The 114819-nt window shown below is 41.9% G+C and overlaps 7 protein-coding genes and 1 long non-coding RNA gene across 9 annotated transcripts; 4 read left to right on the top strand and 4 right to left on the bottom strand.

Annotated features, from left to right (window-relative positions):
* LOC8067737 (putative FBD-associated F-box protein At5g56700) lies at positions 11987-13970 on the bottom strand. The gene is made up of 3 exons (XM_002446081.2): positions 13046-13970; positions 12739-12882; positions 11987-12627 (listed from the first exon to the last, which is right to left on the bottom strand). The coding sequence occupies exons 1-3, from the start codon at positions 13967-13969 to the stop codon at positions 12250-12252; spliced, it is 1446 nt and encodes a 481-aa protein (XP_002446126.2). The 5' UTR covers position 13970; the 3' UTR covers positions 11987-12249.
* Positions 17805-19933, bottom strand: LOC8083427 (putative F-box/FBD/LRR-repeat protein At5g22670). Its single transcript, XM_002446080.2, has 3 exons — positions 18800-19933; positions 18523-18666; positions 17805-18410 (listed from the first exon to the last, which is right to left on the bottom strand). Exons 1-3 carry the CDS (start codon positions 19838-19840, stop codon positions 17997-17999), a joined length of 1599 nt encoding a protein of 532 aa, XP_002446125.1. The 5' UTR covers positions 19841-19933; the 3' UTR covers positions 17805-17996.
* On the top strand, positions 29589-32506 carry LOC110436573. Its single transcript, XR_002454370.1, has 3 exons — positions 29589-29955; positions 30677-30851; positions 31304-32506. It is a non-coding gene; the product is annotated as an uncharacterized LOC110436573 (long non-coding RNA).
* LOC8083426 (ABC transporter C family member 4) lies at positions 32862-42235 on the bottom strand. Its single transcript, XM_002446079.2, has 11 exons — positions 39744-42235; positions 38464-38784; positions 37728-37814; positions 36532-37158; positions 36084-36248; positions 35697-35991; positions 35041-35255; positions 34488-34793; positions 33788-33851; positions 33462-33701; positions 32862-33337 (listed from the first exon to the last, which is right to left on the bottom strand). The coding sequence occupies exons 1-11, from the start codon at positions 41970-41972 to the stop codon at positions 33237-33239; spliced, it is 4650 nt and encodes a 1549-aa protein (XP_002446124.1). The 5' UTR covers positions 41973-42235; the 3' UTR covers positions 32862-33236.
* On the top strand, positions 43591-44502 carry LOC110436406. The gene has a single exon (XM_021463494.1). The coding sequence runs from the start codon at positions 43591-43593 to the stop codon at positions 44500-44502; it is 912 nt and encodes a 303-aa protein (XP_021319169.1).
* On the top strand, positions 57405-61040 carry LOC8067735 (putative B3 domain-containing protein Os04g0346900). The gene is made up of 8 exons (XM_002447459.2): positions 57405-57449; positions 57523-57805; positions 58352-58434; positions 58554-58842; positions 58928-59124; positions 59725-59962; positions 60069-60289; positions 60570-61040. The coding sequence occupies exons 1-8, from the start codon at positions 57405-57407 to the stop codon at positions 60813-60815; spliced, it is 1602 nt and encodes a 533-aa protein (XP_002447504.2). The 3' UTR covers positions 60816-61040.
* Positions 64775-80046, bottom strand: LOC8083425 (ABC transporter C family member 4). 2 transcript variants are annotated; one of them, XM_021464101.1, is made up of 11 exons: positions 77583-79892; positions 75555-75875; positions 74653-74739; positions 73566-74201; positions 73267-73431; positions 72845-73139; positions 66572-66786; positions 66185-66490; positions 66005-66068; positions 65450-65689; positions 64775-65181 (listed from the first exon to the last, which is right to left on the bottom strand). In XM_021464101.1, exons 1-11 carry the CDS (start codon positions 79752-79754, stop codon positions 65066-65068), a joined length of 4617 nt encoding a protein of 1538 aa, XP_021319776.1. In that variant the 5' UTR covers positions 79755-79892; the 3' UTR covers positions 64775-65065. The 2 variants fall into 2 exon arrangements, with proteins under 2 accessions (XP_021319776.1, XP_021319777.1); XM_021464102.1 differs by lacking the exons at positions 66005-66068; positions 66185-66490; positions 66572-66786 and having other exon boundaries at positions 77583-80046.
* LOC110436658 (GDT1-like protein 2, chloroplastic) lies at positions 105974-111263 on the top strand. The gene is made up of 10 exons (XM_021464105.1): positions 105974-106264; positions 106758-106914; positions 107001-107184; positions 107795-107842; positions 108953-109049; positions 109237-109397; positions 109616-109681; positions 109794-109844; positions 109936-110040; positions 110933-111263. The coding sequence occupies exons 1-10, from the start codon at positions 106120-106122 to the stop codon at positions 110996-110998; spliced, it is 1080 nt and encodes a 359-aa protein (XP_021319780.1). The 5' UTR covers positions 105974-106119; the 3' UTR covers positions 110999-111263.

Genomic DNA, 114819 nt, shown 5'->3' with positions numbered 1-114819 from the left:
GAGGTACCTGTGCAACTCAAGGCCGGACTTGGCATACTCCGTTGGCTACCTCAGCAGGTTCATGGAGCCACCACGGCAAGAACATCTTGCCGCTGTGAAACGCGTGCTTCGCTATGTGGCCGGCACGGTGCACTGGGGTGTGCACTATCACCCGGCAGGCAGCAAGGGAGCGCAGCCCGTGCTTCTGGGATACTCCGACAGCGACCTTGCGGGCGACATCAACGACCGGAAGAGTACGAGTGGGCTCATCTTCTTCCTCGCTAACGGACCAGTTGCCTGGCAATCGGCAAAACAGAAGGTGGTGGTCGCTCTATCGTCTTGCGAGGCCGAATACATCGCGGCTGCAGCAGCAGCATGCGAAGCAGTTTGGCTGGCACGGTTGCTAGTCGAGTTCGTTGGAGGGGCGGTTCATACGCCCAAGCTCAAGGTGGACAACAAGTCCGCCATCGCCTTGATGAAGAATCCTGTGCATCACGACTGGAGCAAACACATCGACGTGAAGTTTCACTTCATCCGGGAGTGCTGCGACAGGAAGCTGATCGACGTCGAGTTCGTGGGCACTGAGCTGCAACTAGGTGACCTGCTCACAAAGGCACTTGGACGCACTCGATTTCATGAGCTTCGTAGTTTGATCGGCATGAAGAAATTAGTCTAGTTGCTCTAGGACTTAGGAGGAGAATGTTAGTATAAGTCCATGAGCTGGCTAACTTTAGAAGGTAGACTAATAGATGGATTAGTATCATTCATCGCATGATCCAAGGAGTTGGGATGGCAACTACCGATGACGGACATGCAGTGATTTTCCTTTCTATTTTTATCCATGTAATCTCTTATATATAGCAAATAAAGGTCATGAGAAAAGCTGTCGCTTACAGCAACAAATTCATCGTGTCCACTGCGTCTCGTGTGTGTTCACCTCGCCTCGCCGGAATTCTAACAGTCTGGACCCAGCGCGCGAGCTGCCTCTGGCGCGCGGCGTCCGCGTAGTAGCCGCACACGAGGCGGACGGCGCCGAAGGCCCGCCGGGGTGCGCCGCGATGGCGCGGGAGAAGGTATCGGCGATGGCACGGGAGAAGGTATCCGCGAGGGCCGGCGTGTCGGCGCGCGCGGGGTCGCGCTGGCCCGCGAGGACTCCCGGGAGGAGGTGCGCGTCCGTCGGCGAAGGCGAGCGGCGTGCAGCGCCAGACGAGGAGCCAGCGGCGGGAGAGCGTGGTGGTGCGCGCGGCGTCCATGGCGGGGAGGCGGGAGACGATGTTGCGGAGTAGCGAGAAGGGCAGTGCACTGATGCGGTCCTCGGCGTCGTCGGGGAGGATGGCGGAGAGAGCGGCGCCGGCGTACACGGGCGTGTCGGGGAGGCACATGTAGAGGAATTTGAGGACGCCCTGCGCGCTCCGCTCCAGGTCCTGAGGATTCACACCGCGGCCCCGCGCGTCGGCTGCCGCGGCAGCGTCGAGGTAGACGAATGGCGCTGGATTCTGGTTGGCCATGAGCGCCGCCCGCCTGAGAGAAGAGCACGCCGCACTTGGACTGGACACCACGAGGGTTTTTGGAGCCTATGTCATTATAAAAGATCGACTAAACCATGAAGCCACTAAAAAGTTGTTTCACACCGCTGTGTCCAACTTCATCTTCGGCTATACGCGTGTGTCATTTCGTCCATTTTAAAGCCTAACGGCAGTTAAGTGGTCTGGCAATAGACTTGAATGCCCCTGAGCTACTTGGTTTCTTGTCCCCAATGTCATTGACCGCCAATTTCCAGTACCAGTCCTTGTCGAAGAGCATCCAGATCTCCTTGATTAACAGGTTTTCTTCTAGACTTAGTCAGCAAAAGCAACGACAAATCAGCAAAAGTAATAACATAGGCCTAATTTCAGCGAAGCAAACAGTTGCACAGCACTGGCCGGCGATGCCTACGTTCATTGTTGAACAAGCGATCATTCGATCGCGAGGGCCCGGACTTGCCTTGTTGCACGGACGAAGACGTCGCCGGAGTTGCGGCCGCGGATGAGCCAGTCCCGCCGCATGCCGTTCTTCCCCGACGAGCCCACCCAGGTGTCGATGTCCAGCACCTCTCCCCTGGAACAACGGGACAGGTGGGCAAAAGCCTGTGTGTCATGATCAGACGTGCGCCGGCAGGCCGGCCGGCCTCGCTCGTCTCCGCCGGCGAACAGGATCGGACGATCGAACGAGACGCAATGGGTCCGTGAATTTACCAGATCGGGTACTGGTCGACTTGGACGTGCATCCTGGAGACGACCCAGATGAGGTTGTTCCTGTGCGTGGCGCCGAAGCCGTCGCCGAGCAGCCCCGACATCCAAACATGGTTCAGCGCGGTCTCCTGGAGAAGGTTGAGCAGGGTCTCCAGGGTGGCCGTCTTGTCGGGGCCGACCTCGTACGACCGGATCACCAGCGCACGACGGGCACTGCGCCCCGGCGGCGCCACCGGGGCCCGAGCGCGGGCGCTTCATCGGGCTCGCGGATGGCGCAGCTGTTGCAGTTGCAGTTGCAGCCGCCGCAGGCTCCTTCGTCCCGTCGGCCACCGCCCCGAACTCGCCGAGCCCGCCGAGCTTGAGGTCGACAGAGCACTCCGCCCGGCTCGGCGCCCCGCGTGGGGAGGCGGCGATGGGCGGCGGCTGTGGCACGGTGGCGTCGTGCTCCAGGTCGGGCCAACTATCCAAAGCCCACGAATCGGTCATTTTTTTTTTAAGAAATCAGTCACTCAGTTCAGCTCATTTTGTTTACAATAAATTATTTTTGTTTATAATAAAGGGAGCCCATATTACTTTTTTTTGAAGAGCAATAAATCAAGTTGATAGAAATCTTTGACGAAAAAAAATGTGGCCAGTCTCTGTTTTTCAAGCACATAACCAAGAAAAAAATCGCACAGATTCTAGTTAGTAACAATTTGAAGACTAGAACGTCATGTGTGTGGTCATCAGAAGATAGTAGAAACATTTTTCTAATCTTTGTATTGGAATGGGAAAATACAAACTGAAAATATTGACCACCCTTGGTCGTTAGATTTACTTTTCGGTAGAGGAATATCATTTGATGGCACTCGAAACAAAGTAGTGACAAAAATACGATATGAGCACCAATTATGTTTGTTGCATAAGGATGGTGGTGGGCGTGAAAATCACGAGAACGAATGACCTATCAATTTCCAGCCTAGGTGTTGTTTAGATCCAAAATTTTTTTAGATTTTGACATTGTAACACTTTCATTTTTATTTGATAAATATTATCTAATTATGGAGTAACTAGGTTTAAAAGATTCGTCTTGCGATTTACAAGCAAACTGTGCAATTAGTTTTTATTTTCATCTATATATAATCTTCCATACATGTGTCATAAGATTCGATGTGACGGGGAATCTTGAAAAGTTTTTGGTTTTTGGGTGAACTAAACAAGGCCTTAGATGAAATTCGAAAAAGAAAATTCAGCATGACACATGTATATATTATTAGCATATTATTATCATGCAACTATATCAATACAATACAATATTATCATAGATATTCTTCTCAAAACAAGTCGTGACAAAAATATAATATGGACACCGGTTGTCATCGTTGCATAAAGATTAAAGACAGTGGTGGGTGTGAAACCACAGGGAAGAGTAACAAATTCTGACCTAGCAACTTCCAGACTGACTTTGTTGAAATTAGAAAACATTTTCGCGGCACAACACATGTCAATATGTTATCACGTTATCACACACGTTTCTTTTAGTTCCTTTCCTTTTTATTTATTTGTACATCTTTTCTTTCTTGCTTATATATATGTGTAGAATACTATTCTACACCATAGGTGTAGAATACTATTCTACACCAAAGTGTTATACTGAGCAAAATTCAGTATCGTTCAGTATTCATGTTTCAGTATTGTTCAGTATTTCGTGGTCTTGGGTGTACAACTGGTTGATACTGAACGTTGTTCAGTACTGCTCAGTATTTTTTCAGCTCAGTTTTGACTTGCAGTGTAGAATAATATTCTACACCTAGAGTGTGGAATAGCGTTGCCGTGTGTGTGTATATATATATTATATATATATATATATATAATATAATATAATATAATATAAATGTCTACTTTAGAAGGACAGAGTTAGTGGGTGGTGTTTATTCGTGTTTCTTGTCAAAAAAATCTTTATTAAATTCCTAAATTATTACATAAAAATAATACAAAGTCTGACACGTTCTAGTACCTATCAATTCATAAGATAGACCCAACTATTATAAGATCGCCAACACAAATACCTGTGAAGCCAGCTTCACAGAACAGCCAAAGTATGTATCAGTGGATAACCGATCAGATGATCTGTACAAGAAAATTCTTTTTTTTAAATGATATCATTTTTGCTAAGCCACATTGACTAACAAGTAGCAGCAGCCCGTAGTAGAACACTACCGGAAATAAAGACTTTGCTGAGTGCTTTTTTATTTATCAAATATATTTTTTTGACATTTGGCAAAGAAACTTTTTGTTAAGCGCCAAATAAAAAAGGCAAAATTTTGCTCCTGGACACCGTTAAAAGCTGGTCTTTGCCACAGGCCACTAAAAAAATGTGTCTTTGCCACAAACCATTACAATTTTATGGCCATTTGGTGGAAGACATCATGGCTCATATAATATCATTTCCACCTCAAACAGGTCACAAAAATGCCACTGCCCTTTAATTCAAGTCGCTGCTCAGAGTTCCCTAATGGAGAAGTAGGCTGTATGCCGGTTCATCCCCTTCCTTCTACCCCACCCCTTCCTCCCAATCCTCATCTCCACGCATCCTAAGCACGATCCAAACTCAGATCAACAGTTGTTCAGCCGATCTACCACTTCCACCTTTTTCACATCTGACTGAGATCGACATCTGGACCATTTTTGAGCTCCTCAATCAACACCTGTAGGAGGAAATCAGGGGACGCGGTGTAAATCCCTAGCGCCGCCGCCACCGATATCTCGTCGTCGGCCACCGCTCTCCAGCCAAGATTCCAACTCCCTCCTATGCAGCTCCGGAGATAGGCTGGGCAGACTGTCTATATTTTTTCCCTTTTCCTGTTCCTGTAGCTCAATTCTCACCACCAATCCGATCTTCATGCTCATCGAGTCGATTTAGCCCAAAGTCGCCACCACACCACTAATATGCCCGTGCAATAGATTTTGGGGAAAGGGTTTGGCCTTGCAGGGGAGGATAAAGCAGCAGAGCAAATTAGCCATTTTCCTAGTTCTCCAATTAAATAGGATAGAATAATGCATCCGTGTCCTAGAGCAAATGTACACAGTTTATTAGTGTCTCCCAGTAGTGACATGTTTTTTTATTGGCTCACAACAAAGACCACAGTTTAACGGTGTCCAGTGGCCAATTTTGCCAATAAAAATCACTGGGCAAAGAAGCTCTTTGCCGAGTGTAAAAAAAACACTTACGAGTGTTTTTTTGACACTCGGCAAAGAGCTTCTTTGCCTAGTGTTTTTTACACTCGGCAAACAATTTATTCAAAGCGCATTTTGAAGCAGTAAATTAATTCAAATGCAAAAGTTTTCTACTACAAATTGTATAACTTTTTAAGATCTACAATTTTTATTTTAGTCATTTTTTCATTCAACAAAGCAATAGTAATGTTGTTCACAAAATCTATATCTCTCTCTCAAAGGTCCAAATGGCTAGAGGGGGTGAATAGCCTATTTAAATTTTCTACGAACTTCAACTAGACAAGTTGATTAGTAAAACAAATGGCGAAGCTATTCTAGCAGTAGCACAACTAAGCTATGCAAGCCACCTATACAAGTCTAGCAAGAAAGCTAAACACTACGTTACTACAAGAAAGCACAACTAGAAGCTAGCTACACTCCTAAATAAAAAAGCTAAGCTAAACAAGCTACACAACTAGCAAGGTATGCACATAAGTAAAGGAGAGGGGAGTGATTGTTATACCAACATTGTAGAGTAGATATATAACCAATCAATCAATCACATTTACAAGAGAATCCTCAGCAAGAGATGACACAAGATTTTTTACCGAGATTCACTTGCTTCCCGGCAAGCTAGTCCTCGTTGTGGCGATACACCCACTTGATGGATCACGAGCTAATTGGCAATCCAAAGCCAAACCCTCAGCGGGTGCCGCACATCCACTCACAAGATGGGGATCCTTCAAGCCACGAGCAATCCACTAGAGTAGCCAATTGCGATCTCCCGCGGGAAAGGCTTAAAAACCTCTCACAAATCACTTGGTGAGGCTCGAAACAATCTCCAATCACGAGTTCAACACCACCGCTGCTCCAAGTCATCTAGGGCATCGGAAAACACCCAAGAGTAACAAGAAATCCGCAACACTCAAAGATCAAGTACCACTAGATGCAACTCTCAATGCAATGCACTTGAATCTCACTCAATCTCACTAAGATTAGCAATCAAGCAAGGAGATGAGTTGAGGGAGTATTCTCTAGCTCAAAGTATGCCTCAAGTAATCAAATGTGCAAAAGCGAGCCTCCCAAAGCCGGCCAACTTCTATTTATAAGCCCCTCAACAATAGAGTCGTTGGCCACTTTCACTGGGCTGAAATCGGGGGCACCGGACGCTCAGCAGGGAGCCACCGGACGCTCGACCCCCTGCGTCCGGTGCACAGATGTTAGCCACGTGTCAAACTTTGAATCTCACGCGTTGAACTCTAACGGTCACCTGCGGACCACCGGACGCGACCAAGTGAGCACCGGACGCGTTCGGTACTCACCGGTCACGTGCAGAGAGGTTTGCAAACACACAACCTCACCGGACTCATGTGCAGAGAGGTCTGCAAAACACACTAACACCGGACGCTGAGCACCGGACTCACTCCGGTGCCGTGTCAGAGAAACTCGCAGACTCGCTCTCAGATCCCAACAAGCACCAGACGCATGAACAGCAGAACCCCTGCGTCCGGTGCAGGGCGTCCGATGCGCTCTGCTTCCTCTGATCAGACTCAACAATACACCGGACTCTAAAGGCCAGCGTCCGGTGCCTCTGCACACTGCGTCCGGTGAGTGTTTCTCAGTGAGAAATACTCCCGCGTCTTCTCTAAAGTTTCCCACCGACGCACTAGAAAATATACACTTAATTTTCTCAAAAGCACCGAATCCTACCGAGACCCAAACCCCTCTCAACCCTAGGAACTCCACTTCCTTTGAAAATGTGCTAACACCAACAAGTATCCACCACCAAAGTGCATGTGTGTTAGCTTTTCATAAATATTTTCATCAAAGGAGTTAAGTTAGCACTTTACTAGATCCCAATGCATATGCTCAAGATGTGAACCTAGTAGCATTTGATTCGAGAGATGACCGTGATTTCCCCTCTTGATAGTCGGCTATCTATCCTAAATTCGGTCAATCACTTCTCTACTCAACTTAGACCGGTAAAAGCAAAGCCCTATGTTTATACCTTTGCCTTGATTATTTTGCTCCTTGTTTATCACCATGATCTCCACTTAATCATTCATCTCTTTGTGATCATGTGGCCACCTTTCCATGCCATAATGCACCTAAACACAAGGCATTAGCAACTTGGTGTCATTAATTACCAAAACCAAACTTGGGCTTTCACTCTCGTAAGTTTCATGAAACTACAAGAGACATATATAGAATTTGTGAATAATGTTAGAACGACCATATCAGATGAACAATGACTAAATAACCAAAATAAACTTTGTAGATCTTGAAAAGTTATAGAATTGTGTAGTTGGCAACTTTTTCATTCGATTTCATCTTGTCCTGCAAAACTGCGTTTGAATTTCAAAATTTTAAAATTCAATTTTTTTCAAACGACCTCGGATAGAAAAACAATCTAAATTTGAAAATTTATGAAACTTTGTAGTTGACAACCTTTTCATTTACGTTCATCTTGTCATGCAAAACTACGTTTGAATTTCAAAATTTTAAAATTCTATTTTTCGGATTTTTTTTGGATTTTTATTTTGCCGAGTGCTAAAAAGACACTCAGCAAAAAACTCTTTCCTGACGCATTTTTTGCCAAGTGCTCTTTGCGAGTTTGCCGAGTGCTAGGCTTCAAAATCTTTGCTAGAAGCCCTTAATTTAACCAGGCTCCAAACAAGTGTGATACACTATGAGGTTTGGATAGATCCATGGCCAGCTGGATAATTGATAAAAGACCACAAACAAATTGGCAATCAAAGAATTTCTAATATCTACTCCCTTTGTTCCTAAACTATAAATCAGTCCAACTTTCTTAAAAAGTCAAAACATCGGTTTGACCAAATGTATATACTAAAATAATAATACTTATGATACCAAATAAGTATCATATCATTTAGATTTTTTATTAATTATATTTTCATAGTATACCTATTGGATATCATAAATTTGTATAATCGTTTCTATAATTTTAGCCAAACTTGAGATATTTTGACTTTTTAAAAAAGTTAGAATAATTTATAATTTGGAACGAAGAAGGTATATTTTAAGACTAAAGTAGTATATTTTGGATCATATCTACGCTTGGGTGATTTTCACCATGTTTTAACCAAAATTTGGACTCCAGATTTCAATCGTTTAGTTAACCACGTAGGATAATTGGAACTCCCTTACATTCACAAAGATGCATTCACCGCACCATGTATTCGACATGGACTGTTTTGACGAAGATTTCTCATAGAAAATTACATCATTTAAAATTCAATGCTTTGCTATCAGTGCATAATTATAGAGACACAAGGCATGGATGGGGTGCTAACCATGGATACATTTGTTTCAGATTGCAGTAACCTGAAATCGTGGATAGAAGTCTGAACTGAAACACGCAATGCATGCAAAAATGAAAATATAGTAACGCGTGAGCCCAGAATGCACGGCACGGCACATAATGACTGCTGCCTCAGATGAACAGCCGAGCAACAAGAGAAACAGAACAAAATGAACAAATTCTGAGCAAGTACCAAAGAAACTTTGTGCAGGAAAGCAATTGCTTTGATTTTGACATATACAGTTGGTCAAATATGTCACATTTCAAATATATACTTGGGTGCAACTGTGCAAGTAAATCAAATCGCCATGCAAAGATTTCCCAGTAAAAGAGGCCATAAAGACCATACTGACAGGCTCAACGTGCAACCTTGCATAATCAAACGGGAGGCACAAAATCACTGGTATATGCACAGATCGAGAAAACCCTACATACGACATAAGCACCATGCCACCACTGTACACTGTTGAAAACTTGAATAGATAGTATGCACTGTCCACTGTTGTTAACTGCCATGAACTGTATTTATGCAAATGCAGCATTAAGCTAATGTGCTCCCCTCTTAGCCCCAGGATCAAGTATGCACTGTCTCCCAAAGGAGGGTATGCTTTGAAATGCATTAATCCAGCTTGCACAAATGCCTAATTAGTATCTTAGTATGTTGTGACATAAATATAAAAACTATGCAACCAGCAGAAGACTTTTACCAACCGCATGACTAATCAATGTGGCATAGCTTGATGCAAAGCTCTCTTAAACACGCAGAGAAGAAAAGACTTGACAAACAAATGACAAGACTTGGCATTCAACTCAAAGTTAGTTCATACACAGTATCTTGCAATTGAAGCTCAAAACTTCACAAGGCACCCCAAGTTAATCAAAGTTCCACATGTATATTGTTGGATAGTACTATCTCTAGCCACCTACCACAACCTTTTTGGACAAACAAAAACAAACTAGTTTAAGGCTTTTAGTTTGCTTTGTTTGTCCAAAAGGTCATGTATTCATGGTTGGAAGTAGTACCAGAAGAAATCAGAAACATACAGTATAATGCTGCCAGCAACAAAATGTTACAGCAAGAATGCAAGATTGATGGAAACTGCTGAGGCAGTAACAAAGTAGCTCAGAATACACCTCCAATTTTCAAAAGATACGTTGAGAAAATAATCTACAATAGTATCACCAAAGTGAGGCCACGGCTAGCTAAAGAAGTCGTATAAGATATACTGACAAATAGTCCACAGTTTTGTCAACCAAAGAACAGCAGTTAGTTTAGCAACTAAGGTCATTACTGAACAAAGCATGCACAGTAGTATAAAAATGTTGCAGGCTTGCAGTACAAAGAAACAAAACTGCCAGCCCCTAAACAATAGGTACTGTTCACAGAGAGGCGGCTGTGAGAGTAAAAGAGGAGATTAGGGTTTTAGGTGCTAGAAACGCCAGCCGCGGGGGCTCTAAGAGAGAAGGGTTTTCCTTCTTAATTCTTGCTTGATTTTAGATTGATACATCTCCTCTCATTATATAGAGAGGTTTACTTAACCCCTAAGCAAGCGACTAATTAACCCTAATGGGCTAAGGCCAATAGGCCCTTCTCTTCTAACAAATGTATTCAACAAAACAAGCATTTCATATGACTGTCCGTAGCTCTGCATGGTCATTCAGGATGCACAGTCTGCTAGTAACAAATTCCGCATACCGAAGAGAATATCAGATATAACAAGCCAAATAATAGCTGACTATTTCTAGTTTTCATCACCAGATATAAATGGACATTTCAAGGAAATAAATGTAAATTTTGATCAACAGATATAGCTTCAGAGAACAAATATATGCTAAATTTTGATCACCAAATTTTGCCCTTAGTTTTGGTTTCAACTGGGAAATATATGTCTAAATTTTGTTGTGATCCCTGAATGCAAATGTTTGCACATCTAGGCTGTAGCATCAGAAAGAGGGTAATAAGACCTCCACATGACACTAACTAGCACCATGCCCCACTGTTGTAAACATGTAATAGACAGTACCACCCTCAAGGCCTGAACTGCCAGGAACTGTATTTGTGCAATGCAGCATTAAGTTAATGTGCTAGCCAGCTACCCCCAGCCCCAGGGCATGAACTGTGTCCCAAAGGAGTGCATCCCTTGAAATGCATTAATCTAGCATGCACAATATTAGTATGTTGTGACACAAATATAAAAAACCATGCAACCAGTAGCAGATTTTTGTCAACCATGACTAATTTACATGGCATAGGTTCATCCAAAGCCCTCTCAAATATGCAAAGGAAAAGACATGACAAACAACTGGCATGACTTGGTATTCAACTCAGTTAATATATCTTGCACTTCAAGCACAAACCTTCACCACAACGCACCCCAAGTTTATCAAAGTTCCACAAGTACATTGTTGCATAGTACTACCTCCAGCCATGTATATGAGACTGGAACTAGTACCAGAAGAAATCAGAACCATACTATACAAAGCTGCCAGCAACAAAATGTTACAGCTAGATTGATGGAACAGAAGCTAGCTCAAGGAAACTGCCGAGGCAGTAGCAAAGTACTCTCTCCATCACCCCCCAAAAAATGCAATTCTCACTTTCCAAAAAGTCAAACGATTTCAAGTTTGACCAAATTTATACAAAAGAATACATACATTTATGACATGAAATAAGTATCATCAGATTAATTATGCAGTATATTTTCATAGTAAATCTATTTGGTGATATAAGTGTTGATACTGTTTTCTATAAACTTGGTCAAACATAAGATAGTTTGACTTGACCAAAACCAAGGATTGTATGTTGAGAAAATAATTTGCAATAGCATCACCAGAGTGAGGCAAAGCTCAGATAAAGAAGTCAGATAAGATGCTGGCAAAATAGTGCACAGTTTTTATCAACTACGGAACCGCAATTAGTTTAGCAACTAATCCGGTCATTGTTGAACAAAGCATGCACAGCATAAAGATGTTGCAGCACAAAAAAGAAAAGCATGCAGCCCCTAAACACATGTTGCAAAGTTCCATGCAAAATCTTTCAAACATGCAGACAAGACCTAAAATTCCAGGCTTTTATGCAGTTTAAGTAATTTATTCAACAAAACACATGCATATATTGATCATTCACGCATTTTGTATATCTGTTAGTAACTCTGCATGGTCATTCAATATGCACAGTCTGCTAGTAACAAATTCAGCATACCAAAGAAAATATCAGATACAACAAGCCAAATAATAGCTCAGACTATATTTCTAGTTTTCACCAAATATAAAAGGACATTTCGAGAAAATAAACATCAATTCCAGGCCATGTGTAGCCAAATTAAATCAGTGAAATAAGAATACGCCCATACAATGGTCCATAGCAGGAACAACCTGACTAACAGTACTCATATGCAAGAAATCCAGTACTATTAACTTCAGCAATTAAAGCTAAAGGTGACAGTAGGACCAACAAAAGCTTCATAAAAAGCATGTTAATAATCTAGAACATTGCTTTCTATGGAGATAGCATTGACTTTACTGGTAATTGAGAGGATCGCTAACAGAAAAATCAAACCCTTTCTGCAAACTCAAGACTGGACCCCCAGCTGGATCTGAACTTTCATAGACCAACACATGGCAAGAATTACTAGGCCCATCTTGAGGAATCAGAGTCTTCACTTTGTCAATCACCTCAGGAATGGATGTGAAACTTCCATTGGACCCCACAATTACAGCATTCTTCAGCACGTGGGCACTTTGGAAGAAGAACTTGAGGAACGCAACCTCGCTTCGCTCCATTCTGAATTCACGGAAAGTCATCATCTTGATGGAGGACCGGATGCTTTCAATGGGACCGGCCTCCTGCCAGAACTTGAGGTTGATCTTGCCAGCAATTTCATCGTTTTTTTTGGACTGCAAATTGCACAAATATGTGAGTAGCTTAACAGGTGATAGACGATGCAATCATGGCAGAAGTATATATGATGAGCTTGAACAAGCCAATATAATATGCATTGTTAGTACCACAATATGCAGTCTCTCAACATTTGGAAAGCATCTGAGGAAAGTCGGTAGCATCTTGGAATCATTGCGGTCTCCGAAGCGCATGTTTAACCCCAAGATCCTGATGCCTGGAACCATGGTGCTTGGTGTCGCCTTTATCCCAGCCTGGAATGCATCCAAAGCACAAGGAACAGAAGGAATGCTATGTTCAGACATTGGCACCAGTGGCTGATTTACAAATGCTTCTGCTCTTGAATTATACTAATAAAACAGTCAGACATGCAAAGGCAATAAAAGAAACTGGCACGCAGTTGAAAATCATATTTACGTTGATGACGGTATTCCGGATCTCCAGCATGTGACTTCCAGGACTCAAGTATCCAAGTACTTGCAGCTTGGGGACTTTGCCAATCTTTACCCTGATGCAAGAGCTGTTGCACGGCATGGCTTCCCACAAGATGAGCCGCTCAAGGCTCAGGGCGTCCACCACAGTGACGCTGTCCACAGTTGACATGAGGATCTGCGTGCACCGGAGATGCTGGCCAGCGTGGCGGAGGCGCATCGCCTTCTCCCTGATTCCCATTATGCCAAAGGTCTCTAGGACGGGGCTCCCAGCTAGGAGGAAGTCCATGTCGCGGCTCTCCACCATCACCCAGCAGAGGACGAGCTCGCGGAGGTGCGGGAACACCACGCCAGCGTCACTTTGACACTGTCGGAGAGCGGAGGTGTCCGGGAATTTCCAGAGGCCGAGGTAGAGGCGGGTGAGGGTGGCGACGCCAAGGAGCGCGGCGGGGAGAGGCACGTGGAGCGGCATCGGGCGGTTGACGAGGATGAGCTCCTGGACGCCCTTGGCGACGAACGTCTGGACCCAGCGCGCGAGCTGCCGCTGGCGCGCGGCGTCCGCGTAGTAGCCGCAGACGAGGTGGACGGCGCGGAAGGGGCCCGGGTGCGCGGCGATGGCGCGGGAGAAGGTGTCGGCGAGGGTCGGCGTGTCGGCGGGCGCGGGCCTGCGATGGCCACCGAGGACTCCCGGGAGGAGGTGCGCATCAGCGAAGGCGAGCGGCGTGCAGCGCCAGACGGGGCGCCAGCGGCGGGAGAGCGCGGTGGTGCGGGCGGCGTCCTTGGCGGGGAGGCGGGACACGATGTTGCGGAGGAGGGAGAAGGGGAGGGCGCTGATGCGGTCCTCGGCGTCGTCGGGGAGGCGGGCGGACAGGGCGGCGCCGGCGTACACGGGCGTGTCGGGGAGGCACATGTAGAGTACCTTTAGGAGGACATACGTGCTCCGCTCCACCTCCTGAGGCTCCATGCCGCGGCGGCGTCGAGGTGGACGAACTGCGCCGGATTCGGGTTCGCCATGAGCGCCGCCGCGCCGCCTCGACACGGCGAGGGTTTTGTGGGTGTCGCGGAATGGAGTGGAGAAGCGAGTGAGTTTTTTTTTTTTTTTTTTTTTTGATAAGAAAGCGAGTGAGTTGGTACGCTGGTTGGGCCAAGTAGCCGGCTGTCCGCGAGCCCACGAATCAGTCGCTCTTTTGTTTTTTCTGTTTTTATTTTTTTTGAATTGAAAAAGAAAAGAAATCAGTCACCCATTTTATTTATAAAAAGATTTTATTATTTTTTCAAGAGCAATACATGGAGTTGATAGAGAGCTTTGAAAAAACTGCTTTTGGCTCTTCTTTTCAAGCACACAGCAAAGAAAGAGAAAAAAATCACACACATTCTAGTGAGTATAATAGATGCAAAGACTAAAACATCACCTATATGCCCAGCGGAAGAGAGTACAAACATTTTCTAATCTTCGTATTGGAATGGGAAAAACATTTGATTTGATTTTGTTGACACCAAGTTTAATAATTCATCTTATTTAAAAATTTATACAAAATATCAATTTTTTTGTCTAGCTTGGTTTATTAAGAGGCTATTTAGTTTCTGGAAAATTTTGCAAAATTTTCAAAATTTTTCATCATATTGAATCTTACGGGCACATGTATGGAGCATTAAATATAGATAAAAAATAATTAATTAAATAGTCCGTTTGTAATTTGCAAGACGAATCTTTTGAGCCTCGTTAATCCATGATTGGGACAATAATTGATGTTTAGATAGACCCATGGCCACCTGGATAATCAAAGAATTTCTAATATGTATTATGACTAATGAAGCAGTAAATTTTGGATCATATCTACGCTTGAGTGATTTTCTACATGTTTTAACTTTTAACCGAAATTTGGACTCCAAGTTACAATCATTTAGGAAACTACCGTATTAGACACTAGGACCTCGCTTGCATTCACACAGATGCATTCACCGACCATACCATGTATTCAACATATGGACTGTTTCGTCGAAGATTTCTCATGGAAAATTACATCATCTAAAATGCAATGCTTTCCTATAAGTGCATAATTATAGAGCCACAAGGCATGGATGCTAACTATGGATACATTTGTTTCAGACTGCAGTAACCTGAAATCTTGGATAGCAGTGATATTACGCCAGTCCAATACGGAGTACAAGTCCAGCAGGCTGAACTGAAATACGCACTGCATGCAATGCAAAAATGCAAATATACTAAGAGCATCCCCAACCGTTTTGCAAATAAGCTTTGCATTCATGTATTTGCAAAAAAGTCTTAAAAACACTTATCCAACGGTTTGGCATTTAGACTTTGCAATTTTGTTAACTTGGCAAAAAGAGAGAAATGATTGACATATATACCAAACCTGTTCACACTTGGCATTGGGAAATTAGCGCGAAGTGATTAATGCCAAACCATTGGAGATTGCCTCTTTTCACCTTTGCCATATTTTTTTGAGACTTGGCAAACTCCCTCATTTGTCAAACCAATTATGCAAAACGGTTGGGATGCTCGCATGAGCGGATGATGAGCAGCCGTCGCAACAAGAGAAACAGAACAAAATGAACAAAATCTGAGCATGCAAGAATCAAAGAAACTTTGTGCGAGTAAGCTGTAAGCAATTGCTTGGATTTTGAAATACAGTTGGCCAATTAAATCGCCATGTGAATTGCACCAGTTTAGACTACAGCTTCGATCACAGTCGACGTGCAACCAAGATATGTGCATAATCAAACGGGAGGGACAAAATCACTGGTCAAGAAAATCTACTGCCAGAAGGATTGCAGAGGAAATTGTCTGGGATGCCTCTCATCTGATTAACCAACCAAAATTGCACAAGTTCATGCAAAATTCACTTTAGAAGAACTGGAAAGGCTGTCAAAGGATTTCAGATAATTATTGAGTTGCTCTACCTGCGCATCATTAATCAACAAAGCTGCACAATTGCACATTCATTTCATTTCAAAGCAAAGTCCACAGCAAGCAACAAAATGTGTTGCGAGATGAAACCAAAGCATGCTGAAAAACAACGGGCAATGCAGCATGAATAGTAGTAATACCTAAGAATCTACCTCCAATTATGATGACCAAAGTACCAAACATAAGGACAGATAATTAGTAAATTCTCTACAGTTAGTATCACAAATGTCAAGACACAGCTTGCCAAACAAGTGATATAATAAGATGCTTAATCCATAGTAATGTCACTGAAATAAATATTGCACCTAACAGCTTGAGAATAACATGCAGTGCTACTATAACGCACATAACATGTAGTGCCAGCTTCAGCACTTCAAGCTCACCATGCTCGATAGGAAAGGAAAAAGCAAGCATAGCACCAGTTTATGTTGCGAATTTAAATGCAAAACTCAAATACAAACAGACCCAAGAAGAAATAACAAGGCAAGTCATAGTTGGTTCATGATGTCCATCAAGTTAGACTATGCTATACAGTTGAAGATATATGGTTCACAGGAAATGCATGTCTACATCTACATTAATCATTTGCGCATTTCAGATACATACAATTAACTCAAACTAGCTAGATCCACGACAGTGGCACCCATTCAGGATGAAGAACCTGCAAACAACAAAATCTGCACGCTTACATGAACTGGAGTAGTATGCCAACACAGATCTGGGATTGTTTGTAATTAATCCATGTTGTATTGTGACTCAAATCCTACTTGGACTAGGACTCAAGCGACGTGTACTATTAGGACTTCTAATTCTATAAGGAGTTAAGGACATAAGTCTAGAATCCAACTAGAAATAAGACTCCTACTTGCATGTATGGGACCTTAGAGGGGACTAAACAAGGGCCTTTATATGTATGAAAGTTACAGCAATATAAGAGAAATCAATGGTCAAAGTACATTTCTTAAAAGTCCTGTAAACCATAATACTCCTTAGTCCTTACAAAACAAGAAATGGAGGTAAAACTTTACATTCATCAAAATGCATGCCTCAATTAATCAATGACAGATTTAGGTAAAACTTTACATTCATCAAAATGCATGCCTCAATTAATCAATGACAGATTTCATTTAAGTTGGAAGGTCTTAGTAAGCTTTGATAAATTGTGATAGATCACTGCTTTATGACTTTATCATACAGGATGCAGAACCTGCAAGCAACCAAATCCCCATATTGAAAGAATTGCTTTGCTATTAAACCAAAAGCTAGCTCCAGTATCAACCAGACATAAATACATATATTTAATTTAATGAACATATCCATAATCTCAATCTGCGGGTAGCCAAAGAAGTGGCATAAAATGCTTATAATATAGTCCATATATAGTGTTGCCATAGAAAATTACCAACAAGCAACAAAATTCATAAAACTGAAAAATCAGCTACCACTACTAATTTCATAAACGTGTGCCAGTAATATTACTAATAGCATGTTTCTATGCAGGTAGATAGTGCAATAGGACTGTAGCCACATCCAGAGATATGAAGCTAGCACTATGAAATATATAGGCAGGTCAAACTTTTTTTAGTTTCGTTTCTGAAAGGGGCTTCATCACATCAGAGATTTTGTTTGACCTTAAGCGAAACCAGAACTACATAAAGATAACAAATAATTGACTTTTCAAACTTGCATACTTAATCAGGCATTCAGGCGATATAGTTTGTGCAAGAAATTAAACACATATTATATGGAACAAAGTAAGGAAAACAAGAGATATCTATGCATCTCATCAACATCACAAGACACTTGGCAAAAGTAGAAGATAGGGATGACATCCAGAAAGCAGCATTTATTCATGTAGCACTAGTCTTTTGCGTGGATGATATTACTAGCAACCTCAAGACAAAGGCTCATGGTCTTGAATTGCTAGTAAGAGACTGGCTTAAGGTTCTTAAGGAAAAAGGCAAAGAAACTCAAACGACCCAGAACAATACCTGCATCTGAATACTTAAACAAACCACTGACTAACTCCAAAGGAACTACACCCGATGATTCCGAAAGGATCATCAAAAGAGAAATCAGAGCCTTGTTCGAAGTCCCAACGGCTACCACCTTCAGAAAACCTACTCTCACAGACCACCACTTTACAGCTTTGTGTGGCCTTTCTCCCAGCAAACAGAGCCTTCACTTTGGAATTGGCCTCACCCCTTGAACTGAAGAACCCATTGGCATACACAACCACAAGCACATTCAGCATCTGTGCACTCTCAATAAAGAACTTGAGGAAGGCAAGCTCACTCCGCTCCCCTCGGAAATCATGGACTTGCAGCATGTTAATGCTCGACATGACGCATTTGATGGCACCAGACTCCTTCCAGAACTTGTTGCTGAGCCTGCCAGTGGATTCAGTAGTTTTCTTGGACTGCACATCAGTTACACCAGTCAAAAATGGCAGGAAAAATTCACTAAATGACTCATGCTAGTAGATGCTGATGCAAATCAAAGCCAGATCAAATGACCAGTCTCTGGCTCACATGGATATGCAGCGTCTCGATGTTGGGAAAACATCTGAGGATTGTGGGCAGCATCTTGGAATCATTGCGGACCCCAAAACGGACATGGAGGTCCAGGATCGTGACAGCTGACAACATGACACTTGGGTTCACCATTGTCCCAGCCTGCAATGCAAAAACAATCCCAATGCACACAGCAGGAAACAGTTACTAATAAGGGTAAAAAAACACAATGGCATCAAATATTGCACAAGCTAGGCGTCCAATGAATCAGAGAAGAGAGATGCAATCCAAGCACCTTGATGATGGTGTTGCCGACCTGCAGCTCGTCCTTTGCCAGCTCAATTTTTCCAAACATGCGCAGAGCTGGGGCATGTGTAATCTTGATCTTGAAGCACGAATCCTCATTTCTCCCATACCCCAGGAGGATCCGCTCGAGGCGCTGGGCGTCTACCACTGTGATGCTGTCCACTCTGGACCCGTTGATCTGCACGCACCGGAGACTGCGGCTGATGATGCGGAGACGCAGCGGTGGCAGCAGGTGGCCCTCAATGTTGAGGATCTCCAGCACGGGGCTCCTGGCGAGGACGAAGTCCATGTCGTGGCTGTCCATGACGGTGCCGCAGAGGCCGAGCTCGCGGAGGCAGGGGAAGGCGGCGCTCCGTGGCAGGGTGGTCGTGTCCGGGAACCTCCAGAAGCCGAGGTAGAGGCGGGTGAGCGTGGTCATGCTGAAGAAGGTGGCGGGGAGATGCTTGTCGATGGTGAGCGGAAACGGGCGGTTGATGAGGAAGAGCTCCTGGACGCCCTTGGAAGCGAGGAGCTTGAGCCAGCGTTCGACCCGGGCGCGGTCCTCCTCCATGTAGCAGCAGGTGATGCGGACGCAGCGGAACGGGCCCGGGTGCGCGACCAGGATGCGGGAGACCGCGGCGGCCACGGCGTCAGAGTGGGCGTGGTCGAGGTCGATGGGGATCTCGTCGTCGCCGGCCGGGAGGAGGTGAGTGTCGACGAGGACGAGCGGGGCGGCGCGCCAGATGGGGCTCCAACGGCGGGAGAGCACCGCCGTGCGCGCGGCTTCCTTGATGGGGAGGCGAGAGACGATGTCGCATAGGAGCTTGTCGGGGAGGCGGCTGAGGCGGTCGACACCCCCACCGTCGGCGTCGAAGAGGATGCAGAGGTCACCGTCGACGGAGACGGGCGGGGTAGGGAGCGCATGGTGGATGTAGGAGAGCACGCGGCCGAAAAGCGCTTCCAGCTCCTGTGGGTCCCTGCCTCCGCGGTGAGCTAGGCCCTGGATGCTGCGGTCCCTGAAGCCTGGCCGTGCCTGGAGCCGGAAGGCCATGGCCGTGCCGCCGCCGCCGCCGCCGCAGGTGGGGAAAGCGACGAGGGTTTGGGGTTTGGAGGAAGAAGAGCGAGTGCGAGACAGCTAGTGCTTCTCTTTTGTTTTGTAGCGGAGGAATTTGGTGAGCAGGTGTTGCTCCATGCCCCACTCGTCAATCACTTCTACTACTTCTGTAGTGAGATGAATTCCTAGTTTTCTTATTTTTTAAGGAAAAAAATCAAAATTACTCTACTTTAGCTGGTACCTAGATAACTCTCTAAACAAACATTTGGTTCCAAAAATTTAGAAATTAATCTACCCATGACCAAGTGCTTGACACTTGATTTTTTTTTTACCCATTCACTGTTCATCTTCCTCCTCACCCCTGACGCCGTCCACCGCCCCACCACAGCCTCCTTTCCATCCCCAATCTTCGGCTTCCGCAGCGAGCTCCAGCTGACCGCCTCCCATGTCGTCAGGGCCTCTAACCGTCTGGCCAGCCTACCTTCTCTGAACCTCCTTCTATGTCTGCCACGTTTGGAGAAGAAGAGGGGAAGAGGCTAAAGAGAGCCCGCAATGAACTTACGTGACATCGATGAGCTCATCGTCTCTAACACTAGCAAATTCCTCGCCGAAACCCTAGCCGTGGGCGCGAGTGCGGTCGAAATAACGTCTCACTCGGCTAATAAACACAACCAAGTGTTGTTTACCAATTCGGTAAATTTACTCCCTACAACTATTTCATGTTGGTTCAATTTATACCTTAAAAGAATTTCTTTTTCATTTCTCTACATCTAAATTTTGTTTTAGTTTCAAATTGTGGCGTGATAAAGGACATCATATTTTGTGTTAGCAAAATACATTATGATTTTTCAGCATTATGTTTTGTATGATATTGTAACTCTAGTGTTTATTTATTATTAGATTTCCTAAGCTATCAAAATAGTGGAGAAAATCAAGATATATTTTTCTAACATGTTGTATAATGTCCTCTTGATATAGGCCAAACCTAGAGGGTGTAGTTTGAACATTTTTCTTGTTTTTATCACGAAGGAAGGTCCCCTATTGCATAATAGGATGTGTTTGCTTAGAGCCTCCTAGAGAATTTTTTTTAGCCAAAAAAAATATTTTTTTAATAATATAGAACGTCACAAACTAACTTTTGATAAAGTATCCTTGCCGCATCAAATGGGTTGGCGCAAAGGACGTATTTGCCTAGAGCCTCCTAGAGAATTTTGTTTAGCCCAAAAAAAATTAATATTCTAATAATAGCAAGTCGCAAAACTAATTTTCAGAAAGTAACCCTTTTGGTCATGCACGATTGCACGTTGACGATGTTGGACCGACCTAATCATGATGGAACTGATGTGGCAACAGAGTCACGCTATAGGTCTAGGTGCGACTTAGAAGTGTGAGGGCTTTTGGCTTGACTCAAGTCGGCATGGTCCGAACATCATGGCTGACGTGGCAGCTAGGTTGTGCCAAGTGACCTCATGTGACTCAAGCTATCATAGTTCAAACGTCATCACTAACTTAGCATACGAGTTGTGCCAAGTCAATTGGCATGGTTGATTCATTGTCGGTGTTGATGGTGCGACTCAAGTTTATATTAAACCCTAACATCTACCCATCACCTCCTTGATACTTAATACATGGATTTTGTTAATCACGAAAACTTCTCCGAACCGAAATATCTCTAAACTATGAGACTCAACTCGTCATGCTCCATGGAATCTCTCGATTTGCTCTCTTCCTGTTATGGTTGCACTCTTATACGAAGTCGGTATCTCTTAACTATAATCTCGATGATGGATCTCCCCAAAACAAGCTCGTGGATCCTACAGAAGTCTCCAATCAACTTAAGTCAACCCAATCAACTTACTTGGACAGAGATTTCAAGAAATCATGGAAGGCAATCTCCCAACTCAAAAGGTGCTATAAGTAGTGGTCAACATTAGTTCCTAATTCACCACCTTAATCAAAGAAATATGATCTTTTGATGTTCCCTTGAATCGTCTGCATTTGTTCTCTAAACTATTCCTAAGAACATGTCAGACGATGAGACCCCAATTGACCAGTCAATGAGGTTCTAATGGACCATATGATCCTCCCTGTCGGACTATCGCTAGGACACTACTACAACAAACATGCAATTAGATGAGTTGTGCTCTCCACTCTCCCTATGACCCCATTTGTCAACACTATTTGGCATCTCCAACAAGCCAGAAAATAGTCCTCAATCACTCACCTACCAGGATGATGTAATCTTCACTAAAGTTTTAACTTGACTTAGCTCATCAGTTGATTAAGATCAACCCCTAATTTGACTTATGAACCTATTGCAGGACTTAACAAGGGGTGTGATCACTATGAGTGTTGGATCTCAAGTGGCGTAGCTTGTGGAGTAGCTAAGGACCGTCTCTTTGTGATAGTGATTTGGAGTAACCCTAGAGAGACCACATCTCATATATGGGTGTGACAAGTTGAGTACTTAGTGGTGACAAGCTAACCGCGTGGATTCAGCTTAGGGTTTTAGTGCGCAGTAGCTAAAAGAGAAAAAGTACTTTGGGGTCATCATTGTACCATTCATGGGTTAGTTGGCCACACTAGAGAAAGGTTGGAACCTTGAGGCAACCCTTATCTTGGCATGGCTATGGAGGTTCATCTTTGGTGTATGTGTGGGTATAGTTCTACACCTCTACAAAGTTTGTTTCAAAAGCATAAACATTCTTAGACAATAATATAGTTGTTCTTCTAGTTTCAGAGTAGTGAGAGCAAGTGGTAACTTATACTTGTGTTGTTCATATGATTACATGCCAACCTAATTATTTCACCTAATGAGTAGCAACTTGGGCATAGCATGTCATTTTTCTAATCTACGCCATGCTTCTCACAAGATTACAAATGCCAATTAATTACCTCTATTGCATCAACCAGATGTTATGCTGGAATAAGTCCTCTAAGTATAATCATACTCACAATACTGATGTTAATCTATTACATGTGCCAATGACTTGGTGACTACTCAAGCTAGGCTTGGGTGAAGTTAGTGGCTTAGCATAACGTAGGATATGTGTCCCCCGAAAGATGTAGTTACTCTAATGAAGTGAATATACATCAGTAGACTTAGTATGTGGTATATGTACTATTAGTTAGATTGATAGATTAAATTTGGACTATTAACTCATTACAAAATTGTAAGTTTTTAAAGTATTGTCAAGTACAAATTCTATGCTATATGATTCTTGATCCTTGGTGTTGGTGAGTACCTCTACAACTTGATCATGTGGTTTAGCTGCACTAGTGAAGACCATGGATGGCGACTCTAGGGACCTTCCTATGACCCCCAAGTTAGTGCAATGTTGGTACACATGGTACTAACTAGATAGCTAGGGTAAAGCCCTCACAATAGCTATAAGAGTTGGTCGTATGAGGAGTTCAAGGGTTGGGTGCCTCCTTCACCAAAGCCTCTAGAAATGGTTGAGGAGGGGAAGGTTGCTACTAGAGCATATCATGTAGCGTTCCCTCCACTATGCCATTACAAAGTACATGCAAAGCCCATTACTCCAAACTCCGGTGTTGACTTTTATTGCATTATTTTAGTGATCCTTGAGATCAAGTGTAAGTATTTCCTTTACCATAATAAAAGAATCTCTATGAATTTCTCACTTCCTTTTGATTTAATATTTACTTTGTTGGTTGTCTACTTTGTTAGATGGGTGGTCATGTGTGACTTTTGAAGCGCACATATATTGTCAATGGTCCAAAGTCACACTTATTGTACCCCACGCGCATGTGTGTAGTGGATGCTTCTAATCTTCAAGAGCTACTCATTAGGTCACCTTCCCTAGACCTCTAGGCTCTGGTTGGTAGGCTGCTACACCCTAGTCATGTATTTTCCTAGTTGATAGGCCGTCTAAAGACTACTATTGATAGGTCAGTGTGGCTAAGCCCACTTAGACTAAGGTGAACCAATGGAACTTGCTTGAGCTAATCTTGCTACCTATCATAGAATTGTCATCTGAGTCGCCAAGGAAGGGAAGAGGAAGACGAGCACCACAGTGAGAGCAAGGAGAAGAGGGTGTATATAGTGTACTATTCATAGTTCAATGTGGCTAAGCCCACTCAGACTAAGATGAACCAATGGAACTGGTAGGCAGTGGGTTTAAGTGCATGGTTGGTAGGCAATTGTCTCTAGCCTGTGTGCGTTGTGTTTCATGGTTAACCAACGTTGGGTTATTTTTTCCTAATCCTTGTAACCTATTTTCTATCTTAATGAAATGACACACAACTTTCCTGCACCATTCGAGAAAAAAGGAAATTTTAGTTCTGCCCTAACCATAGCGAAATCGCAAAGCGGGAAGGAGGGAAAATTAGGCACATCAACTATTGTGGACTAACCTCAACTTCTTGCTCTAGTCACTTCATCTAATATTGCTACCTATCATGGAATTGCCATCTGAGTCACTAGGGAGGGGAGCAGAGAGGAAGACGAGTGCCATACTGAGAGCAAGGAGAAGAGGGCATCTAGAGACTACTATTGATAGTTCAGTGTGGCTATGCCCACTCAGACTAAGGTGAACCAATGGAAATGGTATACAGGTCCGAGCGCCGCATTCTCATAGCCATCATATATGGAACACCATATAAGGAAAACGAGCTAGCCAAACCACCATAGGGGTTCTTTGTGTAGTTTTTTAAAGTTTAATATGCACAATACTTAATTTGAAAGGTTAGGGGTTAAGTAGAGCATCTCCAAAGAGACTCCCTACCTAGCTCTTTATCACAAAATTTAGAAAACAAACCACCCTTCTTGCTCTCTATTTTTGGAGAGGTTAGTGGCTCTCTAAATGCAATATATGTAGTTTTCTCATGAAATTTTTTCACACAAGAATAATTATGATAAACTTATAAAGAATACAAATTAGAGAGTCTGTTATAGACATAAAGATATACAAATAGGATATTAATTAATTGGATGGCTCTATAAATCGAGATTCATTAGAGAGTGAAATTTATAGTGTCACTCTTACCTACTCTTTCTATTCCAAATTATAAGTTGTTTTGACTTTTTGAATATGTCTATATACATAACAAAATGAATGAATCAAAAAAGTTAAAGCGGTTTATAATTTGGAATGGAGAGAGTAACCAAGATTAGTGGACCATACATAATTTTTTTTCCATGAAAATTACTTAATAACAAAAGAAAAGAGCCTTATTTTATCAAATCGACGGAGGCGATTTTTTTATTTTTAGTCCAAATTCGAAATATATTTCAAATTTGATCTGGTTTCGAAATTATTTCTAAGACTAGCCCGTTTGGCCCCGCCACCATGCATGACGAGGCAAATAAACTGTATCCCGCCATGCATGACGGCGGGGTAAAGCTTCCACGTGGCATGTAGCACCAGGGCCTGCTAACGTGTACCCTGCCATGATCCATGGCGGGTTAGGCATTCCCCACCTTCTATCATGGCGGGGTATGGCTAGGCCCACCAAAACGGGTCAAATTTTGGGAAATCGGCACTGTAGCCCTTTCGTTTGTATTTGATAAATATTGTCCAATTATAAACTAATTAGGTTCAAAAGATTCATCTCGTCAATTTCAACCAAACTGTGTAATTAGTTTTTATTTTCGTCTATATTTAATACTTTATACATACGTCTAAAGATCCGATGTGACAGAGAATCTGAAAATTTTTGCATATTTTTTTAACTAAACAAGGCCTTACCTAACTCCGCCGATGGAAATCAATCTTGTGACCAGCGTGTAGCGGGCCTGACTGTATCGCCCGAGTTCCTCAAGTAAATAATTTCGTGATACTGTAACACTTTTGTTTGTTTGTGATAATTATTGTCTAACTATGAACTAATTAGGCTCAAAAGATTTGTCTCGTCAATTCGGATCAAACTGTGCAATTAATTTTTATTTTCGTCTATATTTAATACTCTAATCTGAAAAATTTTGTAAATTTTTTTTACGAACTACACAAGGACAAGGCCGCGTAGGAGATGGGAGCAGCTCTGTCAGGCAACACCAATCACATCAGCACAGGCCCGGTTCACACTGGCAGTACGACGTCCATTCAGGCCGATTCAGTTCGTGGATTTTTTTTTATTTCGTTACCGTAGTATTTTTGTTTATTTATGGTAAATATTGTCAAATCATAGACTAACTAGAGTCAAAAGATTCGTCTCGCGATTTACAGTCAAACTGTGTAATTAGTTTGTATTTTCGTTTATATTTAATACTTTATACATGTGCCGCAAATTTCGATATGATGGAGAATCTTAAATTTTTTTTGCAAACTAAACAAGGCCTCAGCTACCACTTGGAGTATAGGAGACGGCGGCGCTCAGGGAGGCGAAGCAAAGAGAAACCCGCCATGATGGGGGCGGGGAACCCTAACCCTCCATGGATCATGGCGGGGTACATGTCAGCAGGGTCTGCTGTTGTATGCCACGTGGCAGCTTTATCCCGCCGCCATGCATGGCGGGGTACAGTGAATTTGCCCCGCCATGCATGGTGGCGGGACCAAACGGACTAGTTTTGTAAAAACTTTCAAAAGCGTGTCAAATTTGAAATTTGTTTCAAATTTAGACTAAAAATAAAAAAAAATCGCGGAGGCAATGAAAAAGAGGACGGCATGATGAAACAAACCCACGAGGCATTGCACACAGCTGTACAAGTACACATCAAAGTGCATGCATGCAGTGTGTGCCCTTCACACGACGAAACCGATCAAACGATTGACGCGTCATCAACTAAATCTTGTTGCTTTAGCTAGTACGAGCAATGCTCGATCTGACTTGTCCCCACGGGTGAAATTTGTACGTGCACAAGCAATGGCTACCGACCATGCTGCACGCAGCAGAGAGAGAGAAAAAAAAGGCAGCCTGCGCAATAACTGGGGTGCACGAGCATCCTCCCGTTCACCGCCTAGCACTAGCACGCCCCTCGCTGCCGCGTCGTCCTTTCGCAACCTCTGCCACACGTACTCACACGCGAGCCCCGGCCGGGTCTCTTTTCTTTAAAAAGAGCCAGCAGAGAGCCCTCACACGCCTTGTTCCAGCTACCTAGAGCTAGCGCTGCCTCCTCCTTGACACGTACGTACTCCTATCCACGTAACCACCATGTCCAGCCTTGTCGCCATGATCCTGCTTCTGCTGGTGGTGGCGGCGACGGCGGCGGCAGCCGCCGTGTCGCCGGCTGCTCCGGCGCCGGCGTCGGCGTCGTCGGGCAGCACTGAGGTGGCTGCAGGCGAGCGGAGGCCACCGTCGCTCGTGCCGTTCAGGCCGCCGAGACAGCAGCATGGCGGCGGACGGCAGCAGCCGTTGTTCCACGGGCGGGCGGCCGGCGGGTGCATGCCGAGAGGGTTCCGCGTGCCGCCGTCCGCGCCCAGCCGGTACGCCAACTACCACACCCTCGACGCCGGCGGCGTGTGCAATGACGGCGGCCGTGGTTGGAAGCCATGACATGCACACAGCCGGAGATCATCACCATGTTCTTGATTTGGTCGACTGGAGAAATGGAGAGGAGTGTTCTGAGCTAGATGTATACATACATGTATACGACTCATGGATGCACTCGTGCTGCTGAAACAATGCATGAGCAAGCATAATAATAATAATAATAATAATAATAATACAAATCTGTGTCCAGGTGGATGGCTTTTTAATTTTCAAAATTTGTATACCTTTCCTTCAAAGAAGAAAGGGTTTATGCTATATTTAATTTGACATGTGGAGAATTAAACTTTGGACATTCTTCTCTGCTTTTTCACTAGTTTAGTTTTCGGTTTATATATCCTTGATGAATTTACAGGTCTTTTTGAAAACCTGGCAAGAGCTCTGCCTCTCAATTAAAGAAGAAAAGAAATTTAAGTGTACACGGAAGACCAGAAAGCCTCACCAGGCACACCTAGAAAAAAAAAGAAGATACCCAGCACACATCCCCACGGGTGCTAAACAGAGAAAGGCTAAGTCAGGTTGTTAAGGACCCTAGAGTGCGTATCTATGTCCTCCTTGGCTTTGAGGGCCATTAGTCGAGCATCCATAGCCATGCCTTGGAAAATCCTTTTGTTTTCTTCCTTCCAAATATTCCACATAGTATAAATCACCACCCTGTTGATGTGTCATCGCCGCTCCCTTGAGACTTTGGGTGTCGCTTCTTCCCACCATGCTCTTATTTTTGTTGGTTGGGTCTGAGGCTAAATTAAGTCTGTGTCAAAATGCTCCCATGGCAACACAAGGCTTTAGATCTCTGCAGCAAAAGGGCACAACAGGCAAAGGTGAAGGCTGGATTCCAATGGCCCATTGCATATGACGCAGTGATCCTGATAAAGTCAATTTCTTAGTTGCAAATTATTTTCCATGAGGATTTTGTTCTAGATAAGGATCCATGCAAAGAACTTGCATTTATTTTCTATGTGCGCTTTCCAAATAAGATCTAGACGAAATTTTTTGAAGCTCCCCTGGAACTGAATTTGGTACGTTGAGCGGGTCGAGTATTTTCCATCAGGTGGAGTCTTGCATTCCCGGCTGTAGCTGAATGTTCTGTAATCTGATCCAGAGGGATACAAATTCCTCCACATGGGTGGCTGTTGTGATCCTACCCCGAAGTGCCCAAATCCAGGCATGGTTGTGGAGTTCTTGTTGTACAGATCTGTTCTTCCTTCTAACCAACTCAAAGAGATGTGGTGCTAGGTTCCTAGGAGCTTCTCCATCTACCCAACTATGGTGCCAGAACTGTGCATTCATACCATCTCCAACAGTGACAACAGTTGAGGCATTGAAGAGCAGTCTGTCAACCGATTTGCAAGGGACTTCACATCCAACCCATGACTTGGAGGGGTCTGTCCATTCCTGCTATAGCCATCGCAGTGCTCTCGCAAACTTGTCACTCTGGCACCCCTAGCCCCCCTATAGCCATCGCAGTGCTCTCGCAAACTTGTCACTCTGGCACCCCTAGCCCCCCTAGGGCTTTGGTTTGGAAACTGACAGCCAGTTGACAAGGCAGTGACCTCCATTTGCATTCTCCTCTCCCTTCCATAGAAATGACCTACGAATTTTGTCAATTTGCTTCTTGGCCTAGGTGGCGAGCGGGAAGACAGTGAGATGGTATGTAGGCATAGAGGAGAGCACTAAAGTGACCAACGCTAGTCGCCCTGCTTTGTTTAGAAGTTTGCCCTTCCAGCTTGGTAATCTTTGGCCAATGCGATCAATGAGAGGCTGGACGTGTTTACATGTCTCTTGTCACTTGATCGAACTCTGATAGATTGCATTGTCTCCATAAAATTTCTTTTGAGCTCTCCCTATATATATATAGGGAAATTCCTTTCTACACGTACGTGTAGTTACTCTCATCTTCAATAAACTACATTGTGTATGTATTCATACTTGTTTATAGGTTTGAGTATGTTTATATACTCATATTAAAATACTCTAGATCTTACCACAGGAAATTTTTTCAAAAAAAATATAAAATTATCGTAAATGGAGATGGCTACAGAATATCATATTTTGTAGTTAGCTACAGAGTATACTCTCTCTCTCTCTCTCTCTCTCTCTCTATATATATATATATATATATATATATATATATATATATATATATATATATATATATCCTACTTATATATACATACAACTAAAAAGACTAAAGAGGGGACATTGTTTTGGTGCGGCATTTGGTTTCGTCCTGCCGTGCTCGGTCGTGCGTCCCCTGCGTCTCCCAGCGTCTAATCTAAACTTGGAAACCGGCGTCCCCTCCCCATCCCCTCCCCTCCCCGATCCCCTTCCCCTTTCCACCGTGAGCAGCCCCTCCGAGGACAGCGGGCATCGCAGAGGCATTCTCCCCCTCGCCTTCCTCCCGAGACGCAGCCTCTTCGCCCTCCGCCGCACAGGACGACGCTTCCGAGCACACTCTCCTCCCACGCACCGGGACTCCCCTGCGCCTCAGTGCCCTGAGAAGTGGCGACCTCGCCTCGGCACTCGCAAGCGCAACCCTTGTCGCCACAGTCACCGCCAGTGGCCTCTTGGCAGCAGGAGGCAGCGTCCATGGTCGGGGGCGTCGATGGGAAGGAGAAGCTGCGCCACGGAGGAGAAGCTGCGCCAGCGGCAGGCCGTCTCAGGTAATATCTGTACTCGCAATTTGGTCTCCATTCCAATTTACAAAAGAGCAGTGGTCGGAGGAAAGGGGCGAAGAGCAGTCGCAATTTGGTCTCCATTCCAGTTTTTATTTTTTTATTGAGGCCTCTATTCATCTTAATAATGATCAGTGGGTCAATGTAGAGATTAATATTACTTTTGATTTTGGGCCAATTTATTGAGGCAATTTAATCATGATTGTTTCGATTTTCTCCTGGGATTATTACATTTTAATTGATGCTTTACGATGATAGGAACTGTAGTTTCATATGTTGCAGACTGTATAACTATAATTGGTTAGGATGGGAATCAGATTCATTAGGACCTTATATGTTTTTTACCGGAACTATGGATTGTTCAGAATGCGTATATCATTCTTTAGTACTATATAGATGCTTTTCTACAAATGAGACTGACAGTGAAGGAACAAAAACGCTATAGTAAGAAAACTAACAGCTTACCTGCTTGAGCAAATTAGTAGAGCACGATACAAAAAAGTGAGTATGGTCTTGTTCTAACTCAACCTACCCTGGTACTTGCTTCCCTGATTGTGCAAATCAGTAGATGGTTTCTCAAAGAATGAGAAGGTATACTGTAGCTCAGTCTAATGCATTTAGAGGCTTGATTCCTGAGAATATTGTGTATGATCTAAATAAATATGGTTATGGATATTTCACTTGCACATTCTGGATTCCTGCTCTGCAGATAAACACAATTCATCACCCGCCATCCTCACCATTGCCATCATGTGCTGCCCTCACCCTTGCCATGGAGCCGGCGGTGCCTGCGCTGCTGGTGGGGCTCGGCAAGGACGACCACCGCGAGGGGCTACACCCGACGCCGAAGCACATCGCCAAGGCCTTCCGTGACGGCAACCAAGGTATGGCAGACGCACGGCTTCCACTTCCACTTCCTCCTCCCCTGACTTCTTGGATCCGTTAATAACAACCGTCTCAGTGCTTTGCGTGAAATACCGCTACAATCTGGTGAACCAACGCCACAACCCGCTCACGTGCATATGGACTCGATCTTGTAGTGTTCCTCCCCAAGGACTGCAGATTCATGCCTGTTCATTTACCCCTAATCTTTCATCATATGTCAGTTGTGGTTGTTGTCAAATAAGAAAAAGAATAATTTCAAAATCTTATCAGGAGCCTGCAATGTGATTTCTTGGCCATAGATCTCGTTTTTTGATGTCTTGCTCGTCGTGGATTTGTGTTTTCTTGTTCATTTCTTTTGTTTTTGTTGGATTGCACGCTCTGCAATATGCTTTTCTTGCAGATCCTTTAGTCTTCTGTCACTCTTTTGCTAACATGGTGAATTGATTTTCAGATCAAGAGTTGGAGATTGTGCTGCTCTGCTAAAAGTTTGAAGAAGGTGAAGTTGTGGTGTTTTGCTTGTTAGAGTTTGCACTTTGAGTTTCTGTTCAACTGCTCCTATGCGATTGTTGTCTTCTCAATCTGTCTCAACAACCATGGCTGGGCAAACAGGCAAGGTAATGAAATGAAATATGATAGATAAGAACTCAGTAGGTGAAGCAACAAAAGAGAAGCTACTGGCGTCTTATCAGCAGCAAGAGTCTCCAGCTTCTGTGATGGTCTGATACTGATGGACAATGATTCTTCAGTTGTCTCTTTACTTCTTTAGTTTCTAATAATGATGAGTCACCGGTTCTAGATGGGGACTCTGATGAGTTCAAAGTGGAGGAAAACTTGGATGGTAATGGGAATAAGGAAAAGAAAACGTCTTAGAAGATCAGTATAGGTGACGGCTTTGCTTCTTCATAAGGCCATTTTTCATCTAAAAGGTACTTTTACCATCTCGTCACTGCTCTCGATAATACTTGTTAGCCTGTACTCTATGTTTAGCCTATGCCATCTTATCATTGTTTCAGAATAACTATTTTAATATTTTCTTTTGTGCTCGTGTCTCTAATATTTACATAATACACAATTCCTTGAATTTGTCACAAGATAGTTATGAGACTCCAGGAATGCTGCTCCACCTGTAAAAGTGACAAATACTTATACTGATGTCCTACTGGGCTGTCTCAAACTTAGTCATGCCTATCACTTATCTGCATTCATTTGCTTTCAAGTAACATTACTTGTATTCTTGATATATAAACTTGTTTACTTATCAGTTGGAACTGGGCTGTTTGTATCCCTTACAACTTCTTATTCCAGCAACAAATCAAAGGAGAAACTAGGTCAAAAGGTATTAAAATTCTACACATTCACTGAAGCGATATCTGATGATTTTTGTTGTTACAGTCTGGCGTCTGGCCCGAAACCGTGAAGCTGCTAGGAAAAATAGTCTAAGAAAAAAGGTAGAAGAGAAGCAATATTACCCATGTGAGAGGCACATATATTTGAATCTGTATATAGGATGATATAGAGATATGATGGAACTTATTCGTAGAATTATTAGTGCACGAAAGAAATAGATATACTAGAGAAAGATTACAGTAGAGTTTGTGAGCCTACGACATCGCACTCTCTGTGACTATATTAATTTTACGAATTTTGTTTTTTATTAAATGTCACTTTAATAATGATATTTAATTTCACTATATTATTATCTTATTATGCGACCCATATGTTTTTAGTATAAATGTTTTGTTGTCCCGTAGCAACGCACGGGCACGCTACCTAGTATATATATATATATATATTACTATTACTTTGTAGCTGGCTACAAAATAACTTATTTTGTAGCCACTTTGAGTTACAATAATTACTATATTAATTTACAAGATTATAGTATAACTCCTTATTAAGAGGAGCCGCTACTGCAAGTTTTTACAATTGACTATTGACATTGAAAAGAACTTTAGAAGATTGGCAACGAATGAGCCAGCGGTGGGGTACATTTTAAGAAGAGGCTGAAGTTGTCTTTGGTAGTAGAAGCTCCCTCTAAATATTTTTCTAGATTCGTCCCTAAAGATTGGCACTTGACTGACTGTAAGCACCTCAGCACAGAAACTGCCACTGGTTACAAGTTGATTCCAAGATAAATTCTTTGTTTGGTAAGGTTAAAAGGTGATCTCTAAACTTTAAAAGTATTTCCCTCTCCTGTGTGAGCTTCTCTTATCAAAATGCTGCAAAGCTACAACGCCATCAGGAGTTTACCACAGTTCAGCACTCATAAATATTGCAAACTTTCTAGAGTTGCATTCCCTGCACATTCCTCCACATGCTGTACACTAAAGTCAAGCTACCAACTTCTACTTATTTTTTAAAAAACTCACAGTATCATGGCACGGTTACAGGCTCGACGAGCGATTGGCATACTCCTGAACCATCGCACCAAAGAGGGACGGTTGTTCGATTAACCTCGACGGTGAATCAAATTCTTTTACCAGACCTGAAAAGAAAACGGTAATACTTTAGAATGACATTCTGGAACACGAATTTTACCAGATACCAACAAACACCTCTCAAAATGAATGAATATCTAATATATAAGCAGCATGACTGAAGAAACCTACCTGCATCCAACACCAAAACTCTATCGCAGTCCATGACTGTTGGTATTCTGTGTGCGATGCTAATTATTGTACATGATGAAAACTCCTGTCGCGTGATCTTCTGAATTATGGCATCAGTTTGGGAATCAACTGAAGCAGTTGCCTCATCCATAAATAAGATCTGGGTCTGCTTCAGTATGACACGGCCCAGACAGAGGAGCTGTCTTTGGCCTACACTCCAGTTCTCTCCGCTATCAGCCACTATGAACAACGCAAAAAAAAAATGAATAGAATGCCAACAGATTTACATAATAAAATTAGACAAAGAAGCATACAAATAGTAATACCTGGAGCATCAAGTTTTTCAGGTTTGGAAACTACTACATCTTTCAGCTGACAGCGCTCAAGAGCCTGAAATGTTGTCAATCAATGAGCATGGTTAGTTAAGGCAGCTACGGCACAATGTTGGAATGAAAATAAAACAAACTATTCCCTCCATTTCAAATCGTAAGTCGTTTTATCTTCAAACCAGTTTTTGTAGCTGTGACCAAGTTTTTAGAAAAATAAATCAACACCTACAGAATCAAATAAATGCACTATCAAACTATATGTCATGGTGTATCTATGAATCTCGTTTGATGTTGTAGATTTTTTTTGTATTTTTTTCTATAAACTTGCTCAAAGCCAGAAAAGTTTGACTTATGATAAAACTTGTTAGGCCGATTGGATCTCATATTCAGATCTGGGAATTACCAGACGGCAGCTTGACCCTTGGCCGCTTGGATTGAAGGAAATGCAATGGCTTAGCTTTTATAATGACCCTGCCCCTGCTTTTATAGGCAGAGGGCCTTCCCACTTGCTCTAGCATATTCTAACCACTAAAGTGTATGTAGAGCATATTCCTACTACTAGGCTTGTAAGCCAAGGAAAGTAAAAGTGTAGAAAAGTAAGATACAAGTGCTTTAGCACTAGGCTTATCTAACAAAACAAAAGACTTAAAATATGGAAAAGGAGGAAATACATGTTAGTGATGTTGTACGCCTGTACCTGCCATATTTCTGCATCTGAATACTCCCCGATTGGATCAATGTTGCTTCGAATTGTACCTTCAAACAGTACTGGTTCCTGTGGAATTATGCCAAAACGAGATCTTAGATCATGCAGACCCAGTGTGCATATGTCAATTCCATCAATGATCATTTTTCCCTCTGCAGGTTCTACGAGCCTGAACAATGCTTGGATCAAAGTTGACTTGCCACTGCCTGTCCTTCCTATGACTCCTATCTTTTCTCCACCATTGATACTTATATTGATGCCTTTCAGAATTAAAGGTGTATTTGGTCGATACCTAACCTGAAATAAAAAAAGGTAGACATCTTCAATTGTTGTAAATAATCCCTAACAGGAAACATAATGTTTCAATGCATCATCCACTTGATTGAGTGCAAGATCTATAAAAAGTTGCCCCAAATTTATGTGCAGTGTAAGGTTTTGAATGCTAAGGAAAGAAAGGGGGACTGGATTGATTTGAGTACTTTGAATCATAAAAAGGACTAACAGGGAAAAACTAGTAAAACAAAGGTAAATAAGGACCACTAACCTTTAGATCCTTAATGTCAATGTCCCCATGAGTGGGCCAATTTGAAGAAGGAATGGGCTTTTCTATTTTCCATGCTGCCTCGGAAGGAAGAGCACTGAACTGATTTACCCTCTCCACAGCAACCATATCGTTTTCTAACATGCAGCTAATGGATATTGCAAAGTACACCAGAGAATTGAGGGAGAGGCCATAAGATAGAGACATACCAACAAATTCTGCAAAAGCGCAGCAGACATTAGTCTATGATAAGGTCATCATCATAAACCTACAGAGACTAATTGTCAGCTACAAGTCTACAACAATTAAGTTAGGGCAATTTGTCTACAGGAGACTTAAAAAACCAGCTTGTCTCTAGGACTCGAACAAAAAAAAGACTTCTCTGTAGGATGACAAAAAAAACCAATACTGATCAATAGACAAAATCAAGGAAATTCACTGTGCCCTAGACAAATTTCCCATTAAGAACATAAAAAGGACATAAGTCAACCATTTTAAAAATCAGACAGTACTCTTGGTGTTTTACTTCTATGAATGAAGCAGTTAGGGACAATCTGCTAAATATATGATGCTGAAATTGATGCCTTCTCATCTGAGATTGTATGTCTGGTTCTTTATGCTAGGAAAAAAACATAATCTAAAATATATTGATCTATTACCTTTCTTGATAAAATTACTGGGCAAGCTGATCATGAGAAATGCCGTTATTGACAATACAAGTGTTCCAATTAACTCCAGTCGGAAACCAAGCCATTCGTTTGCAGCATAGTTGTGGAAGTACATGCGCAAACTTGAATTAATTTTGTCTAAATTCTCCTGGAAAAATTCTTTCTCCTTCTTGAAACATCTTATGGTTGTGGCGCCAAGAACAGTTTCAGAGAAGTGATCAATAACTGGTGCCTTTGTAACTCCTTCAAGTCGAGTTAACTCCCGTGCGGTTGCAAGATAGCGATTCTGCAGAAATTAAGATTGAAATTGCAACTTCACTTATGTATTTTCTTTAATTTGCATTGCATGAGATAAATTTTTTGGCAGTTGGAGCATACCCTGTACCAAATGTTCAATAGTAGAAGTGGAATTACTGCTACAACTGATGGCCAGGCAACCTGACAAGTGACGATAATGGTGCTCAATACTGAAATGTACATTGAAATTGTCAGACCGACGAAAAATGCCAGCACAACATCAATGGTCGTTTGGTCAGATGATGCCTGAAAAGAGAAAGTGGAGATAAGACAATTGTAGTATCACTCTTTTTAGGCCTCAAACTTAAACTTAATCCATAGATGCCAAAGTACAAGCAACACACAATACACAAGATCATATTATTTAAGCTACGTTAATGAGGTTTATTTCGATTTCCACCTACTTTGATTCATAGTGGAGGGTAATTAGGTATTTTGGTTTCCTGAGGAATTTATAATTACTTCATATGTACTAGTGAAGTTTGGGACTTTTGGCCAATTACAAGACAAACCAAAAGATGAGATTTACCCGACTGAGAATCCTTCCTGATGGAGTGGTATCGAAAAATGACATAGGGGCATGCAGAATGCTGTCAAACATCTTCTTGAAAAATATCTGAGCTGTTTGAAGTCCCAAAACTGTCTCAAGAAGAGTCTTGATTACTTGAAGGACCATCGAAAAAGTCGCTATGGCCGCATACACTCCAATGAACAATGATGGGTTAAATGGAATGCTTCCTGACGTTTCGTATGATAGCCAATAATCACTAGCCATTTCCGAGCCCTGCCACACGACTGCAAAGGTAAGCATGCCCACAACTCCCCACCAGCCCCAGGCCTCTGTCATGTATAGCTTGTACACTCGCCAACTTACTTGACCACTCTCCCTTTCCTCTTCTTGTATAATCTTAGAAGTGGCTGCTTCTATTTCTGGTGCAACAACCACCTTCTCACCCTTTCCAATGGATCTAGAGCGTAGAGAAGGGATTCTAACTACTGCAGTAGGCTGAAAATGTTCAGGTTTCTCTACTTGACAACGTTGCTCCACCAGTTCCATTGAACTGTCATGAGCAGCAACAAGGGCTGCAAAATCAGAACCTGCTTCGAGTAATTCATCATACTTTCCTGATTGTGCAATCATACCATCTCTCATGACCTGCATATTTTTGCATGGACAAAAAGGATAAAAACAGGTCAAGGACATATTGGGAACTCTACTATTGTGCCCTTTTACAAGAAGATGGCCAATCCAAAAATCTTTATCATACATACAAGTGTCTTATAACTGGAATAGATACTAAATGAACTGAAATTATAAGTGTGATAATTAGTTTGCTGAATTAACTCCAACCTTTGGACCTATGATCTGGTCTGAACATTGCTATGGTTTTATTGGTTGTATCAAATAGTAGTTGGAATTTTGCTTTTTCTAACCTTTTCAAAAAAGGAAGACTATTTTCTTGCTAGATATTATCAGAGTTCAGAACATGTTCATTATTTTTTTTTGAAAAAAACTACCAGAACATTCTGATAAGTATTTTAACAGAAGATATTCGAGAGAGTGCATAATGAACACCATAGAACCAAAATTGGACCTCACTTCCAGTTGTTTGTAAAGCTTGCTACAAAAAATAGTTTTGCTAAAAGAAAGCATATCGCCTGACAAGTAACTGCAATGGTGTAGCATCTAACTTACAAATATGTTCATCTCAAAAAAAAACTTACAAATATGTTGTCCACATTATGCAAGAAATCCACTTGGTGTGTAACAAGTATGATGGTCTTCCCCTTGAGTGTTCCCCTTAGACACTCCTGCAAAATAAAGGCTGCTGTTGTAATAGTGTGCAAAATTATATGGTTAATCAATCCCACTGTTGGAAAAACAAAGATATAAGTATGAATTATGGTTTGTCCATCGTTGGTTGTTATATATTAACATATATCAATGTAATCAAGTAGCTTTTTATCCTCTGAGTTCCATTAACAACTATTCCATTTTATTTCGAACAAAATAAAACCACATCATTCGTAGGTGTATGACTCAGGCAGGGGAGAAATAATGCTGAAAAATAAATAATCTGAAAAATACTTCTTGACTCTAAAACTTATGGAGCTAAACCTGCTGACAAATAGTGGTAAACTTGGGTCCATTTCCTGTCACATTACTAGGAGGGAGGGCTGACTTCCCTAATCATGACAATAGCTTCTATCTAATGAATAATTAATGAATCTGTTTATATATTTTTTTGAATATCACAATTCACAAAAAGTATAAGGAAGGCTTAGAATGGATAACACCATATCTACAAATTTTACAGGTTGTGTTTCACCTAAGCTGCAAATTACAATCTTTCTTCATTCGTTAACACCTTAAACAGCTTGTAGTAACTTAATTGCATCAAATGATGCTGTAAGGACATGTGTGCTTGAAAATATTTATGACAAAAAACAAAAGGTATACCTTAAAGATATTTGAACCAGTGTGTGCATCAACAGCACTAAAGACATCATCAAGAAGATATATGTCACAATGTTGGTAGACTGCTCTGGCGAGCTGAATACGCTGTTTCTGCCCACCACTGAGATTGATTCCTCGCTCTCCTATTTCAGTCTGATCTCCAAATTCCATCAGTTCCAAATCTTTTTCCAGGCAGCAAGAACGAATGACTTCTTTATATCTTTCAGCATGCATCGGTTGTCCAAATAAGATATTCTCTTGAATGGTCCCGTTTTGGATCCAAGCAGTCTGTGCAACATATGCAGTGCTCCCACATACTCTAACCTATCAAAAATGCAAGAAGTTAAACAAACTGGCACTAGAGTATAAATGACCAAATAGTATACTGTATAGGAAATGTCATTATGCAGAAAATGCTAAACATGCTTTAAAGGATTGACTGTATAAGCTTTCTAATGCTCACTTTATGGATTTGCACTGCTAAAGAAAATTTATACTTCAACAATTGTGCTGGAAACTTATTCACTTAAATGCTAAAGAGTCGGTACCTATCCTTTAACTATTATTCAGCCTAAATGGACATTTAAACAGGCTAAATGGTAATTCAAATGGGATATGAAACAGACATGGCTTACCACCGTTTATCTTTTAAACGGATTTAAAGTTTAATTGGGGTAAACTGTCATTTAGGTGAACAGTAACTATCAGGGAAAAAAATCCCACACAGTTAAAATGAAAACCTTTACATTACAAAACATGTAAACTGATGGATAGGCTTTCAGTCAAACATGAAACAGACATAGCTCAATAAGAGCTAGAGACCCAGGTTTAGAGAGGCATTTCATCAAACACATGGTGATCTTGGTACAAAGGACTCCAAACCAGCATGCCAACACAGAGAACAATACCATAGGAGTTGGATTGGAAAGTCACTTGCGCATCATTCAAACCAGAACAAGTGGGAACACAAAATGCTAATCGGTCTAATTGAACAGGCTTCCCTACCCATGCAAATTACCAATTGCTATAGCACTTGTGGTTCCATACTTATTTTTGGAAACATGGGCTGACCACACATTGTGAGGAATATAAATGCGTAGGGAGAATGTTGACCCGGGATGCTGACCACCAAACATGGACTCCTGAAGTGACCTTATAGACTTCATTTGGACCCAACCTATACCCAGTTCTGTATGCTGGTTACTTTTGGAGAGTGCTGGAATTCAATGAAGAAAGTCCAATCAAAAACAATATTCGCTTTGAATCAGAAATATCACACTCACCCTGCCAGAGATCTTCTCCATCTCCCCCATGATGCAAGAAAGCAGTGATGACTTGCCAGATCCGACCATCCCAACCACCGCCGCAAGCTCACCCTTCCTTACCTCAACATTGATCCCCTTCAGCACCGTCTCCAGTACAGGTGTCCCTTCCACATCTTTCTCCTCCTCGCTTTCGCCATCCTCACCTTCTTCACTCTGCTTCTTTCCCCTCACATCCCACGCGAAAACACCGTCACGCACCTCCACAACCACCGCGCTAGTGTCAATGCCGGCGTCGTCCACGTGCTCCACTGCCGAGTCATCAAGCTCCGCATCAAGCAAGTATCTGTCAAGCCTGCCAACAGACACGGTTGCCTGCGTCACAGCAGCAATCGCCTCGGGGAAGCTCTGCATAGGTGCGTCCAGCATTCGGAAGAACGCGGTCGCAGTGAACACCTTCCCGGCATCGAGCTGGACGCCGGTCAGCACGCACGTGCCGAACACAAGCACGGTCATGGCGAGCGGGCCGCTCCAGAGCACGACGGTGTTGGCACACATGAAGTACATGGACTTGGCTAGCCACCCGAGCTCTTCTTCCCGGAGCTCGCGGATCTTGTTCCCGAACGTCTCCTCCCACGCCTGTAGCTTGATGACACGGATGTAGTTGAGCAGCTCGGTGATGGCCTTCATGCGCTCGTCGCGCTTACCGAGGAACTTGAACTGGTACTCGATGTTGAGCTTGTTGGCGAAGGCCACGACCACGGTGACCACGGCGATGGCGGCGACCGCGGTCAGCACGGCGGGGCCGAGGTGGGTATACAGCAGGGCGAGAGCCACGGCGATCTCCAATGGCATGAGCCACAAGTTGTGGAGCTGGTGCGTGACGTCGGCCACCTCTTGGGCGTCCACTTCCATGTAGTTGACGATCGCGCCGGCGCCGTGCGCGCGGCGCGCGCCCGTGGACAGCCGCAGCGACTTGCGGTACACGGCGGCGAGCAGCGCGGCGTTGATGCGCATCCCAAGTTTCTGGCCCTGGAACTCGTAGTGGTGCGACGCCATCGTCTCGGCCGCCTTGCCAACGAGGAGGACGGCGACGAGCTGCAGCCCCTCCGTGAGCTCCCCGCCGCGTCGCACGAACCCGACGAAGCGGTCCACGAGCGACGGGCCGATGTACATGACCGAGAGGTGCGCGACGCCGAGCACGGCGGTGAGAAGGAACTGCGGCCAGAAGGAGCGCAGCAGCGCGGTGAGCACCGGGCGTACGGGCTTGGACGAACCCGGCGCCGGCGCGGGCCAGTTGGAGGCCAACAGCGCGTACGCCGCCTCGGCGGTGTCGGGCGGCGCCACGGGCGGGACTTGGTCGGCCGCGAGCGTCGCCCTCGAGCCCTTGGCGATGAGCGGGTTGATCCATCCGAACGTGGCCAGCGAGAGCCACGACGCCGTTGCGTACGTCTCCTCCGCGACGGCGGCGGCACGACCATCACCATCGGAATCAGAATCGACGACGAGGCCGGTGGAGCCGGCGGCCGAGAAATAGAGCAGCGGGAGCGAGAGCGCCAGCCACGCGAACGCGAGCGGGTCATCGGGGACGAGCGGCTCCGCAGCGGCGTACCGCGCAGCCGCGCACCCGGCGAAGACCGCGGCGAAAGCGGGCGTGGCGAGCCAGAAGAGCCTGAGGTAGAGCGGGTGGTGTCGCGCGGGTGGTGGCGCCCCAGCAGCCGTGTTCTTCTCCGCCGCGACGAGCCAGGCGGCCGCCGCGAGGTGCGCGACGGCGTGCGCGGCGAGGAACGCGCACTCCGCCACGACCAGCCCCGCTGTCGTCCTCCCGCTGCGGCGCAGGAGCGCGAGGAGGAGTAGAAGCACAAGCGCGGCCGCCGCTTGGACCGCGGAAGCCGCGAGCGCGAGGCCGTGCCGGAAGCGGAGGGGAGGCGGCGCCGGAGCCGGCGTCTGGTCGGTGGTGACCGGCTTGGCGAGGAGAGGCTCCCGCGCGCGGTGGTCGAGACCGAGGTCGGAGCCATCGTCGTCGTTGCCCCGCCGGGAGAGGCGGCGGGCACGGAGTGTGACGGCGAGCGCGGCGACGAGGAATAGGAGGTCGAGCGCGGCGAGTAGAGCGCGCTGTGGACACGGGGAGAGGAAGAGGAAGGCGAGGCGGCCGAGGATGGAGGAGGACACGGCGGGCGTCGGTGGCGGGGCGGAGCAGGCGGTGGTGGCGAGCCACCACGGGAGGGCGGAAGGTGATGGAGCCTCCATCGTGGCGACCACGGGTGGCGGGGATGGTGCGTTACATTTGGGTTTGGTGCGAGTGCGACGAGGCGGGGAGGCCGCGGCGGCGCGTGGCGGGGGTTTTGTCGGAGGAGCAAGCGGAAGGCTCAAGGCTGTAGCCTGTAGCCGTACGGCGACTCGCGATTCGCGAAGGTAACGTGGCGGCGCGGAATATGTTGTGACTGCTAACGCCGGCGGCGCCAAGATTGCCGACGAGATCGAAGTGGAAGATTTTGGCACGCTAGGCGCATATTCAAGAAACCAAAATGGCCGAGGGGGCTGGCCGTCGACACCCGCCACGCACGGTCGCCGCCGGCGTAAACTACTATTATTCTATTACAGTATTAGCACGTTCTCACTTTTTAGAAAGTATATTTTTTTGAAAAATAAAAACAAAAAGAAGGAATAAAGCGTATTCCTGGCTTGTCTCCTACTACCTCGCCACCTCGGTTCCAAAAAAAAATACAATCGTGAGAGCATCTCCAGTGGTTTGCTAAAAATCACTTGCCAAATCTTGTAATTTGGCAAGTGACTAAAACATATAGCAAGTGTAAATTCTTAGTATCTTCAGTGGTTTGCTATTTGGGCTTGGTAAATTAAGAAAAGTAGGCCCACTTCATCAACTAACTTTGACAGGACTTCTCCCTGCCCTTCGGCCGTCGTAGTCCACGCGATCCTTCTCCCACGCTACGTAGTTGCCGCTAGGTCTTCGGCCGTCGAAGCTGGTGATCCCTTCTCCCAGCGCTACTAGTTGCCGTTGATCCCTTCTCCTCCAACAGGCTGCTACGTGCTCATCTCCTCTCTGAATCCCTCCAGGTGATCCTCGCAGCCCTACAGAAACCACGTTTCTGATCTTCTCCAGTTCCTTTTTTTTGTGTTTTTTACAAATGTATAGAAGTTTTTAGATTAAAACTATTGCTGGATCTTGCCCTCTGTTCGTTTCTTCATGGTGCAAACTGCATATATGATGATGATTTTTTAGGCTACTGGCCATATGTTCAGGTTTACTGTTTTTGCTTGTTCAGAGTTTAGGGTATTCTATCAAATATAATTATTGTGAATTTATCTCTCTTTTGTTTATTGCAGCAACCTAGTATTTATTTCAGTTATTGTGAATTGGGGTTTTGATTTAGGATATATTTGTCATTCAGGAATCATGCCTAGGAAGAGGTCCCTTCTTGAAAGGCAGTTGGATGATTCATCATCCGATGATGAGGATAGTTTGATATTAGGGACTGTTGCGATTGTCGACACCTTTGCCAATAAAAAAAACACGGTGGCTCTGTCCCAGGTCGTACAATGATTTACCGTGACAGACAAGGCGGGCACGAGAGGATGTTTCAAGATTATTTGGCAGTTAATCCAACATACGGTCCTGAATTATTCCGTCGAAGGTTGGTGTTTTTTCAGTTCGGATTAACTAGATCTATGTGTTTAAATAGGAGTTGCTAAACTTTGTTTTTGTTATATATTCAGGTACAGAATGTCTAGGGAGCTTTTCTTACGCATAATGAACGTCGTTGAAGCACACGATGACTACTTTGTGCAAAAAAGGGACGCGGCCAACGTACTTGGATTGAGTTGTTTCCAAAAAATCACTGCCGCAATGCGTATGATCACCTATGGGGTTTCCGCTGATGCCACAGATGAGTACATTCGCATTGGCGAGAGTACTACACTTGAGAGCCTACGGAGGTTTATTGTTGCAGTGGATGAAATCTTTGGAGAGGAATATCTCAGATATCCCACTGAGGCGGACGTAGCACGCTTACTTGCAATTGGTGAGCAAAAAGGTTTTCTCGGCATGTTAGGTTCTATCGATTGTATGCATTGGGCGTGGAAGAATTGTCCATACGAGAAGCAAGGTCAGTACAAGGGGCATGTTGAGAAGCCCACTATCATTTTGGAGGCAGTTGCTTCAAATGACCTTTGGATATGGCATGCCTTCTTTGGAATGCCCGGGTCTCATAATGATATCAATGTTCTGCATAGGTCTCCTTTGTTTGATAACTTGGCAGAAGGTAGAGCTCCACAAGTTAACTATTTCATTAACGGCCATGATTACACAATGGGCTACTACCTAGCTGATGGCATATACCCCACATGGGCTACTTTAGTCAAGTCGATCAGTCTTCCTATGGGGAACAAGAGGCAATATTTTGCCAAAGCGCAAGAATCAGCTAGGAAGATGGTCGAGAGAGCTTTTGGGGTTCTTCAAGCTAGATTTGCTATCGTTCGAGGTCCTGTTCACATTTGGGACAAAGAGACAATATCTCAGATTATGAGAGCTTGTGTGATTATGCACAATATGATTGTGGAAGATGAAGGATTCATAGTCGATCCTCATGAGGGTTTTGATTACGGTGGAGATAATGTCGAACCTGCTCATGGACGACCTACTCGGACACTTGACGAATACATTGCTGCTCACAGAAAAATCAGAAGTAAGGAAACACATGATCAGTTAAAAGAAGATCTTATCGAGCACCTATGGAACCATCATCCGGATTTATATTAGCTTATGTTTATTGAGTGGATTTGTATGTGTTTATGTTTAGGAGGAAGCGTCGTTTGATTAAGTCTGAATGTTTATGTTTAAGTGGAATGATCATTTGCTACCTGTATAAGTTTCACCCATTTTCGTTGCCGTTTCCACCCAACCAGCGTTCCAGATTCGTGACCCAAGTTTCGTCGATGCTGACTGACTGTGGGAAGCGAAGATGACAGCACATTTAATAACTCAAATATTGCCCAGATCACAAGGCATTCAAATTCAACTGAAATTAAGTATACAAAGTCTGAAATTAAGAACGATTTAAACTGAACTGAAGGTTTCTTAATCGGAACTTAACAAGAACTTTAACTAAAATTTATGTAAGCCGAACTAGAATAAACTTAATTTTCTAGCATCCTCTCGACAATCTGCTGCTGCATCTTCTCAAGCCATTCACGCTGGGTACAGTTGGAAGTTACTGGCATCATCTCCACAAAGATCTCCAAGAACTAACCGTGAGGGGGCTCCGATCTTGGGTACAGTTGGAAGTTACTGGCATTGCACAGAGCAGGACAATGAGTACTGTTCTTCTAGATCCAATTTAGGAACTTGAATGACAGAACTTTAGCAGGGACTGATCAATGACAAAGCCACTAGATATATACAACAGTTTTAAATTTTATGAAGAAGATCAAAACTCAGCAAACAGAAATTAAATTTAGACCACATCTGACAGTGGGGAACAAACAGAAACTATCAACCATTGTTTTGATTCACGGATATATATTATCTGAAACATCAAGAAGATCAAGCATATGGACCCTATCTGCAGATCATGCAGGGTACCACGACCACCATGAACCATACAACAACGAACAATCGATCTGGACTCCATCGAACAATCTGGACTCCATCGAACAAACGATCTGGACCAAGAACCCTAGGGAGGATGCAGGCAGAACTTACGTACCTTGATCTGAACGGTGCGCGGCCGGGTGGCGGAGGCCGGACGACGCAGGGCCGACGACGCGCGGGCGGGAGGCGGAGGCCGGACGACGCAGGGCCGCGAGCGACTCGCCGATCACCAGGGGAATCGCCAGGGAATAGATGTGCGACGTTTTCTGGTTTCAACACGAAAGGACGGGGTATATGCCAAGCGCGAGGAGTCGGGAGACGCGGGAACCTACGATAAAAATTCACTCGCGCGGGAGAGGAGGCTGCGACGTCCGCAACTCACGATAGCAAGCGGAACGAGCCGCGCAAATTTGCGCGTCGAAGGCTGCAGAATGGCAAGTTGCCATTTTTTGGCAAGTTGATTAGCAAACCATTGGAGGGGTCATTTGTTTAGTTTTACCAAATTATACAAGATAACAAGTGTGTTTAGCAAACCACTGGAGATGCTCTGAGGAGTCAAATATTCTTAATTTTAATCAAATATAGTTTAAAAGGTGTTGATATTTATAATGTCTAAGTATTATTAGATTAGTCATGAAATATATTTTCATAGTAAATTTAATTAAAGATCTAACTATATATAATACTAGGTAAATTCCCCGCGCGTTGCTGCGGAATTTTTTTAAAAATAAATCATTATATGCATAATATTACTATATGGTATTCAGTCTATTATGTATGTACACATATGAATTTGACTTGTATTTATTTTATTATATTAGATCTAATAAAAGATGTGGACGCCTTGCATGAAGAGCTAAAATATATTTAGTGGGTCACTAAGTGGAGAATGATGTGGACACCTTGTATGAAGAGAGAATTCATCTAGTGGGGTTTAGCTTTATAAGAGTTATAGATAGATTTTATATAAATTTAATTAAACTGAAAAATCTTTCAACCTCTCGGGAGCGATTTACATTCTTTTTTTTTTACAATAGATTTACATTCTTTTGGCATAGAGTGAGTACTGCCTGTGAGCGTCGAGGAGACGCGGACTACCGCAACATTTTTCCACAGTTACTGCATCATTTTTTCTTCTTCTTTTTGTTTTTGCAACGGACATTATTAAACCCCTGTCAGTTGGAACTTGCGAGACCTTTTGTGTGCCTTTGGTCAAAAACAAGAAACGGGGCTCAGATTAAGTCAAATCTAGTCGTAATAGCCGGTGTTGGACTTGGACACGATTATCGTCTTTCTTTTTCACCAAATCGAACAACTCTCTTTCTCTATTACTCTCAGGCCCAATTTAGTTCTTCCGGATTTTCTTTAACTTTCATCATATCAAATGTTTAGACATATATATATAGTACTAAATATATATTATTTACAAAACTAAAAACACAGCTAAAATTTAATTTGCGAGACGAATTTTTTGAGTCTAATTAATCTATAGTTGGACACTAATTGTCAAATAAAATAAAAATATTATAGTACTTGTTAAATTTTAACACTCAAAAATAAATACCCCCTAGCAACCAAGTAACCATTTTCTAGGCTGATGTAATGGCTTGTTGTAACTTCTCCACCAGCTCTATTTTATAAACTTCACTGTGGAATAGCACTTTGACTGAAAAATATAGAGTGGAGCTGAAAATAAGCGAATTAATTACAAGCATTGCCCTAAAACTACTTCTATGCCTTTTTCTATTGTTGCTTACGTTGGAAAAAAAACAAACAAGTTCTGTTTGGTGTCGATTTTATTTTTATAGCCCTTTTCCTTTTAAACTGACAGTATTAAACCCTGTCACTTGGAACTTGCGAGACCTTTTTCTGCCTATGGTCAAAAAGAAAAAACGGCTCACCTAAGTCAAATCTAGTCTAGTACTAGTAATAGTAGGTGTTGGACTTGGACACGATTACTGTCAATTTTTTTTCTCCAAATCTAACAGCTCCTTTTTTTTATTTAAAAAACTCAAATAGAATAACTCTTAGCAACCAAGGTATTGGTTTCCACGCTGATGTAACTACAACAACTCTTAGCAACCAAGGAACCTGTTTTTTCCTGATGTAACGGTCATACTTTTAACACCCGTCCTCTACAAACTTAGAGCAACTCCAAGAGACTTGCTATTTGCTTCCGCATATTCCGATTTGGATATTTTGATGTAAAACATGCCTCCAACAGATTGTCTATCCCGTGGTCTAAAAATAGCCACTAGCTATCCCTCGTTTTTCGCTCGGCAAAGAAAGCTAGCGGGCTCACTCGCCAAACCATGCGTGAATTGTGCGGCAGGGGCCTCTGGACGGATGAGCGGCAGCCGTGACCATCGGTTTCCTCGTATAGACGTATGGACGGAAGATAGGATGATGATAGCCTTTGTTTTGTGATGAGTGGGCCCTTAATAGCAATTTTTAACTAGACTGTTGGAGTAGTCCAATTTTTTGGGTGGCCTTTTATTTTACAAAATAGCTAAATCATTAAATTTAGAATATGTTTTTTGCTAATCTCTTGGAGATGCTCTTACCTTGGAGCAGAGCATCTCCAAGAGTTTGCCAAATCTCACTTGACAAATCTTATGATTTGGCAAGTGCCTAAACCATATGATAAGTAAAAAAAGATTGTATCTCCAACAGTTTGCTATTTGAGCTTGATAAAATTAAAAAACTAGACCCACTTCCAAACTAGATCAACTAATTTTTACCGTCGCCGGCGGAGCCAGGATTTAAATCTTGGGTATTCCCTTGCTGGTGTCTGGTGGTCCGTCATTCAGCTGTTGCCTCTAACCTCATAACCGACGTGCGTCCTCAACGGTCGTCATGTAGGCGTAGCATAGAGACAGAGGTCGCACCTCTACTGCACGCCCCGCGCCGCTAGGAGCTCAGGACACTGGGAATCAATAGTGCCGCCACTACGTCATGCCTGTTCGGTTAGGGTTAGAGATTTAGCAATGAGGATTATGGAATTGCCTCCCACTCATGCCTCGTTCACTCACACGAAAAGAATAGTTTTTTATACATGTTGCCATGTGCATATTCCGATTCGTCTTCGAAAAGAGTTTGGAAATAAGATATGATTTGTACTAATATTTGGTGGCATGAGTCAATATATATTTGGTCTGGAGATAAATAATTAGGTTTCATTTGTAGAAACAACAAAATATAATAATTTTAGCAATCGAGCTAACATAGAACCTATGTAAAAAAAGAAATACAAAAATAGACAAAAAGAATGAGAGAAAAATTTTATTTGCTAAATATAGAAATACTAATATATATATATATATATATACTTAGTGCATAAAACAGTTGGGTATTCCTGGGAATATCAGGAATACCCACTGTATCCGCCTATGTCGCTTGGCCGCGCGCCACGCGGGCTCTTCGACTAGCCTACATGCAATGGCAAGCCAAACTCTGCGCACAAATATGCCGCGTGTTCAACTGAAGAATGCCAACTCCTCAAATGATGCCAAGCCAGTTACTATAGATGTACGACGGGTCGGGCCGGCACGCCACGGGGCGGGGCACGTCGGGCCACGGGCCGACCGGGCCGGGCCACCATCGTGCTGCGGGCCGAGGGTGCGGCCCATGGTCCGGTCCGTGGGCCATTTTTCCGGGCCGTGCCGCCCGTTCAGCCCGGTACCTCGGGCCGGTCCACAGCCCGACAAGCATATCATGTCTCAATTTACCAATTTTTTTTTAACAAAGATCAATTTTTTTCACAAATCACAGCATATGAAAAAAGCAGCATACAATTTTATTGTTTCAAGTAAAACATATCTCAATTCACAAGTTATATCAAAGAGAAAGAGCACCGAATCACAACATATAGAACAAAATGAGTTGTTTGGGCCGGGCCGCCACTGGGCCGGACCAGTCCCGTGCCGCGGGCTGATGCGACGGCCCATGGTCCGGTCCGGCAACAGGCCGTGCCGCCCGTGGCCCGCAATCACCGGACAGGGCCGTGCCACGGACCGGGCCAAAATTAACGGGCCAAATGTACATCTTTACCAGTTACCAAACTGTTGGACCATAATTTTTTATATTTTGCCAAAACAAATAAGGATAGCAAGTGCTTTTAGCAAACTTTTGGAGAAAATTCTAGAGTTTCTTAGAGCATCTTCGAAAGACTCTATATGTTCTTCCTAAATGCTAAGAATAGAGAATTTGGTGAAAAACTACCCTCCAACAATTTCTCTAAATAATTATATAATCTTCTATCTGGGTTTTTGCTAGCCAAAAATAGAAGACGTAGACTGTGCATATGGAATATAGAAGAACGTTTAGAGAGTGAAAAGAGATAGAAATCATTTTTATGCAAATGACTCGTGCTCTCTCGACTCTACTTTTTTTTTCCTGAAGTAGAGTCTATAAAGCTGCATCTGTTTTGCTGAAAAACATAAAGTGAAGCTCAGAAACATAGAGCGAAGCAATTCTAAACATACCCTAAAACAACTTCTTTGGCATTTTTTTTATTGTTGCTTACGTTGAAAAAAATAGAGTTCTGTTTGGTGACAACTTTGTTTGCATAACCCTTCTCCTTTTAACGAAATGCATGTTTCGAAACATTTTGGGTTGTTTTTGCTTGGACACCTAGATGACTTTGCTAGTAAAACATACTCTTTTCTTGGAGTTGCCTAAAGTTTTAATACAATCTGCATCATCACACCTTTTGCAACAACTTAGAGCAAGGATAATACCTTCAGCTGGCTGTATGGAAACTTACAACACACTTAACAACCAATACATATAATGGTTGGTTCATCTATAGCTCACCTCCTTCTCTCACAAAGTTTCTTGGTTGGCTGGGATGAACTATAGGATTTACCGGTCCCATGCACATCATTCTTTGTAGATGGTTTTTTGCAGTTTTTGGCTGGTTTGTCATTGACTTCGCCATCAATCTCGATGGTAGGAATTAGAGAAACATTGATCACATGTTCAATGAGTCAAACGGCATGGAGTGTGGTAAGAACTCTTGCCCCTTCCACATGGTCTGATTGTTTTTTGAGAGCTTCTTAGAGATGATGTTGGTGTAGAGTAGGTTGACGACAAGGTTAGAGGAGGCCATGGAGGTAGTAGACTGGATCTAAACTCCTATTACCATTTGAAATATCAGAGGCACTATTGATAGATACTTAGATAAAGTTAGGCACAATTTTATCCAGAAATATAATAAAAGATTAGTGATATCATATATGTGCACATGTAACCCCTACTTGCAGGAGCAAACATGATAAACATCATACTCATCATAGCATCTACAATGATTAGGTGTTTTCATTTACTATATTCTGATATGAGCCTTTTAGGCATGTAACTTTTACCATAGTGTGGAATTGACATGATTAACTTGTGTCGTTTTTTTTTTCTAGAATTGATTTTGAATAGAAACTCAAGGTCCTATGTTTGCTAAATGCATTTACCCAGAAAAGACAAGGTATGCAACGTGTGATTTACCACTGCTATTGTGCAGTTATATACAGTTAACTCAATTCTAATAGGATTTATTTCATATTTATTTTGCGTTTTTCTAAGATTTATTATGCAATTTTGATCTATTAGCCGTTTGACCATTTTACAGAAAAAGAAGAAAGATAATAGACACTTTGCATTAAGAATCCAAACTATTTCTAATATAAATCAACCTAACCACTCTATATTTTTCTTTCACTCTAGCAGTTTTTCAATTGGGACCCTTCCATCTTAGCTTTTTGTTGTGAGCAGCTCGGCTACTTCTCGTTCACGAACTCCATCCTATATTATAAAACATATGCCTTTTTTTTACCACAAATTTGATCACTCATCTTATTCAAAAAGTTTATGCAAATATAGTCCAATTTTAGTCATTCTTGAAGAATTTTTATTAATAAACCAAGTCACGACAAAAGAAATGGTATTTTATAAGATGAGTGAGTACCCATGTAATGCAGGAAAAAGAAAACGGCCGGTGTGTTTGTGAGAGTGTGAGTTCTAGCTAGAGCGGAGGTAGGGTTGCCACCCACCTCGCCTCCTCCTCTAGAGAGAACAAAAGGTTATTGACAAAAACATCATCTCACAGTGGCTTGCCTTGGCCGCAGAGCCCGCCGATGGACGCTGCACCCCAATTCGACGTGTTCGCCCTAGCGTCAGCAGCATGACTCCCATGCACCTAAGGATGAGGATAATATTCCAAATAGATACTCACAGTTCTTCTTTAAACACCATTCCCATCTTTACATGCACCCACCCAGCCAACACTCTCACGGTGTAACTGGTCAGCACAACACGCCAAAGAAGCGGACCATCTTCTTAAGACGAAAACCAGGGGGACGTCTCTCCCCCTGGTCGAGTTTTTTTACATGCACCCACCCACGACGAGCCAATGAGTCGTGAGACCAGTCACGCAACGGAGCACACTCCGGTCTCTACGTGATGCTACCGTGCCGCCTTACTGGCCATGAAGCTTCGACTATGACTCAACATCACCGTGCCACTCTACCCGCCGCGGAGATAAAAGAACGGCCTCCTTCCACGCCCGGCCTCCCTAGGCCCCTTCCGCTCCTGCTTGGCTGCTCCTCTCCACGCCGCCTCGTCGACTACGCTGCTCGCGCCCCCATCCCCTTGCCTGCCTGCGCCTTCCCTCCCTCTCCCTCTCCTCCCTCTCTCTCTCTCTCTCTCTCTCGACGTGGTGACGCAGAGGACTGGCCCCAGTGCGGCCACCTCCACGTGCGGGCGCTATGGCCGCCGCCGCCGCCGCCGCTGTGCGGAGCATCCACGCCAACGGGCTGGTGGTGCCGTGGTGGCCACCTCCTGGCATAGTGCGCTGCGCGGCTGCCCTAGCCCTATATGTGTGGTGGGCGGGAAGGAGGAAAGTGGGGCAAGAGGATCCGGGGTGAGAAGGGGTGAACGATTGGAAAGATATGAGAAAAAATATTACACCGTGGAAGATGTTTTTGCTTTATGTATGCTTTTATATTTTTTTTCTTTTTATATTCCAAATCAGTTCCATTATTTTAATATTTTTCTTTCTTTTGTATATTTGTATTGGAAATCCCATAGCCTTTTTTCTTATTCTTTCGCACGTCCTTCCATCTCCATATTGACCGATTTGATACACACACGTACCTTTGTGTGTTTGGATCGATTTCGTGAAAAGATTGAGAGTTAAGATAAGATGTTATTGGAGATTTTCGTATTGGAAACCTTGTCCTTTTTTCATTATATTTTGCACGCCTTCCCTCTCCAAATTGGCAGATTGTATGTCTGCACTTATCTTTCCATTGTTGATTGGTTTTCTTAAGTGCGAAAAGATAGAGAGTTAAGAAGTTATTAGAGACTTTTTGTTTCAATTTTATAAAAAAAATCAAGATTTCGTAGTTACTTTTTAAAAATGTCCAGGAATGTTTTTAGAACAAGTCCAAAATAAAGCAAAGTAGTTAGTTATAAGTCAAACATTTTACAATAATTATATTTTATTTGTATATATATATAAATGTTTAATTATTCTTTTTAGCTATCTTACGTTTTCTTTTTCTTAATCCTCCTCACATTCACTTAGGGCACTCCCAATGCTAGAAATTATATGTAGTTTCTGTACGTATTAATTTTTATAGACACTATATATAGAAACTATAGTCTCAATGGATAGTTTCTATAAAATATTTTAGTTACTCAATCACATTCATTCTCTCTCCATTCTTCGCTAATCGTATCACTTTATATCTTGGATTTTGTGTATACATAGTTTCTAAGGACCTATTTAGATTTGAAATTTTTTAGCCCAAAGAGAAAATTTTTTATGGAATTGGGGTCTAAGAACTAAACGAGGCTAAAAAATTTTAGGACTAAAATTTTAGGCTGCAACCGTGCGTGCACTTCCATAGAAGCCCACTAATGACAACTGCAACTGCATGCAGCTCAAGTTGTCATTGGTGGGATTCCATGAAAGTGCGTGCACAGTTGCAGCCCAAAATTTTGGCTCCAAAATTTTTTAACCCTGTTTAGTTCTCAGGCTCCAATTCCATATAAATTTTTCTCTTTAGGCCAAAAAATTTCAAATCTAAACAGGCCATAACTTAGACCCAATTTCTATAATTTTTTTTCTCTCTCTTTAATAACTCTCTTGCCTCAGCAAAATACTTAGATGACACTATAATTAATGTCTACTAGTATAATACCCGTGCTAACGTTACGGCTTTATCTTAACAATGTCTCTTAAAACAACAAAATTGTTTTTATATAGTCTAATTTATACAATTATATTTGAGTCTATATATAATTCGAAAATAGTTTTGCATATAAGAATGCATAGTAAAGTCATTTCTAATATTATAACCATCTAAGTTACATTATGTCTAACTCTTCAATCATGTATTGGAGATCTCCAGGGATGTTGTCGAAACATTTGTTTGCACGACTCGTCAAAACGTCTGCAAAGAATTTCATTCTCAGTGAAGTTGAGAGCTGTCATGGAATAGATAATATAATAATAAGTTATTATTTTTCTATGTAGTGTACAATATATAGCTAGAGACTACATACTCTTATAGTGTTAATCGGTGGCAATCTTTCGCCATCCCACAACTTCATGAAATCATATATATAAGAATGTCTCCCAGTTACCTAGATAAGATCGGTTGTTTATTTGATGTACATAAATGAAATAATTATTTTTGTATTTAACATGTGACATGTATTACAACTGATTATATGTATTTATTATTTGTAACCTTTGTTACACATGTATGGTATTCTTTCTTCCAATCATAAATATTGTCGTTCCATTTAGAATTAGACAGCATTGAGACTGAACATTCTAGCAATAGTTTGGAATGTAGGTATATATGCAATTCTTTGATCATAACCCTTCGAACATACACCATCTTTAAGGGGGTCATAATGTGCACGGTTTTGTTTTCAATGTCCATTATGAATAAAGTGTACAATCCGCTTTGATAATATGGTAGTAGAATCTAAAAGCAAACATAGAGAAAGTGCTAATCAAAATAAATTAATTTTGTACAGTGTATACAAAACATAACTTACAATTGTTACAATCTTTAATTTTGTACTCCATGTCCGGCCAACACTCAAGTATTTTTCTCAATTTGTGTTATACCTTGTCAATTATTGTACAATATACGTGGATCTCGTCCAAACCAAGTTATTTCCTGACACTGTGCAAAAAAATAATTTTAATTAATTATACAATTATTGTAAATCTTTGATAAACAATAAATTTATATATAAATTTATAGCACACTTGAGGTGCATGAAGTGGTATTTTTGTTTCTTCAGCACCATGTGTTGGTTGCACGCAACCATCCGATTAGCCATATTTAAGCATTCATGATCCATCTCTAGATCTTCATTCAAAATATTTTTAATCTTACTAAAATTCAAAAAAATTAGGTATGGTCGTGTACTTTGTACCTACTCTTTGCGACAAAACAAGATTAAGAACACAAATTACTTTTTATAGGAATTCTAGAACGGACAACTGAAATATCTAAAATTAGAACAAAATAATTTTTTTTAGGATGACTTACCGAACCAAAGTTTCATTAGTGGTGATGAAATGGATGTTTGTGCATATTGCTGCTAATATGTGTTCTCTGCTTTTCCACATTATTGCACGTGTCAACTTAGTTTTACCCGACATTGCAACATACCTCCAAGGGTTCCGTCACTCTGAATATATTTAAATATAAAAATTATGTACAATCGTGTAGCAATAATAATTACACGAACCAAAAGCTAAGGGTCAGGGTCGATAGTAAATGGATTTGAATTCTATTTCTCTCTGTTGTGACCCGTTGTTATATTAACTTGACATTGTTTTATTACAATAACAACCGTTATTATCTTTTATACTGAATCTCTGCATGCTGCAGCACCAATACACTATCGATGGCTGAAGCTATAAAGCAATGGCCATATGATATTTTCTTATTCTTAGATTAATTGTACATTGCTTAGTAATGTTTGCTCCTTCTCAGTGTAGTAAAATATTTTAAGAGAATCACTAATTACCTTTTCGGCTCCTTCTTACACCACTAATTATTTGCTTAGTAATGTTTGCTTCTTCTAAGTAGTGATTTTCATTTTGCCATCAGTGAAGATTTTACTTGAAGCATGGGACTGCAAAATTAAACATAGACAATGTTTGTTTCAATTTTTAATTAAATACTCTATCCGAAAAATATAATTCTCGATGAATTAAATAGTCTGAACTTGATGAAATTTATAAAATATATTCATGATGCAAAATAAGTTTACATAATATGATCAATTTATTTAAAAACATAAATGCTAATATAAATTGCTATAAATTTAGTTAAACTAAGCTAGATTAAGCCATACGATACAGATACTATAGTTATATTCTTTTGTGGATCGGATTACATAATAAAAAACTAATCGATAAACATAGATTAAAACTTTGAAGCCTCAGAGCTGTCTCTATGTGATCATTCTTGCAGAAACACGTCTAAGGAACATGTGAGAAAAAGAGCTCGTCGTCTCATGAGATGACGGCTCATGCTCTGATGCTCGCATGCCAAATTGACATCTCGGAGCCCATTGTACTTACTGCAACAATGTAGCCACGGCTTGCGTATGGCATCAGGCTGATTGGCGGCGTACAGGAGTTATAGCATCAGGCTCGGAAGCTATAAAGCAATTGTCATATGATATTTTCTTATTCTTCTTAGATTAATTGTACATTACTTTACTACTAAACATCATCACATAAATTCATTAGTTAATGCACCATACTTAGTTATATCAGGCTAATCATTGTGGCATGGTTTATCTCACCTGTTGTCCATCCTGCACAATCCGTCGAGCACACTTACATAGCATCTCCGCAGCGACTGACATAAAATAGGAGATGCAGAGTTTACGTACTTTTAGTCGCCGCCTGCATAGAAGGTGCCTCCAACTCCCGGTGTCGAACTGCAGTGCACCAGATTTGTGGGCTGCCGTGCCAAATCCCCGCTCCCCCACCAGATCGGCGTGTCGCAATGCTGGAAGTGGCAAGGCTGCGGATCAGTCGATCACTACCCCTGAAATCAGATTACGACGAGGCGGCTCCTACTCCTGAATCGACGAGGGCACGAGCCACAGCGCCGACAGTTAGATGAACACCACCCTCGACACGAGCTACAACGCTGATGGCCGGATCGATGCCAACACGGATCAGCCGCAGCAATCGCTTCAAACTTTTCTCTACCACCGTTAGATTTGGTCCTGTTTAGTTTTGAGACGTTGATTTGGATGAAGACAAAGTCCTGTGTGCATTATCCTGGGTACACAATGGTTGAGGCCCTCAGCAGGGGCGTTTTTTTGGGTGGACCAAGCATAATTCTGTTAGGTGAATTATAGTAGAGTTAGAAATCATGATAGTTTTTGCATTGGGAGTGCCCTTAGGCCTTGTTTACTTCCTACCAAAAACCCAAAATTTTTCAAGATTCTCCGTCACATCGAATCTTTAGACGTATGCATGGAGTATTAAATATAGATGAAAATAAAAACTAATTACACAGTTTGATCGAAATTGACAAGACGAATCTTTTAAGCCTAGTTAGTCCATGGTTGGACAATAATTACCACAAATAAACGAAAAAGCTACAGTGTAACGAAATGTTTTGGTTGAGGAACTAAACACGGCCTTATATATAGACTCACCACTGCATACAAGCTAGGCAACCATACCGAACTAGTTGTTTGTACTACGAAACTCAAGCTCTCCTGTCTTCTCTCTTCTGGACTTCTACAATCTACATTAATATTTGTTTGACTATAAAATTATTATATCGTACCCGCTGTTATTCCGAGACCACAGACGAACGCTGTGTTTACTCACGTAGTGATTTTCTTATTTAAAACAAAAGATTTATTTCCGATTTAGAAGGAAACCGAAGCGTCGTTCTGTGGTCCTCTGCTTCGTATATCTTCACTCATGACACCGGGCCGTACCCTGCCGTGCAGCGTCCACCATCACCATGCCATTGCCCAGCGACCCTGGTCCTCGTCCTGCTGCGCCCGCCATGGCGAAGCAGTTCAAGGTCCTGCTTCCTCCTTTCCACAAGCTGGTAAGCACAGCCTCTCTCGATCGCCAGTCGTCGACGCTTTCCTGTGCTAACGAAACCCACACTGATTCCGCAGCGCATCTCCGACGAGCTCGCCGGGTGCTTCGACGCCGGCGAAGGCGAAGGGGCGGCAGAGCGGACGGCCCTCGTGGTCTCTCCGTTCGGCAAGGTGTGGCGCGTGGAGGTGGGCCGGGACGGCGACGGTGCGTTCCTGGGGCGCGGCTGGGCGGAGTTCTTGGCCGCGCACGGCGTCGGCCTCGGTTGGTTCGTCGTGCTCCGGCACGAGGGCGGCGGCGCGCTCACCGTCAAGGTGTTCGACACCAGCTTGTGCATCAAGGAGTTCGGCGCTCCGGCGGCAGGTGAACACTATTGTTTCCAGGCAAATCTGGGTGATGATGCTAATTAATTTATTTAGGGACCCTATAATCTCGTAATTGGTATGGGACGTTGAGAAAGTTCATCGAGGACGTCAAGATTGCAGTGCTGAACATATATAGCACATTCAATTTTTAAGATTCGAGCTCTACTAATGAATGAAAAAAAAAAGATATATTCTAATTGAATGGTCCCACGAATCGCAGTTGAAACTATTGCACTTATATAACTAATGATGATATTGTATTGGTAACATTATTTTTAGTAATTAATTAGAAATACTACATCTTCTATTTCCAAATCAGGGTGTTTACAGCAGTAACACGGTCTTCAATATAATGCATTGAATTGTAACTTTATTGACATATATCCCATTTCAAATAGAATTGTGAATTTGCGTAACTTCTTGTATATCAATGGTCAAGTTAAAAAAAAAAGTAAATTTGACTGTGACTAGAATTGTAAATGATCTGCATTTGGAATTGTAGCTAGTATAATTATTTCAGTTTGTATTGATACATTTTCTTCAGTTATGACATCCAGAACCAGCAAAGGTGTTATCTGTAAGCCACAGTTCATCAGGATTTTTCATCCATATCTCTCGGAAAAGATGGTATATATGCAAACTCTGGATAATATATTCTGATAAGAATGTACATCTTGTTGAACATTTAAACTTGAGATGTATCAAGAACATTGTGCCTTTTCACATTCATACATATGCTGTTGCAGATATTGCCTGCTAGGTTTGTGAAAAATTACGTCACAGAAGAGTGCCTAAACAGCAAGACGGCCGTCATTCTCAGCCCCCTTGGCAAATTTTGGCATATTGAGCTTAAGAATGATAAATCAGGCATGTTCTTCACAGGTGGCTGGTCACAGTTTCTGGAGTTCCATGGAATATGTAATGGTGACGTTTTGCTCTTGAGATATGAAGGGAACATGGTTTTCAAATTCAAAGCATTTGGACTTGGTGGATGCCAGAAAGATTTCAGGCACCAGAACGCTGGGATTCAACTAAGTGAGAAAATGAATTGCTGCTTGGTGTATTGAGACTACCGGCGCATATGAGGGTATGTGTATAACTTTTGTCTTCTCACTGCCAGATACGGAAAAACGACAGGAAACACATTCTTCCATCAGGAAACGTAAAAGCAATGATAATAAGTCAAGCAGTGAAGAAAACAAGAGGCCAAAAAGTTCAGTGACTTCCCCATCACTGAAACTGCAAGAACCCTATCAGATGGGGACAACATCTTGGATAAAGAAAAAGATCAATACCTATGCACTTGAGCGCCTTCTTGTAAGCTCAGCTTTTGGTCTGCTTGAGTGCATTCTCTATTTTTGTTATTTTTTTTATTTTGATGCTTTATTACATTGCCTCTTTTATCATACAATTATATCTGTTACTACCTCCACTCATGTAAACATGGGTTTCAGACTTTTTATGGCACAACTTGTTTTGTTCATCCTTTCCATATCTTAACTTCCAGTATTCTTGACTGGAGATAGTATAACTTCTAGTCCCTCCTTTTATCTGTACCCCTCTAGTTTTGCTTCACAACCTAGGATACGGTTCATTTCAATAAGCAACTGAAGTGAAAGGAATTTTTTGTCTGCAAGGTTGAATAATAGAAACTAACATGCTGATATAACATGTTAGTTATAAACAACAGTGGACTTTGCATTGTATAATACAAAAGGTGGAACCCATTATCCTTTATCTAAAAAAAAATAAAGGTAAAACTTTGACCAAATAATAGAGCTTCCACAGTATTTCATATCTTTCTAAGCCAACCCACATGAAGAGGCACATAGCAACTATCCAATAGTTAGTATTTGCCCACTAGCAATCAAATGTTGATGCTTAGTGAAATAAGCTGTTACATCACAATGCTTGCAGTCGTTGTCAAAGAAGTTCTGCAACTGGATTGGGTTCCGGTTTTCTTGCACAATCACCCTTAAGACAGAAATAGACAGCACCAGATCATGGCTAGTGCGTGGTGCTGCATACAAGGGCTCTTGCTATATTCTTGGAGAGGGCTGGAAGAGCTTCTGCCAGGATAATAGGCTCAAGGCAGGCGACCTGTGCACCTTCAACATCATCGAAACCACACTGTGGCATGTCACTATCACGCGCTGTAAGCACAAATGTAAATCAGTTCTTTTTTCATATGTAGATTGTTCACAATATATTGAATGTGAGTTAAAAACTAAAGTGCATGTTCATTTTGTTTTATGATGCAGCAACATTAGCAGATACTTTTAAGCAAAAAAAGTCACCTTGTTCATCCAGTAGGGACCACAAGACCAATAAGGGTAGTTCAAGTAGTGAAGAAGCAAAGGAGCCAAAAATCTCCATGACTTCTTTGAGCAAGGTTCGATCATTCACAAGATGTGTCTATGACATTGGGCCGCCATCTTGGATACAGAAGGAGATGAATACCAACTCAATAGCAAGGCGACTTGTAAGGATGATCATTCTCCCGTTGATTCTAGGAACTTAGGAATATGGTTAAAGTCACTCAAATTTGAGCATGAATATGAACTGATTGAACACCTCATTCTGATATTTTTAATTAGTGAGAGCATACATGCACATGCTATCAAAAAGTATAGTACTCAAACCTACATCAACAAGAATTAAGATATATTAGTTCTTTGTATCTTCTGTAATATATACATCAATAACTGACATATAGCTTACAATAATCAGTTATGTTACTAACGTGATTGCGATTATTGCAGTCTTTGGCACCGGCCTTTTGCAAAAAGATTGGATTACGGCAACGCTGCACGATCACACTCAAGACCTCAATCAATAGCAGTAATTCTTGGCGGGTTGGTGGTCACTGGCAAAAGGATGGTAATTATACTATTGAGCTGGGATGGCAAAAGTTCTGCAGGGAGAACGAACTGAAGGTTGGTGATGTCTGCACCTTCAATGTCATCGAAACCAAGCTGTGGCATGTCGTCATCACACATCGTCACTAAGCTATGGCTTGGGCTGTTGAGTGCTTGGCTTCAACGCCTCTTTAGGGAATTTCCTGCCTACTGATGTCCCAGCTACTTGTAGTTTGACTGGATGAAATTAAAGTAGCTTATTGTGTTAATATATTGTATTTTGCTTCCTATGTACTCCCTCCATACCTAAAATACCTGACGTTTAGGACAAAATTGTGGTAACCAAGAAGTGATTAATTAGGGGTTATCTTTCCATCCTTGCCCCTATTAAATAGAAGTGCGTTCGCAATCTGAACAACTATACTTCGTAGTTGGGTTGGCAAGGTCACCGCTTCAGAGGCTTGGACGCCCACGGTTCGAGCTCTCGCAGCCATAACTTTTTTTTTGAAAAAAGCGCTCGCGTTTGCATGGCGTTGTGCGGGTTGGCCATCTTCACGTTTGCATCGAGGCCGATTAATGCTTTGGCCAGCTGAAGGGACGTGAGCACCAGGGGCGTTTGCATCGAGGCCGAGCGGCCAGCTGAACGGACGCGAGCGTCAGGGTAAAGCCGTACCGCGTGCAGCTGCAAGCTTTACAACGTCAGCTTCTGTGAAATTTCGATAGGAGCTCAGGACGTCAAGTATTTTGGGTACGGAAGGAGTATGTCCTATCTACTTGCAGTTACGTATTTTGGATTTTTGGCTTAACTAAATAATACTAGCTTATGTCAAGTATTCATGTTAAGGCTAATTAATGGTGATCTGGTGTTATCGCTAATGAATCACGAGCCGGTGATTGAATGAATATATTCACGATCGGGCATTAGTGTAACGTCGCTGATATAGATGTAGCGAGTCAGCACTAGAATTTGTACTTCTGGTCAGCAGTGGTGGATCTAGCCAAAAATTTCAGGTAGGGCGACTGCCATGTACATATATTAAACTTGACCGATATTTTGATCTTACCACATGTATACCATATTTATAGTGGTACATCACATAGAATTTATATTGTAACTGGTAATTTGGCAAACAAATAGTAGAGGTGAAGATTGAAGATGATTACTGTCACACGCCCAATACAGGCTATGACTGTCAACCGAGAGAACAGATCGGTCGGGGCCCATGGAGGGGGTGCCAGCGCCCCTGCTGCCATTGCTGCCATCACCGTTATCATCACGTCATGAATATCTAGTTACCTTAATAAGAGTTCTAGTAGATTTAGAAAGAGTTGTGATTGCTAGAAAAGGAGAATTCAATTACTGTAAGGATCTCCTGAGATTGTTTAGGGGCTAAATCTGAGATTACTTAGGGGCCAAGTCTCCTAGGACTATAAATACAAGGGGCCATGTACCTATTGGGTCAAGAAAGAAATAGCTGAAGGGCTTTAACCTCTACTCTCTCCTCTCCCTACGCTGCCGCCCCTTCTCTATGCCTGCACCACTGCCACCAGCCCGCGCCGCCACCCTCTACCACGCCGCCGATGGCCACCCCGGCCATGACCTTGACACCTGGAATCGGAGACCACAACGATCCTTCGGGCACCTATGGCCTCCACCACCACTATCGCACAACAGCTACAAGAGAGCACCATCTTGAAAGCTCATCGGCTTGCCCTCAAGAAAGCAAACGACTACATCAACATCATCAACAACGCTAGTGAAAAACTATTGTCAACCACCGACACCGCTAACGATAACCTTGTTGTAGAGTCACAACAAGTTAAGATCACCACCAACAACACCTCCGTCACCACAGCGATGGAGGAATCCAACGTTAACGCTGAACTGGATCTGATCAAGAACCAATTCCCCAAGGAGTGCAACTCTTCTCAACCAGCAATAGATCCAATTTAGCAGGAGAACAACAGAGACATCGTCATCACCAACACGAGCAGCAACCTGCGGTTACCCACTGCAGATCTCACCTTCAGCCTCGACGCTGTCGACAACCTTGCTGTGGAGACACAACAAGCAACAATAGCCTCCAACAAATCCTTATGTGCACCACGAGGGAGAAATCCCTCTCATTTGGCTCCCTAGGGATTGTCGGTAGTCAAATTACCCCCTATGTCGTCCGATATGATCAACGCTGGCAGAGACTTCCTCAAGAGCAAGTTGGAGGAACACCAATCCTCCGAAAACCACAGAGATCAACACTATGCTAGCAGATACCCTGCTCCCAGCACCTGAGGTGCAACTATGTTCAGATCTATCTACGTGGGTACAACCACCATTGATACTTCTTCGACATCGACACCAATGATGCCACCAGTATTACATCCACCACCCCAGTCAACCTCACAACCCAACTGACAACCCTGACGTACGTTTGCCACACGGATCCATCACCGTGGCTCTCCAGGATGCAGCTCCTCTTCCGTCTCTAGAACATACCAAATGATGAGAAGGTTAAGTTCACAACGTTTCATCTAACTGATGCAGCACATAGCTAGGTATATGTAGATGATAACGGACGCACCAATAGCTCTAGGAAGGACATGTATATTCATTCCTATATCTGCATATCGTCCGTTTCATCGCGTCTTGGACAACCAGGCAGCAACTCCACTTGTTGCCCCCGCAGACCACGACTGATGCCACCCAGGAGCAAGCGCTATGATGTTGACATCACAAAAGTGCTGATTTAGCTTCAGGGGGTCTCCACAGAGGAGCTTGAACTTTAGATCATCCATGATACCATCATGCTACAAGGAGCAGCTCCCGCTTGGATGACCTATGATGGTGTCATCTGCTACAACGACTGCTACTACATACCGGTAGCATCACCGCTACACCAAGATCTGCTCAAATCCATTGGTATTATAGCTCCTCATCCCCTTACAATCGGTCTCCATACAACAACGGCCTCACCAACAACTCTGGCATTCTCCCTCGAGCATGATGTGGCCACACCACATAGTACCATCAACAGTAGTTGTCTTCTTTGACGACAATGGTCAACAGTTCCTCTTCATCAGTGAGGTCTACATCAAAAGGCAGCTTGCTCATGGACGCCTAATCATATCACCAGCAGACTACAACATAAAAGGGACCTTCTCTTTTATCAGCTACCGTACTTCACAACATCCCCACCGTCCATCATGCCAACTACATTGTGCCACCACACCCATGGACAGCTCTAGGAAGGACAGGTATATTCATTCCCACGTTCCCCAAGGGTCATGCAGATGCTTCACTTTTAGGACACCTTCATCCTCGGCGGCATGCTTAACTTAACATCACTACTAGCACGCTCTGCCTCAATGGTCGAGCGCCGGCTCCCTGACTACCTTGCCTCTGACATGACCGCCACGACTACGACTTCATCGCTCCACCATGAGAGACGACCCACTTTGACTTTGGGGGAGCTGTACTGCTAACTCTCTGTGTTGTGCCCAATGTTGTACTTTAAATCTAAGTGTGTTTGTTGCTTGAGCCCAACTCTATCAAGTGCTTTGTTGCACTAACATGTCATTGATTTGCTGGCCTAGGATAAGCATCATGTAATGACAACCAACCTGTATGTTCCTTTACAGGATTCTAATGAAAAAAAGTCATGTTACCTTTCCTTCCCGTAGTTTTTCAACATTTAGTGTACAAAATAGACCAACCTTTCATACCAACACGCTGAGAAAACAGATTAGACATATAGGGTATATTCTTCAAGATTTTCTATACCCATTCCTATAGTGAGAATATCACCCACAGCGAAGCGCGGGCAGCAGTGGCTAGTATAGATTATAGGGAATTCAAGTTTCTAGATTGACATGGTGAATGTTGAGGATGACAACTGTCTTTCGATGTATTCTTCAAAAGACAAACAATTTAGTGAGCTCGAGGGTGATGAGCAAAGATCTGGTGAGTGCAACCAATCAGACTCGTATTGAATGTCTGCTCGTGCGAATCAGAGTGACAGAGACGCTGTGCAGGCCTAGAATTGCCGCACAAAACAATATATGGCCTTTTATATTATATAAGGAAGTTCATATATGAAACTAGTATTGGAGAGTGAGATAAATTTATATTGCTACTTATTTTCTTAACTTGATAAAGTCGTTGGTTTAGCAAGTAAATTACACAAACTTCCTGTAGTTGCTCTAAGCTTTCATCACATACAAAATTGGTGGAAATGTAAACCAAATAGTCCAGTTCTATTGAAGATAAGACATGTTGTAGCGAATAAAGCTTACAGAAACTCCTATAATTTATTTTTCGTTTTCGTTAGATGCTATGCGTATGCCTATGCGTATGCCTAAACTTTCTCCTATACTGTCGTCGTCTTTTGCCATGAAATGTGGTCTCATCCAACGGTTTCCTTCAAGCTAGAAGAGCGACTTGCATACTCCTGAACCATCGCACCAAAGAGTGATGGCCTCCCCATCAATTTGGAGGGTGCATCGAATTCTGCCACGAGACCTGATACAGATAAACACATACACAATGATTGAACAGAGGCACAAAATCTTAATAAAGGCACTCAGCTCTCCACTTCATTTTCAATTGGGATGCCCTGTATTGCAGCTAGATCTTTTGCTACAACTATCTGTGTGTGATAATCGTGGTACCTGAACCTGTGTAATTACTTTGTAATTTTGTTGCTATTGTAATGAAAAACATGGCAACATGTAACCTAGCAGTCTTCAGAAAATAAGGACAAGGCAGGATGATTAGTGCAAAGGGCTACCTGAGTCCAACACCAGAACTCGATCGCTGTCCATAACAGTCGGTATCCGATGTGCAATGCTGATGATGGTACATTCGGTGAATTCCTCACGGATGATCTTCTGGATGGCCGCATCTGTTTGAGAATCAACAGAAGCTGTCGCCTCGTCCATGAAGAGGATCCGGCTGCGTTTCAGTATAACTCGGCCGAAGCAAAGGAGCTGCTTCTGCCCTACACTCCAGTTCTCCCCCATGTCGGCGACTGCAAAGAACAAATGATGAGCAAAGAAACATTGTTCATGTTTTGCTAGTCATGCCAAAAAAAAAGGGGGGGGGGGCACAACTGAATTGCACTGCAGGTCTAAACTTGTGTGTATTTCAAGCTGTGTCTGTGAAGCTGTACCGTTAAGGTAGCAGGTTTGTAACTTGTGACACAAGCACGAGTAGTGTGTGGAAACCAGATGGGAAACATTATACAAGTTCACAAATATGCTTGGTTAATAACATAATTGACAGCTTGAATAAGCTTGAAACTTAGAGCACAGTTATCTTTTACTACTCAAGAAGCAGAGCAAACCTAGTGCATCAAGCTTCTCTGGTTTTGAGGCTACTATATCCTTTAGCTGGCAACGCTCAAGGGCCTGCAGAGAAGTAAATTTGGCCAGATCAGGCTTGATAGAAGAAAAAAAAATAAACAGTTAAGCATCCAAGAGGGATTTCATCTTGTTAAACAGAGCATAGGTTTAGGTTGCATTTCCTGCCATATCTCGGCTTCGGAATACCGCCCTGTTGGGTCTATGTTGCTCCTTACAGTTCCTTCAAAGAGCACAGGCTCTTGAGGAATCACACCAAAGCGAGACCTCAGATCACGAAGCCCCAAAGTGCAGATATTGACACCATCGATGATGATATGGCCTTCTGCAGGCTCCAAAATCCTGAATAAAGCCTGCACTAAAGTCGACTTTCCACTGCCAGTCCTTCCCACAACTCCAATCTTTTCTCCACTCTTAATACTAACAGTAATACCTTTCAAGATTAGTGGTGTGTTTTGACGATATCGAACCTGAAAAGAGTTGTGCTTATTACTCATTCATCTTACCACTTATTAAGGTACTAGAATGTAATACAGAAAAAAAGTATTGACCTTCAGATCTTTCACATCGATATCTCCTCGGATGGGCCAATCTGGTGTGGGAAGACAGTCGGCAACTTCCCATGCTGCCTCAGAAGGGAGAGTACTGTACTGATGCACCCTCTCTAAGGCTACCATATCATTTTCGATCATACAGCTTATGGAAATTGCGTAGTACACCAAGGAATTGAGAGAAAGACCATAGGAAAGGGACATGCCGACAAATTCTGCATCAGAATTGTGTTTTTTAAGTTTCGCAAAGGATCAAAATGGGAACATAGAGTGATATATCTTTCAATAGAATTTGTCAATAATCCTTTTTGAGTATTCAGCTTCAGACATACAATGATGCAACAGAAAGCTTTTAGGACTTGATGTTGGTGTAAATATTGTATTGTAGAAGGACTTATATGTAAAGAGTATGAAGAAGAAATAGATACTCTCTGGTCTGGAAGCTACCAGACAGAGTGAACTTTCCCCAAATCGAACATGGTATACAGAGCCAAGTTTTAGGGTTACCTGGTGGCGATGGTGGCGGCGACTGCAAGATAATGCTGCGATGTGGAGGATTGACCTGCGGCCGGAGCAGAGGTGCGTCGCGGTTCACGCCGGCGTGTGGCTCGTGCGGCCGGTGCGTCGCGGGGGCAGCGGAATCCGGCGGAGCTCGCGCGGCTGGTGCGTCGCGGTGGAGTCGCGCGGACCCGCGGGAGTCCGAGCCGAGGAGTCACGCGGACTCGCGTACACCGCGCGGCCTGTGCGGCGCGACTTCCTCGGCCCTTGGCGCAGGAGCGGCCCTTGGCGCAGGAGCGGTGCAGCGGCGCGAGGGCTACGGCGGCGCTGGAGCGGTGCAGCGGCGCGTCTTCTGCAAGCTGCCGGAGGTGGTGCGTGCGAGCGGGTCAGGCGTGCTGGTGCCTGCTCTTGCGGGCGAGTGGAAGCAGAGGAGTTTGGTGTTGTGACGTGCTGCTGTTACGCGAAGAGGGAGAAACAGATTGAGTCTTGCAGTCTTGCTACTATTGCAATTGAAGGTGGGTATTGCTGTGCACTCTGAAAGGGGAGTTGTTGTCGCTTGTTGATTGTGTTGGAGACGGATCCAGAGGAGGAAGCAGAGAGGATGGCTGCTGAGGATACAGAGAAGACGAAGAATGGTGGCAGTTACAGCGGGGATGATTCACCAATTACCAAAGGTGAATTGAGAAATGAGATGAAGTCCATGATTCAGGGGCTTCTGGAGATGGATCTAATTGGTCCTAGAGAGGCGCGTGAGCTCAAATTGGAACTTATTCCAAATGATGTAAAGCTAGAAGGAAGTAAGAATTATTTGAGTTGGTCTAGAAGAGTGCAAGTGATACTAGGAGGAAAGGGGTAGAACACTATTTGAGAGAGGATTGTGTTGAGCCGGCTAACAAGCTTAGCCCAGAATGGAGAATTTGGCACACGACAAATTCTACCTTAGTAGCATGGTTATTGGCATCCATGTCACCATCGGTTAGTAAAGTGGTGGAAGCTATGCATACTGCAGCACAAATTTGGAAAACTCTGAGTATCAGGTACTCCAAGCAGGGGAATGTGATGGTGATGATGGAAATTCAGAACAAGGCTGATGAAGTGAAACAGGCAGGACGGACAGTGGAGCAGTATGCGTGTGAGTTGCAGCAATTGTGGGGAGAGCTGGATCACTATGCTCCACTTCGTATGAGGGATCCACAGGATGCCCATGATGTTCAGAAGTGGATTGAGGATAGAAGGGTGACTCAGTTCTTGAAAAACTTGGATCCTCAGTTTGAGAGTAGAAGAGCTGCTTTGTGTCACCAGGATAGTTTGCCTACTGTAGAGGAGGCTGTGGCAGCCATGATCGCTGAGGAGAGTAGGCTTCGAATGATGGGTGGTGACAATCTTGTGAAATCAGCCTATACCACTGTGACAGAGAGGTTGTGTTACAACTGTGGAGAGAAGGGACACATGAGTTACAATTGTCCCCTTCCAAAAAACTATGGAGGCAGGATTGGAACTCGAGGTGGTCGTGGTGGTGCTCGTGGTGATCCAGGAGGCCGTGGTGGTCGTGGTGGAGGACGTGCTGGAGGACGTGGTAGAGGCCGTGGTGTTCCTCAGGCCAATGCAGCTATGGAGAGTTCTACCACAGATAGTGGTCCTCAGGTTAATGCTGGGGTCGAGTCCCTTACCTTAACTGGAGAACAGGTTAAGCAATGGGAGCAATGGCAGAGGTCTAAAGCATGTGAAGCTTCCGGTTCTACTCCAATGGGTTCTGTGATGGCCACCACCAGTCGCTTTGGTAACTTTGCCAACTATGCCCATATGGGCAAAGGTACTCAGGCACAGGCACTTGCATCCACATGTAGGCATAACATAGAGTGGGTTGTTGACTCAGAAGCTTCCAAGCATGTCACAGGCATAACTAGTCCTTTTAGAACATACACTCCACATTCTTACACTGAAACTATACAAACTGCAGATGGTACCTCTCAACCCATTCATGGTGTAGGATCTATAGAATGCACTCCATCTCTCCATCTATATTCTGTTTTGCATGTTCCTTCCTTTCCAGTCAATCTCCTCTCAGTCAGTGCTCTTGTTGATCAGTTTAAATGCACTGTCATATTTGATGAAAATTCTTGTGTTTTTCAGGAGAAGAGGACGGGGAGAGTGATTGGGACTGGAGTCAGGCGTAATGGGTTGTGGTTCATCAACCAGGAGCAGTCAGCATTGGCAGTAGCGACTACAACACAAGAGAGAGAGATCTACTTGCTTCATTGCCGGTTAGGACATATACCTTTTGGAAGTTTGAATAAATTATATCCTGAAATTTTTAGAAATGTGGACACAAAGAAACTTGTGTGTGATTCTTGTGAACTTGGGAAACATACAAGGACAAGTATTGGCCTCCGGAGTTGTGAACCTTTTATGTTAGTACACTCGGATGTTTGGGGTCCCTGCTCAGTTACATCTGTGAGTGGATTTAAGTGGTTTGTCACCTTTATTGATTGCTATACTCGTATGACATGGGTGTACATGCTTAGGGGTAAAAATGAGGTCCTTCGATGTTTCCAAGATTTTCATAAGTTAGTTGAAAATCAATTTAACACTAGAATTCGGATTATCCGAACTGATAATGGGAAGGAATATGTGAACAATATTTTTGGAGCGTATCTTTCGGAGCATGGAATTATACATCAGACCACTTGTCCTGACACTCCATCACAAAATGGTGTAGCTGAGAGAAAGAATCGACACTTGTTAGAGGTGGCAAGGTCAATGATGTTTCAAATGAATGTCCCCAAATATCTCTGGAGTGAAGCAGTACTAACAGCAGCATATTTGATAAATCGTATGCCATCTAGGATTCTTGGTATGGCGTCACCTGCAAAACTATTGCTGGGGCAACAGGAATTTAAAGTACCACCCAAGGTATTTGGTTGTGTTTGCTTTGTCAGGGATCATAGGCCGTCAGTTGGAAAGTTGGATCCTCAAGCGGTGAAATGTATTTTCGTTGGATACTCCTCTACACAAAAGGGTTACAAGTGTTGGGACCCTGTTGGAATGAGATTGTTTGTGAGTATGGATGTGACATTCAGGGAATCTGAACCATATTATACAAGACCATGCAATCTTGATCCGTTCTTGGAGGAATTCTCTCCAGTCACTGAGGGTGACAGTAGAGAGGGGGAGAATAGAGGAGCTGCTACTCAACAGGAAGTGATCGTCGGTACTATCCCGTGTGAATTTTGTCAAGATGATGGTGAAGGTGAAGAGGTGATTGATGAGAATGAGGGAGATATGAGGGATGATGATGGTGAAGGTGAAGAGGTGATTGATGATGAGAATGAGGGAGATATGAGGGACGATGATGGTGAAGGTGAAAAGGTAATTGGTGATGAGAATGAGTGGGAGGTAGTTGGTCCTAGGAATGAGAAGACAATTGATGTACAAAATGAAGAGGTGATTGTAAAGAAGCCAATAGTGTATTACAGGAAACGGTTTAGGAGTCAGGGGGAGAAAATCAATGCACCACAACCACAACAAGTTGCTACACCAGTCCCGAATCTCTCCTCGGACCTCTCTCCACCAAGCGGTAATGTCCCCTCTAATCTTGAACATGTAGAGTTACCACTAGCACAGCGTAGGGGTCCTAGGTCTAATTTTGGAAAGCCTCCTATTCGTTATGGTTTTGAGCATCCTAGTACAGATCATGACATTGCCAACTTCATCTCATACTCTCGTCTTTCACCTTCATATAGAGCATTTGTTGCATCATTACAAACAGTGCCTATTCCTAGGGACTGGAGGTGTGCCAAACAGGATCCTAACTGGAATGCAGCAATGAGAGAAGAGATGCACGCTCTTCAGAAGAACCAGACATGGGAATTGGTCCCACTTCCAAAAGGAAAAAGAGCTGTGGGGTGTAAGTGGGTCTTTACTGTAAAACAAAACTCAAAAGGAGAGGTGGACAGGTACAAGGCAAGACTAGTGGCAAAAGGGTATAGTCAAACATATGGCATTGACTATGATGAGACTTTTGCTCCAGTGGCGAAGATGGGGACTGTTAGGACCCTAATCTCGTGTGTAGTTAACTTTGGTTGGCCTCTGCATCAAATGGATGTGAAGAATGCATTTCTCCATGGTGATTTACAGGAGGAAGTCTATATGGAAATCCCACCAGGATTTGCTAATAGTCAAACTGTTGGTAAAGTGTGCAGACTAAAGAAGTCACTCTATGGACTGAAGCAATCACCCAGAGCATGGTTTGACAGGTTTAGGAAGGTGGTCTGTGGCATGGACTACATACAATGCAATGGTGATCATACGGTCTTCTACAAGCATAGAGGAACATTTATTACCATTATGGCAGTGTATGTGGATGACATTGTGATTACAGAAGATGATGAGGAGAAAATAAACTGTTTGAAGGAGAATCTGGGAAAGGCCTTTGAGGTAAAGGATCTTGGACCACTAAGATACTTCCTTGGGATTGAGATTGCTAGGTCACCTAAGGGGATAGTCCTCTCTCAAAGGAAATATGTCCTTGATCTGTTGACTGAAACAGGCATGCTTGGGTGTCGGCCATGCAGTACTCCTATTGATAAAAATCATCAAATCAATGCCCAATGTGGAGATCCTGTGAACAAAGAAACATATCAAAGATTGGTGGGAAGACTGATATACCTGTGTCACACAAGACCTGATATTTCTTATGCAGTGAGTGTGGTGAGCAGGTATATGCATGATCCAAGAGCTGGACATATGTGTTTACAGGATTTTGAGGTATCTGAAGGGAACCCCTGGGAAAGGGTTATGGTTCAGGAAGAATGGGCACCTTGATGTGGAGGGCTACTGTGATGCAGATTGGGTGAGTAGCAAAGATGATAGGAGGTCCACCTCTGGGTATTGTGTGTTTGTGGGAGGCAATCTTGTCTCTTGGAGAAGCAAGAAGCAAGCAGTTGTGGCACGGTCCACTGCGGAGGCTGAGTATAGGGCAATGGCATTGAGCTTGTGTGAGATGTTGTGGCTAAAAGGCTTGTTGGAGGACCTGCAGGTGTTAAGAAATGAGACAATGATGCTTCACTGTGATAACATTGCCGCAATCAATATTGCAAACAATCCAGTCCAGTTTGATCGTACCAAGCATGTGGAGATTGATAGATTCTTCATCAAAGAGAAATTAGATGGTGGAGTTCTAAAGTTGAAATATGTAAAGTCACGTGGCCAACTAGCTGACTGTTTTACAAAGGGTTTAGGACCTAGTGAAGTTAAGTTGTAGTAAGATGGGCATGTTAGATATCTTTAGCCCATCTTGAGGGGGAGTGTTGGTGTAAATATTGTATTGTAGAAGGACTTATATGTAAAGAGTATGAAGAAGAAATAGATACTCTCTGGTCTGGAAGCTACCAGACAGAGTGAACTTTCCCCAAATCGAACACTTGACATGCTCTCAAAAAACTATTAATGCTTCATTGCTGCTAGAAACATCTACAGAGTATTGCACTGAAGGGTTGAATGTTCAGACAATCAGGACAATAAGCCATGCTATCAAGTTCACCCCAGAAAAACAATTCATCCCTACTTAGCAATTCATTTATTTCTAGTATATTATACTGAGAACATCCAATATAATTCCTTTTAGGGAAAAGGCAAGAACTTATTAGAACAATATGACAGGCACATTAACTAGATATACTAACATAACTTCTAAACTTTGTATCAATTGATTCAATTCTACTTTACCTCATAATACAAAATTTCTTGAATATGCAACCCAGATTAGAATATTACCTTTCTTGATGAAATTGCTAGGCAAGCTGATCATGAGAAAAGCAGTTATAGACAAAATAAGTGTGCCAATTAGCTCCAGGCGAAATCCAAGCCACTCATTAGCTGCACAATTATGAAATGACATTCGTAAATTCGAATTGATCCTGTCCAGGTTTGTCTGGTAGAACTCATCCTCCTTTCTGAAGCACCTTACAGTTGGGGCACCCAAAAAGGTTTCTGTAAAGTGATCAATAATTGGCGCCCTTGTTACTCCTTGAAGACGAGAAAGCTCTCGAGATGTCGCAATATAACGATTCTGAAAAGCAGGATGAAAGGAAAGAAATTCATTTTATTATTGATTCAATTATGAGTGCTGTATTTATGTTAAGTAGTATTAACTGAAGTCCTCTGGGATGCATTGTGGTAGTTGGATCACATCATACCCGGTACCAGATGTTCAAAAGCAGTAGAGGAAGTACTGCAATTACTGACGGCCATGCAACTTGGCAAGTAATAGCAATGTTGGTAACCACTGAAATGCACATGGATGTGGCAAAACCAACATAGAACACAAGATTAGTATCAATCTTAGATTGGTCCGATGATGCCTGTGAAAGTCAAAACCACAAAAATACTAACATTACTTTTCAAGGAGTGATTATTTACATAATGTACAACAAATAGAAGCTATGTCTTTCATAAAAAAAAAGAAGCTATGTCCAGTTGGCTTTACAGCACATACCCGGCTTAGGATCCTTCCTGAAGGAGTGGTGTCAAAAAATGACATTGGTGCTCGTAGAATGCTGTCAAACATCTTGTTGAAAAAGGCCTGTGCTGATTGAAGCCCCAAGAATGTCACAATAAGAGTGGCGACCATTTCCAATATAATTGTCGTAGCAACTATCGAAACATAAACACCAAGAAATATGGAAGTGTCAAACACAGGGCCTCCTGATGTCTCGTATGATAACCAGTAGTCACTAGCCATACTGGAGCCCTCTGACAGCAGTGACACAGCTAAAATGATCACAACTCCCCACCATCCCCAGGCCTCTGTCATATATAGCTTGTAAACACGCCAGCTTACTCGGCCACTCTCTTTTTCCTCTTCCTGGATCAGCTTAGAAGAACCTGCTTCTTTGTTTGTTGCAGTGCCAACCGATTCACCATTTTCAGCATTGGATTTCGATGCCAAAGATGGGGAATCTACAGATCCATTGGAAGCCTGAGGGCTCTCTGTGTTCTGAACATGAAAACATTGTCCCCCTGCTGTCTCCATTGAACTATGATGAGCAGCAACAAGATCCGAAAATTCTGAGCATGATGCTAGTAACTCACGATAGATCCCTGACTGGATGACTAACCCATCATTCATTACCTGTATGTTGACACAAAAGTTAATGTAATGTAATTTTCTGTAGTTCTCCACAAAATAATCATGGTATCATCAGTGTAATATCATTTTACAGCAGATCTTCACAGCAAAAGCAAACTGAAGCTTGACTTGAATTAAAATGTATCTATATATCCATGTAACCGTGGATGTGAATATTACATATTACTGTTTCTTTCCATACATCAAGAACGAAAACATTGCTACTAATATAGTCACCACACAGTATTGCTAAATTTAAGCTTACCTGATGAATGAAGAAAGAATGTAATACTAAACTGTTTCATCATTACGTAATTATGGGCAGTTCAAAAAACTTACAAGTATAGTATCCACGTTTTGTAAGAAGTCCACTTGGTGAGTCACAATCAAGCACAACATAATACTAATATGTGTTCATCAAACTGTAATATGGATACTTCAAAAGAAAACTTACAATTATAGTATCCACATTTTGCAAGAAGTCCACTTGGTGAGTAACAAGCAACACGGTCTTATTCTTGAGTATACCCTTCAGACATTCCTGCAGACCAAGCCTAGTTTTAGAGTACAGCTTAAGAACTGTAATGAAGCACTGACCATAATTCGACTTGTTTGGAAGTAAAAAAAAATAGCATTGGAAAATTAAATAGGACATGAGTCCACCTAATTGTGAATAGATTCCATACGATTATGGTTCTGCATAAACTATTCATGCTAGAAGAATTATAGTTTGCCTAGTCTGGACCTTCTTCTTATAATTAGCAGCTCTCCTGCTTAGTTCGTTTAAAAAAAATCCTCTGCCAGTTTCTCTAATAAAATCTCATAAATGGCAGGTCAATATATGCAATCTGCACGGTCTGGAAAGTGAGTGCACATTTATTTTAAACAGAAAAACAGAGTAAAAGGAATGCAAGTCATGGAACAATTAAGCATTTCCCTGTGACGAGTTGTGATGTGTCACATATGAGGCATGCTGAATATTTACAACACTACAAGCCTGAAGATTTTTTTTTTCTCAAACTCAGCAACCGAAGATATTGAAAGACCAAATGCAAGCAGAAACAAAGAGCTTAATGATAGACGCTTTATCAGCACAATTTTTATTCAAGGGCCAAATTTATCATTTTCTGCAACTTTATGCTGACATGTGTGTTTTGGTATCTGATGTTGAAATAGAACTCTGTATTTCATATGTCGGTATAAATCTAGCCAATGTGGTTTTTTGCAAGCATGCAGTGTCCACAAGTTTCCCAAACATATTTATGAAGCACAGTTACAACACTCACTTATCGAAATTAAACAACTGAATGAAATTGCCAGGACATAACATTTAAGATGAAACGTAAGAGGATTCACCATGAAAATAGCTGATCCAGTATGAGCATCAACTGCGCTAAATATGTCATCAAGAAGATATATATCACAGTCTTGATAAACTGCTCTTGCAAGCTGGATGCGCTGTTTCTGGCCTCCACTGAGATTGATCCCTCGCTCACCTATTTCAGTCTGGTCACCAAACTCCATCATTTCCAAATCCTTTTCTAGGCAGCAAGCATTTATGATTTCTGAATATCTCTCCGGACGCATTGGCTTTCCAAATAAAATGTTCTCTTGAATGGTTCCATTTCGGATCCAAGAGGTCTGAGAAACATATGCTGTGCTTCCACATATGCTAACCTATATCAAAGAGAAAATGGAGATGAGACTAAAGTAAAATGATCCGAAAAAACATATTGGCTACAAATATGAGGTGTGAATGGATATGTTATTTGGCTACAATAATAATGCTTAAAACACAAACTTTTGGTCTGGTAATCCCAAAAACAAAACAACACTTCAAATGTGAATGTTCGAATTTCATGATGCATTTCCCAAAAACAAAACAACACTTCCGCGATACTTCTCACACTGCCCTCGCATCCAGGTCGCCGCCGCCTCACCTGTTGCGCCTCCTTCTCCCTCCTTCCCTCCCTCTCTCTCCTTTTTTTGACCTCCATGGCGCTGGAGTTGAGGGTGGCAGCGGCGGATTCTGGCAAGCTGCACCATCTCTCCTGCCCTGCCTCCCTCCTCCCCCATCGGTGACCTCTATGCCACCGGAGATGAGGGCTACTACGTAGCTTTTTTCGGCGAGGTAGGTGGGTCCTAGATCCGAGCTCTGCTCCTCCTCCTCCTCCTCGTGCTCCTGCTCCCCCTCCCCCTCGTGCTCCTGCTCCCCCTCTCCCTCCTGCTCTTCCTCTGGATCTGGATCTAAGGGATGTGGTGGTGGCTAGGATTCAGCTCTTGTGCTTGTTGCAATGGTGTTCTTTAGTTGTTGCAGTATGTTTTCAGGTGATATTGCAGTAGGCTAGGGTTTCGGTGAGCTCTCAACTTCAGATCTCGCCTTTGTTGCAATAGTTCTCTCTAGATGTTACAGTAGGTTTTAGTCGTTGTTTGCAGTACTTTTTTTGAGATGCTCAGTTGCTTCAATCTGCATGTTGTTTTGTACTAGTATGTTCATTGTATTTCAGCACTAAAGCCAAATGTTTCAGCTCTTTTTTCTTGTTTGTTGCAATAATATGTTCAAAGTGTTTCCAACTTCATCATCCTTATGTTGGAGGTGTTGTCCTTTTTTTGTGTTGCATTTTATACGTTCATGGTGTTGAAAACAGTTCGTCTGGCGTTGTTTGCAATATTACGTGTATGGTGTTTCAGCATCTTTATCCTTATGTTGCAGTGTGTGTGTGTGGGGGGGGGAGGGCAGGCTGTGGTAGCGAGCTGATAGTGGGCGGATGTGCTGGGGGCCAGCGAAGTTGGAGGCGGGGAGATTCCAAGGCACATGGAGGAGTGGGCCAGATTCGAAGGAAGGGTGGTTCCTTTCTACTTCCTTCTCCCATGCGGGGTGAGCGAGGCAGGGCAGGTTCGAAGGAAAGGCTTCCTTCTCCCATGCGGGGCAAGCAGGGGCAATGTGGGTTTGAAGGAAGGGCTTCCTCCCGTGCGGGGCAAGTGAGGGTAGGCGGGTTTGAAGGAAGGGCTCTCTCCTCCCATGCGGGGATGAGTGGGGGTGGCGTCCGAATTGGATGTCTGAGCGCAAGCAATTCCGAAAAAAAATTAAAGAAAGCCAGGCCAAATAAAATGTCTTGGTATTTATTAAACAGAAATCAAGCATATTTAAGTTAGTGCATATTTAAGAAGGACTATCATTTCATTTTATTATTGTAGGCATATTTCTCCAAAATATCAATGCCAGTTTTTAAAGTGTGATCTAGATTATATTATACTTATACAGGGTAAAAAAAAACTCTGTGAAGCACTGCTACAAACCAAAAGGAACGTAAAAGACACTGCGTAAAACTAGATTGGGAGCAAAATATATACACCATTGAAGTCAGGAGTCCAGACACTCACCTTGCCGGAGAGCTTGTGCATCTCACCCATGAAGCAGGACAGCAGCGACGACTTGCCGGAGCCCACTTTCCCGACCACCGCCGTAAGCTCACCCCTCCTCACCACCACATCAATGCCCCTCAGCACCGTCACCAACTCCGCTCCGTTTCCTTGGCCATTCTCTGCCACGGCATGGCTGGACCTCCTGTCGCTGTTGCCCTTCATCTCCCCGCCGGCTGGCACATCCCAAGCGAACACCCCGCCTTCCACCTTGACGGCCACCGTGTCCTCAGCGCCGCCGCTCTCGATGCGCTCCACGGCCGCGGCGTCGATCTCGGCGTCGGTCAGGAACTTGTTCAGCCTATCCAGCGACACAAACGCCTGCATGGACATGACAATCGTCTGCGGGAAGTTCCGCATGGGACTTTCCAGCATGCCGAAGAACGCCGTGGCCGTGAACACCTTGCCGGCGTCGAGCTGCCCACCGGCGGCGAGGTAGGTCCCGAACACGAGCACCGTCATGGCGAGCGGACCGCTCGAGAACACCAGCGTGTTGGCACACATGAAGAGCATGGTCTTCGCCAGCCACCCAAGCTCCTCTCGCCGGATGTCACGAACCTTGCCGCCGAAGGTGTCCTCCCATGCCTGCAGCTTGATGACACGCATGTTACTGAGCATCTCGGTGATGGCCTTCACACGCCTGTCGCGGACGCCAAGGAACTTGAGCTGATACGCCAGGTTGAGCTTGTTCGCGAACGCGGTGACCACGGTCACCGCGGTGATCACGGCGAGCGTCATGAGCACGGCGGGGCCGAGGTAGGCGTACAGGAGGAGCAACGCCACCACTATCTGCAGCGGCATCAGCCACAGCCCGTGGAGCCCGTGCATGGCGTAGGACACGATCCCAGCGTCCACCTGCATGTAGTTCACGATGGCGCCGGCGCCGTGCGCTCGCCGGGCACCGGCGGTGAGCCGCAGCGACTTGCGGTACAGCGCCGTCTGCAGCGCGCCGCGGATGCGCATGCCCAGAAGCTGGCCCTGGAAGCTGTAATGGTGCGAGGCCAGCGTCTGGACGGCCTTGCCGGCGAGCAGGATGAGAACGAGCCGGAGACCCTCCCATGGTGTCCCGCCGCGGCGGATGAACTCGACGAACCGGTCGATGAGTGATGGGCCGACGTACATGGCACCCAGGCGCGCGAGGCCAAGAAACGCAGTCAGCACGAGCTGCGGCCAGAAAGACAGCCAGAGTGCCACGCCGACCGGGTGCCGAGACGCCGGCGACGTCGCCGGCCAATTCGACATGAACAGCGCGTGCGCTGCCTCGGCGCGGTGGCCGGCAGAGACCGGAGGCACGTCTTCGGTTTTTAAGGATTCTGCTGCGTAGCCCTTGTTGATGAGAGAGTTGATCCAGCTGAACGTCGCCCGCGAGAGGAACGAAGCGGCGGCGTACGGCGAGGAGGGAGGCGCCTCCGGGACGTTGTGCTCGGGCTCAGCGTCTTGTGCTGCCCTGGTGGTGCCATGGCCGGTGAAGCCAGTGGTGACCGCTATGTATGGCAGAGGCAGCGAGACGAGCAGAGCAGCGAAGGCGAGGATGTCGTCGGGGAAGAGCAGCGAGCCGTCCGCGCCGCGAACCACCGCCGAGGCAGCGAAGAGCGCGGCGCCGAGGGCGGTGGCGAGCCAGAACACGCGGAGGTGGGCAGCAGCTCCTGCTCTCCGCGAAGAGGCGGCGACGGTCCAGGCAGCCACGCCGTGCGCGACGGCGTGGACGGCGAGGAAGGCTCCCTCCGCGGCGCGCCACGGCGCGCTCGGCAGGAGGAGGAGCGCGAGCGCGAGGAGGACCGCGGACGCCGCCGCGAAGACCGCGGAGGCCCCGAGCGCGAGCACGTGGCGGAGGGAGAGCGGCGGCGAAGGATGATGGTTCGGCTTCTGCTGCAGCAGCGCCTCGCGTTCGGGAGCGGGAGCGGGAGCAGGAGCAGCCGCCGGCGCCGGGTGTCCCTGTCCCCTGCGAAGGCGAAGGCGTCGTCGGGCGAGGAGGACGAGGCAGGCGACGAGGAACGCGAGGTCGGCGGCGGCGAGGAGCACGCGCTGCGGGCACGGGGAGAGGAAGAGGAACGCGAGCGCGTCGGCGAAGGAGCCCGGGCCGGGTGGCGGCGCGGCGCACGCCGTGGTGGCGAGCCACCATGGGAGCGCCATCCCGTGTGCCTGAGTACGAGTGGGAGTAGCTCGTTGTCGTTGGGGATCCGTTCCATGGGCATTTGAGTCGGTCCACGTTCGGAGGAAAATTCGTCGCGATTTCTTAGTTTGTCGTTTTCATTGTCTGTGACAATTACACGATACGATACAACACGCACAACGCATGTGTATTCATGCTTATGAATGCACGCAGGTAAATTCTATTTCCATTAGTACCTAGGTTTAAGTCCTCAACTTGGTACGCTTAGATTTATTCTATATTTTTAATGATAGACGACATTTTTATCGACAGCGAGACACGTGTAATAACTTCGTGACTTTTGTGATCTGTCATTTTCAATATTGACACGCCCTCTCCGTTAATTTTCAAGCTGCAACGAGGCAACTTATATGTATATACTCCCCATCCACGTCCATGTCCACGAAGTACAATTCTTATTTTTCAGAAAGTTGAATAAATTAAACTTTGTCTAAATTCATATACAAAATATTAATATTTATGATACAAAATAAATATTATTAAATTAGTTATAAAATATTTTTTATAAAAAATTATTTAAAGTCAAAAATACTAATAATATTTATTTTAAATTTGGTTAAATTTGAATTACTTTGACAGTATGTGTTCCATAATTGTATTCTTTCTGTTTCCTCAAAAAAAGAGGTAGTGCACATAAAGATAATTTTTGTATGGATGTCGTTTTCATTGACTGACCTGACCCTCTCCGAGGTGTGGTAGCCTTCTTGATAGGGTTCTATAAAATCGCATACGTCATGTTGTGCAAGGATCAGCGGTATGTTCCATGACTTATTTCAAAAGGTCCATACGTTGCTATCCCAGTACTGATAATATAGTATTCGGTTTTGAGATGAAAGTTGCTAGTGTATTTTGTAATTGGCGCTATAGCGATGTAAATATATATTGTGAAAAGTTTGGGATTGGAGTTTTTTTTTTTCTTTTATACACTTTAGGATGGAAGTTTCCATCAGCTAGAGCTGTTAATAAGTTATTCCCATTTGCTAAGCATAAGTTTGATTATCCTAAGAACTAGATTTAAGAAGATGGAGTAGGAGAATGAAAACCTGTTCACTTGTCTTATAAGTAGTACTTTTAGCTATGACTTTTTAGACCAGCGAACAGACTCTGAACAAGTAGGATATATTCTATGGTACCAAAGCGAATTCTTTGATACTACTGCTGGACAATGGAGGACTGGAGGCGGTCAATGTTAGAGTGAACTTAAGATAAGATTATAAAGAAATGACATTCTTGGTGTTTTGCAGGCAACAACGATGCAACTTTATATGTATATACATATGGATGCCGCTTTCATTGACCGACCCTCTCCGAGGTGTAGCCTTTTTTATAAGGTTCTATAAAATCGCATATGTCATGTTCTTCTGCAAGGATCAACGATGTGTTCCATGTCTTAGGCCTTGTTTAGTTCCCACCAAAATCCAAAAAGTTTTCAATATTCCCCGTCACATCGAATCTTTCGGCACATACATGAACTACTAAATATAAACGAAAACAAAAACTAATTACACAGTTTGTTTGTAAATCGTGAGACGAATCTTTTGACCCTAGTTAGTCATTGGACAATATTTACCACAAACAAACGAAAGTGCTACAGTAGCGAAATCCAAAAAGATTTCGCATCTAAACAAGACCTTATTTCAAAAGGTCCCATTGCTACCCCACTCCTGATAATTTTCCCTTTTGAGATGAAAGTTGCTAGTGGTTTTTCCAGAATTAGAATAAAAAATATATATTGTGAACTATACTATGGCGGTTGTGAGATGCTAGCAACGTTGAAGTCTTCCGAAATGAGTTTACTAATAGGCGTATTATCATTTCTCGAGTCTGCAATGATTTTGTAATTTGACGCAAGCGCCTATAGTGTGATCAAGATGTAAGTATCTTAATGACCGGCGTAACCACCTACTTGCCTGTAATAACTCCATCGTTTGCTCTAGTTAGCTGGATCGATCGTTTGAAATGAAAAGGTTTCAAAGCTCTCCCCTGTTTGTTTTACAAAAATAATATATACTGTGGAAAGTTTGGGATTGGAGTTTTTTTTTCTTTTAATTATACACTTTAGGATGGAAGTTTCCATCATCTATCTGTTAATAAGTTATTTCCAATTTGCTAAGCATAAAAGACTATTTTCGATCTAGGTTTGATTATCCTAAGAACTAGATTTAAATTCGTCGTTCCATGGGCATTTAATGCCGTTCCATGGGCATTTGAGTCGCTCCACATTCGGAGGAAAATTTGTCGTGATTTCTTAGTTTGTCGATTTCACATTAGGCCTTGTTTAGCTTTTATCCAAAAAATTTTCATCACATCTTATTGAATCTTTGACATATGCATAAAGCATTAAATATAGATTAAAATTAATTGCACAGTTTTTATATATTTTGCGGTACGAATCTTTTGATTCTAATAGTTAATGATTGGACACTGTTTTTTTAGATTTTGGATACTAATTGCTAGAGTTATAAATTTGCTACAGTACCTAAAATTTTTCTTTTCATGAACTAACAATGCCAGTTTGTCATTTTCAATGTTGACACTCCCTCTCTGTTAATTTTTAAGCTGCAACGAGGCAACTTATATGTATACAAGGAATAATAATTTTTATATGGAGGCCGCTTTCATTGACTGACCCTCTCCGAGGTGTAGCAGTTTTGATAAGGTTCTATAAAATCGCATATGTCATGTTCTGCAAGGATCAACGGTGTGTTCCACGTCTTATTTCAAAAGGTTCATGCGTTGCTATCCCACTCCTGATAATTTTTGGTTTTAAGATGAAAGTTGCTAGTGGTTTCTCCAGGATTAGAATAAAAAAATATACTGTGGAAAGTTCAGGAGGAGTTTTTTTTTTCTTTTATACACTTTAGGTTGGAAGATTCCATCAACTATACTAAGTTATTCCCAATTGCTAAGCATGAAAAGATTATTTTCAATCTAGGTTTGATTATCCTAAGAACTACATTTAAGAAGATGATGCAGGATATATTCTATGACACCAAAGCGGATTCTTTGATACTACTGCTGAACAATGGAGGACCAAAGGCGGCCAATGTTTGAGTGAACTTAAAAAACTAGTATAGTACCCGTGCTAACACTACGGATTTATTTAAAAGACGCATTTAAAACAACCAAACGACGAGCAAATGTTTAATTCTTATTAAAAATCTCTACCACATATAATACACCGATAAAACTTTTCTAAAGCCACTCAAGAAATTACCCCCAACAGTCATGAACTCTCCTTTGTGCACCTAAAAAAGCACCCAACAACAGCTAACCTTTTAAAATGAAAGGACAAGAGTCACTACCAATTTTCTTCTCTTACATCCAACATACGAGATTGCTGAGATCAAACCTCATTACTCATCAAATATATTAACCGTGCTAACGCTATGGTGACATGTAAAAAAATCGATCATAAAACTAAAAAATGAACCGGGAAAGAAACACAAATTCACGGCCTCACAGATTAGCCATTTCTCACTTAGATAAAATAGACAAGCCCACCAACTTTACTAAGAACGATCTTCAAGTTGATCAACATATTATTATAACCTGCAAACAATAGACAGAGGCTAAGGATGATCATCAGGTGCACATTCTGAAACTAGATCCACAGTCCTTAACTTTTCCAGCTTTATTCACCATAAGACAAAATTTTCGGTTCACCGCCTCTCTTGATGCTACTAACAACCATAAAGAGTGGCGTAAAGGGGGCAGCAATGAGCTATGTGTTGGATTTATTATGGGTTAGACCCATTAAAATTTAATAAATCAATAAATTCTATGGTGTGTAATTATGTACAATATATATTGTACCAAATAGGAGCAAGTCCAAGGGTTGGAGTGGTAGACTGATGGTACGGGAGTTTCAACTCAATTATGTGGGAGTTTCAACTCATTATCTGTGGGTGTTTTGATAATTAATTGAGGGAGTTTCAACTCCGCGTGAAAACCCTTCAGATGCCCGTCTCCTCAGCCGCCAGCAGGGAAGTCCCTTCCCCTCCTCTCCTCTCCAGCCACAAGGATAAATAGGAGACTCATCTCATTGGTACACGAACAAGAGAGAACACTCAGATCACAGTTTTGTTGCAAAGTTGGAATTCCCATCTCGTAACTCCGCGCGCACGGAGAAGCGAGAGGGCAGGTGCCTCCGGAGCCCTTGCCGTTCGAGACCTTGCACGGGGGATCGACAATTAGGTTTTTGGGGAGTGTCTACGCGACTATCCAACACCGCCACCGATCGACGTCTTCTTCTTCTTCCTGGTGTATTGTTGTGGATCGCTTGTTCGTCACGCCGTGAGAAGCACCGCTGCCGTCTTCACCCTCTTCCTCAACATGACGCTGGAAACAGGACAAGGGTCGGGATCATCGGGGTATGAACTGTTCATCTTCTCCTTGTTTTACGTCGTCCAGAGTGTGTTTGTTTCAATAGTTTCTATCTGTTGTTTCATATGATGTCATGAATATGTTTCATATGGTCTGCTGTTCTGTTTCGTCGGTCTGTTGCTGTCTGTTATCATTCTGAAGTATATGCCATGCCTGCATGCTTTTATGATTCAGTTGTATCGTTTCATATACTGCTATGAACATGTTTCATTTGCTCTGTTGCATCGTTTCGTAAGATGTCTTATGTCTATTTCTGCTAGTTATGTCTTCTGCATATTTGTTTCTGTCATACTGTCGTTCTGTTTCACATGTTACTGCTTTTGTGTTTCATTAGTTCGGTTACAATGTTGCATATGCAGTATTATTGATGTCCCATGTTTAAATATTTATTTTATATATATGCTGCACATGTTACCTGTTCACATGTCATTGTTGTTATGAACATGTGTCATACCATGCTATCATTTATTAATAATTTTTTATATGTTATCGTCATATTTTTAATTTACGGAATTAAAATGATATGGAAATTGCCTATAATTCTAACAATCCAAAAACCTAATTATAATAGGCATTTTTCTATTAGAGGTTTTGCTGCTGCTTTGAAGCCTGATCTTTTTTATGGGAAAAACTTCTTGCTTTAGAAAGCTAAGATGGAACTGTGGCTAACTGCAATGACATGTTATCATGCCGCTGAGGGCAAACCTGCTAACTTACCTCCTGTGGATGAGGCAAAGTTTAAGGTTGATGACAACCTCTTTCGAGGTGCAGTGATTAGCGCACTTGATCGTAAGTTCCAGAAAAGCTATATCATCCATCCTACATGGAAAGAGCTATGGGATGCACTTGTGGGAAAGTTTGGAGTTACTGATGCTGGTAGCGAGCTGTATCTCATGGAGCAGCTGTTTGACTACAAGATGGTTGAGAACCGATCTGTAGTGGAACAGGCTCATGAGATTCAGGCACTAGCTAAGGAACTTGAACTGTTCCCATGTCTTTTGCCCGACAAGTTTGTGGCTGGTGGTATTATCGCCAAGTTACCACCTTCTTGGAAGGACTTTGGCACCTCTCTCAAACACAAGAGGCAAGAGTTCAATGTTGAGGAACTCATTGGCACTCTAGATGTTGAGGAGAGGGCTAGAGCAAAGGACAATGGGAAAGGTGTTGAGACCTCATCTGCCAATGTGGTGTAGAAGAAAACTCACAAGTGGAACAAGAAGAAGATCCAGAAAAAGAAGGAGAACACTCCTAAATAACAACAACAACAACAACAACAACAACAACAACAACAACAACAACAACAACAACAACAACAACAACAACAACAACAAGAAAGGTGGCTGCTTTGTGTGTGGCAGTGAGGATCATTGGGCAAGTGAGTGCCCTGATCGTAAGTTCAAACAGGAGAAGAAAGCTGTAAACATGGTTACTACTGAAACTGGAGATGTAACATCTGGGTATGGTAATTCTTTACCATTTGTTCTTTCAGTTTGTAATTCACCTGAGTGGTGGATGGACAGTGGTGCAAATATCCATGTATGTGTTGATGTCTCTTTGTTTGCCACTTATCAGGTTGGGAGGTCTGGCGCCTTGCTGATGGGTAATGGGTCACGTGCTCATGTTCTTGGTGTTGGTATGGTCATTCTAAAGTTTACTTCGGGAAAGATGATGCCATTGAAGAACGTACAACATGTTCCCTCCATCAAGAAAAATCTTGTTAGTGCATCTATGCTATGCCGAGATGGCTGTAGAGTCGTTCTTGAATCAAATCAATGTGTTGTGTCGAGACATGGTTCGTTTGTGGGTAAAGGATATGATTGCGGAGGTTTGTTCCTCTTATCGTTGCATGATGTTTGTAATAAACTTGTGAATTCTGTTGATATTTCTGATGAGTCAGATTTATGGCATTCACGGTTTTGTCATGCAAGTTATGGTTGTCTTATGCGCTTAGCAAATATGAATTTAATTCCTAAATTTAACTTGGTTAAAAAGTCTAAGTGTCATATGTGTGTTGAATCAAAACAAACTCGCAAACCTCATAAGGTTGTTGAGCTGAGGAATTTGGCACCTCTAGAACTTATTCATTCTGATCTATGTGAGATGAATGGAATTTTAACCAAAGGTGGAAAACGTTACTTTCTCACTTTTATACATGACTCCACAAGATTTTGCTATGTGTATCTCTTAAAAACAAAAAGATGAAGCGTTTAATTATTTTAAGGCCTATAAAGCTGAGGTTGAGAACCAACTTGAAAGGAAAATTAAATGTTTAAGGTCTGATCGAGATGGAGAATATTTCTCTAGTAATTTTGATAATTTCTGTGTGGAACATGGTATTGTTCATGAAAGGACGCCGCCTTTCTCACCACAATCTAATGGGATTGCTGAATGAAAAAACCGTACCTTAACAGAGTTGGTGAATGCCATGTTAAGCACTACGGGATTATCCAAGGAATGGTGGGGTGAGGCATGTACCTTGTGGAAGACACACCATCCACCCTTAAAGAGGCATATTCCTCTCCTGATGCTGACTTGTGGAAGGAAGCAGTAAGGAGTGAGATGGATTCTATTATGTCTAATGGAACTTGGGAGGTCATTGACCGTCCTTATGGGTGTGAACCTATAGGTTGGAAATGGATCTTTAAGAAAAAGCTTAGGCCTGATGGTACAATTGAGAGGTACAAGGCAAGACTTGTGGCCAAAGGATATACCCAAAAAGAGGGTGAAGATTTCTTTGACACCTACTCACCAGTTACTTGATTGACTACAATTCGCACCATGATTGCAGTGGCAACCTCTTATGGTCTTATCATTCATCAGATGGATGTAAAGACAGCTTTCCTAAATGGAGAGTTGGAAGAGAAGATCTATATGGATCAGCCAGAAGGTTTCATTGCTAATGGTCAAGAGAACAAGGTGTGTAGGCTGTTAAAATCATTATATGGCCTGAAACAAGCACCTAAGCAATGGCATGAAAAGTTTGACAATACTTTGACATCTGCCAGTTTCTCTGTAAATGAGGCTGATACTTGTGTGTATTATCGATATGGTGGGGGTGAGGCTGTATTGTTGTGCCTTTATGTTGATGACATTTTGATCTTTGGATCAAACCTCAATGTGATTGAGGAAGTAAAGAAATTGTTGACGAGCAATTTTGAAATGAAAGATATGGGAGAAACTGATGTAATTCTTAACATCAAGCTTATCAGAGAAGGTGATGGTGGGGTAACTTCGTTACAATCCCATTATGTGGAAAAGGTATTAAGTTGCTTTGGGTTTAGTGACTGTGATCTTGCTCCCACGCCTTATGACCCTAGTGTGCCATTAAGGAAAAATTGAAGAATAGCAAGGGATCAATTAACATACTCCCAGATCATTGGCTCGCTTATGTACCTTGCGAGTGCAACGAGACGTGATATTTCATATGTTGTGAGCAAGCTGAGTCGGTTTCTGTCAAAACCGAGTGATGATCACTGGCGTGCTCTTGAGAGAGTGTTGTGATACCTGAAAGGGACTATGTCATATGGTATTCACTATACCGGAAACCCTAGAGTGTTGGAAGGCTATTGTGATGCTAACTGGATCTCTGATGCTGATGAGCTTTATGCCACGAGCGGATATGTGTTCCTGCTTGGAGGTGGTGTTGTTTCCTAGAAGTCTTGCAAGCCGACTATCTTAACGAAGTCTACAATGGAAGCAGAACTCACAGCGTTAGACACTGCTGGGCTGAGGCCGAGTGGCTTCGTGAACTCCTGATGGATTTACTGGTAGTTGAAAAATCGATACCGGCTATATCCATGAACTGTGACAACCAAACTATGATTACTAAAGTCAATAGTTCTAGGAATAACATGAAGTCTACAAGGCATGTTAAGAGACGATTAAAATCTGTCAGAAAATTGAAAACCTCCGAAGTTATAACGGTGGACTATGTCCATACGTCGAATAATTTGGCAGATCAATTCACCAAGGGTCTATCACGCAATGTGACAGAAGGTGCATCGAGAGAGATGGGTATGAGACCCACGTGAAATCTACTATAGTGGTAACCTGCTCTATGTGATCGAAGATCCCGTGAAGTAGAGTGGTGAAACAAGCTATGAGTAGATTGAGAGGAAAGATCCCTTTCTTGACTCATGTCTGATGCTCATCTTTCCTATCTGTAAGGCAGGTTGGTTTTTACCTTAATGTATTCCAAAGGTGAGATGTTGTCCTACAGAACATCTATGGAGGAGTACACCTATATGAGTCAGACTGCTAGTCACAACCTATGGGGCTTGGGTAATCCTTAAATACTCATGAAAGGCACAGAAGTGTGACTTATATGCTTCAAACAGCGGGGATGCCTTGTGCAGCCAAGTATCAGCAAAGGGCTTGAGTGGACCTCATCTGGTACAAAACTGTCAATTCAAGGCATAGTCCATTGTTGAGTTGTGAGTGGGTGAAACTCTTGTTCTAGATGGATGTTCAACTTAACAGTCTCCATCAAAACACTGATATATCAAAGGACTGTGGTTTCGATGCTTCATCATTACAAACCCTAGAGTTTGGTGGGGATTGTTGGATTTATTATGGGTTAGACCCATTTAGATTTAATAAATCAATAAACTCTATGGTGTGCAATTATGTACAATATATATTGTACCAAATAGGAGCAAGTCCAAGGGTTGGAGTGGCAGGCTGATGGTACGGGAGTTTCAACTGAATTATGTGGGAGTTTCAACTCATTATTTGCGGGTGTTTCGATAATTAATTGAGGGAGTTTCAACTCCGCGTGAAAACCCTTCATATGCCCGTCTCCTCAGCTGCCAGCAGGGAAGTCCCTTCCCCTCCTCTCCTCTCCGGCCACAAGGATAAATAGACTCCGCGCTCACAGAGAAGCGAGAGGGCAGGTGCCTCCGGAGCCCTTGCTGTTCGAGACCTTGCACGGGGGATCGGCAATTAGGTTTTTGGGCAGCGTCTACGCGACTACCCAACACCGCCACCGATCGACTTCTTCTTCTTCTTCTTCTTCTTCCCAGTGTATTGTTGTGGATCGCTTGTTCGTCACGCAGGGAGAAGCACCGCTGCCGTCTTCACCCTCTTCCTCAACATGACGCTGGAAACAGGACAAGGGTCGGGATCGTCGGGGTATGAACTGTTCATCTTCTCCTTGTTTTACGTCGTCCAGAGTGTGTTTGTTTCAATAGTTTGTATTTGTTGTTTCATACGCTGTCATGAATATGTTTCATATGGTCTGTTGTTCTGTTTCGTCAGTCTGTTGATGTCTGTTATCATTCTGAAGCATATGCCATGCCTGCATGTTTCTGTGATTCAGTTGTATCGTTTCATATACTGCTATGAACATGTTTCATTTGCTCTGTTGCATCGTTTCATAAGATGTCTTATGTCTATTTCTGCTAGTTATGTCTTCTGCATATTTGTTTCTGTCATACAGTCGTTCTGTTTCACATGTTACTGCTTTTGTGTTTCATTAGTTCTGTTACAATGTTGCATTTGCAGTACTATTGATGTCCCATGTTTAAATATTTATTATATATATATATATATATGTTGCACATGTTACCTGTTCACATGTTCATTGTTGTTATGAACATGTGTCATACCATGCTATCATTTATTAATAATGTTTTATATGTCATCATCATATTTTTAATTTACGGAATTAAAATGATATGGAAATTGCCTATAATTCTAACACTATGATCGCTATGTTTCAGAGACATGTTTGCAAGTTGTGAGTCCTGGTCTCCGTTGTTACTATAGCTATGGGTACGAGGCTGCAGTTGTGGTACATGTTGTTGTTGCTGTTGCTGGAACAATGTTATAAGACGGCCAATTCCCCTCTCAAACATCTCCTGCTGATATGCAACATTGATGAGAATAAATTGGTGAGTCAGATGTTTTAAAAAGATGATTGATAAGCTCAAGTATATTCATGATGATTGAATAATCTCATTGGTCTCATAAAAGTGGTAATGCAATAGTCTTTTTATCAAGATAGTGATGTTTGAGCTACAACCACTATCTATTAGAATTTTGCAAAGCAACTACGCAAGATTTTTTATATGCTACATAAGACAATATAATTTTCTATTTAAAATATTAGGTAGCTATATTGTTTGAATAGGTTCCCTGTTCATTTTATCCTAACTTCAGGAAATAAAAAAAAGATTGAGAACCTATGACAGAAACAAGGTAGTGATGAAATATGGTAATCCTCTCGGTTTTTAGCTGGAACTAAATCATTAGATTCATGTCAATTGTAGGCATATAGTTGGCACTTAGTTTACAACAAAAATATTATTTTACAGGTTCCTAACATATCTACAGGTCCATTACAAGAATCATTTTTAAAATAAAACTTTAACATAAACATCCATAAGCTAATTTATTCACCAAACTCAGATATCTGAAACCTGTCTACTATCATAACTCCAAAAAAATATTATTTTACAGGTTCCTAACATATCTACAGGTCCATTACAAGAATCATTTTCAAAATAAAATTTTAACATAAACATCCATAAGCTAATTTATTCACCAAACTCAGATATCTGAAACCTGTCTACTATCATAACTCCAAAGTACAGAAGTCACATTCTAAATGTCACCGAAGAAACTCTAGGGAAAGAAAGAGGAATACTTAGGCCTTGTTTACTTCCACCCAAAAATCCAAAATTTTTCAAGATTCTCCATCACATCGAATCTTTAGACGCATGCATGGAGTATTAAATATAAACAAAAATAAAAACTAATTGCATAGTTTAGTCGAAATTTACGAGACGAATCTTTTGAGCCTAGTTAATCCATAATTGAACAATAATTACCACAAACAAACAAAAATGCTATAGTGTCGCGAAATTTTCCACCTCATCAACTAAACACGACCTTACAGGGTTTAAAAAGATTGCCCGTACGGACTGAACTCTTCTCTGGAGCTCTGCAATATACTGGAGCTTCTGAACACAAGATCTCTGAGCATATTGTCTGCAACTACCATAAAAAGTAAAAATAAATAAATAAGCATACCTCAAATCTTTAAGAACACACACCCTTCTACAAGCTGGATTATGGTAGCGGGACTAAATGTGTGAGGTCAAAAGAAGGACACCATCACAATATTCAGGGCTCAAAATTATTACATTAACTAACCTGGATTATGGTGGAGTCCTCACTGATACACAATCAGTCTTTAGTCCCGATCGAAAAGGAGCTTTAGCCCTGGATCCCTAGCCCTCACTACGCTTCGGGGACTAAGAGCCCCCCTTTAGTCCCGGCGTATGGCACTGGGGCTAAAGCCCCGCCTTTAGTTTCAGTTGGTATTACCAGTCGGGATTAAAGGGTGCTACCAGCGGTGCCACGCAGCAGCACCATTTAGTCCCGGCTGGTAATATCAGCCGGGTCTAAAGGGTCCCCTAGTTTTTTCTTTTTCTTTTCTTTTCAGTTCTATTTTAAGTTTTGTTTATTCATTTAATAGGTTTTCCAATATATATTCTTTGCTGCTAATATATATATATATATATATATATATATATATATATATATATATATATATATATATATATATATATATATATATATATATATATATATATATATATTCTACACCCTAGGTGTAGAATACTATTCTACGAACTGTTATACTGAGCAAAATTCAGTATCACTCAGTATTCGTGTTTCAGTATTGTTCAGTATTTCATGGTCCTGAGTGTTGGACAAGTTGATACTGAACACTCTCTAGTACTGCTCAGTATTTTTTCTACTCAGTTTTAACTTGTGGTGTAAAATAATATTGTACACCTAGGGTGTAGAATAGCGCTACCGTATATATATATATATATATACACGTACGTATAGTTATTCTCATCTTCAATAAACTACATTGTGTATGTATTCGTACTTGTTTATCGGTTTAAGTATGTTTATATACTCATATTAAGATACTCTAGATCTTACCACGTAAAAAAATTTCAAAAAAAATATATTTTAAATATATTACTAAAATATCACTACTATATTATATACGATAAATATAACCATATACTCTATATATACATGCATACTTAACATACATATCACTCTAGATGGTCTAGTATGATCATATATTTTATCCTACTATTAGAAAGAGCGAAAGTAAATCGTTCACCCGCCCGTCGCTCCCTCTCGCCCCGGCAATACTCTCGTTCCGCCTGCCACCTCTGTACAACCTACAGTGTTGTCTGCTGCCGCTGCTGCTCTACTTGGGTCTTGTTTAGTTCCTGAAAAATTTTGCAAAATTTTTCAGATTCTCCGTCACATCGAATCTTTAGACGTATGCATGAAGTATTAAATATAGATGAAAATAAAAACTAATTGCACAGTTTGGTCGGAATTGACGAGACGAATCTTTTGAGCCTAGTTAGTCCATAATTGGACAATATTTGTCAAATACAAACGAAAGTGCTACTATTCATATTTTGTAAAATTTTTTGGAAGTAAACAAGGCGGCCAGCTGCTACGGCCTAGCGCCTAGCATGGTGGTGCTTAGGCCTGCTGTCTAGAGCCTAGCAACATGATGACTGATAGGAAAAATCAGGCGTCTCATACATGTTGCAAATGTATACTCCCATGCATTATGCAGGTGCTGGTTCCCATGCACTCTAACTCATGGGCACGCACCCGTGCTGGTTTCCTAAGATAAAAAATTATTATCCAATCATAAACTAATTAAACTCAATAGATTTATCTTATAAATTACAGATAAAATATATAATTAATTTTTTATTTTATTTATATTCAATGTTTCATATGCCGCTAGATTCGATATGATGAGAAATCTTAAAATAAATTAGATTTGAGAGTGAACTAAACAAGACCCTAGATCTATTTTTCATTTTGACACTATAGAACTTTTTGCATTTAATAATTATTGTTCAATCATGGACTAACTAGGCTCAAAAGATTTATCTCGCAAATTATAGGTAACTGTTTAACGCTCCATGTATGTGTGTGAAGGGGAATCTTAAAAAACATGAATTTTAGGATGAACTAAACAAGACCTTAGGCCTGGTTTAGATTCAAAGTTTTGAATTTTAGCACTGTAGCACTCCGTTCAAAAAGTTTTGGACTAGCTAGGCTCAAAAAATTCGTTTCACAAATTACAGACAAACTATATAATTAGTTATTCTTTTATCTATACAAATATTATCTAATCATGGACTAATTAGGCTCAAAAGATTCGTCTTGTAAATTCAAGACAAACTGTGCAAAGTTATTATTTTAATCTATATTTAATGCTCTACTTGTGCAACTTGTTCTTAAAGACTTACTCCCTCCATACCCATAAAACAAGTCGTTTTGGACAAGGTTTGGGTTCAGCATTAGGAATATAAATCATGAATAACCTTTAAGTCGTTGAGTTTGAAAATATAAAAACCATATGAATAGATTTGTCTTGAAAATATTTTTATAAAAATATATCTATACCACTTCTTAATAAAATATTTTTTTTATAAAATTAACAAGTTAAAGTTAAACTTTAGAGACCGTGCCATTGTCCAAAGCGACTTGTTTTATGGGTATGAAGAGAGTATGTAATATTATATTAATATTTAATTATCACGGATGCAATATAGGTTCTCACATTATAATAATCGAAGTTGATGTTTTAGTTTTGCATTCTTTTTTTGAATTCCTTGGAGGGATATGTTATTGTGGTATTTTATGTTTCCGTTGCAACGCACGGGTATTCACCTAGTCTATATATATTTCATCCAGTCATATACACCTTAAATCTAGAGATATATAGATGGGAGTAACCAGTCGATCGTGGCGATTATATTAAGCCGCACTTGTATTAAGGCCTTATTTACTTGTAAAAAATTTTGCAAAATGTGAATAGTAACACTTTCGTTTGTATTTAACAAGTATTATCTAATCATAAGCTAACTAGGCTCAAAAGATTCGTCTCGCAAATTACATAAACTTTATAATTAGTTATCTTTTTACCTATATTTAATGCTCCATGCATATGACGCAAAATTCGATGTGACGGGAAATCTAGAATATTTTGCAAAATATTTAGGGAAGTAAACAAGGCCTAAGACACCTAAAAACCATAAACTTTTCAAGATTCTCCGTCACATCAAATCTTGCGGCACATGCATCGAGTATTGAATATAGATGAAAATAAAAATTAATTGCACAGTTTGCCTGTAAATCGCGAGATGAATCTTTTAAGCTTCGTTAGTCTATGATTGAACAATAACTGTCAAATAAAAATAAAAAATACTACAATACCCAAAACTAAAATATTTTCACAACTAAACAAGGCATAATTAGGAAACAAATTAATACTCTGCACGCAATGGAAAAGTACACATATCTCTACTGGACCAATCAAAACAACACTACATCCACCCAAGGTTGTGTCCCACACTAAGAGAGCACAATCATAGTACACCCAAGAAAGTGTACACAATAAATCACTTCCATTAAAATCAAGGGCTAAAACCCACATCTCACAGGCTTCATCACAATCGTGCGGTCACGGTTGATGGTATCAACAGCGACGAGGCTTGCTATTCGATAAAAATTCCGCGTTCAACACCGAGCGAGCCGCGTTCGAAACCTGGCCGTAGCAAAAAAAAAAAAGAGAAAACACCGTAACATGTTTGTCATCGAAGAAAAAAAAAGAAACTGGCGAGGGCGCCGCCATGATCTCTGCGCCCTGCGAGCGTATACCGCCACGATCTCCGCGCCGTGCTCATCGCCCACCAAAACAAAATCACCAAAGAAAAAAAAATCTACAAACAAAAAAAATCTACAACCGAAAAAAAATCTATGGCCAAAAAAAAGAATGCCCGGTAACTTCGTGATGCCACGATCTCCAAAATCACTGTAGCCATCTACAAAGAAAAAAAAATCTACGAACGGACACCGGCCGCTGCCACAATCTCTGCGTCCATGATCTCTGCACGCAGGCCACATACCTCGTGCCCTCGACTTCCTCGGCTGCTACCTCCGCCGCCCATCATCCCTGTAGCCATAATCACGGCTGTAGCGACGTCGCGGGTACCGGGCCTCTAGCGAGCACTGCCTCTGCCACAACGGCCGGAATCGTGTCAGCCACATCGCAGGCACCGTGACAATCACAACCCAAAGCCTCCGTGCCCGCGATCACGGCGACCTCGGCGGCCGCGCTGTCAGCACTTGATCGTTGACTTCAACTAGGCCTGGAGAGAGCACAAGCGATCGTGGCGCCCTCAGCGGCGGCGCCATCAACACTCGATCCGCGACTTCAACTAGGCCTGGAGCGAGCAGAAGCGATCGCAGCGCCCTCGGCGGCGGCACTGTCAGCACTTGATCGGTGACTTCCACTAGGACTGCCGTCACGCTCAACCCCTCTGCAGCGCAACCATCCACCACTGTCTTCATCGTCACGTGAAGCCAACACATGTCTTACTTAGTGCAACAGTCATCCAGTTTCAAGTCAGGTCAACTTATAGCTTTTAATTCCAAGCCTTGCACACGCCTGGATTTCAAACTTCTAAATTTTGTTGCCTCAGGATGGCATGAATATATAGAGTCCTAAAATTTTTAATTAATTGCTTCTAAACTTAGTTGCTTCTGGATTCCAAACTTTCAAACTTTTGAATTTAGTTGCTTCAGCCTTGAACACGCCTGGATTCCAAACTTCTGATTTGAAATTAATTTTTATCTGTTTAGCTGTTGACAAACAGCAGAGGAAGGGTTAGAGACTTATGAAATCCTATGGTTTGGTTTTAAATGGTTTTAATGGGCTGGTTTTTAGATTGGTCAGCTTTGGTTTGGTGGAGAGTGCAGAATCCTAATCATACTACGGCTATAGACCATGGGATGTATCTATGTTCTACTGGCCCGTCATCGGCAACGGTGCCACGGCCTTGCTCACTCTGGTTTTGTTGTTTAATCTTGCTGGCAATCAAATGGAGTCGTGTGAGTTTTGCTTGGATTTTAGACCATTTCAGATAGGAATATGTTTGTTTATTTCTTAAAAAAATTCAGCAAGAATGATAATATTTGTCCCAGGTACATAGTTGACAATGTCTACACCGAGAGATACACGCGAGGAGCTAGGAGATATCACTAATATCGTAGGTATGTATCATGTATGTTCGCTTCCACATCGATGTTCAGGTATGTAGCACTATTAGTGATGGCTTATTGATTATATATGTCCAAACCAACACTTTAGATGAGGCATCCCGAAAAAGGGACGAAAGGAACCGGCAACAACGAAAACGTCGAGCTGAAATGACCACTGAACAAAGAGATGAGGCTAATAGGAAACAACGTGAGTACCGAGCAAGGAAGAAAGTCACTACCCAAAATATTACCACTTCCTGTGAGTGCTTTAAAACATCGCTTTTTTACTTCCACTTACAACAACTGTAATCATGAACACGGATTCATAAAAAAATTAATTGTTAAGGTGATCAGCCATTGGGAAGTGGATGCTCAACCATTGTCCAGACACCAATTATAGAAAATAAGGAAAATGTCGATCCAAATGAGGCCACGGATTGGCTACACAGAAATGATAATTACAAAGGTCGACGTCCAAGCGAAAATACATTTCCTTCGAACATACCAGATGTTACACCACAAGGTTTATAACGTTATGTTTCTTCCTAAATTCACTCTATGTTTATTTAATATATATATAAGGGTATATATATATATAGCCACTACGAAAAGGTAAAAAGAATTAAAATTAGATAAAAATTAATTGATTTTTGCCCTTCAGGTGGGTCATCCAGTAGGGAACAACTACTAAGGAGGAGGGAAACATATAACAATATGGATGTACAGAAGAAGGATGAATTACTGAAACGGATGCGGGAGTACTCCAGTAAGCATAGATCACCGAGAATGTCTGGCCCACAAGAAACACAATTGTCTACTATTACAGAGTCATCAAGTGAGAACGACAATCAAAAAAGATTACCAAAATGTATGATATTCGGGTAAATTCTAAGATGTTGCTTTATTTGCAGCTGTTAATTTGGGTGGCCTGCGCTACAACCATCTTTCTAAACAAAACAGTGAAGATCAATTTGATCGGGAGTTATTTGAACCTACGCATGCTGTTCAAGATGGTGACAAAGCTATGGTTAATGAGGGACATGGATTGCACGTGAACATTGATGATGATGATGATGGAATCATATGTCACCACGCGCAAGATACTATGACTTCATGTATAATTCTTTACTTCATGTATGATTATTTACATAAACCATAATATATAATTGCAAAATTAAATATAAGTGCTAATGATGTTTCACACACAGGTGATGATTACGAGTCATATCGCGTTCTGGTACAGGGTGCCCATGGTCATACTATGACAAATGATCCATATGATTTCATCTACCAGAACCTGCTACAAAGACATAGGCTGAGCAAAGTCCCTGACTGCACTTACTGTGGTGCGATGAGGTTTTAGTATGAGCCACCTGGTTTTTGTTGTAGAAAAGGAAAAATACAAATACATATACCAGAGGTTCCTACAGAGCTGAAAAGGTTGTTCACAAGTCAAGTGGATGAAGATGCAAAATATTTCAGGAAACATATATGTTATCTCAACTCACATTTCGCCTTCGCAAGTCTAGGGGTTACCCTTGACCGCAGATACAACAGTCCACAAGGGACCGGTATTTATACATTTCGAGTTCATGGTGGTTTATACCATCGTCTAGACCACCTGGTGCCACGTGGCCACAGTGCTCGGCATCTGCAGCTCTACTTTTATGATACAGAAGATGAGGCCTTGTCACATAGAGTCAAAAGGTCCCCTGATCTTGATATCAAACTCATTCGGAATATCCTTGCAATTTTGTAGGATAACCCATATGTTCATATTTTTAGGAGGAATGGTGCTTTTCCAAACTTGGACGATTACCGGATTGAACTCAATACAAATATCACGCCTGACCAGAGAAGGTACAATGCCCCAATAGCGTCCCAAGTTGTTGCTATCTGGATGGAAGGGAATGATCCACGGAGGAGTTTTGATAGGAGTGTTGTTGTATATGGCAAGACCGATCGTCGTCCGCAGTATATCCGAGCATACCATGGTTGTTATGACCCATTAGCTTATCCTATATATAACCCACGAGGGGAAACAGGATGGAACAAGTTTATGCCGTATAGTGGGGATCCAATAACTCCAGCATCTGCAACCTTAACTTCTACTAATAATGTTAATTACATGGATGACGGGACAACCAATGGTTATCAAGGTATTATCTCCTAATAATATTATTTACTATTATAATAATGGTACTATTTGTTATAATATTATAACAATAACATGATCTAATTAATTATCTAACTTGCAGCTGAAAATATTAATGAAAATCAGGCGGAAGAAGGTGACAATGACCTACAAGAAAGTGACATGCTAAGTGGAGTTGCGGATGCAGCACAGTCCACAAGATATGTAACTGCACGAGAATACTATTGCTTCAAATTGCAAGTTAGACGTGGACTTTTTAACATAGTGTTATTTGGAGGACATCGTTTCCAACAATGGGCTGTGGATATGTATATAAAGATTGAGTCTATGAGGCTAGATTGGTACTCTAATCCTGAGAACCAAAAATTGATACGAGCAGAGCTGATATCAGGTAGCCACTCATATTATTTTGTTTATTTGTTTTTTGTTTACGAACTTTGCAATCTTATTACTACTATCTTCCGTAAAAATTATACATGCTTAAATATATCTAGGGACTCGTTGATGTTATCTCTACTGGAGAGACACAGGGTTCTAAGGTTGGCAAGAGAATTGTGCTACCAAGATCATTCCCAGGATGTGATCGAGACATGCAACAAAGGTTCCTTAATGCTATGGCTATTGTGCAGCGTTTTGGAAAGCCAGATTACTTCATCACCATGACATGCAATCCCTACTGGGAAGAGATAACAAGTAATCTCGAACCGGGACAAGAACCACAAGATAGGCCAGAACTGGTTGCAAGAGTGTATAGGGAAAAGTTGCGGGACCTAAAGGATTTACGGATCAAGAGAAAGTATTTTGGTGAAGTTGCAGCATATGTCCATGTTACTGAGTTCCAAAAGAGGGGGCTACCTCATGAGCATTTTCTGCTCATCATGAAGTCAAGGAGTAAGTTGACAACCCCAGATGCATATGATCGAGTCATTTCAGCAGAGATACCAGATAAGGACAAGTACCCAGAGTTGCATGAACCATGTGGCGTGCTAAACAGAAAATGTGCGTGCATGGTGGATGGAGAGTGTCGCTTTCAGTACCCTCAACAATTCTGTGAGGCAATACATCAAGGGAAGGACTCATATCCAACCTATAGGAGAAGGGATGATGGACGTCGAGTCACGATTAGGAGAGCAGAGTTAGATAACAGGTGGGTGGTGCCATACAACCCTGGTCTGCTCATGAGATACAATTGTCACATAAATGTTAAAGCATGCTCAAGCATTAAAGCAGTGAAGTATCTTTTTTAAGTACGTATATAAAGGTCATGACCAAGCATCATTCTCAGTAAATGCAAACCAAAATGATAGAGATAATGGTGTCATCAATGAGATACAACAATATAGGAGTGCTAGGTACATATCTCCGCCAGAAGCTGTGTACAAGATTTTTGGTTTCCCAATGTTTGGAGTTTATCCAGCTGTATTGCAGCTCCAGCTACATTTGCCCGGCATGCAGTCTGTGACATATAATGAGGAGGAAAACCTGGAGGATGTTGTGAGTCGCCCAGGTTCTAATAGGACCACACTGACAGAGTATTTTAGTAAAAATTGTGAAGATAGGACAGTAAGGAAAATATTGTATAGAGAATTTCCAGAACACTATCGTTGGATCAAAGGGAGAAAAGTGTGGCAAATAAGGAAACAAGTGTCAGCACAGATAGGGCGGATTGTCTATGCTAACCCTGGTGAAGGGGAGAGATACTTTCTAAGAGTTTTACTGAATCATATGAGAGGTGCAACATCATATGAGGATTTAAGAACAATGGCTGGTGTCACCTACTCTACTTTTAGGGAAGCATGTGAAAAAGAGGGCTTATTGAGACGGACCAATCAATCGATGACTGCTTGATGGAGGCCACCACTTTCCAAATGTCGTGTGACTTGCGAAGGTTGTTTGCTACCATTCTTGTATTTTGCGAGGCCACTAATATACATGCACTATGGGACAAGCACAAGGACGCTCTAGGTGAAGACTTCAGCCGGGACAACAACAACACGTCAATAGTGGAGCAAATGGTGCTCAAAGATGTACGAGATATACTTTACTCAATGGGGAAAGATATTAGAGATTATGGTCTTCCACCTATTTGCGATGAGGGTCCAAGCTCTATTGACATGATGAAAGAGGTTAGAGAGGAAGAGGATGTCTCTGTAGATCAAGACCATTTAGATATTTTGATTCTCTTAATAAGGAGCAGAGAGAAGGGTTTGATGAAATCATTCAGTATGTCTTCGCCAATAAGAGCCAGGTTTTTTTTTGGATGGTCCGGGAGGCACGGGCAAGACGTTCTTATACAAGGCCCTCCTTGCTAGAGTTCGTTCCAGAGGATTAATAGCCATTGCAACAACCACGTCTGGTATAGCAACATCAATATTACCTGGAGGACGTACTGCACACTCTAGGTTTAAAATTCCAATTAAAATTGGGGATAACAGCATGTGTAGCTTTACAAAGCAAAGTGGCACTGCAGAGTTGCTTCGTAGGGCATCTTTGATTATTTGGGATGAAGTTGCCATGACCAAGCGTCAGTGCGTCGAGACAGTTGATAGGTCCCTACAAGATATTATAGAGTGTGCTTTGCCATTTGGAGGAAAAGTCATGGTATTTGGTGGAGACTTCAGACAGGTCCTCCTTGTGGTTACACGTGGGACAAGAGCACAGGTAACTGATGCTACTTTGTAAAGATCATATTTATGGGATAAAATAAGGAAGATAAGATTGTCACGCAATATGAGAGCACAGTCAGACCCTTGATTTTCCGAGTACCTACTACGAATTGGAAATGGAATTGAGGAAACAATTGGAGATGATTATGTTCGACTCCCTGATGAAATTGTGATTGGTTATACTGACACAAAGGTCGCAGTCAACAAACTTATTCAAGATGTTTTCCCAGCACTTGAAGAACATGCGACATCAGCCGCCTATATGAGCTCTCGTGCCATTCTATCGACCAAAAATGAACATGTTGATCGGCTGAACGCAATGATGATAGAGAGGTTTCCAGGTGAGGAAAAGGCTTATCACAGCTTTGACACTGTTGTTGATGATCCTCATAATCACTTCCCTATTGATTTTTTAAACTCAATAACTCCAAATGGCCTCCCCCCGCATGAGTTGAAGCTAAAAATCAACTGTCCTGTGATTCTTCTCCGCAATCTTGATCCAAACAACGGCTTGTGCAATGGAACAAGGCTTATGGTCAGAGCAATGCAAGATAATGCAATTGATGCTGAGATTGTTGCTGGACAGCATGCGCGGAAAAGGGTGTTCATAGCAAGGCTCCCATTGTCTCCCTCGGATGATATTTCTCTTCCTTTCAAGTTCAAGAGAAAACAATTCCCGGTGCGGTTGAGTTTTGCTATGACAATAAATAAGTCACAGGGACAAACCATCTCTAATGTTGGGATCTATCTTCCGGAACCCGTGTTCTCGCATGGACAACTCTATGTTGGTTTATCAAGGGGGGTGTCAAGATCAACAACAAGAATTTTGGCAAAACCAAAAGAAGATTTAGATCCTACAGGAAAGAGCACCAAGAATATAGTTTACAAAGATGTCTTAAATTGGTGATTAACAGTATGTATACTCAAACCATTTTTAGTCCTCTTGTGAATGCATATTGTCCACCGTGTGCTTGTTTTTTTATTTTTGGACATGTTGGTAAACCACTTACTGCACGTTCTCATAAAATTTATTATTTATTATTTTTAGGTGCAACAAAGGGGCAAGTGGATGGCTTTATAATCTCAAGATGCATTGTTAGGCTGATATGCTGGCATGACGCCATGACCGATGAAGAACAACATTGGCTTCTGATTTCTTCTTTATTGTTTCAGTCAATGTTGCTTGCATGTGCATTGATGATGGCTGTGTTGTTACAAACTTTGTTGCTCAGGTAAATATGTGCATTGCTATTTATTCTAGCTACATAACCCAAAAGATATTACAACTGATCTTGTATAACTAAAATTATGTGCACGTGATTATGGTTGCAGGCACTGAGGAAGGAGCCCTTGACGATTTACAGACATACATTGATTTAGAAAATGACAAGCTCAATGATGTGCTAGGGAGCCTGCTTTCTAATCTAGGGGTTGCCGATTGGCATGTATTGCATATGCAAGTTGAAGCATGATTATTTCTTGTTGGACATAATGCACAAGATATGACTTTACTATGCTTTTTTATGCATGAACATGGTTATATACAATTGAGTGTGACTAAAATTATCGAAAATGTCATTACTCGCTTGTTTTCATGTGCGTCACCGAGATAAAACCGTAGCGTTAGCACGGGCATTATACTAGTTAAGGCTTGGTTTCCTTGGGTAAAGTTTAACGCCTATCACATCGAATATTTGGACATATATATGACGTATTAAATATAGACTATTTATAAAACTAAAAACATAGCTATAGTAATTTGTGAGACGAATCTTTTAAGCGTAGTTAGTCTATGATTGAACACTAATTATTAAATAAAATGAAAATGCTTCAGTAGTTGTTAAACTTTAACACTCTTAACCAAACATTCCTAATGATATGGACCTTGGCTCGCCCACCGTCGGTGTCAGAGACTCGTTGTTTTATAATAAACTTAATTGGATATTTAACTATATATGACATCTTATATAAACTTGCTAAACTTAAAGATCTTTTGACTTCTCGGGAAGCGAGATTTATATTCTTTCTGTTAAAATATTAAGCAAATTCAGCAGCAATTTAATCCAGAAAATTAACATAATAATTATGTTGGTGACATTGAAAATGTACTTGTATGTTCTAAACATGAACGTTATGTAGACAAGGCTAACCAGCAAGAATCTAACAAAATACCTTGTTGGAAAGAAGAGTGTAGGATTATACCAGTGGCACCAGAGCCGGTTGCGCTAGTTGACATAGCGTCTATTGGTGTAATCGTCCGGCTCGATGCCGTGTAGATATGTAGCAGTGCCAATCAACCTGATGACGTGCGCAGCCACCAGGAAGAAGAGGATGATGTGAGTAGTCATGCCGCCAGCGACACTCCCCAAAACCGTGATTGCCGCCCTTCACCGGTGCAAATGAACTCGAAGACGGCAGTCTGTTCCGGAGGCCTACTCTCCCAATTTCTGTGCGCGCAGGAATCGGGATGGAGATGGCAGATAGCAACGCAACAGCAATATAATGATGTTTTATCTATGTGTTCTCAACCTCCTCAAAATAAGAGAAGGAGTTTACCTTTTATACAGCAACATAGGAAGACAAAGAGTCAGGTGCATGAAGAATTAGCGGTCATCATGTCATTGTCCGTTACGTAACTTATGAAACCGATAATTCAATTGTCTGTTACTAGTAACGGAAAACACTATGACACCATAAACCACTAAATCATGATTCACCATCACATAATAGTCATTATGCACTTAACCCTCATCAAACCATAAGTTATACCACATAAAGGATCCAACTTAATACACATAACACTATCTTTAATCTTAGAATTTAATTGATTTAATTGCTGAATAAAAATAGGACAAACCTAATTAAATCCAACACTTTCTGGGACGGATGGAGTATATTTAATGTTCAATATATATGTCGCAAGATTCGATGTGATGGAGAATCTTAAAATAAATTAAATTTGTGAGTAAACTAAACAAGGTCTATTTTTGTGGAAGAGGTTTGCCCTGGAGCTCAATCGGTCCTTAGAAGTACAGCCACTAAAAAAGCTTGACTTTGTAGGGGACTGCCGAGCCTATGTGTTAAAGGCCAAATCAGACTACGGCTTATATAAATCCCTACATAATATAGGAGCAGAACACAAGCTTATGCCCTTCGCCCAAAAAAATGCACAGACACAAAATCAATCTCAACAGAAGCCTGTTCGCTTAAGCTTATTAGACGATTCTATCACGATTCAGCAGTATTTTTCTCACACAATAAATTAGTGAACAATACTTTTTGTCATGACTTATCAGCCCTTATTTTCTGATTCTTCGATCTATGACTGAGTCAAATAATACCATGCATGGTATTTGTTATTTCAGTATTATACAAAGGTATGCTCGAGATGGACCCATAGGGTATGCCAGGTGGGCCACGGCATACCCTGTGTGTCACCCTTCTACTTAATTAGCAATGCATTTCTTTATTCTCTGTTTTCACCCCTTTAAAAAATAACTATATATAATATATTTCTTTCTTTTGTTTTTATATTTATTTATCCCATCTTGTTGTGTCCCGTAAAACCTCACTTATAAATAGTTTTTAATTTCTGGTCTTTTATCCCACTCTATATTAATAATTATATATAATATATTTTGCCTACTTCTAGTACACACGCACACACTCACGCACTTCACACCCCCGCACACAATTCACAGCGTAGTGGTCCTCTCTAGCGAACTCAAGATTGCTGGGCCTGGCTGGACCTCGTAATCGTTCCTCCAGAGTTGCTGCTTCGAGCCCAGGTCCAGCAAGCGTGCCCACTCCAGTACAACCAGTGAAAGGAAAAAAAGACTATTTTTCTTTCTCCAACTTTCACGAAAATTCGTTTCTCCTCACTCAACTCTGAAATCAAGCAAATTACCTATCTCAACTTTTTAAACCATATATTTTACCTCCCTAGAGCGGTTCCGAAGGTGGTTTTGCTACAGTAACGGTGGTTTTGTTTTTTTATTATTTCGGCTGAATTTTTAAAAAATCATAGTAAATCACAGCAAAAAAAATAAAAATAGAAAATCTAATTTTTTTTGGACTCCACGTAAGTAGATCTACATAGTAAACATATAATATGATATGTTTTAGTACGAAGTTATTTTTGAAAAAACATAATAAATCATAGAAAAATTATAAAATAGAAAATCTAATTTTCTTAGACTCTGCATGAGTATATATACACAATGAACATATAATATATGTATGCTTTAGTCTGACAAAATAATTATAGAAGTTGCAGCTATGAATTATTTCAATTAATTAAAAAAAGCATAGATCTAAAGCTACAAAAACAATTATACTAAAGCATACTATATTATATATTTACTGTGTAGATATGCTCATGTGGAGTCTAACAAAATTAGATTTTATGTTTTATGATTTTTCTGTAATTTACTATGTTTTTTCAAATATTTAGCCAAAATAAATAAAAAAGAAAAAGACAAAATCTTTATAGAAAAAATCTTTATACTAAAGCATACCATATTATATGTTCATTGTGTAGATTTACTTATGTGAAGTCCAAAAAATAGATTTTTTATTTTATGAATTTTTTGTGATTTACTATAATTTTTTAAAAATTCAGCCAAAATAAATAAAAAAGAAAAAAACAAAACTATCGTCACTTTAGCAAAACCACTATTCATTGTAGCAAATCGCCTTTAAAATCGCTCTAGATAGGTAAAATGCACGATTTGAAAAGTTAAGGAAGGTGGTTCAATCGGTTTTAAAATTGAGGAAGGAAAATCAGACTTTCATATGGGAGGATAAGTAGACTTTTTCTGCAGTGAAAAGGGTGAAAGAACCAAGGAAGGAAGGTACTGGGCGCTTGGGCAGGCTGCTGCTCCGCTGGATCGCTGCTGCTATCCTCAGTGCGCTGTCTGTCTCTCTCTCTCTCTCTCTCTCCCCCTCCCTCTTCTCGACCATTCCAGCTCCCGCCGCGCCGGTGGACGGCGCACCCCAGGCGTCAACGGGATGGTGGTGCTGGTGGCTACTGCCGCTCGGTGGCCCGGGGGAGGCACGGCCGTCCGCGCGCGCCCGCCGGCTGCGAGGGCGAGGGGTCCCCGTCGCGTCGCCGCCGCGGAGCCCGAGCAGAAGTCAGCGGCCACGGTCAGGTTTGGTACGCGCCATTGGAAGCAAAATCAGTAGCTGTTGCGACCTTTCTTAGATGTTTCGATTGCTTCGTTTCACCACCTGTGCACTAGATCGCCGGCTTTCCTTCATGTCGCTGGAGTCTGGACCTCCATTATGTTATGCCTGACAGACATAACCTTAAGCAATTGGAATTGCATCTGGATAGACCGATTCGAAGCTCGGATAGCACGAGAATAAGGAACATTATGGCAGCAAGTTATTGGATACTGAACACTAGTTTTGCAGTTTCTTTCCTAGTTGTTGATGTAACATTTGGTGAAAACATCCTAACCATAACACATTAAGACCCTATTAAAGTTGCTAAGGATTTATACATAAGTATACTAGCCCTGAGATCTGTAACGCTACCTAAACCATCTTTTACTGACTCAAAGGCTTCCCATAATCTTTTTAGGTGCTAGTTATGTCTTGCCTCAGGCATTGCCATATGATTAACTACTTATCTTGTTATTTAACAGTAAAATGTAGGTTGTTATCATGGATGAAACCAATAAGGCATGACGTCAGGGCCCAAATGTCCAATGTAAATGTTGGTGCTGGGAGTTATGGAGAAGATGAAGCAAATAGCCGTGGAGAACGTTTGGATACCTCTTCTACCGGAGACCCCAACAAACTGTTAGTGTTCACCCTCCCCTTGGTTTATCTCCATTTTCGAGCAACCTCTTGTACACTGAACTTCTATCCTTGACAATGCATCACAGAGCAAAACAACTTTCAGGGTCTCGTTACCTGCAATCCATTGGTGCCGTGCTACTTCTGTGTGCCCTGGCAGCTAGTTTTTTTGTTTTGTTTAAAGGACAATCGTCTGCAGTTGTAGCTATGCTGGCAAAATCAGGTTTCACGGCAGCATTTACACTGATTTTGGTATCTGAGATTGGAGATAAGGTATAAAATTCATTTCAATTGGCCTCCCCCCTCTCATCTTGAACTTCTAGATATACTGCAAGATGCCTCTTCACCTTCTTTAAGAAATACTGCACCTTTTCTAATATTTCTTTGTAGTGTTATTGAAACATTCACAACCTACTTGGAGTTAGTAAATTTACTGAGCAGACTAAAGTTTTGAGTTCAACCATTGGTATAGACTATAGAGTTTCACCAAAATTTTAATGTTCTCATCCTTCCTTGTAGTGTTTCATTCTCATTCTCCATCTCCATCTTTGAGATTTTGTTTCACAAATGGTACAACCTTGGTTTGTAACGTACATGAAGCTTTGCTGTTAGCAGCATGCAGTTTCATTTATCGTTGTGATCATAACTTACTATATTTAAAGAATTGAGGATTTTGCATTACCTCTGTAGTGAATTGCTATTGTTTAGTCTCAACTATACATGTATTGGAGTTCTTTGATTTTTTTGTCATGTAGCTATATGCTGTTCAATTTGTAACTTTTTTTCAGCAGATATCTCTTCCTTCTTTCATATTATGTTCTATGTTTAAAGCACATCTAATAGATGAAGGAATTTGACTGCCTTGACGCTTCTGCCATCGCAGACGTTTTTCATTGCTGCACTACTAGCGATGCAATATCAAAGAGCACTGGTACGTTGTGAGCCTAGAAATTTAATATATGTCCCACTTTATTGCCTAGCTAATTTTTTTCCCTCTTTGCTCATCTCTAGATATTGCATCTGTGTGATCTGATCCTTGACAGATAAACTTGTATATATGTCACTCCAAAGTGCCTGCTATTTAATAGAAAAATGTCAGTATGTCACTATAAATGGTGGAGGGAAGAGGGTTCGAGCCTGAGGGGGAGACCAGCATCCACCATGCCGCCTCCCCCCGCCAAAAAAAAGTTTGGTAGAGATCTCCTTGTAAATGAAATATTTACCAAAATTCAGGCATTGTTAACTGCACCTGCATGTAAAGGAAACTATGAATGGCGTTTCAAATCCTGCTTTATCAGACATCACTCATATGTAGGAAGTGTTCCCATTGGTCACTGGCTAGAGTACAGAGTATAGCACGCATAGCATAGCTTGTGCCTGAACGTTACCAGTGACAACATGGCAGCGACCTGAGATCAGGTGGAGCTAGCCAGTTGGCAACGACTGTATGTGCAGCAGGACTCCCGGACAGTGAATATATGTGATCTGAAATTTTGCATTGCACATTTGTTTTAGAGTTGAAGACGTAACTGGAATTATGATAAACAGGGATCTTTTTTCCAAGAACTTAGTGCTACAATTTTTCTCATTGCCATATTTATGAGAATTATTGTTTTGAAGTGTGGTTTCATGGTTTCAGTTTTCCAGTAAAAGTTGTTCAGCATGGTTCTAGAGTATATTCAAATATTGTTCTACTCCCTCTGTCCACAAAAGAAGGCAACTATGGGACTTGTGCAAGTCAAACTACCTTAACTTTGACCAAGTTTATGGTGAATAGTATTAGCATTTATGTCTCCAACTAGGTTTACAAAAATATATTTCCTAATTAATTTAATGATACTTATTCTATTAGTACTTTTTAATATAACTGTGGTCAAAATTCAAATCGTTTGAGTTCCTGAAAAGTGAGAATTGCATCCTTTTGTGGACAGAGGGAGTATTAACTATATGATTTGCCTTATTTTCTTTTTCCGTAGAACAATATGTAGTTCTTCAGATGATGTTTTCAGCATTTTGTATCTGATGTGAATTTTATGAGCAGGTTTTACTTGGGTCAATGGCTGCTCTCTCCCTGATGACTATTGTGAGTGTTATAATTGGACGGATTTTCCAGTCTGTGCCAGCACAGTTTCAAACAAGTTAGTATTAACTACTTTAGTAAATAATCAATTATGTTTGGAAAGAAATGCTCATGTCTTTTGTGGTAACTATATGTATTGTAATTGTAATGTACACTCTTTCATTGTTTCTGAAATTGTGTTTAGTTGTGGTAAGCTTATCTCATTATGCTAACAAGATAGTTGTGATCTCATGGTGTTTCTTCAGCACTACCCATAGGAGAGTATGCTGCGATTGCTCTGCTGGCATTCTTTGGTTTCAAGTCAATAAAAGATGCATTAGCACTTCCTGATAATGCCAACGGAAACCTTCAGGGGAACTCAGAAAGTGGGGAACTGGCTGAGGCCGAGGAGCTTGTCAAGGAAAAGGTTGTCCTTGTCCAGAAAGTGATTACGTTGAGAATTCTTTTCAAAACTATAATTGTTTGCTTTTACATTATGTACCTGAAAACTGGTGCAAGTTTGCACCATACCCACACACTGATTTTGAGATTTTGTTGAATTGTGTTCCTGACAAATTGAAATACTCGAAAAAGTTCCCAGCCTTTTCTCTGGTCTTTACTGAAAGTCATTTTACTTTGTTACAGGTTTCTAAAAAGCTCACCAGTCCTCTTGATGTCCTTTGGAAGTCCTTCAGTCTTGTTTTCTTTGCTGTAAGCTGTATCTCCTGTACTGAAATTATTTTCCAAGAACATTTGGGACCATGGTCCTTAGATATTTTTCAAACAACCATCTTACTGCTTGCCAAATGTTCTGCACCTGTAGGAGTGGGGAGATCGCTCTATGCTTGCTACAATTGCTTTGGGTGCTGCTCAGGTCTGTTTGAGAGTTGTCTATACAAATATTCACTTTTAAATTATTTGGTTTAGCTGGTGTAAGCATTTACTAAGTTGTCTTATTTTTGTAGTCTCCTTTGGGCGTTACTAGTGGAGCCATAGCTGGACACTTGATTGCAACAGCCCTTGCTATTCTTGGGGGAGCATTCCTGGCTAACTACTTGTCTGAGAAGCTGGTAAGACAAAAAAAAAAAGGTTCTTTGGTCATTGATGATCTTCTGTGTAACTGTTGGTAACTTGTCAACATTTATGTAAAATCTATGGTGCTCATAAACTCAAAACAACAAGTCAACAACAATAACAAAGCCTCTAGGCCCAAACAATTTGGGCTAATGCATTGTAAGTTGTATGCTTATGAAAATACCAAATTAAAAATAAAAACTGGAAATGATTATGAGAAAAAAATATTGCACAAATTCAACATGAGCAACACTTTTTAGTTTGTAATGTGTTTTTGTGTGTGGACATGGGTTATCTATGGAAGACCATGTAAAGACTAAAATTTGTGTGTATGTGTGACCATGATGCTCGAGATCTCCATACTGTTTACTTAAAACAGTGAAAAGAAGAGGTTGGATTTTAAAGCAGTTACTCAGGACTTGTTTTGTATCCTAAATAAAATTCCAGTGCTTCATTGAATTGCAAATGCCTAAAACACAGTACAGACGCTTGCATGCACCCTTATGATGCCATGCATGCACATCCTTGCCTCCTGTGAACGCTTCTGGAAGATTGGACTTCCAGCTTTCTTGTCTTGTACTAGAGTTTATAACTAAAGTAAAGTGGTTTCTACTTGTGTGTTTAACCTAGAGTATGAAAAAGATGGCCACACAAACACTTCTAGTCTAGAGTCTAGCCCAGATCAGCTTCAAGGAATTTTAGAGCTAGGGATATCCTGCTCCAAGAATTCTGGGAGCTAGGGCTGTCTCCAGGCTAGTGTTGCAAGGCACACCACTGCTTTTGGTTGCTCATTCTGGTATAATCATCATGAATGCTTTACCATATTGTTGTGACCTTGCTCTGCATACCCTTTTGATTTAGGACTCATGGAAATGCATTATTTTTCAGGTTGGCTTGTTAGGAGGAGTATTATTTTTGCTCTTTGCTGCAGCGACGCTTTTTGGTGTATTCTAATCTGTCTGAAGAATCTGTGGTTAGGGAAAGACTTCGCAGTTCCGAGTGTGGTCTTAGATTTTGATGAAGATGAGGGGCAAACCCAAGTAGGCTTTGCACATGTTGTATGTAGATAGACGTTATCTTTTGAGTTCCATGAGATGATTTCAATGTGCCAAAAAATCTCTCAGACTGGAAACCTGCATCATATGGACAATTTACAGATGTTACCATTCAAATAATTTAATTAGATTTGTTTAATGAGAAATTACGTGCTAAGGATCTAGTGTTGACTCTTGTCAATCATGTGCTTATTGTTCATTCATGGGAGACAATGACAAAAGGAACTCCCAGGATGAATTGTGCTGAAAAACAACTTTCAGTTACCCGAAAAAAATGGAAAAATACACATATATAAAAAAAATTTGCAAACTCACTTATATATTCAAACTTGCCAGTTATTGTCAACGAAAAGGAAAAGGAGAGTAAAGAAAATAGAGTGAAGTACACTGGTGGTTCTCAAAATTGTTCTATTATGTCATCCCGATCTCTAAACTCGTAAATCTACTCTTCAAGTCCTCAAACTTTATTTGTGCCATCTCGATCTCTAAACTCTTAAATTGCCCCGTTTAGTTCTTAAACTTGTTCAGCTATATTATCTACTCCCTCCGTCCCAAAAAGAGTATCGTTTTAGAATTTCACACATCTTATTTGACTATTCATCTTATTCAAAATTTTTACATAAATATTATATATTTTGTTAAGACTTATTTTATCATTAGAGATACTTTACCCATGATTAATTTATTTTATAATTTACATAGATGAACGGTAAAACACGATGTCTGAAAGTCAAAAACGTCACTCTTTTTGGGACGGAGGGAGTAGGTCACTAAACTTAGCTCCTCAAACTTATTTAGTTGTGTCATCATAGTCTCTCAATACTATAAACTTATAAATTCAATATATATTTATATAACTGTCCAAAAATTATAAATCTAATTTTGTTAGACTCCAGGTAATATGCACTTTAAATTAGAATAAAAAATATCATATATTTTCTATTTTTTACTCTATAGTTCAATAACTAAATAGGCACATACACTTTAAGGATTTTTAAAAAATATACATGACTATTTACTCATTTAACTGCAGAGTTAAAAATAGAAAGTACATGATAATTTCTTTTATTCTAATTTAAAATACAAATTACTACAAGTCAAACAAAATATTTTTATATTTTTTGGATAGTTCTATAAATATATATTAAATTTACAAGTTTATAATATTTATAGTATTTAGGGACTAGAATGACATAATTGAACAAATTTGAGAACCTAAACGAATGATTTGTATGTTTAAGGACCTAAATGATACGGTCAAACAAGTTTGAGGACCTAAACAAGTGTTTTGCGCCTCCTCCTACTCAAGAAAATATATACTTCCTCCATCCCAAATTATAAGACATTTGACTTTTTTTATCTCAAGTTTGATCACTCGTCTTATTCAAAAAATTTATGCAAAAATACTCAAATTTAAGTCATTCTTGAAGAACTTTGATTAATAAACCAAGCCACGACAAAAAAAGTGATATTTTACATAAATTTTTAAATAAGGCGAGTAGTCAAAGTTGGTATAAAAAAATCAAACGTCTTATTATCTGGGATGGATTAAGTGCAAGGCGTCAATTCAAGGTAGGATCTAAATTTTGAAGGATAGCAGAATACGATAACAAGAACTGTATGAGCACCAAAATACTATATCAATATAGTATTAGTTTAATATTTTTTATTTTCGCTGGTTATGGATTTGCTTAAATACATCCTTGCTAACCTGGGCCTATTGTCTAGAACTCAGGAAAAACAATTGAATTATCAAAGTTGAACTAATACAGTCGTAATCTATTGAACAAGATGAAAATGTACCAAAATCTTATCTTACACTTTTATAAGCAAAACCCTACTAGCAATTTTTCTTGACATACAAGGTGCCCGCCTCAGCAATCCACTGTCACTTGCAATATTTATAATAGTTATTCTCTTCCTAAGAATTGTATAAATAGTTAAATTTTATTCCAAATAAGTAGTTCTTGTAGCAACGCGCGGGGTATTCTTCTAGTTAATTAGAAAACTGCTCAATACTCCTCTTTCTAAACATTACAAATATCTCAAAGCAGCCCATGTGTCATATAGAGAGGGAACATATGAGCTCCATTATTGGAGACTTAGAAGCTACTCGGAGACAAGGAGAAGAAAGACATACACAGATTTAGGGATAGAAACAGTAAGGAGGAGGTAGAAACACTGCCTATGTTTAGACAGCTGCTAGTCACAGGAATAGGAAGAATATAATAATACGGCTATAAGGTCTCTCCCAGTTCAGCTCGCTATCGAGGCCATCATAAAACGTGTTGCTGAAGACTTGTCTAGTGTCGATCTCAACCACTACGTCGGTGTTGGCCTCATATTATTCGACCACACTTCTGTCAATGTACATTTTGACATCACGGTATGTTGCCTCAAACGAGCGCGTTGCCAATACCACTCGCATCCGGATAAAGTCTATTTTACCTTTTAAACTATCATCGGTTTTCCTCGCAAGTTCGTTTTCCCGCTGTCACCAACCATGAAACTCTACGAGCATCGCTAACGAGGCTGTTAGACACATTTGCATGGGGGTTGCTGAAGTTACTCAGGGGCTAGTGCCCATCGAGATGGACCTCCAGCAATGACCCATAGTGCTTTAGGAATCAATACATCACGATCCCCGATAGACAGGTGAATTTGGGTGGGAGGCTATCTCTCGGCAAATCTACCCTTTTCCCACTCTAAAAGGTGTCAACAAAGGTTGGTCGTGTTATAGTGCCATTGTTTCGTTTTATTTTATGAGCTTCAGTTTAAAGTTTGCATCATGACTAGATCGAGGTTGACATTGCTAATATAATAAAGTCAGTCTATGTTTGATCTCTGCTCTATATAGAAGAAGAAAGTGACATATAAACCTTACTGAATGTAGCTTAGTCAGAGTAAACAATAGCATGGATACCTACCTAATACTAATGGAACAACTAATAATATGAACACCCAACAATCGATGAAACAACTAATAATATGGAACCCAACTAACCATGGAATGACCGGCAAAATAAACACTAACATTGGACAGGGGACAATGGCATAGCATAACCTATACATGACACCTATACTTGGTATTTGGCAATGGCCCAGATACAAACAGAACCATTGGGCGTGATACTTCTCTACTTGGGTCCATAAAACCTCTAGAGCAACTTGTCAGTTTCTCTTAAATGATTGCTAATTTGACACTATTCCTCAGTCATATCCTACCATGGAAGCAATAAGATTCATATCCTACCATAGAAATAACAATATTTTGATGGCTGAGGCTCAAACTTGATTATTGAGAAGTGGTCCTTGAGATTGTTGCAATGGGAACGAAAAGAGGATGATCCATTCTAGTGCTAAGATGAACGTAGTCATCGCTAACATATCCATAGTTGGAATTAGAGAGGCCTGAGCAGAGAATCATATAAGGTGTGAGCTTCAGCGAGCACCATATGTGACAATCTTGTTCTGTAGCATGTGATCCATTGTGTTGCCCTTGCCCCCTCCTAGAGGTATTGCCATCTTCGTATTAAAATCCTGTGAATTCTTCATGTTCATAGAGTGGTTGAAGTAGTCCTGCTGATGCACCATGGTGTGGTTGTCTCCTTTAGCAATAGGCGCCATCACATCTCTTGCTGAAGTGTTGTTATAAGTGACAAACTGTTAACGACGTAGAGCTGTTTAGTTCTCTCCTAGACAGTTTACCTAGCAATATGA

Source organism: Sorghum bicolor, chromosome 6, assembly GCF_000003195.3.
Source record: "Sorghum bicolor cultivar BTx623 chromosome 6, Sorghum_bicolor_NCBIv3, whole genome shotgun sequence".
Classification (NCBI taxonomy): Eukaryota; Viridiplantae; Streptophyta; class Magnoliopsida; order Poales; family Poaceae; genus Sorghum; species Sorghum bicolor.
Note: the sequence above shows the minus strand (reverse complement) of the source record. Positions and strands in the feature narration are given on the sequence as shown.

What these genes read in the sequence shown, in the direction of transcription:
- LOC8067737 (XM_002446081.2), bottom strand. Translation starts at nt 13,969, where the DNA reads ATGTGCCTCCCCGACACGCCCGTGTACGCCGGCGCCGCCCTGTCCGCC. An exon ending in TCCGGAATACCGTCATCAAC is followed by an intron (nt 12,883 to 13,045) that starts GTAAATATGATT and finishes GATGCATTCCAG; the next exon opens with GCTGGGATAAAGGCGACACC. An exon ending in TTGAGAGACTGCATATTGTG is followed by an intron (nt 12,628 to 12,738) that starts GTACTAACAATG and finishes TGCAATTTGCAG; the next exon opens with TCCAAAAAAAACGATGAAAT.
- LOC8083427 (XM_002446080.2), bottom strand. Translation starts at nt 19,840, where the DNA reads ATGGCCTTCCGGCTCCAGGCACGGCCAGGCTTCAGGGACCGCAGCATC. An exon ending in TCGGCAACACCATCATCAAG is followed by an intron (nt 18,667 to 18,799) that starts GTGCTTGGATTG and finishes TTTGCATTGCAG; the next exon opens with GCTGGGACAATGGTGAACCC. An exon ending in TCGAGACGCTGCATATCCAT is followed by an intron (nt 18,411 to 18,522) that starts GTGAGCCAGAGA and finishes ACTGATGTGCAG; the next exon opens with TCCAAGAAAACTACTGAATC.
- LOC8083426 (XM_002446079.2), bottom strand. Translation starts at nt 41,972, where the DNA reads ATGGAGGCTCCATCACCTTCCGCCCTCCCGTGGTGGCTCGCCACCACC. An exon ending in CTGGTTCAAATATCTTTAAG is followed by an intron (nt 37,815 to 38,463) that starts GTATACCTTTTG and finishes TTTATTTTGCAG; the next exon opens with GAGTGTCTAAGGGGAACACT. An exon ending in CAGATGCAGAAATATGGCAG is followed by an intron (nt 33,852 to 34,487) that starts GTACAGGCGTAC and finishes ACAACATTTCAG; the next exon opens with GCTCTTGAGCGCTGTCAGCT.
- LOC110436406 (XM_021463494.1), top strand. Translation starts at nt 43,591, where the DNA reads ATGCGTATGATCACCTATGGGGTTTCCGCTGATGCCACAGATGAGTAC.
- LOC8067735 (XM_002447459.2), top strand. Translation starts at nt 57,405, where the DNA reads ATGGCGAAGCAGTTCAAGGTCCTGCTTCCTCCTTTCCACAAGCTG. An exon ending in CATATCTCTCGGAAAAGATG is followed by an intron (nt 58,435 to 58,553) that starts GTATATATGCAA and finishes ATGCTGTTGCAG; the next exon opens with ATATTGCCTGCTAGGTTTGT. An exon ending in ATGCACTTGAGCGCCTTCTT is followed by an intron (nt 59,125 to 59,724) that starts GTAAGCTCAGCT and finishes CAATGCTTGCAG; the next exon opens with TCGTTGTCAAAGAAGTTCTG.
- LOC8083425 (XM_021464101.1), bottom strand. Translation starts at nt 79,754, where the DNA reads ATGGCGCTCCCATGGTGGCTCGCCACCACGGCGTGCGCCGCGCCGCCA. An exon ending in TCGATGTGAAAGATCTGAAG is followed by an intron (nt 66,491 to 66,571) that starts GTCAATACTTTT and finishes AACTCTTTTCAG; the next exon opens with GTTCGATATCGTCAAAACAC. An exon ending in AGAGAAGCTTGATGCACTAG is followed by an intron (nt 65,690 to 66,004) that starts GTTTGCTCTGCT and finishes TGTTCTTTGCAG; the next exon opens with TCGCCGACATGGGGGAGAAC.
- LOC110436658 (XM_021464105.1), top strand. Translation starts at nt 106,120, where the DNA reads ATGGTGGTGCTGGTGGCTACTGCCGCTCGGTGGCCCGGGGGAGGCACG. An exon ending in TATCTGAGATTGGAGATAAG is followed by an intron (nt 107,185 to 107,794) that starts GTATAAAATTCA and finishes CTGCCATCGCAG; the next exon opens with ACGTTTTTCATTGCTGCACT. An exon ending in GCCAGCACAGTTTCAAACAA is followed by an intron (nt 109,050 to 109,236) that starts GTTAGTATTAAC and finishes GTGTTTCTTCAG; the next exon opens with CACTACCCATAGGAGAGTAT.